The 144,179-nt window shown below is 37.5% G+C and overlaps 1 protein-coding gene and 1 long non-coding RNA gene across 3 annotated transcripts; one reads left to right on the forward strand and one right to left on the reverse strand.

Annotated features, from left to right (window-relative positions):
• Positions 1 to 7,088: 7,088 nt before the first annotated feature.
• Positions 7,089 to 17,950, reverse strand: LOC108706640. The gene is made up of 4 exons (XR_001934117.2): positions 17,749 to 17,950; positions 15,950 to 16,141; positions 14,005 to 14,136; positions 7,089 to 7,963 (listed from the first exon to the last, which is right to left on the reverse strand). It is a non-coding gene; the product is annotated as an uncharacterized LOC108706640 (long non-coding RNA).
• Positions 17,951 to 34,764: 16,814 nt separating this feature from the next.
• Positions 34,765 to 102,277, forward strand: marchf1.S (membrane associated ring-CH-type finger 1 S homeolog). 2 transcript variants are annotated; one of them, XM_041579530.1, is made up of 6 exons: positions 34,765 to 35,114; positions 35,363 to 35,571; positions 51,232 to 51,311; positions 58,693 to 58,873; positions 76,134 to 76,281; positions 101,125 to 102,277. In XM_041579530.1, the coding sequence occupies exons 2-6, from the start codon at positions 35,473 to 35,475 to the stop codon at positions 101,424 to 101,426; spliced, it is 810 nt and encodes a 269-aa protein (XP_041435464.1). In that variant the 5' UTR covers positions 34,765 to 35,114; positions 35,363 to 35,472; the 3' UTR covers positions 101,427 to 102,277. The 2 variants fall into 2 exon arrangements, with proteins under 2 accessions (XP_041435464.1, XP_041435465.1); XM_041579531.1 differs by lacking the exons at positions 34,765 to 35,114; positions 35,363 to 35,571; positions 51,232 to 51,311 and adding an exon at positions 51,772 to 52,196.
• The last annotated feature ends 41,902 nt before the right edge of the window (positions 102,278 to 144,179 follow it).

Genomic DNA, 144,179 nt, shown 5'->3' on the forward strand with positions numbered 1-144,179 from the left:
GAGAGGACCGAAATGTTGGAAATGAACCTGTGAATAAAGACACATTTATTTCACTAAATATGAACGAGTGCGGGTCCATTTACTGGATTGTATTATCAAACTTTGACCAACGCACCACCATCGACTGAATTATATCCGGAAGAAGTGCGTTCACTGTACCGACATAATATATATATATATATATATATGACTCTCACCCTGACGAAGATTCCTGTGCGGAATTGAAACGTTGGTCCACTAATAAACCTTTGAAAGACTTATCTATTTGTCCAGTTTGGCTGATTATGGAGTGCAGTCACCATTGGATATATATATATATATATATATATATATATATATATATACACACAGCTAGTAGCAGCTAGTAAGTTGCAGGTACAACTTAGTCCCTTTGTAAAATGTATAATTAAGCAATTGAATTCTTAATGAATCAGATAAAATTGAGCATAGGACTGGCCAGATATGGGATGACTTTGACGTAGTTGACCGGCTTAAATATATTGCAATATATGGACAAACAATCCCTGTGTTGTTTAAAGGGTAAGGCATTTTTCAGTAGTAGTATGCACAAAATGTCTCAAATATATTGATAATGGGTTGAGTGCAGAGGACCTCTTGTATTTGTCTATATATATATATATATATATATAGAGAGGTGTAACTACAGAGGAAGCAGACCCTGGAGGTATAGGGGGCCCATATATAAGTTCAATATACATTGGTAAAACAGGTCAACCTCTAGACATTTTGGGGGCATGAAAAATAATTTGCTATGGGGCCCATTAATATCTAGTTACGCCACTGTGTATATATATACACCTGATTGATCTGTCTTGGTGGCCGGTGAGGTGAAGGATGGCCGTGAGGTGCTCATATCTGACATTCACACAGGTGGTGTGCATTTAATGAGGACTGGACTGGAAGCAAGCTGTATAAACAACACATATGGGAATTGACTGTAGTGTGGGATGAAATAACTGCAAATCTATTCCAGCACGGGACACTGAACAGACTTTAAACTTTCTTATATTTTATTTTTTATCTTCCATTTTTTATGTTTTAGTGTTTTTTATGTTTTATGTGTTATGATTTGAGAGTGTGGGTACACACATGATTGGGGCACTTAGTTTTGATTATTATCACTGTATAATTTATACTCATCGTTAAAGAGAAGTATTAAGTGTATATTACAGTTACATGAAGCTTGTTTAGGGCACGCAGCCAATGTGGGTTTAGTAGCACACTTTAGGGTACGCATCGAGGTGTATAGTCTTAAGCTGCCCATAGACGCAAAGATCCGATCGTACGAATCAAGGATTCGTACGATTTCCGGACTGTGTGCGGAGAGTCCCGACATTTTTCGTCCGGTGGAGATGTGTATTGGATCCGGAAACCCATTATCCAGAAAGGTTAATGCTAGTAAGGTTTTCCCTAATGTACAATCACAGCTGCTGAACACCAATAAATACTCGCCTCCTTATTCACCGCACAGTTCAATCATTTCACATGCACCTAAATTACTTTATGAGGCAACACTTTCCACTCCCCGTTCCTTAGCTCTGCACAAACATCAACATGAGATATGCTGAGTAAATCTATGTCAGCTGCAGATAACCTGGCCTTTACATGACCCACACAAAATGGCAATAAAAATGAGTGAAAGCAATTTGTTATGGCAGCCTGCTCTGTCTTTCCAAATATTGACTAGTTTAAAGTATAAAATACATAAATGGCTGTGACTTTTACATCCAAATTATGAAAATAGCATTCCAAACAATATGGAGACTGACGACCCAATAACAAATACTTTGCTGTGTTCACAATATAAAACATTGTATGTCTTTTATTATATATGTTTAATTTGTATTAATTGAAATATGTTAAAACCTTAAACACACTGGGAGTCATTTGCCAATGCCACAAATTGGAGCTGCACCTTTGTCTTGGGCATTGCTGTGCTCTGCAGATGAAAAATGTGATGTAAAGTGCAATGTTGGAGAGCGCAAGGAAACTCTGTCTTTTCCGCCTGCCATAACACTTTCTCATTTACCCACCGCACAGCATACAATGCTGTACATAAAACACAAGTCCTCAATGAAAGTAACCCATCCATTTTAAGGCTAATGCCCCATGGGGCTGAAATACAAAGGTCGGGAATCAACCCCTACAATGGCATTAGCCTCCCATCTTGCCTTCACCTGAAACAATTGTGCCGGGTTGGGTGCAGGCATGCATGGTGGATTTTGATGAAGAAACACGAGAGTTTGCAATTCTTCAACCAAATCCATCTCGTCTACCTGCATCTGGGCAGAAGCAATTGTTTCATTTATAGGCAGAACAGACACTGATTCTTGGCCTGCCGGGCAATTTTTAGCCCTGTGTTGTATTAGCCTAAACTGAAAACATCCGAGAGCACCCTTTATTTGTCCTCAAGGGTAAGTTTAATCGGCAATATGTTTTAGACGCAAACTTAACACCAATTCAGTCTCTAATAACAAGGCCAACACTGCAACTACAGTATATAATCTTGTTACATTAGATAAGGTTAGTTTGGTCACCTAGACCTAGTTACAATGTGGCTGCAGCTCTGCAAGGTAGGATAATGCTTGTTTCCATTGTATTTTTTTTGTTGTTGTCATTCTTCACTATTTACAGTATGTCTGTCAATAAGCAAAGATTCAAGGCAAATTAAGGTAATGTGATTTCGAGAACAGAAAGCCTCCTATATAGACATTGTTCTTTAAAGGAGAAGGAAAGTCTTCTTGCACTTGGGGGTGCCAAATGTTAGCAATCATCTTCCAGCTTCTTCTTTCTTCAAATTTCCCGGGGCAGACGCATGCGCAGTAGAACGAAATAGCCGTCTTTTTAGTTACATTTTCGGCTTTTCGTTCCACTGCGTGTGTGCAGTCGCGCAAAGAGAGAGGAAGACGGAATAGTACAATCCATTGGGGGTGCCTAACATTTGGCACCCCCAAGTGCAGGAAGACTTTCCTTCTCCTTTAACTATAAGAAAAGTTATGATGTTTCCAAGGTTATTTATATGACATTGTTTTCAAAATGGATAAAAGTTTTTTTTTTGACTTTGGAGATATTATAGATGTCTTGCAGTTTCTACTGAAAACCTATTTCAAGCAAACCACAGGAACATTTATTTTAAGGAAAATTATAAAAATATAACACATCTTGGCCTTGTACAGCAAAGCATGTTGTCATCATTTCAACTTCTGGAATGTCAACATAGTTCATTAAAGCAGCAGGTATTCATACATCTGAAAATGTTGTGGAAAACAAAAGTGCACTCTCTTTCCATGTCTATTCAAATAAATAAAAAGCAATCTTATCAAAACTTTCCTTTAGACATGCAGCCTTTCAGTGCTTTGGCATTGAATTGGGCAGAATTCTAGAAAGAAATTCAGGTTTTATTTTATGTTAATGGCTCTCTGATTCCTCTGTAGTCATTATGAAGGATTCAGTGACAATTTTGATCATGTCCATGATTGGACTGCCTGTTGTCCATGACTCCATAGGCTGGCAGTTTTACCATGTGCATTTCTTTAGCTTGGTTAAAAAGTACTCCAACTCAGACCTGTTGAGTTCATGTAGAAGTCAATGGCAGATGTCCCATTGATATCCTGATCTGCGCTGGGTTTCGTTCAATAATCCAAAGATTTTGTGGTTTTCGGGCATCAAATCCGAAAAAGATGCTGGTTTCGGATGCTGTTATCAGCGACAAAGCCGATAAATTAGTTCCATTCCGATTTCGTCATGATTTTATTGATTTTTTTCCCGCACAAGAAAGTTTTGGAAACATTTATTGATAAATAGGGGGAAACGGTCAGTGCAGATTTGGTCGGAGTCGTTTTCAGAAAATAGTGAGAAAGTGGAGCATTTTTCTCAGTATGGATTGGGATGCAGATGATTGTTTCAAAAAAGGAATAGAGCAATCTCCTTTAATGTTTCTATTCTATAGTATTTATATTGATTTTATACTCATTATGTATCAAAAGAGCCATTAAAATGCACAAATTACTTGATATATGGCAATGCCCAAACAAACAGTGGTGCCTTTCCCGCCAACATTCTGCCCAATATTCATGAAGTTTGCGAAGTACTGACGTTTATAATATATAAGTTGTATAAGACACGTGAAAAATGCACAAAGTACATTTCAACTCCTAAACTTTTGATGATTAAAATTCCATTCATTTTAGATAGGGATCTATTCTACTGAGCTAGATACAATTATAAAGCACTTAATTCTTTGTACTGTGTCATTGTACCAACAATCTGAGAACATTTAAAGGCATATTTACAGTACAGTAGTGCCCTGCTGCTGACCACACTCTGGCACCTTGGAGACTGCATGCTAATATGTGGTAATTGTATATGATTATTCACTCAAATACAGGGTCTCCACTTGAATAAACAAAGGGTAACTAGTCACATTTAGTGACCTATGTGAGACCTGGTATATTTTCCTGTGAACATATTCTTTAAAGCTTTGTGGTGGAGCATTTAACTAAGATTAATTAGACTTGCAGCAGATATCTCTAGAATTGTTTTGTATTTCTTCATAAAACAAAGGAGATTGCTCTATTCCTTTTTAGATTTAATCATCTGCATCCCAATCCATACTGGGAAAAATGCTCCACTTTAGAGTCCTAGCCTAATACAGAACAGCTCACTTCACAAAGACACTAATGCTCCAGCTTGTTTCATATTTCACTTCTATCTGTCAAAAGGCTTTGGTGCTGTTTCCATGAGTAGAAGGTACTTTAGGACAGATTTACTAAGGTTCGAATGGTAAATTCGAATTTTGAAATTTGTTTTGGTCAAAACTCACAAATTTGAATTTAAAACCACCAAATTGAATTTTAATTTGTAAATGTAAGATTTATCACCCCCTCGACCCTGGAAATAGTTCTAATTCGACTATTCTCCTCCTAAAACCTGCGGAGTTCATGTAGACGTCAACGGCAGAGACGAAGGTATTAATTGTAGTGATGAGCCAATTTTCACTTTGAAAATAACACACATAGAATGGGAGAAAAAAAGAGTCGAAGTTTTTTCGGCGTTCGTCGATTCGAGTTTTCGGGTCGGGACTATTCAGTCGAATTTTAGACATTCGAATTATGAATAAAATTTAATTTATTACAGTTTAAAAATTCGCCTTACTCAAAAATTCGACTTTTGATAAATAACCCCCTTAGAGTATTCATAGATAATTATGTGATTTCCAGGACTCATTTTCATGTCCAATCGCAGCAGGGAACTTGCCCTTTTCACCGCAGTGAGTTTCGCCTAAAACCATTTTTTTAATTAAAAGTACTTGAGGCAAGATGCGCTCCTTGCACTTGTGTATAGTTGCACTCGGCTTTTTGCCTTCTATTCCGAATACAGCATTGTTATGCTTGTTATACTGCAGCTAATGTCACCTCCTGAGCAGGTAGTAGCTCCTGGATTCCCTCAGGGAACTGTGTCAAGTTTTGCAGCACATTTGAGCCTAAAGAATTGGGCACAGATGTCACTTGCCCGCCAAACCCTGGAAATGGCCATACACATATTCAGCTCTAACTTGAAAACCGTGAAGACTGCATTAAAAATCTGGAGAAATTGTATATAAAACTCCCTGAAATCTCCTTTTCTCAAAAATCTATATATATATATACACTTTTTCTTTGTATATTCACTGTTCATCATATTGGTTGTATATTTAGTATTCATGATCAGTGCATTCTCTCTATAATATCGTAGTTTGTTTTCATTATGTCAATTTGTTGTTAGTTTTCTGGCATTTAGGATAATGACATTACTTTCAGATTTCTCAGGCATTGAAATGTTTGATCTATAGGTTGTTTTTTCTTGAACTTTTTTTATGGCAAATATCTTCTGATAAATAGATCTAATTGTCCAAAACTGCAATCTAATGGTTAGAACAATTGACCTGCTGGGCTGTGTCATTATTCCTACCCTGAATTCCCTTTCTCATAGATGTAATCTAATTATCTTGTGTGTAAGATCATTCATCACGTTCATTCATCAATACATTTAAATCTCATAACAAAAACTTGAAAACCATGTTACATTATCTCCATATGAGAGTAGAATATTTCTGTATTCCAGCCCTAATCCACCAATTGTAACACTGACCTACATATGTACATTCTCATATAGGCAGATACATGTGATCCCTTAATGGCTGTAAAACACCAGACTACACAGCGAAAAGATTGCTATTTTAACAATTTGCACAAAAATATTACATTTCAAAGGGCACCATCTAAATAAAACTGTCAAAAATGTTCTCATAATTTTTTCAGTCCCTTTCAAGCTACATGTTACCCTATCACCTCCTTTGGGGAACCTTGAATGAACGAACGAACTGGTTTGTCCCAACTACTCTTCAGTTTAAAAAGTTAAAAGGTTAGGAAGGAACAATGTAAAGACTTGTCTTGGTTCTATAACAGGAGTGGTGAGGCTGGTCTTATAAAAGGGTTTATTTGTCAATAGTTAAATAGACAAAATGGCAGAAGTTATATATTCGTGGAATATATTATAGCTGTTTAACGGAAAAGTATAACATTTTATGTATAAAGTTTCATGTATAAAGTGTTTCCTTAATAGTCAATGTTGCCCCGCAGGAAACAATGAGCTATTAATCTTTGGTGTGCCTTAGGCCAATGGCACACTCTGTTATATCTGATTCACTTCTGTCTGCCTAGTCATGAGTGTGCACTGACAGTAAAAGGACCAGCCTATCAGTGCACTCATGGGCAGATTTTGGCACAGAAACCTGGTTGGACAGAGGTGTGGATGCATTACCTCCTGGCCCAGCTTTGCCAAAGACCAACAAATTGATCACACACCAGGGTCTATAAAGAACTGTCATTTGAGGGTCAAATCAATGAGTCAATATGGTACTCAATTGATGGTATTTCACATGTGTCTAGTAGTCAATTTTGTCTGTATATTTGTCGGGCAGACCAGTAAGCCTCCAAACAAATTTCTGCTTGACATGTAAAGGGTTACATTTATTTTCTATTATTCATGTATTTTGCAATTCTTTTATTTTATTTTCCACAAGGGTGCCAGCATATATAAATTATTATTTACTTACATTTTCTACATAAGTCTACATTCCTGTCTACAATAACCACTGCTTAATTTAGATCTTAAGTAATTATTTTTGCCATCCATACAAAAATATTGGTTGGGGCTAATGGCCTCTTGGCTAACTGGATGAGGATACATGGCCCATTGGATAATGTAATATTCCTGGCTCTATCTGAGGTATACTCTATGTACTGATGCATAAGTACATCTTTTGAGTTGTCACTATTGCTCTATAATTTTACACCTAGCTATCATGTAGAGATGATGTTTCTGTTTTCTGCAGTAGATCTGGTAAGTTCTTTTCAGAGATGATTTCCTTGGAACAACAGTCCTTTGGTGCAATATTCCAATGTTCTGATTGCTTGATATGAAAAAAAATGTTTTCTCAAACATTGTGGATTACACAATTCAGAGCATGTAAAAAATATTGTTGTAAATTCATAAGTAAAATTCCTGTAAATCATGACACGGATTGACCACCGGCTTCCTTTTATTGGTAGAAACCAGGCGGTGCTTCATTAGAAGGTTAAGAGGCCCAGGAATGAAAAGGTGCCAAAGACACTTGTCTGGGATGCAACTGTCTGTCAACCCCTATTATTTTCTTGTCTCCATGAGTTGTTTGCTGATCAAGGGGAAGCATCTACTTCAGCTCATCGTTCATGTGTCTGACTCCAGCTGACCAGTTCTCATATCAGCTCTGAGCAGCAGGCATTGGGGAAACTGATCTCTTTCTGTGATATTTCACAAACCTCAGTGGCTTCAACAATGCCAACACTGGCTGAGCTGTTTCTATGTTTCTTCTTGGATCTGGTCCCACTGATGCTGTCTTTAGGTATACTATGATGGTCTTCTGTCATGGGGAAACAAACAAAATGTAAAATGTATTGCCAAAACATGTATTTACAATGTACAAGTGACTCAATATTCTATGGCTGGCAAAACATGCACCTAATTTGTGAAGTTCAATTTCACCTAATCTCTATCATTACTGACCATCAAAAGGCCCAAGTCACTTCATATGTCAGGATATTGGTCAATCTAAAGTAGCACCGGCCCCCAAATCTATGTTGTAGATCTTGCAGACTGGCCCATGACATTACTGGTTTGGTCTGTTCACTTTGGCTTGCCACATGCCTAATCTAATATACTATCCTCAAAGCGTGAGCATGAATGGCCTGCACTGGATTTCACTTTGTCATCAGGCCCACACCACTGTGAAGTTCTAAAATACTGACAGAGATGTAAAAGTAGTCACATTGGATACTAACAGTCTTAGGCTGGCCATATATGGTACAGTAAAAGCTGCTGACTCAACCCCTCCAGATCATGTCTGTGGTTTATTGGCCCTTGTATTGGGCCTACCCACAGCCTTCCAGACCTTTTTTTGGGTAATAAAACAAATTGGGCACATTTGGAAATTCTACCAGACAAGGAGCGCATCAGTGTGTTGATGAAGTCTTCTTTAGATGGGTCTCCATAGACCCCTCAGTATCAACCTGTAAATAGTCAGCTTTACGCAAGCAGTGACTCAGATCTTAGTTCTGCCAGTCTGCCTGTGGCTTTCAGGAAAACAAAACATTGAATACATGATATCTTATCTTTTATCTTGATACATGAAGCGTGTTTAACATTATTTGTAAAAATATTTTTTCTATAAGGCAGGACTCGTTTATCCCATTCTGTTCTCTCTCTGCTACTTTTGGAACAATCTAACATATATATTAGCTCTCCTCTAGGTCTGTTAAAGTGGTTATTCATCTTTGAATTCATTTTTAGTTTGATGTAGAAGTAGAGAGTGATATTCTGATTAAATTTGCAATTGGTTTTCATTTTTTGTTATTTGTGTTTTTTTGGTTATTTAGCTTTTTACTTAGCAGCTTTCCAGTTTGCTGTCTCTGCAGTCTGGTTGCTAGTGTTCAAATAACCCTAGCGACCATGCAATGATTTCAATAAGAGACTGGAATATGAATAGGAGAGGCCTGAATAGAAAGATGAGAAATAAAAAGTAGCAATAACATTAAAGGGCATGTAAAGGCAAAAAAATAAAATCACATTTTTACTTTCTTTAATGAAAAAGAAACCTATTTCCAATATACTTTGATTAAAAAATGTGTACCGTTTTTATAAGAAACCTGACTTTATGCAGTGAAATTCTCCCTTCATTTACTGCTGTGGATAGGAATTGTCAGATGGTCCCTAACTGCTGAGCAGGGAAACAATCATACTTATAAACAGCAGGGAGAGCCCCTGCATTACTTCCCAGCCATGCAGAACTCAAGCAGCTTTGTTTATGATGATCCCTAAGCAGCCCAGACCACACTGAGCATGTGCACAGTCTTAGTCTTGGAAAGATGTTTAACAAAGTTACAAGATGGTGACCCCCTGTAGCCAACTTTGAAAGCATAAATTATTTGTTTGATTAGGCTTGTGGTGTAGTAAATTCATTTTTATATTTAGTATACAAAATACAGCATTTCTAGCCTTATTCTATTTTAGACTTTACGTGCCCTTTAAATATGTAGCCTTACAGAGCATTTGTTTTTAGATGAGGTCTTTGACCACCATTTGAATGGTAAAAAGAGTCAGAAGAAAAAGGCAAATAATAAATAAACTGTAAAAAATAAACAATGAAGACCAAATTGCTTAGAATTGAGCATTGCATTCTATAACATACTAAAAGTTAACTTAAAGGTGAACCACCACTTTAATCAGCTGGCGTAGGCTATATCATTTCAGGAATCAGAACCAGAAGTACAGAGAATTTAAACAGACTTTGCTTTCAATACCTGCTTTCAAAACCAATTACATTTACAAATATCATTGATAACTTTGGAAATGTTAAATGAATGTCCAGTAAGAACAACATTTTATTTCACTATGCAAAAAGCTTAAACTTCCAGTACATGTTGAGAACAACAATAGCTCCCCATTAAGCTTATTTATGGTGATACATTTCAAAGCACCTACAGAATATCAAGTCACATGACAAGGGGACTCTTCAATTGACCCTTCACCTTCAGCCATCCCATTAAACCCCATTGTTACATACCATAATGAAACACCAGGAGCCAGAAATGTTGAAAATGTCACATTTTATTAAATAAATAGGACCTTGCCAGCCTCACCCCAAGGCAATATTCAAAGCCAGAATTCCATAAGAGATCACTACTATGCTCTGCCGCTCCTCACGTGAGATCAGCACTGTCATTATATCCAGCACTGAGTATTAGGCTGCCTCTACCTACAGAGAGGATGGCCCCAAACTCTGCTACCAACAGGAGCTGCATCTCCCACCATGAGAGACGTTCAGCAGCCCAGCTGTCAGTCTGGAATCTGCAGTGTGTTGATGATAGGAAATCCAAGCAGGCTGTCACTTAGCACAAGCAGTAGTAGCATCTGTATCAATCAACCCACTGTGCAGTCACAGGAGAGAACCTCCTTTCTCCCTCTTATAAATATACCTGTGCAGTTCTCTTACCACTGATGTGACCAATAAAACCTAATATACATTATCATATATCCACTGTTTTGATCCAGAAGAAGGCATAAAACCCAGCCTGAAGCCAGTACCAATTATGCATCAAGAGGGAAAAAATTCCTTCCTGACCCCAATGGCGATCATAAACATGTCAAGCATTTGACATTCATTAATATTGAATAATAACATGCAGAGTCTTTCATGTTTATACTGTATAACTATACCAAAACCACAATAGAACAGTACATGCAGGAATACATCCACATTTGCTTATTAATAGATAATATGACAACATAAAGAGAAACTCCTGACATTTCACAAAATATGCAAAAAAGGAGAAGGTGGATGGGATGTTTATACCTGCTCAGAAGATAAGGAAGTGCTTCTTCCCCTGACATCACATCCCTGTCTTTCTCCACCCCCAGCCTGGCATTTCTCTGCCTTAACTCATTTCTTCTCACCCACTCACAGCTACATCTGATTTTGCCAGTCTTTAAGTATAAACCAGTGTAATCTGGCTGCTGGTCATTCAGATCCCTTGTCATGCAGCCCCTGCGTTTATAGCTCAAGTGCTTTCCTTTCTCATTGCATCCATATTATATTCTTGGATAAAATGTGCCCTCTGCTGTCTGTTATGTATTCTGCATTAAGACAACAGTTTGGACATATTTATGTGTGCATTACATATTTATCCCTTTAGCAGTAACTTCAATTCTTCAGCCTCTAAAATTATTCCTGTCACTTTTTGCACATGTGCGTCTAGCCCCCTTCCCATAGACCCTGCATTGTAAACTAGACAGTTGATAGCACCACAGATTATTGATCATAAAGGCGTTTCTCCAAGAAAACATGATGTTATGGGGTAGATTTAAATATGAAATAAAATGGAAAAAAATCACAGGAAAAACCTTGGAAGTGAAAGCTGCCAAAAGAACTCACAGGTAATTGTCTCAAGCAAAACATTTCATGGGCATTTTCATTTTTGTGAGCCCTCTGTCTGACTGAGGTTGGTGACCCCCCCCACCCCCCAAGCTGCTTCAGAAAGACATAGGCATGTGAAAAATTAAACTTGAAACTTCAATATTAGAAAAATGGTCACAAATTGAAAATCAGTGGAAAAAGTGTTTCTGGTGAACTATCTGAAACCAACTGAACTGAAAAATATGTTGAAAGGTGAATAACCCCTTTAAGGACACGTCCTGCCCCATGACTGGAGGTATTTAGTGCTGCAAATTACATTATTACAAGATATGAGGTCAGTTACTTCCCCCACTGTATGCTATAAAAGTTTCTAGTGTCCTTTAAAACTTATTTTTTTTATAGAAAAATTGTGTCAGTAACTAGGCATCATGCATACTGTGATAAACTATTACTATAGCATTTCAGGTACAATTTCTGACTTTTGTTGTTGCCTGTCCCATAGTTACCATCTTAAATCTTTAATGTGTACACAGCAAAAATAGCATTTTGAGCCAGATAAGAGTCCAGCCAAGTCCACTTAATACCCCCCTGTAAGGAAGAGCCAGTGCTTGACCTTAAGATAACTGTTTATCTATCAATGTCCATCTTCAGTACACCCGCTACTGTATTTAGCCCATAATAATGCTACTCTGAGTCACCAGCCACTTCAAAGCCAAAAACATAGTTAATAGAAAACTCAATCAACACCCGTTAACCCCAAAGAAAATCCAATAAATAATTCTAGTGTAATCAAGAGACTACAGCATGTACATCATTTTCAACATTTTCTGGGAAAAAAGTCTTTTTGCAGTTCGTTCTTTAAAAGAAAATACCACATCACTGACCTGACACTTTAAATTAAAGCCTGAATGGGCAGCTGTCACCTATAAAACACAAAATGTTCTGCCTTTGCTGCATAGTAGGGCTAAGAAACAAGTCCACCCCTGACATTCTGCAGAGTACAGACAAGGCAAACTACTATCAGAAAGATTTGGTTTGGTTTGTTGTATACTACTAACATTGCTGTTAGTTTGTACACTCATCTGCTCAACTGTCATTAGAGAAACAAACCCTTAATAAAAAAACCCTACCCCCCTACCCTACATAGACCCCCTCCCTCCTCCCCCCCACCTTAGCTGCTACCCCAGACAAATTCTGTCCAGCGGAGTTCACAGGCGCTATCTTTAGCTGATACAGTAATATTCGGAATGAGAGAGGCGCTTCAGCAGTTTACATGAGTTTCAGTGCATGCGAAGTTGTCGCGAAACAGAAAATTGCTCAAACTGTGCATGCGCCGTCACGCCGGTCTCATTTCGAAGATTACCGAAGAGAAGAAGATGGCTGCCGTGAACTCCACTGGACAGAATCTGCATGGAGGGGTAAGTAAAGAGTTAGGGGCATTTGTCCGGGGTAGCAGCTAGGGTGGGGCATTTGTCTTTTTTCAACCCAATTTAACTATGTAACTATGCAACTATGTAACTATGTAATATTTACGGGTCTAATCAGTTTTGTTTGTGCTTCATTTAAGTGTCCGGCAGTGGTGTCAATAGAATGGGACAAACAAATGTTGCCTTTAACAGCAATGTTAAATTGTATATTTATGCTAGATTATTATTATCATTGACATGTAATTATATAGCACCAACATATTCTGCAGCGCTGCACAATAGAAGGGGGTATGCATCATAAAAACTACGCACTGGGAATTGGAAAGCGAAATAATTAAAAAAAAAACGCAAATAATAAAAATGAAAAACAATTGCAAATATCACTCTCTATATCATACTGAAAGCTAATTTTAAGGTGAATTACCCCTTTAAAGGTGTCTATATACACTGGCCTACCCTACCAAGGTATCCACCTAATGGGCCAAATGGACAGATTCTGTATGACTTGCCTTACACAGCTATGGTTAAATAATATTGTTTTGTTCATGTGAGATATGAGTCTGAGGCTCTAGTAAAGAAGAGCTGGCACTCCATTTCCTTTCCAGTCCTTATGAAGTCATATATTGTTGGAATAACCAGACACATGCATTGTCAGTCTAACACATTTGCCCCAGTACTAGTGATGGGTGAATTTCTCCAGTTTCTCCGAAAAATTTGCAAATTTCCCGTAAACATAGAAAAATTTGCAAAACTCTAATTTTGATGCCCGCATCAATTTTGATGCTAGTATTAAAGTCAGTGGGTGGAACAGTTTTGACGCAAATTTTCAGGGGAGTTTCGCGAATTTATTCATCCATCACTACCACCATTCGTTGTTGCCTGGGACTCTCACCATGGCTTTGCTGTTAGGCTGACAAAGCACACTAATACAACATTACCGAACACAAAACACATTACACAATTATTTCACAATCAATAAGGTGAAAAATAACACAACCTAAAACAAGGATTTAGGAAACATAGAGTTATTTTATGGTTATTTTATAGAGTGGTTATTATTATTACCTGTTTTGGCTTGCTCAGGTTCACTGTAGATTGAAGCCAGAGAAAATATGGAGAAAACAGTAAACGCTATCAATATGAACGCAACTTCCAGATTACTGAATGGAAACTCCATGTGCAGATATTGTCACTAATCTGCAACAAAAGACAAGTCTTTAAATATATAACACTAGTAATAGACAATGTGTTAACAGTTCCATACTTGCTCAAACAATACAGGGACAAGATAATAGCATGCTGCCTCTGACAGATACAAGTCTGATAGCTTTACTGTGGCTTATTAACTTGTTGCTTATGTATTAATGTCGCCAAACATGCCCAGCCTTAGGGATATCTCTCCGATCAGCCCACAAGCAAAACTGATGAAGATTGTGTGATTTAGCCCTCCACAGCAATGGTCAGACAGAATTGTTCTATTAAATGGCCTAAACGAAGGCATCTGCAGGTAAGTGAGGTACAGCTGTCACTTCTTTTACTTCCACATCTGCTGATGCCCCATTCGCCCACTTAAAATATGACATTTTCAGTCTGGGCAGAACAACTGTGATACAGAAGAATAGCAGGGTTGTCACACAACATGTAAAGTGTTTTATATGCAGCTTTCCCTACTTTTTGCAGTGCAAGGTGTTTTCAGATGCTTTATCACCCACGGGAAAGGCAGTCTCCACCACTATGTCTGTTTTTGCACTAAGACTTAGGTCACAGCATATTTTTGCTAAATGTCAGCTCTGTGCCTCCAGTCATTGGTATGAATAGAATTAGAAAACTGCCTGTTCCAGCTCATGACAAGCACTTTTACATCTAAACATTCACATTTCAACATTTTTTGATCGAAATCCAAAGAACAATCAGTGACAGTTGGCTCCCATTCATACGAATAACAGGAGCAATGGAGGTTTTTAGTCGTTTCTTCTCTGGCTAAAAAAGGCCGGCATACTAATAAAGTGCCTACACGTGGCCTAAAGATAACTGCACTGCTGCCATGTGAGACGGAAACAGAGACAAGGGAGTAACAGGAAGTCAGTGCTTCTATTCAAGCAGAAAATTGACTAGAACATTGTCAGAAAGTATATTTATTAGCATTTTACAACACATCTCCTAGCAAAAACTTTTTGATGAAAGTATTCCTTAAATATTTCAATAAAAATTACAAAGTCGGATATCACCCTCTTATTTATTCACTAAATTTGAGTGAAGGATTCGAAGTAAAAAAACTTCGAATTTCGAAGGTTTTTTTGGGCTACTTCGACCATCGAATGGGCTACTTCGACCTTCGACTACGACTACTACTTCGAATCAAAGGATTCGAACTAAAAATCGTTCGACTATTCGACCATTCGATAGTCGAAGTACTGTCTCTTTAAAAAAAACTTCGACCCCCTAGTTCGGCAGATAAAAGCTACCGAAGTCAATGAATCGCTCGATTCGAAGGATTTTATCTGCGCTAAATCCTTCGACTTCGATATTCGAAGTCGAAGGATTTCAATTCCTAGTCGAATATCGAGGGTTAATTAACCCTCGATATTCGACCCATAGTGAATCAGCCCCTAAGTGAATGAAAAAGTTTTGATTTAAAGAAAAGACAAATTTACATGATGTATTGCCCTTCGCAAAACAGGCAGCCTCCTATTGAATCAGCAACTCACTTTCATTTGAGTGTGCACCTTCTGATCTTCCATTGTCTAAATACTTCAATAACGCTGATTCGTATTAGCAAACAGTTAATGAGTAAATAGTGGGAGTGTCCCCATGCCTTTCAGTGGAATGCAGTAAAACCAGGGAGAGTTTCATTTAAATAAGCCGACCTGCATTTACCTAGTGAAAGCTCCTATATGAAGAAGTAGGTTGTGTGCACAACCACTGCTGGAAGTAATAACCACATCTTAACACATCTAATATACTAGCTGCTGGAAATTTGGAATGTAATGATCTTTGTAAACAAATGTACCTGAAAAGGAAGTCCTCTCGATTTCTTCTTCCGACAGAGAGAGAGAGAGCTCTATCTGGATTAGGATATTCACTGTTTCTGTTTGTTTAAAGATCAAGTACACAATACTTGTCATCTCCTTGCTGAGAATACACTGTGTGAGACTGGAATTCTCGCAATGTATGACTTGCTCACCAGTGCTCTTTGGAGTGCCTAAAGCAAGTGAAGAAAGGTTTTATTTTTTTAAAGAAAGTGGAATTAGGTCACAAGTCATGAATATAAGTATTAGTATCTGTTTAATTATAGATACTGTACATACCTCTATATACAAAAATATAAATAAATAGAAAACGACATTTACATTCAAGAACAAATACTAGACAAAAGGAAGGAGGTCCCTGTCCCATAGAGTTTATGTGAGATGTGATGCGAGTGTTCCATGTGGTAGTCTTTACGTTTATTTCTGCAGAGATCTAAGGAGGGATGGCATTCCATAGGTAGGAAGCAGCAACACTGAAAGGTTTAAAATGGGAAACAGCAGTGAACGTGGGTGCTGCAACAAGTCGGTGGCTGGAGTTGGCTAGGGACATATGGAGTCACAGGGGTAGATGAAGTGTGGTGCAAATCAGTTAAAGGCTTTGAGAGTCATGAGAAAGATTATTCTTTGTGGAAAGCCAAAATAAGGGTCTCAGAAGTAGAGGGGCCTGTTTTCTATGGTCAGGTCTACACCACATGGATTCTCCACCCGCTGAAAATACGCTGCCCCACTGTTCCTCTCGGATGTGGTGGATTTCCTTTTTCTCTATGATAATAAAACAGTACCTTGTATTTGATCCCAACTAAGATATAATTAATCCATACTGGAAGGAAAACAAGTCTATTGGGTTTATTTAATGATTACAGGATTTTCTAGTAGATTTAAAGTATGAAGATCCAAATTACTGAAATATCCGTTATCCAGAAAACCCCAGGTCCCAAGCATTCTGGATAACAGGTCCGATACCTGTATCAAGCTCATAAAAGGGGAATTCAGGATACAGAAACATTCAGATAATCATCATGGATACTGCATGGATTTACAACATTCACCTAATAATTTTGTTCAACTAAAATAATACATATTTTACTGCCTTAATAAGAAAATATTTTGTCAGTTGGAAACAGTGACTGCTGCGAATATTACGTAGACACATATAAATGTGAAACTTTTAATTAAAGGAGAAGGAAAGGCTAAAACTAAGTAAGCTTTATCAGAAAGGTCTATATAAATATACCAGTAAACCCTCAAAGTAATGCTGCTCTGAGTCCTCTGTCAAAAGAAACACAGCATTTCTTTCCTTCTATTGTGTACACATGGGCTTTTGTATCAGACTTCCTGTTTTCATCTTAAATCTCTAGGCCTGGGGCTTGAGCATGCTCAGTTTGCTCCTTCTCCCTTTCCCCCCTCCCTCTTCCCCTCCATGCTGTAATGTGAGCCCAGAGCTATTAGTGAGCAGGGAAAGACTCAGGCAGGAACTGATCTCACACCAAGCTAATATGGCAGCTGCTATCCTAAACAAACAGAGAGAGATTCTAGAGCTGTTTACTCAGGTATGGTAAAGCATTCTGCAAAATAAATATAGTGTTATAGCTTGCACTGTTGTGTCTAGTCTATTGGCAATAAACTGCTTCGGAAGCTTTCCTTCTCCTTTAAAACACACACACAAAACATACACAGCAATAGCGTCACAGTCACAAATATAAGCTGCATGAATTCATCTGAACACAAACCATCAAGAGCCAATGAAAATCATCCTTACGTAGGTTTTTCAAAAACTTACGTTTCCTTTTACAGTAGCCATAAACTGAAGTCATCTGTCAGCTTTCAAGCAAAATAATGTAGAATTATGAGGTTTAAAAAAACGAACTCCGAATGAATCAAAAAGCAAAAGCTTTTCTAAATACAAGCTGCACCCTCTGGAAATGGAGACTCAAGGAAGTGCTGCTTAATGTCTAAAGTAAATAAAGCTCAAGGTTCAGCAGCTGGCTTGGGTGACGTGTCTGAACTTTACTATTGTTCTTAAAAATGAATAATAAACAGACTGATTGCTACAGTATATGAGCAAGAGCACAGTTTTCAATGAGCCTTAATAGATGTGTTTAATATAGATTTTAATAGACTGCATGCACTTATGTAGCATTTTCACAAACTTTCATTTTTTTTAACATATTAAAAAAATACACATTTTTATTATTTGTCAGGGACATTTTTTTTCTTGCTTTTATCAACATCCTACATGTCAGGGGTTATTTGCTAAACTCCGGTTGGGCTTTTTGGGGCAATACTTAAATTTTATATATATTTTTTTAAAACTCCAATAGTTCGAGATTAATTAGAGCCCTATACATCAAAAAGCCTGAATTTTCCTGTGCTGCCCAAATTTTTCATATTTTTTCCAGAAAAAGGTTGGATTTTCGGACTAATTCCAGCGCAAACCACAGAAACATCAAAATAGGATGGGGACCTCTGTGAAATTGAGTGAATCGTGAAAAAACTCTGTCAAAAATAGGTAGGTTTATTGAATTCGACGTTTCAGTTCCTCACAGGAACTTTCATCAGGGGCTCACGAGGATACGTTGTTTAGTTACCTAAAATAACACATTGCCATGAGCACCTTTTTGGTACCTTTGGTTCTACAGAATTGTACTGAGTTTAAAACAGTAACGTCAAAGCAGTTAAGCTGGTGAGATCAAGCCATTTACAAGCTGTGTTCTTTAAAAAGTAAATTACACTTAATGACAAAGGGAAAAAAACAAATATGGGTGTGTATTAGAAAGCAGTCAAGAATATAACCCCTTCACACCCAGGAACTCTGCATTTTATAGAACAAGTGCAGAAATGTACAGCACCAGTCATTACATGGTATTTTATAAAGCCATTATTTCAACATTAGTTTAGGTGCCAGACAAATACATATGTACACATATATATATATATATATATATATATATATATATATATATATATATATAGATAGATATATATATATATATATATATATATATATATATATATATATATATATATATATATAATTTTTTTTTTTTTTTCAGGGCACCTTGAACCTTTTCTCAAGCTTTATAGAACACCAGCACTATTGATGGCGTAAATGAGAGGGAAGGGTAGAAGGTCAGATCAGTGAACGACACTAAATTACAGCTGGAGTGAGATGCAGAGAAAGTTTGGATAGAACAGTTTGGTGGAATTGTAATAAAAATCGCACAGAGAAAAAGAATTTCACAAATAAGAATAAAATTTCACACTTTGCAATGTAAAATCCTTTATTAGACTGTTATTGTATTGGGCATTTTTAAGGAATGCTTGAGGGTGGCATTATCTTTTGGAGCAAACATACAGTAACGGTTTCACTAAGAAGAAGTTCTATAACTTACACTGGTGCAAACTATAAATTCCCCATTCTTTCTTCAATCTGTCTGAAGTGGTCCCTAAACAGTTTGGGGGCTGTTAAATTTGTGTAAAGGAGATTTACTGGCTTTTCTTACATTCCCCCTGTTGGTGCTTCGCTGTGTATTAGGTACTCATATGAACAGAATCACTGCTCAGTGTGGGTGGTTGTGCAGGTGAGCCTCAACATAAAATTCTTCACATTTTATTAAAACAATATTTTTTTGCACAGAAAACCATTCTGGAGCCAAAGAGCCCTTCATAATACAAGTCATGCAATCTAAAGCTGCCTAAAATCCAAAGGTTTTCACATGCCTCATGCTACACACATAGAACTGCCTACATACTGAGCAGCCCACAACATGTGAAGCCAGGGTCACCCCTATAAGTAAAAAAATGGTGGCCAGGGCACCCTCATAAAGGTAAAAACATACCACTAGTGGTCAGGCCCCCCCCCCTACAAGATAAAAAATTGGTGGTCACCTCCGCCCCCCAAGTACAACAAAAAAGAATTCTGGAAGGGTTCCCACATACAAGTAAACTAAAAACATTGCTGGTCAGCCCCCCCCATAAAGAAAAAAATGGTGGCCAGGTCAGTCTTCTTCTTCAGCTCCCTTCAGTGGCTTCTCTTCAGCTCCCTTTCCTGAGCTCTCCACTTAAGATGAAATGGAGCAACCCATTGAGCAGATTGACAGTCCGTGCCTGCATGTGTCCTGCTGTGCATCCAGAACTCCTGGTTTAATAGCACAGATACAGCCTAATTATTCAGACCTTGTTATGTGTCATCAGTGCAAGATATTAGAACATGGCACACCTTTAAATGTATTAATTCCAAGTAATTATGTCATACAAACATGGGAGGTTCTTGATACATTGGCTGTAAAGACATAACACAAAGATAAGCTGAAAAATCCTTTTCTTAAAAAAATATTGTTGCATATTTGAACTTGGAAAGAGCATATCAGGAGAAGTAATTCTGCTTGTGCAAATGAACTCTTGGTCTTCATTCCTGTAAGGAAACCATAATTATTAAGTGTTTTAAAGTAATGAAAATATCATGTATTGTTGCCCTGCATTGGTAAAATTGATGTGTTTGCTTCAGAAACACTACTATAGTTTATATAAACATACAGTATTTCACAGGTTAAATAGTTGATAACAGATAACACCATTATGTTCTACAGAGCTTATCTGCTGTATAACCTGAGCCTTTTCTCCTTTGAATGGCTGCCGCCATTGCTACACAACAGCTTATTTATATAAACAAATGTAGAGTTTCTAAAGCAAACACACCAGTTTTACCAGGGCAGGGCAACACTGCATTATCTTTTTATTACTTTAAAACACTTAAATTTTTTGATGATACTGTTCCTTTAATGTGCTAAGGCAAGCACCCAGTATGGCTCTTTTACCATTTTTTTCAACAGGTGCTGTTTTGGTGGTGCTAAGGATGCCCACTTGTGGTGTGTAATTTAGATGTATCATTGGACAATAGTATTATGTCCAGAACAGTATTTGTATGTAGAATATGATGCACGTAGGGGACCTTTCTATTATATTTCTCATTACATATGCCCCCCTTCAAGGAATGATTAGATCTGGCATTTAATTGCAATTTGTAAGAAAACAAAACTTTATTCCACAGCCTCTCTTTTTCTATATAAATAGAGAATATGCATATCTTTACATATGTTCAGGGCACAGACAGAGGGGGATAAAGAAAGCTGAAGAAATCAGGGAACTGAGAAAGTGTTAAGTTATGCATCTGTAACGCTAACTTAGGCTATACAGACCAAAAGTAGTTAATGTCCAGCTAGTGATAGGAACATGGGTTACATTGCGACTCAACACTTCATGTCAGGGCCTTCCCTAAGTGGAAGATTCCAATAGGGGTGCAGCGCAATTACATCTCTCAGGCTACTGTGCATAAAAATAGAAAATGATTGGATGCCAGGAGGTTGTGGTGAACCAAAAGAGTAACAATTTATTTTTACAAGACAAATGACCTCAGGTTTACTCACAGTTGGTATGAGTGATAGGTAGATGAAACATCACATGCTAGAACAGGTTGGATGACACAGCCGAGGAATGTGACTCCCATAAGGCATTGTAGTCAAGTAGTAATAAGGAATCCCAGGGAGATGTACCTTGAAGTGGTCTGGATCCCACCCAGCGGAGTGACACCCTATACACTGTGGTCCCTTCACTGAAGGCAATCAGGGAGCCTTGGGAAGCTACTCCCTGCTACAGATCCTTGATGGAGCACAAAGCAGCTTTTGATATCTGAGCTCTCTATCTTACTCTCCTAGAGAGTTTATAACAGATATAACCTGATTCTCCCTAACCTATTCACAGGGGTTCCCTGTTACCCGTCTTAATCATTAAAGCCGTTAGGGCAATGGCTTTACTGGGCCTTGGTGTACCCAGGCTCAATGGGAACATCCAGTAGGTAAAGACACCAGCAGCCAAAGAGGAAGATCCACCCCTTTCCAAACACTATATTAAAGTGTGGTAGGAAGTGGTCATTACAGCTCTTGGCCAAAAACACTGGCTATGCAAATATAACTAACTACATGGGCTTTTGCCTAGCAACTAGTGAAAAGGAGGAAAGGTAGGGAATGGGATTTAAAGCTATAGGAGCATTACAAATCCTATAGGTCCCTACACATCTATCCAGGGAGACAATATTCTGTATAATTCATTTAGACAAGCTCTCTATTAGGTTAGTTTAGCGTATAAATGTGTAATTTAGATGAATGCTCTTTCACTTTGAATAGCGCTTGCTCCTTGTCTCGATTCAGGAGAATTTCATGGAGTTCTTATTGAATAGGAGAGTTTTCAGCTCTCCTGAGGAATGGGAGTGTGGCAGTGTGAAAAATGTAGGTGCACCTATCATTGGTAGATGTAGACAGATGGCCAACTACGTCAAAGTCATCTGGCCAGTCCTACACTCAAATTACATCTGATTCATTAAGAATTCTATTGCTTTATTATACATTATACAAAGGAAATACGTTTTACCTGCAAATTTACTTGCTGCTTTCAAAGTAAAACTCCCAAACTTGGTTGCACTTTTTTTAGCCACCAGTGGGATAGCTGACTATAGCTGGGTGGGGTGCCCCCAACATCAGCAGGCCCATCCCTGACATAATCAGACCCACCCCCCATCCAGTCTGCCACTTGGAAGAAGATGACAGCCCTACTAATACTCATCCCTTCCTGACAAACCCATAATTAGGGATGGACGAATTTTTTCGCCGAAAAAATGACGCCCATAGACTTGTATGGCGTTTTGCGTCAAAATAAAAAGACGCACGTGAAAAAAAATTTTTTTGATGCCCGTAGACTTCAATGGGCGTCAGCGTCATTTCGCCGGTGGCGAATTTTTGGTGAAATGAAACGGGTCAAATTCGCCCATCCCTACCCATAATATCAAGCTTCCCATTCATATGGCATATGGTGCAGAAGTCAACCAGCCTGACTGAAAATATAATTAAAAAAAAATTGTGAACTTTAAAGTATTTTCCAATTTCTTCAGTGAAGTTTAACTACCCTTGTCCTAGCTTTCTGCCAAGAACAAAATGTCCTCTAAAAATACCCACTAGAGTGTTCAACCATAGAGTGTTCGAATAAAAGGAAAATCAGAGTCATCTCAGGGAAACAAGAGCTATCCAATGGGGAAAAGAATAACTGCAGACAGAGATAGCTACAATGTTGTAGGTGAAAACACTTTTTTTTTGATTGTTTACTCCTGTGGGTTTTACAGAGAGTTTGTACAGAAACGAGCAAGTGTCTGATTTGATTTTGCTTAATGAAATGCCCGAAGAGCTGTGCAAATACCAGGGCTTTAATTGTTTTACATTAGTTAGGGATCAGGTGGTAAATATTGTTATGACAAAGTGCATTAAGATACATGACATCCCTTAAGTCCTGCTGCTTTTAGTTTCAATGGGAAATCGTGTGCTTTGTCATTATCCCCATGCTGCCGCTAACTGTCTTGATTTACAACACTTTACAGTGTAATTTATTGCTCTTCAGCCTAAGGCATCACCACTTAGGAGACGACTGCACAACCTGCCAACATGGGCAGCAATTGTTCACTGAATTACATGTGATTATGTTGTAACCCTCACAACACCAGCTACTCGGGGAAAGGGAGGCCATCCTGACGCTATGAATCCACATTGTAATGTACAACAGGGAATCATTTCTATTTGGCCCTCCATGATGTCTATACAAGTTAGTATAATTTGCTATAAATCATAAAGTGCTGTTTTATAAGAAAGCAACGCTAATAGTGGGAGAGAAAGTTATCTCACACAAAGATATTACATCATGTCATTATGTGGTTGATTTCTTCATTTGCAAAGTCTGTAAACATATTATTTAATTAACTTGTGCACAAAGACAGAGCTAGTTCACTGACCACTCTAAAAACAAATGCTCTGTTAATCTACAAATGTATTGTCATTGCTATTTTTATTAATCATCTTTCTATTTAGGCCTCTCTTATTCATATGTCAGTGCCTTATGCATGGTTGCTCGGGTAATTTGCATGCATGGTTGCTAGGGTAATCTGGATTCTAGCAATCACATGGCTGAAACTGCAAACTGGAGAGCTGCAGAATAAAAAGCTAAAGAACTCGAAAACCATATAATAATACATTTAAAATGAAAACCAATCGCAAATTGTTTTAGAATATCACTCTCTACATCATACTAAAAATGAACAACCCCTTTGATAACAGTGGACTGTCTGTAGCTAGTGATGGGCGAACATATTCACCTGTCACGAATTTGTGACGATTTTCTACATTTCACCACGGGCGAATAGATTTGCGAATCTCCTGCGAAAATTTTGGACATGTGTCCGATAAGTCGCTTGTGTCAAAATCTACACTGTTTGGACGCCGATTGACTTTAACGCCAGCATCAAATTTGACGCAAACGACTTTTTCGGACGCAAATCCAAAGTTGGATGCGGGCATCAATTTTCGAGTTTCACGGTTTTTTCAATAATTTTTCAGTGAATTCACGAATTGTTCAGCAAAGCAAAATGCGAGACATTCACCCATCACTATCTGTAGCTTGTTTTGTACATGGTGCTAGGAAGTAATTCTTAAGGTATATCATTTAGAATGACAAGTGCAGTTTTGCTTGTGCATATTTCCCCACAGCCAGTAGCGTGTAAAATGAGTGGTGTAACTAGATTGCCCCTGACCCCCCTGGAAAAAAATCTTCAGAGGGGCCAGGCGCACTCCGAATCGGGTGTGCACCTCACTCATGCACCAAACACCAGAAATTGATTTGATCAGATTTGGAAAATTGTCACCATAATCATATCTCAATTACATGGAAGTGCAAGTATAATTACATAAATATCGAGGCATTGGCTGCAATTTGCAGCAGACACAACCCCCTCTTGTGACCACAACACCACTGGAAGTTTTGGAAAAAATCCAATTGTACTTTGCTCACTTGTGGACATTAATGAGCCCTATAATGTCTGCTCTACACTATGCAGACACAGGTACATGCTTCTAAATGATATGGTTAAATGGTAGTGATGGGGGAATAAATTCACCTGGCATGAATTTGCCTTGAATTTCCGCGTTTTACCGCCGGCGAATAAATTTGTGAATCTCCAGTGAAAATTCACCAGTGAAAATTCGCCAGCATCAATTTCCGATTTTTTTGTGAAAACCTTCAAATTTCACGTTTTTTGTGAAAACTTTGAATTTCACGTTTTTTGTGAAAACGTTCGAATTTCATGATTTTTTCGTGAACTTTCCGATTTAACGATGTTTGCGAATTTTCTGCCGAAGCGAAACGGGAGAAATTCGCCCATCATTATAAACTGGCAAATTTTCATTGCTGTGGCGGGTGTATCCCTTATTCAATAATATGCCAATCTCTTTGCACTTTTCACTATGTAAAATGCTTTTCTGCTTCTTTGAAAGCTTTACATAAATGCAATTTCAACCAATTCCGTTTAAGGGGGTTATTTATCAAAGTCCGAATTTATCTCAATATTTTCTGAAAAAACCTCAGACCAAATTTCGCACAGGCTTTTTTGGCTTATTTATTAATACATTTTCCCGAAAAAAAATTTGCGGGAAAAAATTGTGAAAAATCAGATTTTCAAAATTTTTTCGGATCTTTCACCTGAAAATTCAGAATTTTGCCCAAAAACTCTGTAAACTTCGGGGTATTGCCAAAAGCCCAGCACACATCAAAAAATCATTGGGACTTCTCCCATTGACGGTGAAGACCGATTTCACTGCAATGCAACCAATCCATCAAATCATTGTGAGGTTAGTGGGAGTCAAACGATTGTACATCTACCGATCTTTCTCCCGACATCGGTTTGGGGAATTGATGGGCAATTGATGTAAATGATGAAATCTTGTCCATATAAAATTGAAAAAAAGGACAAAAAGTGCATTATTAACATCTTGGAGATAAAATTGAAAAAAGAACAAACTTTCCCATAGGACATAACATCCTTTCCTTAAGGTAAAAAGAAGACATTTTTATGGATAATTACTTTTTTAGAGCTGCAACTTTACTTTGTATGGCCGCCACCATCTCTAAAATGGCACCTAAACCTTGCTTCGAATTAGTAATGGCAGCTTTGCATGTTTCAATTTTGTCAAGGATGTCATGCACATTTTCTTCACCGACTTTGTCTGCGGCATCCAGAGATAGCTGCGCTGTTGCTGGTACTGTCTGCTGCTGGGTGGGGCCATATAGCAGGTCATTGTGCTCCTCTGTGGGTAAAATACCATTTTGAGTGCATACTTGTAAATATGTACAAGGTGAATGTACAAATAAAAGTAAACAGATACATACCTGTACTTGTGACCAGATAAACTGGACAATTTGGAGGCACCGCAAGCATCTGTTCATTTTCAGGACAACACTGAGTTTCCTCTGCATCTAAAGGAACAATAGGAGCAAAACATCCTTAAAGGACAAGGAAAGTCTAAAATAGAATAAGGCTAGAAATGCTGTATTTTGTATATTAAATATAAACATGAACTTACTGCAACACAAAGCCTAATCAAACAAATGATTTACGCTTTCAAAGTTGGCCACAGGGGGCTCTCATCTTGTGACTTTGTTAAACATCTTTCCAAGACTAAGACTGTGCACATGCTCAGTGTGGTGTGGGCTGCTTAGGGATCATCATAAACAAAGCTGCTTGAGTTCTGCATGGCTGGGAAGTAAGGCAGGGGCTCCCCTTGCTGTTCATAAGTATGATTGTTTCCCTGCTCAGCAGTTAGGGACCATCTGACAATTCCTATCCACAGCAGTAAATGAAGGGAGAATTTCACTGCATAAAGTCAGGTTTCTTTTAAAAATGGTACACATTTTTTAATTAAAGTATATTGGAGATAGGTTTCTTTTTCATTAAAGAAAGTAAAAATTGGATTTTATTTTTTTGCCTTTCCTTGTCCTTTAAGCACCCCCATATAAGTAACAGTAGTACAATATACTCAGTTAGGAGTTTAAATAATGAGTGATTCCCAAGCAATATGGTATTCCACATACAATATGTAATATGTGATTGATCCCTTTGTTCTCGGGTTAAATGAGAGGAATACAGTCACCTAACAGTCAGGGAGAGGTGACAGACGCTCCATCCCTTCTATAACTATGCTGCACATTTACTGGATCAAGCTGAATAACTGGCTAAAGAGCAAAGAGGAGCAATACTGTTCCACTGAAACATTAAGTCAGCGCTGTTGTTTCATATGACCTTTCAGATAATGGTTTGGTCAGTAAGGATTATGGCAGGATAGCTTTTAGCAGCCAGCCCAGGAGACTTCTGGAAATGGCCCACTAACTTTCAGACAAAGAAACAGGATAACTATTGTTGACATATTTTCAGATTCTCGGTTAAGTAGAAAGAAACAATTTTGTTACAGGGTGAAAAGAGAATGGCATAAAATATGTAGCTATAAATATTATATTAGCAGATGAGGTTAGAGCAGGACAAGCTGGTCAGAACAGCGTTCTGTTGATATACAACTATTTTTTTAAAATGGAATTGGTTGAAGATGCAATGTTTACAAAAGGTGCACAAGTACAGTAACCCATGCTGTCCCATAGCTTTCAGCTTCATGCAGAAGTTTTATTTTGTTGTCTAACTTGAACTAGGCCAATTACAGATAATCATACAAAAATACAAAATCAATGCACATTCCTCATATGCACTAACATACATCTCAACATTTTAGAAATAAAAAGAGGGACAAATAAGTTGTCGCGCGTGAAACATTTTTTGACCATGCCATTTTTTGTGGCCACACCCCCTAATTACCATGTTCATTTTACAAAATTTGGCAGGTTATGAAAGTTTGAACATATTTCTGTGTTTTTTTCATCAGTTAATACAGTTTTGCTAATGAAGGTGAATTGCCCTTTTAGCTGTGAGTCTAAAAGGGACCTGTTATCTTATATTGTTACAATCACTTATTTGCTTATCTTGAAATTGATACAAAAGTATCTTATCTCCTGCTGTGGCTGTTCAGGGCTCTCTGCCAGAAGCCAATTAAGCTAAAAACTTTGTTTCTTTTTCTGGCTGTTCAGTGCAGAGAAAAACATGCTTTCCAGTACAAATAAGGGACTGTGAGTTGAGCTGTCAAAAGAGGGACTGTCCCTCTAAAAACTTGATTATTGGTTGCTATGGGTTACTGCCCCATGGCAAACTTAATGCCTTTTATTACATAACCCCATTCTCACTTAAAAGCTGCACATGGGGGAGGATTAAGCCTGTAGAACTAATGCTGTGGTCTTGGCAATATCTTTCTTCTAAAAGCTTGGTGGGGGAGGACTAAGCTCTTTGAGTGAAACCAATGCTAAGTCAGGAGAGACTTATAATATATCTAATTAACTTGGATCTATTGCCCAGTAAACTTTATAGTAGCATGCTGGAGTCCTCTAGTGACCAAACAGAGGTACAACCATATAGCTTAAGAATTTATTCCAAAGTATGCTTGTAAGTTAAAAAATATAAGTTTATTACATATTATAAAAGCCAAACAATTCCCTCATGGCGCCTTCGTCATAAGCTAAGTAAGCATGAAACGCGTTATATATATATATGACTTTTATAATATGTAATAAACTTATATTTTGCCTATGACTAAGTGCTAGGTAAGCATGAAATGCATTAGGCGCCATGAGGGGATTGGTTGACTTTTATAATATGTAATAAACTTATATTTTTTAACTTATATGCTTTGGAATAAATTCTTAAGCTATACAGGAGACACTTATTCCAAGAAATGCTACTATGCCAGGTGACACCAGGGATTTATCAATGGTCGAATTTAGAATAGAAAAAAAAATTGAAATTCTAATTAAAAAAGACCAACTGAAATGTATTAAGTTTTTTTGAGTGAATAGGCCATTTTTGTTCAAATTCGAATCGTATGAATCGAAGTAATAGTGCATTCGATTTTTAAAAAACTTTGATTTTTCAAAGTCCACCAATTGACTCCAAATAGGTTCTTGGAGGTCCCCCATAGGCTAAAACAGCAATTCGGCAGGTTTTAGATGGCGAATGGTCAAAGTCTACTTTTTAAGAAGACAGTACACAAAAAATAGCTTGAAATTTGAATTTTTTTTAATTCAAATTTTCACTTCGACCCTTGATAAATCTGCCCACATGTGCCAGCCTTTGAATACTATCATTTGAGCTAAATAGTTAGGGAACACTATATGTGCATCATGCTTTACAATTGAATTGAAACAGCTATTCAGTTTGGAATTTTAGCAGCTGTTTGCTAGGGTCTAGTTTAGCCAAGCATCCAGGTAGTGATTTCAATGACCGACTATATATGTATACAACAGGTCCTGAATAGAAAGATATGTAGCAGTGACATAAGAAATCATTTTTTTGCTCCTGGGTCAGTCTCTCCCATCAAGCAGATCATAATTTCAATTGCAACCTAAAAAGAGGCAGAAGGGAAAGGAAAATAAAGAAGGGGGGGAAATATCCAATAAATAATTTTACTGTTAAAGTTCTAATTATGATGCATGACAAGAGGCTTTTGCATGTACAGCAGGAGTGCCCATACTTTACTAATGTGGGGACTACTTTTAGTGAAGTTGTCCCATTATGATCTAAATCCATAATATCATTGTTAGCATTCTGTTTCATAAAAATATTCCATGGAATATATACTTAAAGGGCATGTAAAGGCAAAAAAATACTCTATCTCCAATATACTTTGATTAAAATATGTGTACCGTTTTTATAAGAAACCTGACTGTATGCAGCGAAATTCTCCCTTCATTTACTGCTGTGGATAGGAATTGTCAGATGGTCCCTAACTGCTCAGCAGGGAAACAATCATACTTATGAACAGCAGGGGGAGCCCCCGCCTTACTTCCCAGCCATGCAGAACTCAAGCAGCTTTGTTTATGATGATCCCTAAGCAGCCCAGACCACACTGAGCATGTGCACAGTCTTAGTCTTGCAAAGATGTTTAACAAAGTTACAAGATGGTGACCCCCTGTAGCCAACTTTGAAAGCATAAATTATTTGTTTGATTAGGCTTGTAGTGCAGTAAATTCATGTTTATATTTAGTATACAAAATACAGCATTTTTAGCCTTATTCTATTTTAGACTTTACATGCCCTTTAAATATTATATTGATTTATAAGAGCATCATAACCTGTGATGCTGTTATCATGGGGAATGCCAAAACTGCTCTCCTGAGGTCCATATTAAATAACATTAGTAGTAGGAATACAGTGTATTTATGACATCTCCATAGGACTGTAAATGATTTAGCAGAGTTAAAGCAGATTGGTGCAGAACCTGCGTAACAGAGAACATTCTATCAAGATAGATTGAAAGATGAAATATATTTTAAAGACAGAAGGCTGAAAAGAACATGAAGACTATAACAAACTGGTTTTGTACCAGTCATGCCAGAAGGGCTGTTTGTTCTACTGAAAGGATAGGGAATGCTTCGAACTCACTTGCAACATATGTCTAACATAGAACTAGAAAATCATTCTAAAAGGAAGTAATAGATGTTCCCATTTATATTTTTGTTGCTATCCATATTTGTAGACATCTGGACTTGTAACAAAGTGCGCATACAAATAGGCTTGAAAGGAAGGCTCACTAGTGCTATAACTTTTGAGTACATCTTCAAGTAAGTGTATTGTTTCTGTCCACAAGTGCAGCTTGGCCCAAGGCATAAATGTGTGGGGATGTAGTATATATTGTATTTAATGATCATAGCAAGAGCTGCAGGAATACCAACCACAGGCTGACTACATAAAAATAATTTGAGTATGGATCAAGCATAATTCAGTAGTGCACCCACCATGTGTGTGTCTTTGTCTAGTCTTTGTCTATATCACTGCTGATCAGCTTAATCAATTAACCCTGTTATTAACATGGAGAATGACAGCACACAAGAATTATACCACTGCTAAACAGTCATTAACTGTAATATATAAAACAATACTAACATGATAATCTACATTTGCCATTTATTTATCGAAATGCCCTTGTGGCCTGTTATACATAGTTGAAACTACTCAGAGATCAAAGATCACATTTCAAAACATAAATCCACCATCCGTACAGATCGGTGGATACAAAACGCGTCAGGAAACTGATGCTTTTAATATGTTGGAAATAAACATTTACTTATTTTAATTCAACGGGTCAATGGAGTGCTCGTCAAATTGTTTCTACTGATTGATACTCACCTACAGCTACGGACTAGGGGTGATGCACCCGGGCCACCCGACTGATCTGGTGAGTTCCTTCATGCAAATTACCCTTGATACTATTTCAGGCATTGGTGAACTCAGGAGAGTGAACCCAGGGTTTATACACCCAGGTCACCACCTTTTTCGGGTGAGCTGTTTTAATGCGAATTCTTGAAATTGCCCACTAGAGATGCAGTAGGCACCATATAGCAAAGGCTTTTATACAAGATAAGATTTTTTGGTGCTTAATTTAGCGGTGATCATTTTTATTAATGTTAATTTAAGGTGAACAGAACCAGATTTGGCACCAAACATTTTTGTACACCATCTGTACGGGACAAACTTCTTTGCCAGTGCCGGCACACTTTCGAGCAGCAGGTCACTCGGTGAGCCAATTGAAATTTCAAATGAATGATTCAGTTCCAGCTCTGAGGAGAGGGGGTAACAAATTACAGGCACTACAAAAGCTAGAAATGTAGTAGATCCACAGACTAGATACAGTGTGGCCGAGAGGTCTGAGCAAGGATTATACCCCAGAAATATTTATTTACTAGTTGGTGTGTAGACTCATTACCAGTATTGATGAATTTGGGATAATATCAATATGCATATATGTTTATTTAATAATTTCTCTTTCCTTTTTTTAAGGCTATTGTACAAGTGTGTGTACCATCATCAAATACTAGAGAGAGAAAATAGGTAACGTATGCAGTAGAAGTACCTTAGTCGCGCTCAGTTCATTCATTCATTATCAAAAATTTAAAAAATCTTTTTAACTTTATAAGAAGCACTTTGGGGGTGATCTGAATGTTTATAATCAAATGATACAAATTCATTATTTTTACACATTTTTCATATATATGTAATTTATGGACTTTTACTTCACTCCGTCTCGATGGAGACACAATAACTTTTAATTAATGAATTTTGTTTACATTCAGTTGTTCTATGTACATATCAGAGGTGTGTTTCAATTTACCCTTAAACCCCTCCTTGTGGTCACCTCCAATTTCCTCCCTTTCTCCACACCCTTTTTAGCTATTTTACACAGTACTCACTGGGGCAAATTTACAAATAATAGGTTTGGTTAGGGTAGCATTGAAGTAGGATAAATACAAAGGGTGGTAGGAGGGAAAATGAAGTGGATGATAAGAGGGAGGGCACACTGCGTTATATAGAAGGTGAAAAGAGGTGACTCAGGGCCAAGCAACATCTTGCCCTCTTGTCCTCTTTGTGTTAAAATCAGTGGGAAGGGGTCCATTTAGGGATATTGTCTATTCTTCACAGCTCTAGAAAAGTGTTTGCCAAGACTGGGGCTGGGGGCAAGTTTGGCGAGGTTGGCCCTGGTCTCCTGATAGATGTAGTCTGGTTTTCTGGTTGCCCTATGTGTAGATACAGTAGATTCCGGTTTAAAAAATGGAAATTCTGCTCTTAAAGGTACAAAGAGCAGCTTTTTTTACATCCCTGGTCTTTCAGCTTGCCTTATTGGCTCAGTGCCACTGGGTGTGAGCTCACTCTAGGGGGGATATTTCCTCACACGCGAAAATTCGCCAGCGACGACTTCGCACCCATCGCTACACTTCACCAGGCGAAAATTCGCTCAGACAACACTAATTTACTAAAATGCGAAGTTGCGTCCAGGGCGCCAAAGGCTGGCGATTTTTCACTAGCGTTACTTCGGCAATCAAAGTGAAGATGTGCAAGCATTCAATTATGCCTAGTGCAACTTCGTTAGAGGTCTTCGCTCAGGCTAATTTGCATACGTCGGGAAATTGTATAATTCAAAGGACGCATATGTTGCAGCAAATACATTACATTACACAAGTCCAGCGAAGTTGCGTCCAGGGCGCCAAAGGCTGGCGAATTTTCACTAGCGTTACTTCGGCAATCAAAGTGAAGATGTGCAAGCGTTCAATTATGCCTAGTGCAACTTCGTTAGAGGTCTTCACTCAGGCTAATTTGCATACGTCGGGAAATTGTATAATTCAAAGGACGCATATGTTGCAGCAAATACATTACATTACACAAGTCCAGGGAACCTTAATAAAAAAAAACAGAGTTGTTATAATGCCCTACACATGAGCCCACTGTATAGTTTGTGTTCCATATGTTAGGAAATGTAGGGGGTAACCCAGTTACCCAAAAAAAAATTTTTTCTGAGGTGGCGAAGGCAAGTCTGGTGAAAGAGGTAATGTTCAGTAAAATCCGCATCTTAGTGAATTTGCGGGGGAAGGTCCATTAGCCAGAGCGAAAATTCGCCTGGTGATAGAGTGTGAATGAGCGCTAGCTCTGTCTCTTTCGCTAGCTTCACTTCACCGATTTACAAACACGCCCCTTTGTAAATCGGTGAAGTGCCTAAAAATGGTAACGCTGACGAATCGTCGACAGCGTTAGTCACTTCGCCCTTTAGTAAATCTGCCCCTAGGAGTGAGAGATAGAGAGGTTAGTTAGCAAAGACAGCCTGTTGTCCTGATAGAAGTATTTCGGATAAAGCCTCTGTGCAACTGTGTGCCAGTTTGAGTGTTAAGGTGTAGTTTATAGGGACCCTATGAGAGCTGTAGTCAGACATCCAGGAGAAGCGTGTGTGCTGTATGTGGACGTGACACATGTAACTTAAGAAGGAGATATCCAGCATGGCGGGTGGTCCATCTAATGGAGTTTTTGGCAAGATTTCTACTTTGGGGGTTTATATTATATTGTTGTTTATACTTCTATTGCTATTTGTTTTAACATCATTTTTCTTAATAAAAATATCTGATAATAAAGTTGTGGCCTGTATCCCAACCTGGCTGCCCTCTTTTTGGCTAAAGGAAGTGAGGCGGATTGAGGAAAGGTTTGGAAGGTAAGCCCGCCAGCTTGACGTTGCACATTAAATTGCCAATTTTAATTGTATTTAATGACATTTTTATTATATAAACTTTGAAAATGCAAAAATGCTGAATGTATTCATTCAGAGGAAACATTGTTTGCATTGTAAGTATTGTATGTTCCCTTTTCCTTACCCCCAGTTTCTTTTCCTTTGTTTGCTAAAACTAGCAACTAGTCCAACATTTTTCCCAGTACCCTGTGTGCCATGATTCAAACTCAGATCAATCAACTAAACAAAGGATTCCCTGTATGTGGCACAACCCATGAGCTAGGCAGGTAGTGCTAAACATCAATATATTTTGCACCTTGTACAATGTTTTGGGCAGAAACAAAGATTACAGGCAGCACAGTAAAGCCTGGAAGCAATTTTTATCTTTTAATAAATAGAAACACATTTGGACCAGTAGGAAAAAACAACATTTTTACTTTAATTTACATGCAAATTTGAAATGGATTATACTTACATTTATTTTTATACAGATGTTGATGACAAGTGGCATCAAAGTTAACATGCCCATACATATTTATTCGTTACCATTTACAGAGTACTGCAAAGAAAGAACAGAAGATGCACCTTTAATTTAAGTGTCAAAATAATTTCATTGTGGCTATAGCAAATGGATAACTGTTTGCACTGTGTCAGCCTTTCCTTTTCCCTTACATTTCACCCTTTTTGTGGCTTGTGCTGGAGTCTAAGCCATGGTGCTTTTCGGTAAAATCGCTGGATGCAGAGAGTGCAAGCAATTGACAGTAGCACAAGCTGGAGTAATACATAGATCTCTAGTTGGAGTGCAATTTCTTTTTATACCTGATACTTTCACTGTGCTTCCCTGCTAGGAGGCAGATCATTTGACTTAAGCTAATTAAACGCATGAACGACACAGCCAGCTATCTGTGTTTAAGGAAGAGATTTGGGTCCGAAATAGGGCACTAAGCTTTTCAGCCTATATACCTAGTCAGCATGCCGCAGTATCTCTGGGTGCTTAGTCGCCTCCTGAGGAATCAACTGTGAAACCGAAGCAGAAGTGGCAGCCCCTGCAAATGTGGAGCTTGTTTCATTAGAGAGAACGCTCGCTAATAATGGCCTGTGAGACCCCGGTTTCCTTGGTTTCCATGACAGCTATTAGGTATCTTAGAAATTGAATTGCTCACTGCTCCTGGGGGAGTGAAAAGGTGTACAAATAACTGAGCATATTACTTAGAATTTACCGTTCTTATCGCTTTGCAAGCCAAACTGGAATACTGCTCTTTTTTTCCTCTTGTAAACTGGGTGGCATTTGATTTTTTTTAAGGAATCACCTGCTTTTCTGAATGCATTTGTTGTTTTCAGTAGTCTATATATACAGTTTTTTTTTTGTTTTCATTTTTCTTTTAGAATTAAGCTTTGGAAATCAAGGCTATGAGCTATTCCACAGATGGACTACAAAGGAGGAGTGAAGAATTAAGGCATCCAATCTGGTGTTGGCCACCTGCAGCATCTACATTATGCCCCTGCAACAAATCTCTGTAGTCCCTGCACAGGAGACCACTGGCAATGGGCGAAGTTCAGTGGGAAGGAATAAAGAAAAGAGAAAGGAAGGAGAGGTGAGTTCCGTATTGTGCATATAACTGTAAATCTGAACTTTCACTGACAAAATAATAATTTTCTTGTTCTACATCCCATTATATAGGCACAATAACATTTTATAGAGATAATTGTATCTCCTTAATTGTCACCAAGGCCTGTATATTGTGTTGCTGGTATAGAACGATGTGTTTGAAATCCAACTTTTATTGCTAATTTGGCAAGTTTAAGATTTTCGATTAATATTCAGAGCAGTGGCCATTTATAAATTATAAGGAAGTAGATCAGCTCTCAGTACATTATTGACTTCAGTATAAGGTAAGATTTCAGTGCATCTGGCATTCGCAGTAAGCAGTCTACTTAGTTAATGGTCATGTGTTCGTGGATCATTAAGTTATGACTTGAGCAATGGATTTTCCTTCCTCGGAATGAGCAGAAGATACATTTGCTTTGTGTTTGTCATGAATTCCTCCCCTCCAACTCTCATCCAGCTCAATATTCTTGAATATATGGCATTATTAAACTCCAACAATGAAAGTAACCTAAATGGTATTTCCTGCCTATAAAATGTTGGTTATTCATTAAATGTATCCATTAATGAAAATAATTAAAATTAATAGGGGTTATTTAGTATGTGCAATGCATTCCTTTGCACCCTACCCTGCAGGTCCCTGTGCTTCGACAATAGGTGCAGTCAGCAACATCAGATTTTTCCCTTGGTGCTTCTGAATTTGCAGCAGGGGCAGATGTAAATTGACCCCAATATTACTTTTTCTCCACTTCATAATAATTCTGTTGATGTAAAAACAAATAGAGGTATTTTAAAATATATTTTCACAGGCCTGAATATTGATGATAATTTCATATGAATGCACCTGGCAGCTGCATAATTGATGGATGTATTAGAACTTCAGTCACTCTGCCTAATACACCCATTTACGTATTACCTATATATAGACACACAAATACTAAGGGGCAAATTTACTTACCTCCAATTTGCGACAGCGTTGCCTTCGCCGCACTTCGCCAGGCATAGATTTGCCAGGGCTACGCAAATGCACAAAGATCCGAAGTTGTGCACAAGTTATCGATCGTTTGCGAAGTCGCTAGTGATGTTATGTCGAAGTTACGCTAGCTATTGGAAATTAGCATACGGCGTGCAGTTAAAGTACAATGGTCGTATATGCAGCAGAAAACACATTACACTACACAAGGCCACGGAACCTTAATAAATGTATTCTAATGCCCTACACATGTGCCCACAGTATAGTTTAGGTGCCATATGTTATCAAATGTAGGGGGAAGGAGGGTACCCTATCTACTCTATTGCACTTCGCCTGGTCTGAGGTGGAGAAGGCAAGTCTGGCGCAAGAGGTAACGTTCAGTAAAATCTGCAATTTAGTGAATTAGCTTAGTTATGTCCCTCCGCCATAGCGCAACTTCGCCTGTCGTAAGGGTGTGAAGTAGCGCTAGAGTAGGTCCACTTCGCTAGCGAATTTACACCAGCACCCGTTAGTAAATCGGCGAAGTAATGAAATGACGTCATGCTGGCGAATTTTCGATAGCGTTAGCCACTTCCCCCTTTAGTAAATTTGCCCATAAGATTGTAAGCTCCTCAGGGGCAGGGACTGATGAACTGACCGATCAACTGATTGATGACTGATAAACAATTTCTGTATTCCGGTGTATGTAGGATTGTTTGGAATTTGGAACAGTAGGAAAACAGTAAGGAAAAATTGTGTCTTTGTGACAGATATAGTTGGCCTGATAAAGTTGTGACTTTCTGAGACTGTACAAAGCTAAGCCATTAAGAATCCCATTATAATTTAAGTTCAATGCCATTATGTCAATAGTCAGTGTTGCATATCATTTTGAATAGAGGTTTTGTGCTGGAATACTTGTCAAGCCAACTAACCAAGTAATATTGTTTATGGTAGTGACATGACACTTGTGTAGAGGGAGGTAAATCACAAACTGAATGTCCATGACAGTTCATCATTAGTTGCCTATTAGACAGTTAAGCACTTGAAGGTCTAGGGTTAAAACGCACTGGAATACAGAGTCATGCTATAAACTACCTAAGGCAGAAGCCATTCTTCTATCAAAAAGAAGGGGGGGGGGGGGTCAACCCACTTAATGAAATACAAATTTAAAATGTATTTTCAACTTCACACAAATATCTTGAGACTTTACTTTAAGGGATTTAAGTTAACTTTTAGGGGCAGATTTATCAAGGGTCGAAGTGAATTCGAAGGAATTTTCGAAGTAATTTTTTGGATACTTCAACCATCGAATAGGATACTACAACTTTGAATTTACTTCGAATTCGATTCGAAGTAAAATAGTTCCAATATTCGAATATTCAATAATCGAAGTACTGTCTCTTTAAAAAAACTTCGACTTCAATACATCGCCAAATTATACCTGCCGAAGTGCTATGTTAGCCTATGGGGACCTTCTACAGCATTTTTCTAAGTCTTCACACATCGAAGTAAAATCATTCGATCATGCTCTAAAATCATTTGAATTGTTTTGACTTCGATCGTTCGATGGCCTAATTCGGTGAAAAATACTTTGACTTCGATATTCGAATTCGAAGTATTTCAATTCGATGGTCAAATATCGTAGTATTTTTTACTTCGAAATTCGACCTATGATAAATCTGCCCCTAAGTATGTTATTGAATAGCCAAATCTAAGCTGACTTTTTCTTCAGATTATTTTGTTTTCAAATGAGCAAAAAGCAATTCCAGTCTCTCATTTAAATTTATCGGACTTGAATCTTTATTTCTCCTATGGATAAATCCTTTCAAATATCAGGAGATATTACATTGGAGGAAATAATGCTTAAATTTTAAAATACCATTACCTAGGATGTTTTTTATTGTCAATAATATGTGCTTTATATGACAGAAAAGCTTAACAGATTTTATTTCCATGACAGACATTGAAACTTATGTCTGATATAAACCTGGGTTTTTCAAAAATTCTTTATCAAAGGGATTGTTCACCTTCAAACACTTTTTTCAGTTCAGTTGGTTTCAGATAGTTCACCATAAATAAACACGTTTTCCTATTATTTTCTATTTATGGCCGTTTTTCTACTATTAAAGTATAAATTTTAGGGGCACATTTACCGTCAAAGTAAAATCCTTCGACTTCGAATATCGAAGTCGAAGGATTTACCGCTATTCCTACGATCGAATGATCGAAGGAATAATTGTTCGAACGATTCGAAGGATTTTAATCCATCGATCGAAGGATAATCCTTCGATCAGAAAATTGTTAGGAAGCCTAGGGGGACCTTCCCCATAGGCTAACATTGGCCTCGGTAAGTTTTAGGTGGCGAACTAGGGGGTCGAAGAATTTTTTAAAGATACAGTACTTCGACTATCGAATGGTCCAATAGTCGAACAATTTTTAGTTCGAATCGTTTGATTCGAAGTCGAAGGTCGTAGTCAAAGGTCGAAGTAGCCCATTTGATGGTCGAAGTAGCCATATTCGACCATTCGAAATTCGAACTATTTTTCCTCTATTCCTTCACTCGAACTAAGTAAATGTGTAATAATTTCAGCTTGGGGGGGGGGGGTCACCAACTCTTTAACTGTTCTAAATGGATACAATTCTTATCTTTGTCCCCGCTGAGCAGAATCCCTGAGTTTCGGTAAAGACAGCTGTTAGAATTGATACAATAGTTACTAATATTTCACAACAACTGCTGAGAAATGTATCAACTAATTGTATCAACTAAATGTAGCAAACGGTAACAGTTCAGATGCTCCTGGATCACTGAGCTGTCAGACTGAAACACTTGAGACAGGAATAGGGATGGGCGAATTTGACCTGTTTCGTTTTGCCAAAAATTCGTGAAATTTTTCTTCATGCGTCTTTTTTTTTTGATGCACAACACCATAGAAGTCTATAGGCGTCATTTCCGCGGCGAAACAAGGCGAAAAAATTCACCCATCCCTAGACAGGAACATTTAACTTTCAACTTACAGTAAAAACAGGGAAAACAGTAAAAAAATAAAAGATGGAAAGCAATTTAAAAAAAGTATTTTTTCATGGTGAACAATCTGAAAATAACTAAACTGAAAAAATGTTTGGAAGGTGAAAACCCCTTTAAGCTGCCAAAGTGATGAGGCAAGACAGTGTATTCTGTGAGTTTATTATTAGAAAAAAGGATCATTTCAGACTCACAATCAGCTCTCCATTGGCATATGGCATGTACAGATGGACTTTTCACTTTTGATATGCTGAAGGCATTTTTATTAAAAAAGGGAAAAATAAGGAAAATTATATATTTACTTAGTAATGAACAATAAACGCTAAGGTTTTCACTAGAGGTGTAACAGGCTATATTGTGCACTGGACATTATAGTGGTATTACCTTTCTGAAAATATAATAAAGTACAAGTGTTGTACTTATAGCCTGTTACACCTCTAGTGAAAACCTTAGCGTTTATTGTTCATTACTAAGTAAATATATAATTTTCCTTATTTTGCCTTTTTTAATAAAAATGCCTTCAGCATATCAAAAGTGAAAAGTCCATCTGTACTTGCCATATGCCAATGGAGAGCTGATTGTGAGTCTGAAATGATCCTTTTATTGGCTGAATGGAGAGGGGTAGTGATGGGTGAATTTGGGGAGTTTCGCTTTGCTGAAAAATATGTGAATTTCCAGCGAAATTAGCAAAACGGTGAAAAATTTACGAAACTGCGCCAGCGTCCGTTTTTGACACAGGCGTACATTTTTTTTTTTGCAGCGGTTTTCGCAAATGTATTCACCGGCGGTGAATCGTGGGAATTCACCCATCACTAGAGAGGGTTTTTTGGCCATAAACTCTACAGAAGGGTATCTTCCTCAGGGAGAAAAACAATTGGCCACATCCCAATACCATATTATTGACACACATAAAATATAAGACACCACAGAGTTATTTTATGGAGGGGAGGAGAACCTTTATATGTGTAATCTACAAAAGAAACTTCAACTTGAAGCCTTAAATGGTGTAATTGCACTTAATAAAAATGTATGATTTAAGTACAGCACATCTAATTATGCAGCTAATAATAAGCAGGATTGTTAAAACAGTCCTTTAATTCTTAACAGTCTTATGGTTCATTAGTACATCAGATCAGATCAGAAGTTCAAGTTATAGCATTAAAAAAATTAATGTACAGGGGGAAAGGTGGACTCTCCTTGATAAGAGTTTTTGTGGTATCACTGAATTGCACTTACTGAACTTTGCCTTTATTTTAAAGTTTATTTCTGGGGATAAAACTGTTAAAGCAGTTGTTCACCATCTAAACAATTTTTTTCAGTTCAGTTCCCCAGAAATAAAGACTTTTTTTTCAATTACTTTATATTATTTGTTTTTTACTGTTTTTCCAAAATCTAAGTTTAAAGTTTAATGTCCCTGTCTCTGGTGTTTGAGTCTAGCAGCTCAGTAATTCAGGCGCAGACTCTAAACTGTTACAATTTTACAACATTTAGTTAATACATTTCTCAGCAGCATCTTTGGAGTATTATTAACTATTGTATCAATTCTAACAGCTGCCTGTAATAAAACACAGGGATTCTGCTCCGCAGGGACAAAGATAAGAAATGTATCAACTAAATGTATCAATTTAGAACAGTTTACAGGGTCGGCCACCAACCCTCCCAGAGCTGCTTTAGAAAGTGAAAAGAATTATACTTTACACTGTGACACATAGAAAATAGAAAGTAATTGCGAAAAGTCATTATTTCTGGTGATCTATCTGAAAACAATTAGTTGTTTGAAGATGAAAAACCCCTTTAATTGGACTGTGTGTCAGACCGTAATTTCTGTTGTCTACTCATTATAGAAAAGCAAGTTGCATTAAATATCTTCTACTGTTTTTTTTTCTATTAAAAGTGTTTATATTTGCATTTTATTAGGTAATTAATAGTTAAAGTTTTTTGTAAGCGGGACCATGGGTTTTTATCATATATAGCCATTAGTTCTGTCCTCCTCATTAGATAGTTTTGTGGACCTTCAGTTGTGAAGGATTATCATTCTAGCTAGGTGAATCATGAACAGGGCCACTGACCCCAGCTCTCAGCCCTCCCACCTCAAACCTTAGCTCCTAAACCAGGCTGATGGCTGAGGAGGGAGGGCTGAGGATGGCGAGTGTTTGTACTGAGGGCTGAGGATGGAGAGCTTTTGTACGGAGGACCGAGGAGGGAGGGCTGACAGCTGATGGCTGAGGAGGAAGAGCTGAAGGTTGAGGTGGGAGGACTGAAGACCCAGGATGGAGGTGCGACTGCAGCCTTTCAGGATGGGTGAGAAAAAGCAGGCAATGCTGCATTCCTCTACCACAGGAGATTGCATGCAGGAGAGCGATTTCCCCTGAGGATGTCCTAAAATGCTTTCCGTGCAATTTGCTCTTTTCTAATTCTGGGAGTCGTCATTTCTCATATGTGGCATGTGTGTGATATGTGCGCAGTTGCAAAAAGGGTAAGCACAGGGCAGGTAAGGGGGAAAGCATCATAAGACCCCGGTTAGTTATACAGTATGTTCATGTAAAGCATGCTGCTACTATATAAATAAATTATAACCCCCCTTAAAATAACCAGTGCAAAAATTACCTCTTTCTTTTGCATATAGTACTCAGGCATGACTGAATTGTATTGCTACGCCACATATTTGTTAATTACAGTTAACTTGGAGACTGCTCATAAGACCTACATATCATACTATACAGAATATGTGTGCATAGGATCAGTCCCACATCTCTTGCTAAACCTAGTGATGAGCGAAAAATCATGAAATTGGAAAGTTCATGAAAAAATCGCGAAATTTGGACGTTTTCACAAGAAAATCGTGTAATTTGGACGTTTTCACAAAAAATCTTGAAATTTGAAAGTTTTCACAAAAAAATCAAGCAATTCGAATGCTTTCACAAAAAAATTGAGCAATTCGAACGTTTTCACGGAAAAATCTAGCAATTCGAAAGTTTTCACTAAAAAACTGAAAAAATTCTAAAGTTTTCACAAAAAATCTAGCAATGCGAAAGTTTTCATGAAAAAATCAAGCAATTCAAAAGTTTTCACGTAAAAATCGTGAAAATCGGAAATTTACGCCGGCGGAGAAATGCGGAAATACACAGCAAATTTGTGCAAGGCGAATTTATTCGCCCATGACTAGCTAAACCTATTATGTTGTAGTTGAACTATAGCTAAGCATATTATTAAGAGACTGCTAAATCTAACTGGTTCAAGATTACAAATAGGAGAAGACATTGGAGCCTAATAATCATATACAAAGCTTATTACTGACTTTGAGAGTTTGTCAGACATTAGTGAAGGGATATTAGGTCTATAATAATGATGGGTTAGGTAGCAAGATAATAAGTGTAAAAAACTGCTTGGCTAGTGGTGGATTAAATGATTCTGCTGTGTTAGTTCAGGTGAAGCAGCCAGACAAGCACAGTAACTTCTGGTACATTTATTACAACATGGCAGGTAAGACTGGCCTGCTTCAAGCTTGCTCTTATCTTAGACAGAAAGATGGAAAACAGGATTAGGAACATGTATCATAAATAGGGTTGCAACCTTTTCTGGGGTCAGAAAACAGGCAGGGGATGAGGCAGATGACGTTAAAGATGGGGGCAGGACCAGTGACGCTGGGTGCAGGGGCGGTGACGTGATGATCTGCGGTTGGATGATAGCCATGTCATTATTTTCAAAAGTCTTGTCCAGATTTTCAAATTAGGAAATCCAAACAGGAGGGTTTCACCTAGACAGCCCTTCTAAGTGTCGGGCTGCCCAGTGAAATCCAGAAAGGTGACAACACTAATCATAAGACAATGGCAAAACAGCAGGAACACCCTTTACTAAAATGCCCACAGAAGAAGATTACTACAATAAGAATAGAAATATCACCTAAAATTATTATATTTATGTTTTTCTTACTTTTCTTTCTCTAGAATCATTATCAAGTTTTGAGCCACAACATCTGTACAGCATTATATTTCTCAGACATTTGAAAGAAGCTTTAGTGTTTAACAGCATCCCTTTTATTTGTTATTTTGTAACTGTTAATTGTTCATATTATTACTATGCAGCACATGGGACATTAGAGGACGCCCTCTATAGCAGGCCACATACTATGCCTTAGGGATGATGCAGCCACGAGGAGCAGAGCTGGCAACTTTTCATCTTGTTTGTTATAGGGCAATAAGCTTTGTTCTTATTGGTTCAGTAGTGCTTCACAGAATGGTTATTTTATCAGAATGGAGTTTGTAATATAATGATATCCTTTTGTGCACCAGATTTTGTTCTCATTCTTTAAAAGAATGTGTATATGGTCACAAGCACTTGTACCCTGAGAGACATTCATTCTACGTACTATGGGTAGTTTTCTATACAGAATGTGTTTGGGACAAACGGCACCCCATATGAGTTTGCCGAAATGTAAAGGTTTATATGACTAGGGACTTGGATTCATTCATGTCTGGGGAAACAATCTAAATTGGACACAAATCGATTCCTAAGAAAGAAATCCTGGCCAAATCAAGTCACAATAATGATAAATATGGTACTTATTGTTTACAAATAGTACTCTATAAATAATGACAAAGCATAAAGTCATGAAATTCAAATCTGAATGGTCTTTTCCCAGAGGCCACAATAGAGAACCTCTACAAGAGCCAAAATGGCCCATTTCCATCAAAGTTTAACACCAGATGAACTCATATTGCAAGATTTAATAGACAGCATAGAGGAGTGGACAACCAGAGATGAACTCTGGATTGTACAAGAACAAAGCCCTGTGTGAGCGTAAATGTACTAATCTTCTTGATGCTAACTGGAACCAAAAAATATACACAGAAGATCCTGTTTCTTTGCATCTCACATTATACTCTTCAGAAGTTTGTGAAAAAACAAGATGCAAGAATAGCTATACTTACAATGAATTACTTACAACTAATTGCAACAAACATGCAACATTTTCATTTCAATTATGTACCTCCTAAAAACTGAGTACCGTATATACTCGAGTATAAGCCGAGTTTTTCGGCACCCAAAATGTGCTGAAAAAGTCTACCTCAGCTTATACTCGATTCAGCTGATCGCTCCTGCGTGCGCTCTGCTAGGGAAGAACTAAAAAGTATACCGGTATTTTAAAGTTGCTGCTTACTCCTGCTTACTTGTCATTTCAGCTTTGAGCATGGAGGGGAAGGCCTGAGGAGGGAGGACTGAAGAAAGAGCCCAGCTAGAAACATGTCGTGACACAATAAAGAACTTGAGTTTTGCAGTAAAGTTCTGAGTATTGGACCTATTATTAACCACCACCTTTATTGTTTGATTATATTGCTTCACTGGACGGAAGCCGTGGTTATAGGTTTACCTACTGAATCTATCGTTACTTGGTGTTGTTTAACATACCGGCATGGGCGTCCGCATAACAGGGCAAGGGAGGGTGCTTGCCCTCCCCCTGGGGGTGCTTGGGCCCCCCCTGAAATTTTATCCCCTTCATTAGCTGCCCTACTGTACAGTTTTCAAGCTATTTTATAAAGCGTCCTGTGCAGAGACTCATAAGTCTGCACAAGAGACAACCCTTACCGGCTTCTTGCTCCCCAAGCGCTGCAAGACAGGCATGTTAACCATTTAGGAAACCAAAATATGGGTACTAATAATTTGAGTGATATGTTGTCTTCCTTGCCCCCCCCCCTGGAAAATTTTCTGTTTATGCCCATGCATACCGGTATACTTTTTAGAAGACTATTAGACTGCTTGCTGATTTGCATTCGCATTGTAAAACGAAATCGTACAATACAGTATGTACAATACAGTGTAAAACATTATGGTATTATTATTATTGTCAACGAAGATGCTGGGCAACACCAAAGACACTCATCTGATCTTCACTAAACTTCTGTTACTTAAGTGCCAGTTCTTCCCTAGCAGAGTGCATGCAGGAGCGGGTGTTCTGCTGAACATGTCCTAAAATGCATTTCTCACCCTAGGCTTATACTCAAGTCAATACATTTTCCCAGTTTTCTTAGGAACCTCGGCTTATACGCGGTTCGGCTTATACTCGAGTATATACGGTACTACCAAAATAAAGTATTAAAGATGTGTTTTCATTTCATCCAAAATCTCAATTCAAATTATTTTAAAATAATTCATATGGGTTTACTGTTATTGTAGTGTTGCTCAAGACATATTATGTATACTTTATATGAAAATGTGACTCTAGGTTTTACCAGTGCATGAGTTTCTTTGGCAAAATAGAGCTTGCCTTTCGTGGAAGAATTGTCATCAGTACTACTTATTTGTCTAAACAAGCAAAATGCAAGGCAGCAATACACTTGAATAACTCAATGTAAGGTTGCCACACAAGCAGAACTTCCCCTGATAGGGCCACATTGTGTGGGAAATATTTTTATCCAAACAATCAGCGATCAGATCCCAACAATGGTAATTGCCGACCATGGGGAGAGAACCACATCAACTAGCTAATGCAGCCCATGCCCTAACAGGAGTTTTAAACCTGTACGATAGAAATCTGTCTGGTGTTCAGCCAGATATCTTTCACCTTCAAGCTTCTGCTTAGATCAATATCATTAAAAGATGTGATTTCCTTGAATTAAATGTTCCCACGTACTTTGGTTTTCTTTAAAATTAGAATGTTATCACATTAGATTATACACAGGGTGATATATTCACTGCAGACCATGTGAAAATCTAGTTCTATTTCAAATAATACCATTGGAAAAGTAAAAAAAACTGTTACAGATACTGTGAAAATGAAGTAGGTGATAATGATATGCTTGGCCTGTAAAAAGACAAAGTCAATTTATCAAATAGTGAAGTTAGAGATCACCACAGTCTACTATAGTGAAATTCCTCCACTCTCTATTAATTTCTAAGGGATTTTTAAAGTCGTGTTTATCAAAGGGTGAATTTCACTTTCACCCTTTGATAAATACGCTGTTAAAAATCCCATAGCAAAGAATGGAGAGAGGCGGTATTTCACTCTAGCAGACTGTGGTTATATCTAACTTCACTCTTTGATAAATATACCCCAAAGAATTGGACAAACATCTTAAAATGAAGACAAGCAGATATGTAAAACAACTAGATCTTTTGACAATTTATAGCTTGTACCAGTGATGTACAGGACCGGCCCGATACCTGCAGGACCCACGGGTCGGGGCGTGTTCGGGCTGACCTCGCACCCCCATTTGTGCTTTTCTTACTGCTCTCCCCACCCACCACCTCACACTGCTGGTTAATGATTTCATGCTTCCACTTTTATATGCTCGTCCCGCCCCTTTTGTGACATCATTGGCAGGGTGGCACAGGTCTATAAAAGGAACCCAGAAGTCAGGCGCAGACGGGCACGGGTGGAGGGAGGGCAGGTTCGGGAGCAGGTTGGGTTTTACCCGACCAGCACATCACAAGCTTGTACTAATTATGGAAAACATATAGGGGCACATTAACTTAGCTCGAGTGAAGGATTAGAATAAAACATTTTTTTTGGCTACATCGACCATCGAATTGGCTACTTCGACCTTCGACTACGACTTTGACTTCGAATCGAATGATTTGAACTAAAAAACGTTTGACGATTCAACCATTCGATAGTCGAAGTACTATCTCTTTAATAAAAACTTCGACCACCAATTTCGCCAACTAAAACCTACTGAGCACCAATGTTAGCCTATGGGGAAGGTCCCCATAGGCTTTCTAACCAATTTCTGATCGAAGGAAAATCGTTTGATCGATGGATTAAAATCCTTCAAAACGTTCGATTATTCCTTTGATCGTTCGATCGAATGAATTTCGCTAAATCCTTTGACTTCGATATTCGAAGACAAAGGATTTAACTTCGAGGGTCGAATATCCAGGGTTAATTAACCCTGGATATTCGACCAATAGTTAATGTGCCCCATAGTGTATATATATCATTGTAATTGTTCAAATGAAAGTTAATACAATGTAATCAAAGGAAAATGAATTGGGTTGCTTTCAGCCTTTGAATATCAAGATTCTCCTAAAACATATACACAACAGAAATGGGACTTCTCCCCCTGCCCATGTGACCCCAAATTGCTCAATTATAAATAAATACTCCTAGATGTGGAATAAAAGGCAATATTTATTCAACACTATGCCAATATCAAATTTAAAACCAATTAAAATAAAACCAAGCAGCGCTGCATGTGCACAAGGGATCCCTTGCTATAGTCTACATGCATACAACAATATAGACGGCAATCATATGCTGCAGTATGAAATAGCGCATCTAGGACTAGACCGGAACGCTCCAACAATAAACGACAGTCTCAATTTTTGAGTAAGTGAGTGGTCTCAGACAATCTAGGGGATGGCCTGCCCGCCTCCTTGGCAAATCCAAACGACCCTGTCCACCCACACACCATTGGGCTCTCCGTGAAGGTTTTGGTTTACACTGAAGGTGTATCCCCCTTAACATTTAATGGTGTAGTACACCTACATCTCGAGGAGACTTGTTCCATAGGGGGTGCCTCATACAAATTGGCGAATTTGGCATGCCTCAGACCTGGGGATGTACTAACATCACGCTTTTGCTATAATTGATTGAATATTAACACCGGATTGTCTGAGACCACTCACTTACTCAAAAATTGAGACTGTCGTTTATTGTTGGAGCGTTCCGGTCTAGTCCTAGATGCGCTATTTCATACTGCAGCATATGATTGCCGTCTATATTGTTGTATGCATGTAGACTATAGCAAGGGATCCCTTGTGCACATGCAGCGCTGCTTAGTTTTATTTTAATTGGTTTTAAATTTGATATTGGCATAGTGTTGAATAAATATTGCCTTTTATTCCACATCTAGGAGTATTTATTTATAATTGAGCAATTTGGGGTCACATGGGCAGGGGGAGAAGTCCCATTTCTGTTGTGTATATATATTACGAATTTGTTGGTGGACACCCCAGCCCATTTGCCCCCATATACATCAGCAACATTGTATATTGGTGCCCACACTGCACTTAAGTTTGTGTGCATGATTCTCCTAAAACGTCAAAGGGATGAAGATGTGTAAGGCTTCTTGTGTTCACATTAGCAATGCAGAAACATAAATCAAAAAATAGAGCAAATAACATTTACTACTTCAATGGTTTCCATCAGGTTTGGAATTGTCTGTTTATAGTTGTAGCTGTAGTTGTTGATGCTTTGATTGAAAATATTACAGACTTACTTATTCAAGCATTTCAAGATCATCATCCTTGCATAGAAAAACTGTATCTAACACATATGAACAGTTAAAAGAACAGTAAAACCAAAAAACAAATGTGTTTTAAAGGAATGGCAATATAATGTACTGTTGCTTTGCACTGGCAAAACTAGTGGGTTTACTTCAGAATCATTCAGAGAACTATAGTTTACTGTTCCTTTAAATAAGGTTCAGTAATATCTACTGTATGTTGTATTTTGGTCAAAGGAATCAATGCTAAGATTTTAAGTATGGCAAAGTTCTGTTTGTACCAAACGTGACAAACGTACAATTGGAATTAAATAAACAGATGAGACTAGATAAATTGCCCATTAATTACCACAGTAAATTATTATGTAAATGCCACCTTTAATATAAGGTAGTGCACTGGCATGCCCTTAAATCATAGAAATTTTATAGCTTGGCCTACTTTGTTATGAAATTCAAAATTCCCTGAATTGCCTTGGAATATCTGCAGAACCCTTTTAGAAGTCTCAATATTAAAGGCATTATAATGTGTAGTTTTAGGCAATTATGTAATTTTGACTAACATCCCTAGCCAGCCTGTAAGGCTTTGAGAAAGTATTTAAGGAGCACTGCTGTAGATGTCTGCAACCACAAGGGCAGTATATATATATATATATATATATATATATATATATATATATATATATATATATATATATACCTTGATAGAAATAAGTAAAATAACTTATGCCACATAATCCTAAATGAAAAATGCGGAGAACCTCAATGTTTTTTTGAACCTTAATGTTTTTGAAGTTATTTTTATGGGCATTTTGCTTTCGTGCAGCTCCAAAACCTGAAATTAAAACAGTGCTAGGATAATTATAGCATTTAAAGGAATCAGCTGAAACAGTCCTTTTGTGGCAGGGAATAACACTCATTTCCACAGCATGACTGAGTGAAAAAGTGTGAAAGGTAAGTCACGTGTACTGCTCCAACCACTTTTGTCATTTAATTTTTTTTTTTAATTTTTTGCAGAATGACAAATCTCCAGGGTACTCAGCAAGTCAGTCAAACAATATATCAAAGCTTTGTGAAAGCTGTATCTTCTACTTGATGAAATGTTTATTAGGAGTCCATATATTACTCTGCTTATTTGCAATATATCCTACATCATATCGGCTGCCAGACTTGGATACAGTCCAATTAGCACATGACAATTATTTTGTGTGACCAGGGGCGTTACTGCCAGGAGGCAAGGTGAGTACCTTGCCTCAGACGGCAGCTCCCCAGAAGTTACCAGGGACGGCAAAAAGCCGCTCCTAGTAAATTTAAAAAATGAATTTCCCGTTATTAAACCGGAAATTCGGCTTTTCTAGTGCAGAGAGAGATATTTCTTAAGGTAAGACTGGGGGCGGCATTGCGAACGCCGCAATACGTGTGACATATTACTGTTAGGCAGTGATCCCCAACCAGTTGCTCGTAAGCAACATGTTGCTCTCCAACCCGTTGGATGTTGCTCCCAGTGGCACCAACGAGTTCAAAAGGATGGGGTTCCCTGCTGTAAGGTATACTAGAATTACACCTATTTATAGAAGAAAATTTTAATTCATCTTTTTTTCAGTTGACTACGAAAGCGAACAAAATTCTATGTATGATTCCCCTGTAGCCCCAATCCCTCGCTTGGATTCATTCAGTTCTCAGGCTAGCCTTGGTCACTAGTACCCTGGCCTTGAGGGCAGAGCCACCTGAGTGGCTGTCAGACATTTATTTATTGTGGGGGAATTGCTCATAGCAGCTGGTATTAGTCAAGCAAAACTGATCCACAGATGAGACAGGAGGCTGAGGTTGACAACAAAATTTGCAGGCTCCTGTGCTTTATTTTCACAGTGGACAAAATAAACAAAGCACAAGTTTAATGCTACTTCAGAAAACAATAAATCAAAGTCTCACCAGAGTTTTCAGAAAATACAAGGTCGCCACAAGGTATTTCTTTGGAGTCCCATTGTCAGAAATAGTTTATTTCAAAATACACAGTTTTCTCCCAGCTTCACCAGAAACACAACTATAGTTTATATAAACAAGCTGCTGTGTAGCCATGGGGGCAGCCATTCAAGCACAGGATACACAGTAAATACACTATGTAGAATACAGTTTAATACTACAGAGCATATCTGTTATCTGCTATGTAATCTGTGCCTTTTCTCTTTTTTCAGTTTAGAATGGCTGCCCCCATGGCTACACAGCAGTTTGTTTATATAAACTATAGTAGTATTTCTGAAGCAAACAAACAGTGCAGAGGAACAATACATTATCATTTCCATTACTTTAAAACACTTTAATTTTTTGGTGTTACTGTTCCCTTAAATAGCCAATACTTCAGCCTGGGTGCCATATATCTGCCATCTTATTCCCATTCCTATAATGTCAAACTAAACTGAAAATAATGTAAACATATATAAATGTGTTTTTCAGGCTAAGAGTCCAACAACAGGTACTACACCAAGAAGCCATTCTCAATCATCAGTATGTCCATCAGCTCAGGATATTTGTAGGTATGTAGGTATCAATTCTTTTTTATATCTTTGTATATTATTTGTGCAATATGTGTATGTGTGTGCTTCTTATTTGGTTAAAGTTCCTTTCTCATTCCAGATTGTCCTTTTTTTCGTGTAAAAGTCTGTTTTCCTCCTCCATCATTTCTTTCATCTCTGTCATCCTTTCTATTTTCTTTTCCCATTGTTTTTTTTTCGTTTAAGCACTTCTGTGACTTTGCATGATGTTACAGAAGATGACGTTACACAAACCACCCCTGTGATGACAATAACATCAGCTGTTAGAGAGCCTGGTTAAAAGCAGGTCAAAAGAAGGCGTAGACGTAAAAAAACAACTTGTGAAACCTGCAAGCATTCTTGATGTAAAAAAGAAACCTAAAACCTGGTAGGGAAGCTCAGAGGACTGGACCAAAAGATACAGATTCCTCATCCGATGACCAACGTTTAGCCACACCTAGAATGAAAAGAAATGAAAAGATGAAAGTATTCAAGAAAAATCACATTGAACTTATGAAGGATCCTCGGACACTGATACCATTGAAATGGCTTCTCTGCCTTGTAAAATCACAAATGAACTAAACCCATATCCCACCAATGTTTACAACTCCTACCACAGAAGAAGGAAAGTGTTAAAAAACAAAGATACCAGCGTATCCTTAACTTCAGGGCTACCTGCTGAAACAACCAGTTTTGTTAACAGAAAAACAAAAAGAAAAAGAAAAAGAGAATTTCTGCACAGATTCCATTAAGTGTCAAGGTTTCTGTCAAGACGATAATAACATCATCAAGAAAAACATAAGAGGAGAAAGTTCAGGGGCAGAAGTTCAGGCACCAGTCACCACAGTGCCCCATGTACAGGATTCTTCACCAGTTTAATCCAATGAGGTGAGGATTTAGATGTATGCAGGTTAGTTACTGTATACTGTATGTTGTGCAGTGTTCTCAGAAAATGGGTTCTCTAGATTGCACAGCCTTCTGTGTTATAAAGAGGCACTATACCCCCTTGTTCAACATGCATTCCAATTGTAGGGCTTGTGCTGAATATACTTTTTGTTTTGGTCATGAAAAAAATAGGGATTTGTGTTCATTCTTGAGCTAAAAGGAAACAGCTTTCACAAAATCGTCGGGAGATTTGCAAAAAAAGTAAGCTAATAGCACATTTTTCTTAGGGGCAGATTTATCAAGGGTCAAAGTGAAAATTCAAATGAAAAAAATCTAATTTTGAGCTATTTTTTTGTGTACGACTAGGGAATAGTCCAAATCCAATTCGAATATGAAAAAAAATCCAACATTTAAATCGAAATTTATCATGTACTGTCTCTTTAAAAATTCGACGTCGACCATTCACCAATTAAAATCTGCCGAATTCCTTTTTTAGCCTATGGAGGATCTCCTAAAACCCATTTCGGTGGACTTTGAAAAATTGAAGGTTTTGTTTTAAAAAAACTTTGTTTCAAATTCGATTGAAAACGGCCTATTCATCTGAAAAAAAAACTTTTTTTAATAAATTTCGGTTGGTCTTTTTTTATTTGAATTTTGAAGTTTTTTTTATTCGAAATTCGACCCTTGATAAATCTGCCCCTTAGTGTTTGGTACAGGTATGGGTTCCGTTATCTGGAAACCCATTATCCAGAAAGCTCCAATGTCTGCCATAGACTCCATTATAAAGTATCAAATAATCCACATTTTTTAAATTATTTCCTTTTTTCCTGTAATAATAAAACAAACCTTGTACTTGATCTAAACTAAGATATAATTAATTCTTATTGGAAGCAAAAACCAGCCTATTGGGTTTATATAATGTTTACATGATTTTCTGGTAGACTTGGGGCAAATTCACTAACCTGCGGAGTTGCGCTAGCGCAGGCTTCGCCACACTTCGCCAGGGCGCCGCTAATTCACTAAAATCCGAAGTTGCGCTCAAGGAGGCGAAAGGTAGCGAAGTTGCACTAGCGTTAATTTGTCAAGGAAAGCGCAGTTACGCTAGCGATGCCTAATTTGCATACAGCACCAAGTTAAAGTACAATGGACGTATATGTAGCAGCAAATACATTACACTACACAAGGCTGGGAAAGCTTCATAAAATAAAATAGAGTTATTATTTTGCCCTATACATGTGCCCACTGTATAGTTTATGTGCCATATGTTAGGAAATGTAGGGGGGAAGGAGGGTACCCCAAAAAAAATGTACGACCTTTTTCAGCCTATCACCCTTAAAAAAGGAAAAGACGCCAGCGTTTTTTGGGACTTAAAAAAAATGTCAACTTTTTTTTGAAGCAATCCCCCACTTCGCCTGGTCTGAGGTGGCGAAGGCAAGTCTGGCGCAAGAGGTAATGTTCAGTAAAATGCGCAAGTTAGTGAATTACCGTAGTTACGTCCCTTCGCCATAGTGCAACTTCGCCTGGCGTAAGGGTGCGAAGTAGCGATAAAGTAGGTACACTTCGCTAGCGAATTTACGCCAGCACCCGTTAGTAAATCGGCGAAGTAAAGAAATGACGTCACGCTGGTGGATTTGCGTTAGCGTTAGGCGCTTCGCACTTTAGTGACTTTGCCCCAAGGTATGAAGATCCAAATTATGGAAACATCTGTTATCTGGAAAACCACAGGTCCCAATCATACTGTACAATAAATATGTTTAAACTTCCTGGTGGAATGATTATTTCTTTCTTTTATTTCAAACCTTAAAGTGGAGTAGTATTTGAAGATTTTAGGAGAGCCATGCTGTGGCATAGAGGCAACTCAAATAAGTTATTGTTATTTTTCAGCTTTATAAGGCTAAACACATTAAAGTGGTAAACACATAATTCCTGTAGTTGCTACGGAGCATTAATAATGGTTTTCCTGTCCCAGATTCCAAGCTTGGTAAAATGCTCCAACTGAATTGGGAAAGGATTATCTGTCCAATCAAATGTGTTTGTACAATCTTAGATCTCAGAACTCATTGTACAGAGCAGTGGAATATGCAGGGGAGCTCCACCAATGAGGCGAGTTGAGGCCCTTTAAGTAAGGGTTGCCAGGGGCAGCAAAAATGCCGCTCCTGGTAACTTTAGGAGCCAAATTTTTAAACCGGAAATTTGACTTTTCTAACGCATAGAGTGAAATTTTCGTTCTCCGATTTCCAGGTAAGCGTGACAGGCTGGGAGGGCGGTATTTCGAACGCTGACTCAGACGGCGTAACAGGCTGGAGCGCACCTGGGAATATGTTGACAAAAAATAAGATAATAACATTACTTAAATGGCACCTGTTGCCAAAATATTTTATCCCCAACCAAAGTTGCGGGCTAAAATAGCTCGCACTCCAGTTGAGGGTAACAATAGTTTCTTTAAAAAAATTCCCGGTGCATGCGCCCGTGCCAGAGTGCATGTGCATAGTGCGCCTTTGACATCTCATGCATGCACATAATTAGCAAATAATTAGCACATAATTAGCATTGCAGCATTCACTCATTATGCACATGCATGTGCCCCAACAAGGCCACTAGAACAGGGAGCTCCCTTCATGGTGGTCCTGGCGGGGGCAAAAACCCAAAAAACTACTGTTACCCCCAACTGGAGTACGGGCTCTATGAGTATTAAAAATGGCTAGAATTATGGGTAGGCAGAAAAGGCATGTGGCTAGGATGCAAAGTTGGAGGAGTGCCAGGCACGTACCTCTTTGGCCACCTTCCCCTAGATTAGGTACTTGTGTCCCCCAACTCCGGCAGCATCCATGATGATGGCAGGAGCATGTATAAGTGCAAGTATGAGCAAAATCTGATTAATATATTTTTAGACACACACACCTTTTCTATTTATTATAGGAATACATGTATAGTTTGTAAGTTATTAATGCCATCTAGTGTCTAAATAGTGATAATGCAAGTCAGTGGAGCAATCACTCTGTATAACTAGCGATCTACCCAGAAATGTCAATGTCGGTAAAAAATGACCTACTATTTTCTTCAAGCTCACTGATTATACCGAAGTTGACAACCATTAGAACAATTTCATCGTTACTGCAAATATGGTGGAGCTTCCCTGTCTTATTTTAATCCTGTTGAGACCTTTGCAGAAAATAAATGGGCAGTTACATGTACAGCAAATAATACACAGTCTAACGCAAGTCCCTGTCATGTTTGGCTGTGAGAAATAATTTGCTTTTCAACATACAGAGAAAAATCCATTTCTCCTATTACTAAAGTGTTTATTTGTGATGCAAACCAAGTACATTTGGAGCTCTTTCCTCTTTATACAATTGCTTATAATAGGGATGCACTGAATTCATCATTTTTGAATTCTGTCCTCCACAGAAAATTCGGCCAAAGCCAGAACCAAATGTGAATCCTAATTGGCATAGAAAAAGTAAAAATTTTTTTTTTTTTAAAAGTTTTTATTTTTGCATTTTCAAAACAAAACAAACATACACAGACATGAAAATAAGAAGAAGACATACATATCGAAAGCAGAACCAGCAGTCAGAACACCATCGCACAATCAATACAATCCTAGTGCGTCCCCTCGTACTCCAACCAAGCTCCCCAAATGCCCTCGAACTTCTTGGGGCAACCCCTTGCAACATAAACCAGTTTCTGGTTAGGGAGGATATTATTAACCTGGCTCCTCCAGAAGGTAACGGTTGGGGGTTCCACCGATTTCCAGTGTAGGAGGATAGATTTTTTTGCATAAAATAAAAGCTGTAGGTAGCACAGTTTGACTACAGATTTCAAACCCAGATCATCCATAACGCCCAGGAGACAGACTAAAGGGGTCCTAAAACTCGGGACAAGAAAAAGTAAAATTTAATTAATTGTAAACAAAAACTTGTCACGTTATTTTTCCAGAACTTTACAGTCACATGACTTTTAAGCTAGTGCCACACAGGGGCCAAAATCAGCCCCCACACATCTGATTTTGGCAGGAAAATGCTAACGCTCATGTTTCTTCATTGAAATTAGCCATGTGCGCTTGTACCCGAGCTGACAGGTAGGACAGAAGGCTAATGTTCATGTAATGGGTTGATTTTTGACCTCCATATTTCAGCAAGGTGATTTAAGCCCCCATGTTGCACTAGCCTAAGGGTTTGGATTTGGTTTAAATTAAAACAGGATCGGACAAATCCAAATTGTGCAAAAGATGCTAGGATCAGGTCCTTAATAGAATCCTAGTTTTAGTGAATTCCTAACGGTAACACAAATAAAGGCTCACTCTGATCCAGCAATAAATTAGTTACAAAGGTTAAAGTGAGAGTATATTTCATTGCTCGCAAGCTGTTTGCTACAGACATGGTGGCAGGGTTGTATTTAGGTCTGGTGCTGCTCTAAGCCTCCTACCCAGGACCCATGATATTCCATTGAAAGTAACACCCCCTCCCCTCAGCTTTGCTGATTTAGGTAAGTAGCTGGGGGCTGGGAAAATATATTTTTATTTTCAGTTTACAGCATTACAGCACTAAAACTGCTGCCCATGGGTACCTGGCACCTTTGTGGTGGAGCATTTGGTCAGGCACCTCTAACCTCAATAAATGGTCATTGATGTAAGAAAATATTCTGATGTTATTTCCAGGATATCCAAGACAGTAAATACATTCAAAGTTCACCTTGGCCTTGCTTAGCCCCCCCCCCCCACTACTTTGTACCAACTATTGAGGGGCAGCTCCACAGCTTGCAAATACACTAGTCCTGCATTTATCAAATAAAGATGAATTCCTTTCTGATTCATATCCCACTTTGAATTACATGATTAAAAAAAGACAATGGATGCCTTAGATACATCTAAACCTTATAAAGCTTCCCAGCACCCAGTGCAAGATAAAATGGAAAAGAACCAGAGAGATAAGAACAGAGCTTTTACAATGGCTGACAATTCCATGGAAAAGTGGCAGTTTCATGTCAACGTGTCAGGAAGAAAAATTCAGCAACAAAACGTTCATGCCAAATATTATGACAAAGATCTCTATAGAGGCACAGGCATTTTCAGATATGGCTTTCTTTTCCTTTTGTATTATACAGCACAGAAAATTATATAACGGTGTCAAACTCTTTCATGAACCAATCCATTTCTTTCTCATTGGGCTGATTTCAAATGTAAAAGTAAGTCCTGCTCTTCTATGTTGAGCTGTGAATTTTCTCTTTACATACTATCAATAAAGCTCTGCTGTGAAAAGACATATAAAGTTCTGTCATCAGCAATGATAAGGAACATCAGCATGGCTTTGATTCACTATGCATCTTGAATCTTTCTAGAACAAAACAGAGTTATTTGGAATTGTAGAGTGACTACATCCATTCTTCCACTACACATTGGATTTGGAGTCCCTCATGTACAGTATCATAACCTTTCATACCTTAATCTAGCAAGTACAATAGTACACTTGTACAGCTGCTCCAGTCTCATGAATTATTTCCATGTCTGCCTGGTGTTTTGCCTTTCTTACTAATGCTTTATTGGTTCAACCTCCTTCTCTATTGTCTGATTCACATCCTTTCTCACTTGCTTTAGCTATTAAAACAGCTTCAGCTCCAGTACTCCTAATCCCCCATCCCCAGGGCAGCCATCAGTAATCATGGGGCCCCATACTACTGAATTAACAGGACCCTTTCCTTCAGGGGGCCCTAATTAGTAGCTCATTGGTTACCTGAGCCTCCTAGTTGGTGAGCTGTGCCAACAAGTAAAATTGTGCCTCAATGAAAAAAATGTCCCTTGTCTGCATGGCCACATTTCTTATCTGTCCATACCACTAACCATTTATGCCAAACTCCTTCATGATCTGCCCCAACTACTGATCAATTATCACAAACTCAAACCATCACCCTCCCACCCTCCACCTACTCACCATAAGCCATACCCCTTACTCATCCTGTGAATCATGCTCTACACCTGACTACAGTCCTCCTTGAACCCCCTTGATGGAGGTCCTGGCCTACCCCCTCCAATGCTTTATTCATCAGCCTGTAGCCTTGTGCCTTTATATGGTCACAGAGCAACCCCTCAGATACAATTTCTGATAATTATGAAATCAATGAATGGATTATTTTTACATTTCTTGTCCCACCAAGACCGCATATACAGATATTCTACTTTTAGAATGACAGTTGAGCTATAATATTTTTTGAATTGCTCCTACATGTGTTGTGGCATCTTTACATGCTTCAAGATAATTTATTACTCCTGTTTTAATTGTGATGATTATTGATCTACTATTTAGATCAATAATTCTTTGAAAGAACCTTCAGAAGAATTCAGTAACATACCTGTAACTCATAGGAAATGAAAATGTCCCCAGGACAGAATCAACTCACTAAAATATTTCTGTGATTTATCTAAAGAACATCTTGGCAATATCATTCTGATTTCTCACTTGCCTGATCAGCATTGTTTCTGCTCTTGCAATACTTTTTTCAGAATCTGTCATTGCGAGGGAGATGAAGAGAATCCTCTCATTACTCCATGTCTATGCACTGGTACTCTGAGATTTATACACCAGGCATGCCTACATCAGTGGATCAAAAGCTCAGACACGCGATGCTGTGAACTTTGCAAGTATGATTTTGTAATGGAAACCAAGCTCAAACCACTAAGAAAGGTAAGGATGTCCACATAGTATAATGTGAGTTTATTAACTTGCATTAAGATGTATTTGTTTCACCAATGGTCAGTATAGTCTGTTTCTGTCTCAATGAAATATAATCTGAACACACATTTCCAGACATTTTACTCAGTATGTATGTTCATTGCCAAAACATAAATGCATGGACCTTAAATAGCGCAACAATTTAAAAATAGGCCTTATCTATGTATGTGAGTGGGAACTGAAGAATGTAAAAAATCAAAAACCAGTGGTCTCATCCTCTGGGATTATTGTCAATTCATTTAGGGGCAGATTAATCAAAAGTCGAATTTCGAAGGTAAAAAACTTTGAAATTCGACCATCGAAATAGGTCAAATTCGATAGTCGAACTTTTCTTTTTGAATTTATTTGGCCGTTTTTGGTCTAATTAAAATCGTTCGACCATACGGTGAAATCTTCGGAAATTGAACGATTCGAATGATTTAGTTGAGCGATCGAGCGATTTTCAAAAAAAATCCTTCGACTTTTAAAACTTAGCCAAATTTTGGCTAGGTTCTAGGAGGTCCCCATAGGCTAACATAGCAATTCGTCAGGTTTAAGGTGGTGAAGTGTCGAAGTAGAAGTTTTTTAAAGAGACAGTACTTTGATTTTCGAATGTTTGAATATTCAAAGTATTTTCTATTCGAATCAAAGTCGAATTTGGCCTATTCGATGGTCGAAGTACCCAAAAAATACTTTGAAATTCGACGTTTTTCAAATTCACTTCGCCCCTTAGAGATTGCCGCTCTCAGCAGTGTTTTCAATACTTTCTGCAGTGTAAGAAGGGGTGGAAGCCAAAATCTAATTAAGCTTAGGTATTGGTACAGATGTTCCCTGGATCGTAAACAGAAGAAAAAGTTTCCGGCAGTCAAGCCACCTTTCATCAGATATCAGGGTGAATTAACTACTTAAAACTTTATATTCTGCTGCAAACATAAAGATGTGACACACCTATTTAACACAAGTTGTGTGTGCAATTCCTAAATTTGCTTTGCAAAGACTAAAACCAAAACAGGAAGCAAAGAGACCCTACATACAAGGAATTCCACTCTAGTCACAAGGGATATATTTGAGACACAAGATACAAAAGAGACAAATACAGAGACATAGTTGAGTGATCACCAGGCCTGGATTTGTGGGTAAGCCACAAAGGCCTGAGCCTAGGGTAGCAAGATTTTAGGGGTGGCATGCCACCCCAATTCTAATTTTTTTACAGAAGCACTGGTGCTCCGATGAGAACCTGCACACTCATGCTTGGGGTATGATCCTCTAAAGTGGAGATATAAACTTATTGGCTGAATTTATTTGGTATCAGTAGGAATGTGAATGATGGCGTACCTTATATGCATCAAGGAAGTTAGAAAGTAGACTTGGTGGGTGAGTTCTGAGGTGTATGGCAATGTGAAATGTTGGTAGTTCCTGCTCTATTAAAGACTTTTAAAGGAGAATTCAACCCTAAAATTAAAAAAACCCTACCCCACATAGACTCCCCTCCCTCCAGCCTAAGTGTTACCCTGGGCAAATGCCCCTAACTTTTTAGTTACCCCTCGGTACAGATTCAGGCATCGGAGTTTACAGGCACCATCTTCTTTTCTTCAGATATCTTCACAATGAGACTGGTTTCAGCGCATGTGCAGTTGTTGCACAACAGAAAATTGCTCCAACTGCGCATGCACCGCCATGCCGGTCTCATTCCGAAGAGAAGATGGCTCCCGTGAACTCTGATGCCTAAATCTGCACCGAGGGGTAAGTAAAGAGTTAGGGGCATTTGCCCGGGGTGACACTTAGGCACTTAGGGGGAGGAATGGGGAGGGTCTATGAAGGGTAGGGGGGTAGGGTTTTTTTAACTTTAAGGTTGAATTCTCATTTAAACCTTCATATATGGAGGATTCACTGGAAGTTAAAGAAGAGAACAAAGAAAAGTCTAAGGCCACTGGAGAGACAAAGCAATAGATATATGAAATGCACATTTGAAGAGGAATATCTAGGCTTTTATTTCTCTTGAGATAGACATGCAAGGATTAATACATTTTACTAATTTCAGTTATTGTCAGCATTATTTAGCAGGGTAGACCAAGTGTACTCTTAAAATTAACCTAAGCATAATACTCAGGAAAGCAAATCATATGCAGCGCTGCCCTTGAGTGAAAACACTAATGAGATTTGCTATCTCGCCTGCATTACATATGCATGAAAACCCTCAACACATTTACATCTGAAATTTCATCTTACATCTATCCTGTAAGTTAAATGTGTGATTTTTCTATAAAGTTGCTCGTAAAATTTAATGAGAAATAAGCATGGGAAATAGAAATGGACGATAAGATTGATTAATATTTATTTATATATGTGCGTGTTTCACTTTCAAGACTTTGTTGTTATATAATTAAATGTATTGACTTTTTAAATATTTAAATTACAAGTAAAACACATTTATGGAGCAACACACTTAAGTGTTGGAATTTTTTTGTGGGTCATATTCAACTGAACCACATTTAAACAAAAAATGATTACATTTTCTGTATGTGGCTGCCAACTTAGGGGTTATTGACAATAGACATAGCCTCTTGACCCATATAGTTCTCTTGATATATTGGAAATCCATTTGGCTTTGCCATATAATTACATTTACATTAGTAATTCTATTCATTTTTTGTTTGTCAAAAAAACAAAACCTTCAGCCTTTGTTTATAAAAATGCTTTACACTATATACTTTATATCAATGTTGGATTTGTTTTCGATGCTTAATAAATTATAGAATAACTGATATAAAAACAAAGTCAAAAGCAATTTCCAAAAAAAAAACCTGAATGTTTTAAAATCAAAAATTGCAAGTGTCAATGAAAAGGGAGCAAATTTCAATGTTTGAACTTTTTGTAAACTTTGGTAAATATAGCCTACAATATTTATAAATACAGTAGTATACTATGTAAATGTAAGTGCATGCCAGACTCCACACCCTGGCAATCACTCCACTTCCAAGATTTGATAAAACCTATACCAACCGCTTTAACAAACCACACAAGACTATGACCCAAAAACAAAGCGGGGAGGCAGTGCTTGAATTGGAGTTAAAAAAGTTGAGGGATACTACTGTATGTACGCCAAGGCTATGTTGAGCTGAAATAAGAGACTTATACAATTATAAGCCACAACCACCAACAGTTTCTGGTTTTACCAACTTTAATACAAAGCTATTTTGCTATTTCCATTTTGGTATTTCCTTCTAGTAAACAGTTTGATGCCCAGCATGTATATATTAAACCTAAAGGGACCCCAAAATTAAAATTGTGCATATAACTTTCTTGGCTGTCAATTCTGCAAACACTGTACCCTGCCTGTATTGCCCGAGCTTATCATATATTACCCCACATTATTTCATATATATATATCATTCTCCCACCATTTTTCAATCTTCTACAGTATTCTACCTTAATTTTCTCTTTTTGCTCCCCTATTTTCATCATCATTTATTCATATTTTCATCCTCTACTCCTGTTCTCGATAACCCTCTCTGATGCTATCACATGGGTATTTCAATTCTCCATCTCATCTCTACTTCTCTCCTAGCAATCTTTTATCTCCTAAATGCTCGTTTAACTTTTGCATTTAACCTCTCCAGTTTATTTGAATGCAGAAGTGGGGATGCGCAACATTATTAATAAATATTATTACAATGAAACTGTTCCAGGATTAAAAACTCTTGCAACCCCCCCCCAAGGGGACACAGAAAGAAGTGGAAGAAGTGAGGACCATCAGCTGAGATACCTTTGAATATTTTCTAGTAATAAATCTTTCACTTACCTAGTCAAAGGCTTCTTTCCTAATAATCAGTACCAGACTCCCCCTTTATGATTAAAAAATATATTTTTATGTCAGGTCAACGGTGCATTCCCTCTGTCTCTTGTCTGTAATTACAAACTAGTGTAACTACTACTGTGATCAATTAATTATGGAATATGTAATTAGCTTTTAAATGACATTGTAAATCAACCAATGAACCATTGGAATAGACGCCTCAGGCATATTTTTGAGTAGTGTGTCATTAATGGTAACAGGGGAATGGCAACTGGTATGCTTGAAGTAATAGTTTGTTTTATAAGACATTATGTTTCATTCAAGCACGGGAAGTATAGCACTGATTCATTCTGACAATCATAAATGTAAAGTGGCTATATCCTACTGTTTCTTTGGGCTGGTCAGTCTGAAAATAAGAATTCATGTTTAAATACCGATTTGTATCCTTCATTTTATATCCAATTAACATGAATCATACTACATAATTTCAGTATATAAATGGAATCTTTGTTGTACAAGCTACAGTATACAACAAGTGACTACTTTTAATAAAGTTTGGATGGATGGTGAATTTTAGATTATTTTTGTTTTTTTTTATTTGCAGGTGAATGTAATAATATTGCATGTAAACCCTCAACAACGCATGTCTTACTGCTCACATCCAGCAACCTGTTAACAAGATCTAGGGGCACATTTACTAAGCTCGAGTGAAGGATAAGAATAAAAAATACTTTGAATTTCGAAGTATTTTTTTGGCTACTTCGACCATCGAATTGGCTACTTCGACCATGACTTCGACTTCGAATCGAACGTTTCGAACTAAAAATCACTCGACTATTCGACCATTCGACCTTTCAATAGTCGAAGTACTGTCTCTTTAAAAAAAAACTTCGACCACCTACTTCGCCACCTAAAACCTACCGAGCACCAATGTTAGCCTATGGGGAAGGTCCTCATAGGCTTTCCTAGCAATTTCTGATCGAAGGAAAATCGTTCAATCGAAGGATTTAATCGTAAGATCGAACGATTTTTCCCTCGATCGTTCGATTGAACGAATTGCGGTAAATCCTTCGACTTCGAATATCGAATATCGAAGTCAAAGGATTTAACTTAGATGGTTGAATATCGAGGGCTAATTAACCCTCGATATTCGACCCATAGTAAATGTGCCCCCTAATGATGGCCATACATTTGGTCAAAAGTCTGGAAGATTACCCAACTATCTGGGCATATAGAGCACATTGGGGACAGGTTTAGAAGCCAACCCAGTCATCTTATTGGATTGCAGTTTGGTGGGTCATAAGAAAACAATTTCTGTCTTCAGTGCCCTGGGGGCTTGAGCCAAAATTAAAGGAACTAGTAGCTATTTGGCCATCTCTGTGGATAGCAATATTATAACAATTCCTACTTTAGGCAACTGACCTACTGGTTGGAGATCCTAATGTCCAGCTCATGTATGACTACTTTCACCCACTGTAGTATGAGAATGCCAATCTCCACACTGGGTAGTTTGAACCTAATGATCTGTCTCCTTGGAACATTTGTCAGTGACATTAAAAAAATGCTCTTGGAATTGCTTGTTGCTTCATTTTGTGGGCTGAAACAGAGCTGACTCCTAACCCAAGGCTGAATTAACTACTTATTAATTTACATTAACTGACAAAACAGTAAGGGACAAATTCATCAAGGGTCGAATATCGAGGGTTAATTAACCCCTAGATATTCGACTGGTAATGAAAATCCTTCGACTTCGAATATCGAAGTTGAAGGATTTTGCGCAAATACTTCGATCGAACGATCGAAGGAATAATCGATCGATCGAACGATTAAATCCTTCGAATCGAATGGATCGATCGAAGGATTATCCTTCCACCAAAAAAACTTAGCCAAGCCTATGGGGACCTTCCCCATATTCTACATTTAGTCCCTGCCCCAGTGGAGATTGCAAAAGTTCCACACAACATACACTAGGGTATTTTTCATAATTGCGGAGTGGGAGGGATCCAGAGTGTCCAGCAGAAACCCAGAAACAGAGTGAAAATACAATCTCTATGTTAATAATTCTCTCTTCAGCACATATGGACACTACGGGGCAGATTTACTAAGCTCAAGTGAAGAATTCGAATGAAAGTAAATTCGAATTTCTAAGTATTTTTTTGGGTACTTCAGCCATAAAATTGGTCAAATTCGACCGATTTCGATCTAATCTAATGATTCGAACAATTCGAAGTAAAAATCGTTCAACATTCGATAGTCGAAGTACTGTCTCTTTAAAAAATACTTCGACTTCATACTTCGCCACCGAGCTACCAACCTACTGAGGTGCAATGTTAGCCTATGGGGACCTTCCCCAGCACTTTTCTAAGCCTTTTTTGATCGAATAAAAATCCTTCGATCGATCGCTTAAAAACTTTCGAATTGTTCGATTTGAAAGATTTTATCGATCAAATGATTTTTATTAGATCAAAAAAGCTTAGAGAAGTGCTGGGGAAGGTCGAAGCATTTGTGCTAAAATCCTTTGAATTCGATATTTGAAGGATTTTACTTTGAGGGTTGAATTCTAGGGTTTATTATTAACCCTCGAAATTCGACCCTTGATAAATCCGCCCCTAACTGTGCAAGGCAGACCTACTGATTATTGTGCTACCATTTTATTAAACACTCTTTATCCCGGTCTACACCACTGTTACTACAGGAAGAATTGGCCATTACTGTATTAAAATGAAAATATGAAAATACAGAATGTTCCTTATTACTGAATATGAATTCTTTTGCGTAGTGGTTAACATGTATGCGAGTGCTGATGCATCAGCGACCTCTGACTTTATGCAGCAGCCTTGAGATTAAATCTTCCACCGCATTTTTTTTACTTTTCATTGCACTAAACATATTTCATGATCCTGGTTTTCATATTCTCAGTAACCTCAATTACCAGTGTGATCAAAGCGTCCATTTAGAGGAACTGGCTGTGACTGAAATATCTGCTCCTTTTCAGAACTATAAAATATTTTGTTTTCATAAAAGGAAAAATTTTAAACTGTAAGCTGTAAATGTTCTACTCAATTTAATGATTTAATTGTCTTGGTAAGGGCTAAAATCCAGCAGTAATGTAAACAGTGGGTTTATAGACCCTTTGACCCCAGCAATTAAATGCTTCAGGACATTGTACCTGCTGTGGTTTAAAGGCTTTGTTAATAGGTAAGTAGAATAGCAGCCATACAATTTAAAAGGCATGTAAAGTCTAAAATAGAATAAGGCTAGAAATGCTGTATTTTGTATACTAAATATAAACATGAACTTACTGCACCACAAGCCTAATCAAACAAATCATTTATGCTTTCAAAGTTGGCTACAGGGGGTCACCATCTTGTAACTTTGTTAAACATCTTTGCAAGACTAAGACTGTGCACATTCTCAGTGTGGTCTGGGCTGCTTAGGGATCATCATAAACAAAGCTGCTTGAGTTCTGCCTGGCTGGGAAGTAAGGCGGGGCTCCCCCTGCTGTTCATAAGTATGATTGTTTCCCTGCTCAGCAGTTAGGGACCGTCTGACAATTCCTATCCATAGCAGTAAATGAATACAGTCAGGTTTCTTATAAAAACGGTACACATTTTTTAATCAAAGTATATTGGAGATAGGTTTCTTTTTCATTATTTTTTTGCCTTTACATGCCCTTTAATAGAACTGCTGCTTTGAAAAAGCCTGACCAAAAAGAAAATAATAGGAATATTTTGGTGTAAGTTCTTCCTTTTTCTCAGCTCTCTGAAAATGGCCAATGCTAAACAGCATCAATATCTAACATAGAAAAAACAATATTGGCTAAAGGTGGAAATGTTCATATCAGAAACAACCTTCTACTCCGTTTGGGTCTAGCAGACAATAAATAACGCAGCAAAACAGGCAAATTTTGTCTAGCACTCCTAAACTGATTGTCACAGTCTGTTTATGAGATAGCGTGTTAGCTTAAAGAAAGCAAAACATCTTTGCAACCATTTTTCATTTCTTATCAGCAAAGTCCAGTATCTATATTTCTCTTAAAACTAGAATTGGGAAGACAAAACAAATAATCTATTGAAGAAAAAGTAGCTTTCGGAAGGGCTAAGTTTTGAGGTTGAGTAAGGATAGTGGAAAAAGGAAAACAGACAGTATATAAAAAGTATTTTTGCTAATATTTTTCATTTCTTATTCTATTGGCTATTTCCTAAAACTAAAATAGGAAGTTAAAACCTATAGGATAAAGCAGGATGAATATGATTTTCAAACCCAAATTAGTAAAAAAAAAAAAGGGGGGCAATATAATTTTATGCCAGGTCATTTTAAATGTCTGTAATTGTTTTTACAAAATATGCTACACTTGAAAGTAATATCGGGTCTCTGCATGTTACCAAGCAATTTTAGCTCTCTTTCTATTGACATTCTGAGAAACACTGAGCTAGGAAATAATTGTAAAAAGATTTCAGGAGGAAGATTATAGACTTGTGATAATAATACGGAAAGGTCTTCTTGAAAGGATCTGAACATAGGGGCACATTTACTATGGGTCGAATTACGAAGTTAAACAACTTCGAAAATTCGACCATCAAATTTGATACTTCAATAGTCGGCCGTTTTTCGATCAAAGTAAAAATCGTTCGATCGATTAAATCGTTCGAATCGAACGATTTTACAAAAAAATACTTTGACTGCTCAAAACTTAGCCAAACACTCAGTTATAGGAGGTCCCCCATAGGCTAAACAGCAATTCGACAGATTTAAGGTGGCGAAGTGTCGAAGTCAAAGTTTTTTAAAGAGACAGTACTTCGTTTTTCGTAATTCTACGTTTTTTTCAATTCAAAATGAATTTTGGCCTATTCTATGGTCGAAGTACCCAAAAATTCACTTCGAAATTTGACGTTTTTGAATTCGAAAATTCACTTCGACCCTTCAATAAATGGGCCCCATAGCATACATTTCAACATATTAACTCTTTGGGGCAAATTCACTAACGGGCGAATTATCATCGACAACTGCTAAGCCACACTCTGCACCACTTCACCAGGCACAAATTTGTTACAACTACGCTAATTCACTAAAATGCGAAGTTGCATCTCAGCAGCCTTACGCTGGTTAATTATTTCGCTAGCCAATTATTTAATTTTTTTTATCACACATAAGTCTTTAAAAGTTGGGACTTTTGAAGGCAATCCTGCTTGCCAGCTTTAAAAAAAAGTCGCCAGCGTGTTTGACAACTTTAATGCATTTCCAGCATACAGGATATGATGTCATAAGATTGAGGAAGATGTTGCTTTGTTTTATCAGTTCGCTTGGTCTGAGGTGGCGAAGTAAACTCTGGCGAAAGCGGTAACGTTCTGTAACATTTGCACTTTGAATTTGCAGAGTAACAATCGTTCACCAGACTGAAAAGTCGGCTGGTGAAAGAGTGTGAACGAATCCTATCGATGGTCTTGTTCGCTAGCGAACACCTGTGAATTGGCGATGTCTCTGTGGATGGAATTTCTGGCAAATTGATGCTAGCGTTGGCCACTTCGCCCTATAGTGAATCTGCCATTTTGTGTTTAATTTCGGAGGTTTAGTTGTTTGAGTAATGAGCAAACATTTGTTTTTTTTAAATTGTGTGTTTATAAGAAGTAGTAGCAATTTTAGGACCAAAAAAGTGGCCAATATTTTGCAGCTTTATCTATATGTGTGTCTCCATTCTGATTCATCTACTAGTGCCACCTAGTTTATAGCATTTAATGCTTCAGTCAGCAAATAAATCTATCTGGGCTTTTACAGTTTTTCAAGCAAGTAAATGTTCTCTAGTTAATAATGTGCAGAAGAACAAAACCAACACAAAAAGTCAACTTGGAATGCACGAATAAAAATTATAAAAAAAAGCAACATAGGAGAATAAAAATAAAATATAAAATTATATATATAATGTATAATATTTATAAATTATTTATCATATATATCAATTTTAAGCTATGTTTATTGTGTAGTGGTCATATTTTGTTTAAACAATGTTGTTGGCATAAGCAAGGCTACGTGAGTATTTTCATCTCTACAGCATCTGAATAAAGATGTTTAATGATTAAAAATCTTTAATGATGATTAAAATCAAATAAAACTGCACAATAATCAGAAGCATTTTGAGACACCATATAAGCTGGGATCACATATAATGTAGATTCAGAATATAGGTTCCTGAACTATGGACTAGCCCCGCTAGGAGTGGCCTAGCCTAAAGGCAAAATAGTGTAGGCGTTCCAGTATATGCTTATTTGCCGTTCCTGAAATTGTCACAAGATAGTACAGCCATTCAGGTATGTGTACTTGTATTATGACACTAACAGGGGCCCCATATAATGACATAAACAGGGGTTTTGACCAAACTTTGAAGCACAAAATACCAAAGTCCATGCCTGTTAAGTGCAGAACTCTTCTTATTGTTATTATTGTTATTATTGTTAACACTTAAGAGGCAATTTATTGTCCATGCCAGTAAACAGTTATGGCAACATGCCCCATGTTCTTGACAATTTAAAGGTTGAATATAAATAGTATATTATTCAAGAGAGAATGAGAACTATCTGTTCTTATATCCAGGTTCCCATGTTCTTTATATTTCATCTCATGATATTATCATAATACACAGGAGCCACATATAACCTACAAAATATATCCTTATAAATTGTACTTTGTAATGTCATGTAATGTCATTACCTATGCTTAGGGATGTCACTTGATTTATTGAAATTTGGTTATTATAAAATATAAGGCATCCACTGTTTATTTTAAGTCACCTGCTAAATGATTACAGTTCTACAGTTTCCTACCTGTATATGTGACTTCTAACATCCTTATATTTTACAATATTAATGATTCATATTCAAGAAACATAAGCATTTATATGAATGAATCATTTCTACTTATGTAGTAAATGTATTATTATTATATCTGAATTTTTCTACACTGCATTTTCGTATTTCTTCATATAGACCATATGACAACAGCATGTTGCATATTAAGATAATATTGCAGCCATTAGACATGTTATTATCATATACCGCCTATCATGTTAATTATCTTCTACAGCTATTAAGAACCCCAAATCCTTTCACAAGCTCATTTGTCCTACTGTTTTAATACATGCCATAATAAATAAATACATGATTGTTAATTGTTTAATGGTGACTTCAGTAATCTCCATTCTATATTCATTTATTTTCTTTCATTCCATAACATTTGTTTTAACATTATCCCTTTGGTGAGGCAGAAACAATGTCATAGCTCCCAGCAAGACAGTCAATAACGAAGAACAAAGTGGATATTCAGAATATTGTGTTAGAAACTCTATTTCTATGATAAACTTGTTTTTGTTATCGCTTAACATCTTTTTATAGACTATGCCTTTGACAAAATGAAGGCTGAACTCTGTAAACCGCCATCACATTTCTCGTTCTTTATTCCCTTCTGTGATTGCCAGTGTGGCTTTTTACTGTTGAAAAAAGATAGATTACTCAAAAAAAGCTGCAAGCTGCTAAAAAAAATGAAAGAGATAGAATCCAACTAAAGTGATTATATCAGATTTCTTTTGCTTCTTTCCACATCGCTGACTCTCTCATCTTCCCTAACGACCGGGATCCTGAACTCATAAACCTCCTGTTTGGAAATATCATCTGGCATTAGAGCCCTGTATCATAAGCAATTCTCTTATTTCACTTGCTTTCCAAATTCACTTTCTTCCACTTTGTTATATATTTTTGGAATTGGGTGTCTACTTTCTCATACAGTGAATGTGAAAAATACTGTATAGACTTTCCTCAGAGGCATTTGAAATGTGCAAGGCTCCAATGTGCTCTGTTATGTTCCAGAAAACATTAGTGTTCTGCCTTTCTAGTATTGCCTTACTGCAGCTTCCCCCACAAATATAACACTGTCTACATTGCATTGGTGAGGGGTGGGAGGAAACCCATGGGCATCCAACCCACCTCCCACTAACTTGCATCTTGTGGAATGTGCTAAGGACAGGGCTGGCCTGCACCCCCTGAGGCATTCCCTGGGGCTTGTTAAGTGAGCACTAAGAGATACACTCTAGCGTTTTGTACCCGGGGGCTAATAAATGACACTTACAGGGGAATGTAATAAAAGTCACAAAGAGCAAAACAATTCGCACCAAAAAGAATAAAAATCCACATCTCGCAATGTAATATTGTTCCTTAAACTGCAAATTTGCACTGCAAATTTTAATTACGCATTGCGAATTGCAATAGTGCACTCTTAAGAAGTGCTTGAAGGTGTCGTAATCTTTTGGAGCAAACATAACAACCTTTTCAGTAAGAAGTTTTATTACATTCACTGCGTACTGGTGCAAAATACAAAATACGCAAACGGTCTCCCACTGTCGGTCTCTAAACAGTTTCCGGGTTCGTAAAAGCTATATCAAATTAAAATTTGTTCGCACAAAACTTTTCGCATTGCAAATAGTTTTTCTATTACCGACTTTTATTACATTCCCCCGTTATTGTTTTCAGTGCACTTATAGCCCTTTAAACATATCCAAAAGGTACATTTGGATTAGACAGGGCCAGATTTTAAGAGGCTGCACCCCTGGGCCCCTCAACACTGAAACCCCCCTCCACTCACAATTCTCGCACAAATCAGCTTCTTCTTGACCATTGTGATCTCTTCTGACTTAATAAACTATTTTACTTATATCTACTGCCTGGAGGAAGATTGCCTTGACTCAAGTGGCTGCTCTACAATTTTTTGGTTTTGAACTGCTGCCTTTGCTGAAGGCTCAGGGTGGTGCACCTGGGCCTCTTCCTTCATTTAGTGAGTTACTTAGATACATAGGACTATCTGCATTTGTATAACATTGTGATCTCTTCCACTGGTGACTGGGTGGACAAGAGATTCAAACCACTGTCAAAATCTCCAGTCCAGTCCCCTGTGGTGATGCAGCCGCCGTGCAGCATGCCTCCCCAACTTTTGTGCCATCCTAGGCCTGGCCTTTTTAGCCTGACCACAGATCTGGGCCTGGGATCAGGGAAGGGTGAAGATGAAGAAAGTGTTGGTTTGTCTCTCTTTTCCATAAATAATGCCATTGTTGGTCACCAGGCTACACCCCTATGACATCAATACCTACCCCTCTGGCTAAAATTGCCACCTGTCTGGTTTTGACCCAGTGATGTTCACTGAGGAAGGGACAGGTGGTCCTGAACATTTGATCATAACTGCAGTGTGATAGCACTATGGAATAAAATTGGGATCAACCCCGTTGCAGCATATCAAGTTATTGCCGTTTCTTTTATATTGGACTAATTGCTGGCGTATGGCTTGGCCAGTGCCATTGCCTTTCACCCCATAAACTGAACTCTTTTTTTACAACCTAGCCCCACCCTCTGATATCATGAACCCGCCCACTAACCAGCACCACTGCACGTCTGACATCACCCACTCTCCTGCCCAGACTTCCCTATTCTGAAATTTGGCTAACCATGCCGATCTACTGTGAGATCATTTTAACAGAGGGCCGGAGCCAAACAATCAAGAAATCCTCCTAAAATATACAGAAGAGCCATTTAAATATAGAGATAACTATATGGAATATTGGACAGCCTAATAGGTACCAATATTAAAATAAAATGCATTATCGTGTTACTGTATGACCAAAGAGGTCATGGAAGCCCTCCTATGTTGTAACTGCAAATGACATATTCATTGATCAAACTTTAACCAATTTACTTACCAAATACAATTTGTTACTATCCATCTGTTCCATCTGTTCCACTATATGATCACACTGTGATTCTTTAATAATACTATGCAGGCATTGCATATTTAGTTATTAGCCTAATATATTATATAGGGATGTCGCGGACTGTTCGCCCGCGAACTAATTTGCGCGAACATCGACTATTCGCGTTCGGCGAATGTTCGCGAACGTCGCGCGACGTTCGCCAATTTGGGTTCGCCTTAGCTGGCGCTTATTTTTGCCCTCTCACCCCAGACCAGCAGATACATGGCAGCCAATCAGGAAGCTCTCCCTCCTGGACCACCCCCACACCCCCTGGATCACTCCCCTTCCATATATAAACTGAGGCCCTGCAGCGTTTTTTCATTCTGCCTGTGTGTGCTTGGAAGAGCTAGTGTAGGGAGAGAGCTGTTAGTGATTTGAGGGACAGTTGATAGTAACTTTGCTGGCTAGTAATCTACTTGATACTGCTCTGTATTGTAGGGACAGAACTCTGCAGGGATTTGAGGGACATTTTAGGTTAGGTAGCTTTGCTGGCTAGTAATCTACCTTCTACTGCAGTGCTCTGTATGTAGCTGCTGTGGGCAGCTGTCCTGCTGCTGATCTCTCATCTGCATCTGTTCTTCAAACAACTGCCACCTAGCTGTGTGATCTTTTTCACATTCTGTCTAAATATCAATAATAATACCGTCTCCAGAAACACCACCTGAGTGACGTTTTCCAAGCAGCAATAATATATTCCGTATCCACTGCTGTAGTGTATACGTTGCCCTTGCAGGCATTGTTTGCCCAGTCTTTAACCAAGTGCCACCTAGCTGTGTGAGCTTTTTCACATTCCGTGTCCAGAAACATCACCTGAGTGACGTAGTGTGATTTCTGCCCTTTACAGCACAAAACGCAGCGCTGTGTCAACAATGGATTTTTCAGATACAGATGCCCTTGATCCCCCTCTGGCATGCCACTGTCCAGGTCGTTGCACCCTTTAAACAACTTTAAAATCATTTTTCTGGCCAGAAATGTCTTTTCTAGCTTTTAAAATTCGCCTTCCCATTGAAGTCTATGGGGTTCGCGACGTTCGCGAACTATTCGCATGTTTTGTCGCAAGTTCGCGAATATGTTCGCGAACATTTTTTCCGCCGTTCGCTACATCCCTAATATTATATTATCATTCTTTTTGTCTTGATTTCCATCTTTGTATCTAAATATTCCTGTTAGTTATTTACCATCTTTTATCGAAATAAGAATTTGTACAAAACATGCTGGTTTCTCTGTTCTGGCCTGCAATAACAGAAATCTGAGTTAGATGGCAGCAATTGCACATGTAAGACGGGGGAATTAAAGAAAGAGCTTTCATTTCTAATGAGAAATCATATTTTGTTCTTCTGTAAGTCTTATCATGTGCTTCTGTATGTCAATAAATTTCCTACAAATCAGCTCTCTATGCAGAACATTCAAAGGGCTCACCATAAAAAGTCAGAGAACTGGCACAATTGCTTGATGGGTGGTTTTACTTAACATTGTAAGATATCCAGTCTATATCCAGCTTCTGCTGAATTATAATGAGATTATTAGAATTACAGAGAGATTATTAGAGAGTTATTATAAAGAGATTATTGAGAGTTCTTGGAAATCTAGTTGAGAAATAAGTAGCAGCCCTTATGAAATATGTGATTTATTTTGCACGTCTTGTTGCTGATGCTATATGTAGAAATTAGCAAGATACTGTACTTACTGGGGAATGTTTATGATTCCACCACTCCTAGTTAGTCAGATCTGCACAGAAATAATGTACCACATACTGAAAAATATAAGAGTTTAATGACCACTATCCCTATCAATCAGTCAATTGAATGTTAATGAGTACAGGCACTCCAATGTATACCCCTTGCTAATGTATACCCCTTGCTAATGATGGAAACCATGATGGAAAACACTAGACCGTGAAAAACACATGAAAAATTGCACCAGTAAAAAGACCCACAATATGTAAATTGCTTTACAGTGCTGATATTAGAGTGAGGCATAGACAGGATTGTCTTAGGCTTCCAACTTCAGAAGGGGCTCTTTGGGGGGAATGATAAAATAAAGGTTCTTCTATTTTTCTTAGTGGAAACTTAGTTGGTATAACTATTTGCACAAAAACTCTGGTACCCTGTTGGCCAGTAGCAAAAATAACAAATAAAATCCAAACAAATACAAAAAGCATTGTAGTATTGTAGTATTTGTTAACTGACAAAGGTGCTCCAAAGCTTGTAATGTATTTTAATTGTTAGCCAACATAGGTATCACTTCAACAATACTTTTTGTATTTGTTTGTTTTTTTATTTGTTATATTTGCACGTAGCATTTCGAATGTCACTTGCATGTCTTCTGACAGGTTTATACTATTATATTTTTCAGATTTGGAAACCTGAAACAAACAAAAAAAAAATTATTATTATTATTATTGTATATGTGTAGGTTTCTTGTGTGTTATGTAATTGTGCATTTTGTTGTATACATTTTATACAAACTAGGACAGGGACTGAATAGTGTACAATCTCTTTGAGAAGCTGTGTAACATGTCGGTCTCGTACAAATAAAGATTAATACTAGGTAGACTCTTGAATAGTGATGGGTGATTCTCTCCCGTTTTGCCGAGAAATTTGCGAATTTCCCACGAAATTCGTGAAACAGCAAAAAATTTGTGAAACTCGAAAATCAACGCGCTTGTCAATTTTTGGATGCGCTCATCACTACTCTTGAAATAGCCTGTTAGATATCAATACCATGCCCGTAAAGTTATATTTCGTTTTTTGCAGTCCAACCCTATCTGTCTCTTGGGAATTTCTTTTCAACCTGGACAGGCTGAAAAGATATTGAGGTAATTTATTGGGGTGTGAAAGGAGCCCGATTAGCCAATATTTTGCACTTTGTTCAGTGCCTTCCCGTGTCCCGAAACAGACCCAACAACATTGCATTGGTTCTCAGGGAAGTTAGGTAAGGAGTTATTATGTCTACACAAAAACAAAATATAATATTGGGTGCAAGTGAAAGTAACAACAAAAAAAAGCAATTCTTGTTCCTTACCCAGTGACATTTCTGTGATAGATGCCATCTTCTCATTTACTCATTTATCATTAGCCTAAGGCATACTGGGAACTGTAGTTTAGCTAAACATCCCATAAAATCATTTGAAAGCAAGGGAGCTATACAAGCAGATGTACTGCATGGCCCATTAGTTCAGATGGATTGCATTAATTTCCCTGTAACCAAATGTCATGCTTATCAGCCACATCGATATCTACTCAGTTGTCAATGGATATTTGGAAAGCCCTGAATGCAGTTAGTTTGGGTTGACCCACAGCTACACTACAAAATGATGGGTGAACAAAAATATATAAAATGCTTTATATAAAATTTAAATATTACTGCAGAATATATTTCCATACTCTCTGTGATTTAACTTACACTGGAAGACAAAACTGACAAAATGCAGCTCTTCAGCTGTTGCTCAACAATAATGTTAGGATTAGTAGCCTGACAACAGCTGGAGACCTATATATCTGTAGATTAATAATAGAATTACTGCCTGCGGTCTGTCTGAATTTATATTGATAAAAAAATGTCACTCAAAGGATATCTTATTGATATGTTCTGCATTAGTAAATGTCACCTTATGCTTTTCAAACAGTTCTTTTTTAACCCTCTCATTTTAGTGGGAAAAACTGCAGTTGACCAAAAGTGAAAGAAGAAAGATTGTGTGCTCGGTAACATTTCACATAATTGCTTTAACGTGTGTAGTGTGGTCACTGTATGTGCTCATAGATCGCACGGCAGAAGAAATCAAGCAAGGCAGTGACAATGGTGAGTGGCTTTATGATTCCCCTCCAGCAATACAAAGTCATTTATTTGTACTCTGTCCTCTAAACTTATCGATTGAATCCTTAATGGAAAAATTTTGAAAATTGCACTTGCTTACCCAGTGAAATAATACTCAGTGTGTCTGTCTGGCTCTTCAAATCATTACCTTTACTTCTGCTGTTTTTCAGAAATTTGTGTCAAAACTAGAAAGTAAATAACAAGATATCTGTGTCCTAACAACAATGAGAAGTGCCACAAAGAAATAATTGAAGCATTATAATAACAGCTTGATCCAGAACTAATAACCATTAGCAACCAGATATTTGCTTCAGTCACTGTGCTATTTTACCCTTAAAGGACCAGCAACACTAACATTTGTTAAAGAAACATTTTAGCCCCCTCTAGTACCTCCTCCTTCCAGCACAATTTAAACTATTTTTAATGCTTTATTAAAAAATACCATAATGAATATCTGTTTCCGGTTGTGCTGTCAGGACGATATGGCGACATGCCCTCAGCTTTATCCTACGTGCGCACTCCACATCTCCTGACCCGACTTCTTCTTAAGGCGAAAGTCAGTTGCTGCACTGCTGTAGAAAATTTTTCAGCCTGCATATTTTAACTTTAAGCCTGATTTATTTCTGTGAGTGCTGCCAGCAGTGAAGGCAGCACCCAGCCATAAATCCTCTGCAGCAGTGCTGTACTAGAGGTCCTAGAGGGGGCTATAATGTTTTTTAACTTAAAAAAATTAGTGTTACGGGTTCTTTAAAGGAGAACTAAAGCTTAACTAAAGAAGTAGGCTACAAATGTTGGGCTTCTTTAAGACGTGCCGGGAGATTTCAACTATCACTTACCTCCCGACAATTAAAATAAATTACAAGCTTTGGAGCACCTTCGTCAGGTAACAAATACTACAGTACCACAATACTGTTTGTATTTGTTTGTTTTTTATTTGTTATTTTTGCTACTGGCTAATACGGTACCACAGTTTTTGTTTTGTGCAAATAGATATACCAATTTGGTTTCCAGAGGGGAGGCGTTCTGATGCACAATGGAAATTATGTGCTATGGTGATGAGTGCAGCATCTATCAGGCATCACGAGGCAGCTTCAGAAAACTAAGCTAGTTGTAGGCAATGAGCTATGTGTCCAGTGCCCCTCCTTTGTTGCCTCTTACGAATTTGTCTCTTCTACTTACCCCTAGTTCCAGTCCTGATGAATGAGATGTCTACATCTCTTTTCTGGCAGTTTGGACTGCTTTTCTTTTGCAAATAGGTCTCCTAGATGGTCTATGCCCTCTCCACAAGGGTTCAATTGGATTTAGAGCTGGGCTCATTGTTGGCTACTTTAGAACATACCATGCCTGGTTTCTTTTGGACATATACTTCCCCTGGAAGACCCATGTAGCTGAGAACATTTTCCCACACTGGGTTCAATATTGTGCTGCAAAATGTCATGGTCATGTTATAATAAAGCCATGCAACTTCAGTTAACCTCCTAAATGTACTGTATGAATGTAGAGTTGGTATTCTTTTCTGTGCAGACTGCATTTTGTTAATGTAAAGAACAACAACATGTTGTGCATTACCAAATACTCTGATCATCTGTCCACAGACTTTTCTCTTAGAAGGATTTTACCTTGTTCAGGTGTATTTTAGCAAGTCAAAGTTTTCTGTTTTTCAGTTGTCAGCTGGGTCCTCCTGAGCTTCCTACCATAAGGCCCCTTTTCATTGGGTTGGTGATGGCTGGTGTGACTTGAAACTGTTTAACCTTTTGTCAAGGTCAGCTGAAGGTCTGCTTAAACCTGTTTGGTGTTTTCATGACAGTTTGAACAGTTTTTGATTACTGCTTACAATGGATATTGGAACAGTAGTGGAAAAGTGCATGTATAATCCAACATACTGTATAAACAATGTAAAGTCTGTTCAAAATAACCAGTTATGTAAAAAAGCATGAAACATTTATCACCATTATCATTAGTGGCAGCTTATTCTTATATTTGTATATAAACTGTTGCTACTTTAAAAGCCATTTTACTCTGTGAGAGTGAAATTTGGATATCGGAGTTTACTTCACTCTACATGTATCAGAGACTCACGTTATTGCCTGGAATTGCATGGTGATTATACATCTCATAAAGTATGCATGGCATTCATTGCACACTCAGATCTTCATCTGTCAAAAGCATCTGGTTCTGCTGCATTTAGATTTGCTTTCATTATCTGTGTTTTGCTAGCATTAATTCGTCAGCGTGAACAGCGCCGATCGGCGCCTTTATGCCGCCTGAGGCGGCCTTCCGTTGCCGCCCCGACCCCTCCTCACGGCGCTCACATTTTCTGCGCAGGAGGGGGTCGGGGCGCTGCACGACGCTAGTGCAGAGAGCACAATTGCGCTCTCTGCACTAGAAGAGCCGAATTTCCGGGTTGAAAACCGGAAATTCGGCTCTTAGTTACCAGGAGCAGCATTTTTGCCGCCCCTGGTAACCAGGGGGGCGCTGCCGCCTGAGGCGAGTGTCTCAACTCGCCTCATTGGTGGAGCGCCCCTGAGCGTGAACAATTCATAGCTAACTTTCGCTAACTTTCATTTCTGCCTAGCGAAACTTCCGTCAGACAAAAAAATATTTTATCACATTAGTCAACAAAATAAACTTTAATTACACAATCTAAATTATTTGAATCGTGATTCCTTCAGTCTGGGAATTCATAATTATAACAAGCAGGCAGGAGCCATTTTGTGAACACTGTTATTAAGGCAAGCCTTGTATCATCTCAGAATCGTGTTTGTGCACCAGAATGGGGGACCTGATGTCCATCCCCATGAGTGAAAATTCGCCTTGCAATAGGGCTCAAAACGGTGCTAGTCTTTTTTGCTAACGAATTGTCCTCTATGCCTGTTAGTAAATTGGTGATGTCCCTACAGATAGTATTTCTGGCAAATTTTCGCTAGCGACGGCCACTTAGCCCTTTAGTAAATCTGCCCCATAGGCCCAAACATGCCCTGGGCTTCGAGGTCATATGTAATACATGAAAGCTAATAATAAGGAGTTATCTATCATGTTAAACCAGGGCTGACATAAATTGGCTCTGGAATCAGATTCAGTTTGGATGATTTTAAGCTCCTAAAGGGGGTCTATCAAATGATTCTGTGTAAATAATTTTATTTAATTCGTATTTATAATGAATGGATTGTATTTTTAATAACAATAAATTATTGGTTTAGTACTCACCTGTATTTGTTTTATGCATACTGGTTACATAAAGAGGCTCCTAGATAATTCCAAGCGAGCAGGGCAGTGAGTCATTTCTAAGGCTAACAACACACGTAGCATTTCTTCACCTGTGTATTTCTGCTTGCTCTTGACAACCTGAAAGTGCAGTGTGCAGCGCTTTCATCCGACAGTCAGATACATGTAGTTTGTACAAGCGATTTCACATTAAGTTCCATTCTCTTCTGCACATCCGACACATCGCATGCATGTCATCGCATGGTGATGAATCGGACAAAATCGTGCTGTGGAGTTCAGCCCTTACATTCCTAGCTAGCTCCTCTCTTAATTATGTGGCTGAGAGAAAATATTAACCCTACCTGAGCTGGGTATCCCTCTGCAAACCATATCATACAGTATAAATACACTCTTTTCAATGCACTTTCCTCCAAGACAGTGGTGTTTTCCAAACACCTTGTCACAACCCATACAAGCTCCAAGATGATCCTTGTATTTCATTATTTCTTCACTAGAAATATAGATGTTGTCTTTAGAGTTTTTCTCCATGTATATTACCGATTCTACTGGTTTAAGCATATTAGGCAGATCTATTTAGAATTTTACAAAGAGAGAAATATGAGAAGAGTTATAATACGTCGCACCATCCATATGCCGTGATAAAGAAATAATTAGAGAAAGTATATTAAGTAAATTGTGCATATACAAAGTTGATTGGTGATTACCACACAATTCATAGTGTTTCAATTGCAATAAATTAGTTGAATTAGCGTCATGCATCAAAAACATGTAACAGGGCATCAAAGTATAGCAACATTCCTGTATGATGAAGTTCAAATCAATCGTGTTACAGATAATTAATCTGTTTAGCTACCAATATATGTATGTGGGGATAGACTCTCATTTAATCCATTAGGTCAGGTGCTTGGATCTGAGGGGGGTCCAATCTTTTTTGCTACTATTAAGCAGGTTCCCCCACAAAATAATACAGATCAACGCACTACTTATTTTAAATTGTTTTTAACCCATGAATTAGGTGCTCTCTTTTTCTTTTTTTAATATGATGAATTAAATGTTATGTTTTAACTGCTCTATCAAACATGACTGCTGCTGCTGAAATATGATTTTTTTGGGGGGAATTACTAAGATGAATTATATAAGGCAACGTATGCACTTTATATTTAAGTAAATTACAATTTTTTTGGGGGGGGGGTATTCACCTTTATTATTAATGAGACACACATGATGAAATTCAACTAATTTATTGCAATTGAAACACTATGAATTGTGTGATAATCACCAACTTTGTATATGCACAATTTACTTCAGTGGCTTAAAGGGGAAGGAAACCTAGTTGGCGCAAAAACCCTCCCCCCCTCCCGTGTGTTGCCCACCCTCCCTCCTCCCCCCTCGCCTACCCATCCCGCTGGGCAAATGCCCCTAACTTGTTATTACCCTTCTGCGCAGGTCCAGTCCAGGGAGTTCACAGACGACATCTTCTTCCACGCGATCTTCTTCCTGCTTTGAACGGCATTTTGGCGCATGCGCAGTTGGAGCATTTCGCCGGTACGGATCTACTGTGCATGCGCCAAAAGTCACGATGTACTTTTGGGGCATGCGCAGTAGATCGTACCGGCGAAATGCTCCTACTGCACATGAGCCAAAACGCCGTTCAAAGCAGGAAGAAGATCGCGATCAGAGAGGTTTGACTGCATTGGCTAGTTGATGTGGTCCTACCCATTCTCTTTGTTGTAATCTGATTGTTCTGCCTTAGGGCCGAACCTGATATCATCCTGCCATTGGTGGGCATATCGGGGAAAGATCGACTTGTTTGGTGAGGTCGCAGATCATGTATGGCCATCTTTACACCTATCCTGTTGCACAAGATGTGAGGTAGTAGCTGGGGATGTAAGTGAAGGGAGGTCCATGCACCCCAGTATCATCTCATATACACCAGAGAGGGTTAATCCTGAAGGAGTGGTACATTTGGTGTAAATAACTGGGAGTGTGTGAACACTGAAAGTTTGGAAGACGCAGTTTGCTGGAAAGCAATTTTGTGAGGCTACATAACTGATTTACTGTAGGTCCATGACAGAGAATTACTCCTTAGTGATTAAGAACCAGAAGGGCATATATTTTATTTTCTATAATTCAGTTTTTTGCAAAACTGTGTTGGCAATAAAACTGTATCTGTTCTCACTTTACAAACAGCCGGTGTGAGCCATTGTTCTGTCAGGCTGCCAACTGTAAAATGGGATTTCTGCCTCATAGTACAATTGTGTGCCAACTGTGTACCCTCCAGAGATGGAGATCCAGTAGGCTAATCCCTCTCAGAGCTCACATATACAGTAGCAGTAAAACAATGCCAAAAACACAAACCAAATGTATGTATAACCCATCTTTTGCATTGTGCGCCATGTAAATGAATAATCCTACCATTTAAAAAGTTATTTTCAAAAAAATTTTTGTAATTTTTTAAAGTTTTTTCAAACTATTTTTATTTATTTATAAGAATGATATGTAGGCATCCATCTCAGTTTATTGTGTATGATCATGTGCATTCAAACATATCCAGTATTGCATCAGGCTGCAACTGTCTATTATTCATTCATTTCTTACAGTATCCCTGTGTCCTATGCACAGCTTTCCTCCTATTTTCCCATGCTATCTCCACATCTGCCTCTAGGTGGTATATTGATGCAGATTAATATTCATAGTCTCCTGTAGGATGCTGAAACCTACTCTAGCCTTCAGGTAACCTGCTTGTTGGACAGGTCTGTGGTGTTCTATCTATTACCTCTTATTATACTGTATATATAATGTATTTGGGGCTAAACCTCCCACTGCTTCTTACTATATTAAATCTATTTGGGATTTTATAATGTATTTAGCATGTGGAGACAATTATACGACAAGTCAAGAAGTCAAAACAGTGGAGGTTTATTTGAGATCCAACGTTTCGGTTCCGTACAGGAACCTTTGTCAGGGAAAATAATACTGTGCACAAGTGAACATTATTGAAATAGAACTAAAAGGCACCAAAAAAACTATTACACGGCGCCTGGAGGCTGTCAATCATCATTGACAATGCAGAATTGAGGACACAGGTAAACACACTGCCTGTAATGATATTAAATACCCTGGCATAAAAAGAGTGTACACATACTGCGGGTGAGTCCTACTTTCCCCTTCATGTGACCGGCTTACCGAATGTTAGCAGATCAACCTGACCGATTTCCTCTATTGGTGGACCAGAAGCACAGTGCCGCCAAGGAGCCTTAGTGAGAGGATGCAGCATTCGTTGCTAGGCAACCCGCGTATCATAAAGAATAACCCAGCACTAAGTGGTTAGCAACCGCAATTCTACACATATAGGGATAGCGCTGAAATGTAGAGCATAGCGGCACTCAGAGGGTTTTTGTATGCCAAATAAAAAATATTTCTTGAACTAGGCATTCTTGAACATAGAGACCTTTCTCAAGGATGACAAAGGTCTCTATGTGAGACCTTCAGACCTTGAGAAAGGTCTCTCTGTGAGACCGAAAAGTCAGATAAAATGCCATTTTGTGTGAAATAAATCACAGTATCACAAATAACAGAGAGTGCTGATCCTGCTTTTCCATAAATATATACTCTTCCCTGACGAAGGCTCCTGTGTGGAGCCGAAACGTTGGACCACAAATAAACTCTCCACTTTATTTGCCATATTGACATGCTGTGAATTATTGCCTAGGAGTGCTGTCAATCCTTGCAGCTTTTCTACATATCTATCGGACTAGCACCCAGGCTATGGATGAACTTTTGGTTGTGCACTCCATCCCGCCAGTTTTCTGATAGATATATATATATATATATATCTATATATATATAGATATATATAGATATATATATATATTTATAGTAACACTATGTTATGTAATTTTTCACTTCCTGATAACGGTTACAATTAGGGCTGAAATGTTGAACGTTGAATCCACTTCTGATTTTTCACAAGACCTGAGAGTGCGGTAAATTACCTATTATTCTGATATAATGAAATTACACACAGTGCTATAAATAAAATTATTTGGACACATAAAGCCCTTGCTTTACCCTCAACTTTACAGTTTTGGTGCCTAAGGGTGCCTTTACAAAGGGGGTATACAAGCCCCTTATGCTCAGCTAAGTACTAAACACTGTATAATATAATCACTGATTCCTAGTGATTTATATGTGATATATAAGTAAATAACACCCTGCATAACAGTAGCAATAATCATGTCTTCTAACATCCGGTCTGGGCGTATTGAATCTTGACTCATTATGAATTTTTAAAGTCCTTGCAAATTATTCAGATTATTTTTCTTTGTGTTTCACTGCCATGATGCAGCTCGATTTGACCCAGTTTAATCCAACTTTAAAGTTTTCAAATCCAGTGGCAGCCCACGGACTCATCTCTAATTAGTGTAAAAGTCAATATTTAAAACTTATATAATAGTATATGTATAATATACCACATTTATAAACATTATATGCATTAAATAATAAGGCATTTTATAAATGAAGCCTCAACATGAATATGAAATCTGTAATTGTAAGATTGACTAGATTTTTTTACTCATAAACTACAGATGGTGCTGCAGCTGCTACTAAAGCCATAACAATCACAAAATGGGAGCACCCTCGGGCACAAAGGCTGCCAAGTGAGCATGAACATAAATGTTCTTTTATCTTCTTGCTTGTGCAGATGTAATGGAATATGCATAAAGACCAAGACAGCAATACGCCCATATTTCCTACAGCCTAATAAAGAGTTAGAAAATGTAAACAATTGTTTGAATTAAAATAAATTGTAGAAAAAGATGTGAATACCCTACAGTTCATCAGAGAACAAAGAGAAGCTGGCAGCTTTTGAAATGAGCAAATTGCTGTTTACGACCAAAACAACATAGTACTGGCAAATAATAATAGTGGGGTTTAGCATCCGGCTAGCATGGGGTTATCTGGCAAAAGAGAAGAAGGAAGCTCTGCTGTGTCAAACAGATGTTTTCCTTCAAGGATCAACAGGATAACATTGGCCATAGATAGAGAGACAATGAAAACATAATTGTTACTGCATTTTAAACAAGTATAGGCAACTTGGTAATTAAGTCCGTAGCTTCAATTATCCTTTTTAAAAGAGTGCTAAAGCTTAACTAAAGAAGTTGGCTAAACATGTTGTATATTATGTTTTGGGCTTCTGTACCAGCCCAATGCAACCATGGCCCTTAAGCAGAAAAGTTCTATGTCTCCAAAGATGCCCCAGTAGCTTCCACTTTTCTTTTCTGCTGATTCATTGCACATGCTCTGTGCTGCTGTCACTTTCTGAGCTTACAGACTAACTCAAAATATACAGTACACATAGAACATAAATGTCTGATTAGTAGTGATGGGCGAATTCGTGGCGAATTTGCGCGATTCACCGCCAGCGAATAATTCGCGGCAAAAAATCAAAAATTTGCCAAAAACGAGACGCCGGTGCTGTTTCGTGAATTTTTCGCCATTTTGTGAATTTCGCGTGAAATTCGCAAATTTTTCGGCGAAGCAAAACGTCGCAAATTCGCCCATCACTACTGATTAGTAATACAGATACTTACTACATGGCAGCACAGAAACCAGTGCAATTAGCATCAGAATTTAATAATCAGTCTTGTAGCATCATCTTATATTACAGACCAACCTCATTTTCTGCTGGATAATTTGCAACAACCCCTAAGCTTAGCTTCTCAACAGCTGTTCAGAGCCCACTGAGCATGTGACACTTTCCAAGATGGTGACCCTCTGTGACAATTTTTAAGTCCTGGATCATTGCTGCTATTGAGATGCTGAAACTTTAGGCTGGTGCAATAGGTTCAGTATATAAAAAAGGCATTTTTAGCTATAATAGTCTAATAGGGTTTAGTTCTCCTTTAAGAAAGTTATTCTTTTGTATAACTTTATATAAGGATCTGGCCTGGCCTTTTCATTAGTAAAGAGCCTCATGTCCCTTTTTCAGGTCCCATAATAATGATGGGGTGATTTTGTTCTGCAAATCATACTTACATTGCAATTAGCAGTCTAATAATGGGGTAGACCATTTCTAGGTTCTTGTGGGACTTAATACCACACTTAATAGCCTTTATAGGATGTGGAAACTTTGTTAAAAAAAATTGTTCCTAGTTTGAACAGGAAACAGAGCAAATTCTTTAACTAGTTTTGATATGAATATGATATGTAGGAATTCATAAACACCTTTAGAAAGCAGACTTCAACTATGGCAAAGGTGCTGAATGGGAGACAAAGGATCAAACAAACTTTTATCTTTTTTTATGAAGACTCAATACAGACAGAGCAGCCCTTGTAAAAGCATCTGACTCACACAACTTTTAATATGAACAATGCTGTGTTTGTGCCAGATGTTTCCATATATGTATTTGCAGCGAGCACTTCCCAAAGTAGTTTTCTTGTTTTTCAAAGTGCATTAAGTGACTCAGAGGGACATACTTACCTACAGATAACATTTCACAGATAAACTCCAACCACCACAAATGACTAAGCAATAAAACTGCCAACAACAATAAAGCAATGATGTATTATACATTCCTCCTATGTATCAGCAGATGAAGAGCTACATGTATCGGTATGTAAAAGCATTGATTATCCCTTGTTGGTTCCAGAAATAAATGTTGTCTGAGATCACCTTTATGTTTTTTATCTGTTGACCAATCTCTGGATTTTGAAAAGTCACTGGACAGATTGGACTGCAAGTATAAGATTATAAGAAGTGGAAGCAAAAGATTATTATAGATTATTCCCCCCATTAATATGATGAATCAAGTTGAGATAAATAATTCAGGTCTCATCAGCCTCAATTTTCATCTGAGCTGCCAACAGAAATTTCCACCGCCTCCTACTCTCTTCCTTAACCCCCTAGCACACAAAATAAGCATGCCTCCAGGTATTAAAATGTCAGAGTTAAAATATGGATATTAGTTGGATAGATATTTAAATCCTGAGCAAATGCCTAATTTTGGCAGTCGATTTCCAGGTCTAAATATATTCAACAGAATGTAGGTGATTTTGCATTTTATGTTATGAATTTAATGAGCAAACTGAAACAGTAGCACATTTTTATATTTTCCACAATGCAGGACCTCATGCAGCTGAAGGTACTATCAGGTATTACCTGGGACCTTGGATTTGGCATGCGATTAAGGGGCAGATTTATCAAGGCTCGAAGAGAATTCTAGGGAATTTTCTAAGTAAAAAAATGCAAAATTTGAAATACATTTTTGGATACTTTGACCATCGAATAGGGTACTAAGGGGCACATTTACTTAGCTTGAGTGAAGGAATAGAAGAAAAACTACTTCGTATTTCTAATGGGTTTTTTGTCTACTTCGACCATCGAATTGGCTACTTCGACCTTCAACTACGACTACAACTTTGAATCGAACGATTCGAACTAAAAATCGTTCGACTATTCGACCATTCGATAGTCGAAGTACTGTCTCTTTAAAAAAAACTTCGACCCCCTACTTCGCCAACTAAAACCTACCGAGGTACAATGTTAGCCTATGGGGAAGGTCCCCATAGGCTTTCTAGCAATTTTCTGATCGAAGGAATTTCGTTCGATCGATGGATTCAAATCTTCGATCGTTTGAAGTATTTGTGGTAAATCTTTCGACTTCGATATTCGAAGTCGAAGGATTTTACTTTGACGGTCGAATATCGAGGGTTAATTAATCCTCGATATTCGACCTTTAGTAAATGTGCCCCTGCGACTTCGAATTTACTTCTAATTTGTTTCGAAGTAAAATAGTTTGAATATTAGAATATTCGATAATCTACTTAACTGTCTCTTTAAAAAAATTTCGACTTCAATAGTTCGCCAAATTAAACCTGCTGAAGTGCTATGTTAGCCTATGGGGACCTTCTAATGCTTTTTTCTAAGTTTTTTGTAGTCAAAGTAAAATCGTTCGATCGCTGAATGATTCGAACGATTTAATCGTTCGAGCGACCGATTTTACTTCGACCGCAGAAGGCCCAAATTTGATGAAAATTTTTTTTAACTTACAAAATTCGACCCTTGATAAATCTGCCCCTTTAAGTGTTTTGTTAATAAATTGTTTTCCTAACTGCAAGAAATGCACAGTGACATTGCACACCATGAATAATAGACTTTTAATTTGTTGCGAGAAAGAATTAGAAAGAATAATGGAGAGAAAGCAAGTGCTTTGGCTGTATGAGTTTAAGAATTGCCATGTTTGTTTTGGCAATTATTCATTTGTTCTCTCTTCAAATGATGTCATTTAAAGCCTAATGAAAGCAATTTCTACAACACATAAATACAAAACATTCATTCATTCAATACTGTAATTTTAACCTATGAAACAAATCCAGGTTACAGTCAAACAAGCGGGAATTAATTTGTTTTCCATTCATTCGTGCTCTGTCACTTGTAATTAGTTTAATGCATTCTACTGACTAGCTTTGCTGAAATGAATGTATGAAAAGAACTACACTTATATACATGCACAAGCACTACTGCTTCCCAGACACCACTATCTTTGTCATAATTGTTTGTTTAAGGATAATTAAACACTAATAGGGGCAGATTTATCAGGGGTCGAATTTTGAAGTAATGGGAGTTTTTTTTGAACTCATAACATTGAAATTCAAATAATAAACACCAACCAAAATTAGGCTGTATTTCTTCGTTCAAATCGAACTCAGATCATATTCGATCGAATTCGATTCGATGTATTAAAAAAAAATTTTGTTTTATCAAAGTCCACCAATTGACTCCAAATGGGTTCTAGGAGGTCCCCCTGGGCTAAAGCAGCAATTCGGCAGGTTTAAGATGGCGAATAGTCTAAGTCAAAGTTTTAAAGAGACAGTACAAGATACATTTCGATATTTGAATTTTCAATTTTTTTTCAAATTCGATTCAAATTTGGACTATTTCCTACTAGTGTAAGTAAACAAAAATAGCTCGTAATTCAAATTTTTTTACTCCGAATTTTCAATTCGACCCTTGATAAATCTGCCCCTAAAAGCAGATATGACTAGAAATGACATTATTCATACAATAAGCTTAATGCATTAGCTTTAGGCTTGGTATCTCTGTAACACATGGGGGCAGATTTATCAAGGGTCGAATTTCGAAGTACAAAAAACTTCGAAATTTGACCTTCGAATTAAAAAACTTCGAATTCGAATATCGAATTCGAAGTTTTTTCAACAAATTTGGCAATCCTGCGGTCGAATAAAAACTGTTGGAATAGAACGATTCGAACAATTTTAGTGATCAATCGAAGGATTTTCCTTCGACCTCTAAAGACTTAAAAAATGCTTGTAGAAGGTGCCCATAGGCTAACATAGCACTTCGACAGGTTTAATTTGGCGAAGTATTGAAGTTGAAGTTTTTTTTAAAGAGAAAGTACTTTGATTATCGAATGATCGAATATTCAAACGATTTTTACTTTGAATCGAAGTCGAAGTAAATTCGAAGTCGTAGTATCCTATTCGATGGTCCAAGTATCCAAAAAATTACTTTGAAAATCAAATTTTTTTACTTCGAAAATTCCCTCGAATTCACTTCAACCCTTAGTAAATCTGTCCCTAATGAATCAGGTCTTCAAATTTGTTACAGGAGCTCACCATCTTGTATTTTATTAGGAGTGTCAGAGACACACATACTCAGTGTGATTTGGGCAGATGTTGAGAAGCTTTGCATAGCCTAGGGGTCATTGCAAATCATCAGAAAATAAAGGTTTGTCTGTTATAGAAGCCGATGCTACAGAGCTGACTATTAAAATCTGATGCTAATTGCACTGGTTTCTGAGCTGTCATATAAAGAGAAATTGAATGAATACATGCTAATTAATTACTAATCAGCCTTGTATTATGCCCTTTATATTCTATATATACAGTCATTCCTTAAAGGAGAAGGAAATTCCCTCGGCGCAAAAACCCTCCCCCCTCCCCTGTGTTGACCCCCCTCCCCCCTGGCCTACCTGTACCGCCGGGCAAATGCCCCTAACTTGGGAAGAAGACCGATTGGGAGAAGATGGCGCCTGTGAACTCCGTGGACTGGACCTGCGCCGAGGGGTGAGTAACAAGTTAGGGGCATTTGGCCGACGGGACAGGTAGGCCAGGGGGGAGGAGGGAGGGGGAGCAACACAGGGGAGGGATTTTTGCACCCAGGGGGTTTCCTTCTCCTTTAAGCTCAGATAAATAGTGATGGGCGAATTTGCGCCATTTCGCTTCGCTCTATAATTTGCAAAACGGGGGGAAATTCGCTAAATGGCGCCGGCGTCGTTTTTTATGCGAGCGTCTGTTTTTTTGACTACTGCGTCGTTTTTTTATGAAAATGTGCCGTTGTCCAAAAAACGGACGCTGGGTCCTTTATCTTTGACGCCGGCGAATTTTTGCCAGCTAATTTTCGCACCCGTTTCAAAATTTATTCACCAGCGGCGAATCACGCAAATTCGCTGCAAATTCACGCCTGGCGAATAAATTCACCCATCACTACAGATAAATGACAGCAGCATGTGCTGTGAATCTTCAGAAAATATGAAGAATCGCTACTGGGGCATAGATATAAAGGGGTGTAGTTGCCTTGGGCTATTAAAAGGCCCTATAGGGGAAATTAATATTATAGGTAATGCTGATGTAAGTTGAAACTGCACAGAGTGAGACTCAACTTGGAGATATTTTTAGTAGACCGCAAACAATGTTAGATCCAGGTGCTCATGCCCCAAACCTTCAGCTAGATGAGAACACCACAGTGTTGGACAATGGTTTTATTTAAGAAATGAATAGCAGCAATCCTTTGACATCATCCAGTTTTGTGCCTGTTCAATTTTGTCCAGTGGTTGACCAATGCCGGTAACGATACTTTAGATACTACAAGCTACAGTGTCATTTTGGTTTGTTATCACTGAGGTTTTGCTTAGGAGTTTTAGAGACTGGCACCAATAATATATATGAGGCCTGTTAAATCTAGTGCTTACTGTACATAGCTATTAACCTTGGTTATCAGGATAACATCTAGCTGTTCGCAGGTAATTTTGTTTTTTTTGCAGGACACAGTTTGTCAATTATACCAGGAACCACTGCCATTACCTGTGTAATCCACAATAATATTATGAACAGTTATCTTAACATGTTTCACACAGTGCTAACCCAGGGAAATGTATAATCTTATCTGAGGATCATCCTTGGAGCGTCAGGCAACTCTTAATCCCTAATAAATACATGTATTTGCTTGCTTCTGTCTCAGCAGTGAAACTGATTTAAGAGTCAGAAATATTCAATTGGTATTGGAAGGACAAAAGATGCAATTAAATGTGTTATATGCCATTTGTGACAGGTTATTCATGAATGGCAAAAAAAAGCAAAGTATCTTAGATAAATGTTTTCAGTTTTTTTTTTACTATATATCAGCATTATAAAGCTCATTGTTTTTTAAAGGACAAGGAAAGGCAAAAAAATAAAATCCAATTTTTACTTTCTATAATGAAAAAGAAACCTATCTCCAATATACTTTGATTAAAAAATGTGTACCGTTTTTATAAGAAACCTGACTGTATGCAGTGAAATTCTCCCTTCATTTACTGCTGTGGATAGGAATTGTCAGACGGTCCCTAACTGCTGAGCAGGGAAACAATCATACTTATGAACAGCAGGGGGAGCCCTCGCCTTACTTCCCAGCCATGCAGAACTCAAGCAGCTTTGTTTATGATGATCCCTAAGCAGCCCAGACCACATTGAGCATGTGCAGGGTCAGGGTCAGGCAAAGATGTTTAACAAAGTTACAAGATGGTGACCCCCTCTTGAGGGGGTAAATCATTTGTTTGATTAGGCTTTGTGGTGCAGCAAGTTCATGCTTATATTTAATATACAAAATACAGCATTTCTAGCCTTATTCTATTTTAATTTTAGACTTTCCTTGTCCTTTAAGAACACTACAGAAAGCTTTGAAACTGACTTATAAACACTGGGCCCCCCAGTCTGACCCTGGTGACCCTAATAAAAGATTTGAGATTGTGTAAGAGAGGGAGAGAGGCCTAAAGCATACATAGGATCCATTATACGGAAACCCATTATCCAGAAGGGTCCAATTTACAGGAAGGCCAGACCCCATTAAAATCAAATATCTTTTTTTTTTTAAAAATTTCTTTTTTATAATAATAAAAAAAAAAACCTGTTCTTGATTCCAACTGAGATATAATTCAGCCTTATTGGAGGTAAAACAATCCTATTGGGTTTAATTTAAATAATTTATTAGTAGACATTTATGGAATTATTTATAGTGATGAGCACATTTTCTAACCAGGCATGGATTCGCAGCAAAATTCCACACTTCACCATCTGCCAATTTTATAGCGAAACTGCAGCAAAAATCCGCCGCAAACATTTTGATGTGACAAAAGAGTCGCCAAGACAAAATTGTTACTGGGACTAAAAAGTCGACATAAGGAAAATCACCCATTGACTTTAATGCATTGAGACCAAAAAGTTACCAAGACAAAAAAATCAACACAAAAAAATGCTCATTGACTTTAATGCATTTGGAGTGAGAAAAAATTGTCTCCCACATAAAAATATTTGGCGCCTATTAACTTTAATGTGCTTTGTGAGTTTTTCGGCGAAGTGAAAGCACAGATTTACTCATCACTAGTTATTTACTAAAACTTTTTTTCTCACTTTATTAATAAAAACTTTGACCAAACTCCTAAACCTTGAATGTCAATTCGAATTGTGCAACTTTTTTTAATTGACACAAAAAACATGAGTTGTCATCCAAAAACCTCAAATAATTTGGATTGTTGAACCAATACAGCGCTAATAGCCCAAAACTTAAAATGTCCTGTAAGCCTGGGAAAAGAAGGCTCAGAACTGTTTTTAACACTAATGTTCCTGAAAGGAGAAGGAAAGGTTAAAACTAAGTAAGCCTTATCAGAAACGTCCATCTAAATATACCAGTAAACCCCCAAAGTAGTGCTGCTCTGAGTCCCCTGTCAAAAGAAACACTGCATTTCTTTCCTTCTATTGTGTACACATAGGCTTCTGTATCAGACTTCCTGCCTTCAGTTTAAACCTCATTGCCCTGGGCAAGAGCATGCTCAGTTTGCTCCTCTCCCCCACCCCCCTCCCTTCTCTACTGTAATCCGAGCCTAGAGCAGGGAGAGACTCAGGCAGGAAGTGATGTCACACCATGTTAATACTGCAGCTCCTATCCTAAACAAACAGAGAGCTTCTAGAGCTTTTTACTCAGGTATGGTAAAACATTCTACAGAATAAATATAGCATTCTAGCTTGCACTATTGCATTTAATCTATTGGCAATAAAATGCCTCTGTAGCTTTCCTTCTCCTTGAAGTGAGGTACTATTGATAGCACACGATAACTGGGCTTGTGGAACTGAGAAATTTAATGCCCCAAAGGAGGGATAGTGGGATAAGTACCCTGGTGAAATCCACTAGCTAAGGAACCTAGCATAGGCATCCATTTAATAAAGTATGACAAAGGGCAATAATAACTAGCACTGGAGAGTCTATTTAGTAAACTGGTTTCCAACAGATTTTTTGGTGTACGTTTATGTTTTTTTGGCATTATCTCACATGCACACTTTTCTATCAGCACCCTGAGAGGGGCATTGTGTGATGCAACACCATACATTTGTACAATGAGCAGCATGTGTAAACATGAGCAGCAAATAGGGGAGGGAGGATAGTTATAAATATATTTTAGTCAATTCATGTGTAATAATTAAAGGTATGGGACCTGTTATTCAGAATGCTCAGAACCTGGGCTTTTCCAGATAAGGGGTCTTTCAGTAATTTGAATCTCCAAACTTTAAAGCTACTAAAAAATCATTTAAGTATTAAAGGAACCCAACCAGATGTTTTACCAGTAAGGATTAATTATATCTTAGTTTGGATCAAGTGCAAGGTACTGTTTTATTATTAAAGAGAAAAAGGAAATCATTTTTAAAAATGTAATTTATTTGATGAAAATACAGTCCATGGGACACAGCCTTCCCCTAATTCAAAGCTTTCTGAATAACGGGTTTCCAACAGTGCTAGTTTGCCTTTTGGGAACAGTTAGGCCAAAGGGATTGTTTATGGGAAGCACAATGGTGCAGTTCTAAAGGGAGGTGTTTGGCAAGTCCAGGGGTCATAGCATAAATACATGGCTTTCATTCCTCATTAGCACTATGGGCCATTGCCCATATCAATGCATTTATTACCTTTCTATTTGTGTCTGTAATTGTGCACCATATAATTTCTACGGGGCAGGGAATTTCCATATGTGTTTCTCTGTATATATTTAATATTTTTGTCATCTTTACTTGCCCATCTGTACTATCACTGCATTGTAAATATGTACAGTGCTGTCTCTAGCACTATATAAAGATATACGTTCATCTGGTAGTCTTTCAGGATAATTGATACCAAACCAAGAGTTTTTTCCTCATGCGATCCAAACCTGCCCCTACTTATTTAAATAATGTCACATCACATTCTCTCCTGATACTTATTTAAGTTGGGGCAATGGAATGTCAAGGCACATGGAAGAGAAATGCAAGAAATACTGAAGACTGCTGACCCATTAAATGTTATCACTCTAAAATATTGAAGCGGATACATACATCATCAAGTGTGCACGCACAAGACCTGTCACTTTCCTTCTGTGTCACTGCATGTACATTCACTGATCACTGCATTTAAACTGTCTATGGGGAATCATGCAGTTAATATCTAAGTGTCAAGTCCCACAGACAAGTTTGCCTTTTTTTTACCTTTGTAGTTAAAATTGTAGCTCTTCAGTTGAACCAATTATGATTTAAAAGCATTTAACATCATTTAATGTATTCATTTACAGGTGAAAAGAGCGTTTGCTTCAGTTATCTTCCAACGCTTAATTTTATAAAGTTATAAAGCTCATTATATTCTCCCCTTTATTTAATTGTTGGGTTTATGAAGCATGAAGTCTTTGGTCCCTCTGATACACTTAACATTTTTATTGCACTTTTTTGTTCTCTTGGTTGTACAGGTTTTGAGTCTGTGCAAAGCAATATTAACATGCAAAGGCAAAATCCAGCACATGTAATATATAAAGCATGCGGGTAGGAAAGGGAGGGAGTTTGACTCCCAGATGCCTGAGAAGAAAATCATTTAATTATATAAAATCTTTTTATTGAAAAGAAGTCATTTGTATGGGCTGCTGAGGTTCCCTGTACAGCTGCACAAGCTTTGTCCTTAACTCCCAATTTAAATAAGCCACTAATCATACACCTTGATATTTCATCTTGCAAATGCAATTGTAGATATTTATCTTTCTACAAAAAAAAGATCCAGCATAAATTAAATACCTTCTATTAATTAGCTAGGGGCCAAGGGGGATTTGCGGCTAAACTGAATAACTGACTGTTCTAGAAAAGGTCATGAATCCCTGCAGAGCATTATGGTCAGCACAGAAATCTGTGACATTTAGAATTTACATCACTTTACTGGTATTAGAAAAAAGAACAGTCACATGAAATGTGCCCTGCCAATGTAAATCAACCAGGCGGAATCACATTTTACTTCATATAACACCTGTACGATTGAGTTGCAAAAGGTGTCATCATGGAATTAGAAAGGGCAGCTCTCATGACCCTGAAGCTAGGAGTGATTTTGGCTCATGTTTTTGTTCTCCAACAATATTCATGGGAAATATATACTGTAAGGCTGTATTTATCAAGCAGTATTCATCTCTGTGATTTTGCCCTTATTGGCCTGATGATAGAGAAAATGTGTCAAAATTTATTCCATTCTACTGAACCGACTTGGCCCAGCTTGGTGTACAGCTAAGATGATTTTTAGTCATTGGCAGCCTTATCATTTTTTCATAAGGTATTGACATTCCCATTCATATTTCACAATATGTAATTTTCCCTTGACTTAGCATAAAATTGTAGAAGATGGGATTTTACTAGTCAATACATAAACTCCTTATTTTAATCTTTCTCTTGTAATTCTATCCATTGTTTAAGATGCAAGAAAATGTGCCTCAAACACAAATGTTGTTTTTTTGCTCCAAATATACATTGCTTTTCCATAAACCCATCACTGTAGAAAAATGTAAAATTGTAGAAGAATAGGAATCAGGGATGACGTGGTGTTGGTATGTTTAGTTAGTGCATAGGTAGTTGGTTCATTGTTTTCTGTCTGGTTTAATATATACCTAAGCAGTGTAAGACTGGGACACCAGGAGCCCACCAAAAAAACCTTATACCAAGTGCCCACACTCAGTTCTATTATTTTTCCTCTCCTTACTCAACCTCTATTCTCCTAGTCTTTTTTCTGTACAAACAACAATCTGTTATTCCATCTATTTAGCTTCTTTGTTCTCATAGAAATAGGAAATGGGCATGAAATAGGCCAAATGTTTTACAGCATGAGGGCCCACTGACACCTGGGCCCACCAGGACTTTTCCTGGTATCCCGGGGGGGGGCGGGGCAGTCCGACACTGTACCTGTGGGGTCATGTTCATCCACATGCGCAGTTGTGGTCCCAGTGGTCAGTTGTGAGTAAAATCACTTTCATGAAAAGGTATTTTTGTCAAGATGAGTTCCTTGCACTTCTGTATAGTTGTGCTTGGTGCCGTTCAGACTTTCCTGCCTTCAGGTCTAAATTGAGCATTGCTTTGCCTACTGACGCAGGGAAACCCTGAAACTATTGGCACAACCTGACCAGACAGTAGCTTCAGGGTTCCTTCACGCCTGCATCAAAAGGTGCAGCACACTTGCTCCTAAAAATTAAGTGCAGCCATTGTTCGGGTGCTGAACACTAGAAATGACACCAGGAAGATGTTCATGCAGTTGTGTCCATTTGCAATGATATGCACATGCAGTTAGATTCATTTTGGCAAATGGGACACAATTGTGCCAGATGCAGCACAAGTGCATCAAGTGCATTGTCCCTTGCGGCACTGAAATTGTGGGTAAACAGCTGCATTGTGGGAAGAAAACATGGCAGTTGTGCTAGAAATTGGACTTTTCTCACTGTACTTGTAAACCAAATTCTGTCTGTTTGGTACCATTCACAGTACATAAATGTTTTCCCCAATTCAATTAAATGTGCTAAAAGAATAAAGTGAATGGTTCACTACTATGGTTCTTAAATGAATACCTTTTCTTAAATATTTTCCAAATAGCCTTTAAAACACAATTAGTTTCCAATTCGTCTTTATTAGTTGCTTCGAATCAATGGGTTTTGCAGCTTTTCTAGTGACCATTGACTTCAGTGAATGGCAAATGAACTGTGTTTCGTTTAACCTGAACTGCCAGGAGAATGAGAAACTGAGCAGATAGCAATCAATAATATTTAAAAAACAATTGTCTAAACTAGGATTCAAATGGGTAAGGAACTATAGATAATGTGGCATTAATGGATTAATGGAGCTTTTGAAGTCCATTTTCGTCCTATTTCTGCAGGATAGCTATGTGGTAAAATTAATAAAATTCGATTTTTCTTTAGACTTACAATATTTCCTACAGATAAGTATGGCTTACACAGGGTGTATTTCTCTCCAAATATTTAGTACAATATATCAACAAAGGGTATTATAAAAATGGTGTGTTTGCTTCAAAAACCCTACTATAGTTTACATACACAAGAAAAAAGGCACAGGATAAACAGCAGGTAACAGATAAGCTCTGTAGTATACAATGGTATTCTTTAGAATGTATCTGTTATCTACTGTGTATCCTGTGCTTGCATGGCTGCCCCATAGCTACACAGCAGCTTGTTTATATAAACTATAGTTGTGTTTGTGATCATTTCATTAAAACACTCCAGGGTATTACAGCCTCACTGTCCTGACTGTGAAGAACCCCCTATGTTGCTTCAAATGAAAGTTCTTTTCTTCTAGTCTAAAGGGGTGGCCTCTGGTACGGTGATCCACTTTATGGGTAAAAAGGTCCCCTGCCATTTGTCTATAATGTCCTCTAATGTACTTGTAAAGTGTAATCATGTCCCCTCGCAAGTGCCTTTTTTCCAGAGAAAACAACCCTAACCTTGACAGTCTACCCTCATAATTTAAGTCTTCCGTCCCTCTAACCAATTTAGTTGCACGTCTCTGCACTCTCTCCAGCTCATTTATATCCCTCTTAAAGACTGGAGTCCAAAACTGCACTGCATACTCCAGGTGAGGCCTTACCAGCGACCTATAAAGAGGCAGAATTATGTTTTTATCCCTTGTGTATTATAAAAGCATTTTGCCAGGTTACAGCATTTTCTGTTATTTCTACTTTTCCGATATTCTACTTCTCTCTGCTTCTATAACTGCTGAAACTTCTTGGTTCTGCTGTGTGACATATATAGGGTACAAAAATAAACAGCTGGATTGAGCTATGTATAGAAAGGCCAGTAAGCAGATTTTAATATCTTATTTCAATTCCAAATTAATAAATTTGACACTGCAGGGGTATATGTTCTAAACCATAAAGTCTGAAAGGCAAGTTTCACATACATTAAAGAGCTTTTTATAACATTCGCGGATTTCTGAGCCATTGTCTTTTTTTGGAATGAGCATTAATTTAACTACTGTTCACCCAGCAACTGATTGGAGCAGACTTCTCATTTGTGCTACAAACCATGAAGTGGTGGAAAATCACATATTGGGTGAAAAAGGATCTAGTCACCACAAAGCTACAAAGCTGAAACTTTACACAAACACGTACAGTTCTAAAGATGATACACACTAGAACATATGAAAGAAAAGGGAAAATAGAGCAATTATGAAACTCCAACCAAGAAGGATTAGGTCAGCATCTTACAATACATCACATGACTAGTGATGGGCGAATAAATTAGTCAGGCGCGAATTTGCATGGAATTTCCGTGTTTTGCCGCAGGTGATTAAATTTGCTAAACTCCAGCAAAATTCAGCGCGATGGAAAAGTAGCTTGCGTCAAAACCATTGTGCGTCAACACTATTCAAACACCCATTAACTTTAATTCCAGAGTCAAAATTGACGGGAATTGACGCGGGTGTCAAAACTTGAGTTTCGCTAATTTTTTGCCGTTTCGCGAATTCCGTGGGAAATTCGCAAATTTTACGGCAAAACGAAACGGAAGAAATTTGCCCATCACTACACATGACTCTAGTTAGGGAGGCCTGGGTTAAATTCCTGGTGACAGTTGCTAAGCAAAATTCTTGTGGCAATGAACATGTGCCTAAGAAACTAGAGTTAGACTAGAACTATAAGTTCTAAGGGCTCGTGGTGGCTAAATAATACCTGAACAGGGTTATATACATTTATAACTCATGGAAAAAATACCCTTTAACAGCCGTATGTTTGATCCGTCATCCGAGACACCTCTAGTGAGAAATACTTTTTGCAAGACTTCATTCAATATTCATTGATAAAATGTCATTTTGCTTGTAATCCCTGTTGTGCAGAGCAGCATAATTTGCTGGTACACAATAGCAAGCATCATTGAAAGAAACATTTTCAATTTTTAATGATTTCTCTCAAGCACAAGATATTTCCTACAACTCTATTATCGTTACTAGTGCATTTCAAATTGTGCTTGACATCTACGCAGTCTTATTGCAGGGACAACATTTCTCCTGAGAAAGTTTGTTTTATATGCTCTGAATATATCAGTTATCCGCTGAGCATTTATGTGTTATTTCAGTTCATTCAGCAGATTAAAATATAAGTGCCACATGGGATTGGGGCTTTTTTCCTGATGTATTACAGAATTACAGAAAGAAAATCCTTTATAACAAAAATAAATAGTTTCTTGTCACCCCCAGCACAATAATATCCACTGTCCAGTGCGACATTTTTAAATCATTTGTAAATCTCAAAAAAACTTTATTGTCAATACAACTATATACTTGTTACACACCTAAGCCTCCCCAAAGGTGCAAAATATAGTTGCAAATAAAAGCAACTCAATTAATAAATAAATAGAGTGCCTACCAATAATATTACAATATTATTGCCAGTTTTAAGGGAACTAAAATCTATTTCTCATAATAAATCAAAATAACGTTTAAATTTGTGCCACTCCCATTTACTTCAACTATAATCTGTAATCAGTGCTGTGATTGTGCATATTGTGCTGATGATAATTTTCCAATCATATCCCTGAACCAACAATTTTAGCTAAAGGAATGTGCATATTCATATCAATAAACATTTTCTTACTATATTTATAACTAGGGATGGGCGAATTTGCGGCGTTTTGCTTTGCCGAAAAATGAAATGGCAAAAAATTCGCAAAACGGCGCCGGTGTCTCGTTTTTGATGCCGGCGTCCGTTTTTGACGCCACTGTCCGTTTTTGACGCCGGCGTCCTTTTTTTTCTGCATCCGTTTTTTTTATTCTTGCCTGTTTTGCAAATTTATTCGCTGGTGGCAAATTGCGCAAATTCGCCGCAAATTCGCGCCTGGCGAATGAATTCGCCCATCACTATTTATAACACCTATAAGACCTGCTTGTTTGGTGAGGTTACCTAACAAGTGGATCTTAACTTGGTTTGGTCATCAACATGCAGGCTGATTTGGCATGATCCAATTGTTCAGCTCGCTAAACCAATGATTGGGTCATAATGGGGCCTATAGGGCAACCCATCAGAAGAGGACCTCATTAACAATGATCCAAGCCTCATGGGACTTTCAGACTTGCTAGAAAGATCTATCAGGTAGGGTGTTGTTATTAATAGACCAATAAGCTTACAATTTGATCTGGAGGGAGTCTACAACTGTTATGGGCAGTTTAAAGCAGGACTGCAGGTCATGGCACCAAATGAAGGCCAATAGCTTTAGATATTCTCATATATAAAGGTTCTCCTTCTGTGCAGTATTGGGGTTACAAAATTCCTTGGAAGAAATCCTAATCATTGGCAGCTTGTATCAGTTCCTTAATTACAGTAAAAATGGCATAGCTGTTTACCCATGTTTGCATTTGTTCCTGTGCTGTTGACATCTATCTTTGGGATTGAAAGCATATTTAAATGACCAAGGCACAGCTAATCCCCCAGTATAATGGACTCCTGCGAACAAAACAGTCACAACAAAGAGAGAAGGGAGGGGGTTTGTATACTAATATTCTAATCATCTACCTCTCAAGGACCAAACATGGAGTAGCTTCAGTCTCCCTGTTTAGTGAAATAAATAACAAACACCATAGATTTGATGTTCTACAATTTGTGTTAGATATTGGGTTATTCTTTTTGCTGTGATAGCTTCCTGTAGGCATTTTTTGCTCTGATGATGATGCAGTTGTCTGTCAGTTTCTTTACATATAACAGCTTGGTGCATTAAGTGCTCATTATTTGTACAATGATCGTATAGAGTAACTTGTGTTTCCAGTATGCTGCTTTTTTAATGAGAAGGTTCATTTGGCAAATGTCAGAGATGCATTCCTATATATTTATAATATAATGTTACACAATAATAATGGGAAGGGATCAAAATTACTTCTTCCCTTTTAATCAAGAGCGACCAGCTGAACAGGCTTTAGGTTCAGATCTTCTATCTATAACCTTATCGACAGTTATTTTGCATCCATTCTTTAGTACTTTATTGTGATTCTGATTTATATTTTCTTTTCTAGGTGTCCTTGAACGGCCTTTTTGGACAAAATTAATGGTTGTGGCTATTGGATTTATGGGAGGCTTGATCTTCATGTATGTTCAGTGCAAAGTCTACATTCAGTTGTGGAGAAGACTTAAAGCTTACAACAGGGTTATTTTTGTCCAGAACTGCCCTAACACATCGAAAAAGTTAGAAGAAAACAACTATACAAGTAACCAGAACACAAACCCCAAGGAGTCTGTAGCTGTTCCTGTTTTACAGACATCAACGTTCGTGCAGTCATGCTCTGCTGCAGGGACAACTGAGAGTATGGCTGTGTGATCAGTAGAGTAACATGGTTCATTTCACTTAAAAATAGGTGCACAAGTGCTGTATATTAAGTTGTTTTGTTTCCCAGCTGACATGCTACACAAACGTGAGCGTTAACACTCCACGTACGAGAGCACTGAAAAGGCTTTAATCTTGTAATTAATGTTATTCAGTGTTCTTAAGCAAGAATAAGAGCTCTTGGTGTGGATATCACAGGTATCAAAATAAACCTTAAAAAGGTCTGTTTTGCAACTGTTGTATTAGTCATCATGTTATTGAACAAAGCAACGATATACAAATGGTAGAAAGCAGATATCATACATGTAATATGCAAAGAAAAAACAAAAACTGAATTGACTGCTTCATATCAAAGGTGAATGACAATTACAAGAGGTGTACAGTGTATATAGCTGATGTGTCCAGCATTAAAAGTAAATGTGCCTCACAACAACATTACTTTATCCCATAGTCTTAACCCTCCCCCACTGCTCTTACCCAGCAGCCAGAACGCCGATGCCCCTTCTGTTGGATGTGACAAAAATGATGATGAAGAACTGAATGTGTTGTTGTAATACAATGCCTTGCTGCAATGAACAAGAATGAGAGGAGAGCATAATTATGGATGACTTCCATTACAGAACTCTTAACAAGAACAATGCTAAAGGAACAGACTGGCACATGATCAGCTTTTCATTGAACCAATGAAATAGCCCTCAAATTAGTACATTTCTTATAAGTCTTTTATAATTAATGATGTAGGAAGAACATTCTAGTGCAATGTAAAGCATGTGGAATTTTTTCTTGAATGAAATATGTTTTGCACAGTCTTTTCACAATTTTGTATAAATAAAAAAGTCTGACCAAGTACCAAATACATCATTTCAACTCCTTGTACTTTTCTCAATTAGAAATGGAAGGTGAAACCTAGCTGACAAGAGAGAGTGGCTTAGTTTGCTAGTCTTCCCTTCCACAGATGCAGCATGCTATGGCAATAGCCTCATACTGAAGTACAGTTATAATAAGTAAATGCTATGTAGGGTGAAGATACTATGGCCATCAGCAGCAATATATATAAACTAGTACATATAAATGTGTTCAAAGTTCTAGCTAAAACCAAAGTGGGTTGGTTGTCTTTATAGTAATGGTGGATTATTTAAGGCCAGTAGGTCAGAGATCAGTGTCCTGATCTATTAATCTCTTTAGGGCAGTGGTGTTTTTTGGACTTTTTCAGTTCAACCAACTTTGGGGCACCACAAGACCCCTTAGCACATAACTCACTTACAGATACTTTATATAGTAGTATTTTTGTATCAGCCTTAGCAGCACAAATATACAGTACTACAACTAAATGTTCATGCTAACTGGTACCTTCAATGACTGAGTTTAGGCTTTCATCCCCAATTGTACCCTAAATGGTCTTTAGGCTAGACTTACCCAGCACCATGTACCCTACAGTATGGGGTATATAATTTATTTTAGTATATATATATATATATATATATATATATATATATATATATATATATATATATATATATATATATATATATATGCATCCCATATAGAACAGCACTTTCAGGATTTAAAATGATCAAAAAGGTTTTTATTCATAAAAGCTTTCGACTAACGTTTCAGCCTAGGCCTTTCTCAAAGTGATATTTATATATAAGATTATTCCTCAGGTTTAGCTAATGAATAACCAAAACAATTAACATTTTAAGGGGCAGATTTATTAAAGGGCGAATTGTCGCCAGCAATTGCACCACTTTGCCAGGTGCAAATTTGCTACCACTATGCTAATTCACTAACATGCAAAGTTGCGCCCCTGGGTGCCGAACGCTGGCAACTTTCCACTAGCGTTACTTCGGCAGTGTGAGCATTTCATAGCAAAGGTGCGCTAATGTTTGTGCCTAGCGAAAATTCGCTAGCAGTGCCGTAACTAGAGGGGACGGGCCCTGGTGCGTGACGCGCAGCCGGGCCCCGCCCCCCCTCCGCACACGCCAGATTTCAGTGGTGAGCGGGCTGCCGGGGGGCCCTGAAGGGGTGCTGGCCCTGGTCCGCTCGCATCCCCTGCTAGTTCCGCCACTGTTCGCTAGTGATCTTGCGCTTAGGTCAATTTGCATACTGTGGGTAATTTAAAGTTGTATGGAGGTCTTTATTATAAATGTTGAAGTTACCACTTTTTATTATACATGTCCAGGGAACCTTAATAAAGACACGAGAGTTAATATAATGTCCTACACATGAGCCCACTGTAAAATTAATGTTCCATATGTTATAAAATGTGTGGAAAAAAACGGTTACCCAAAAAAGTCTAAATTAGGACTTTTTCAGCCAATCCCGCTTAAAAAAAGGAAAAGTCGCCAGCGTTTTTTTGAACTTTAATGCATTTTTGGCACGCAGGATATGATGTAAGTGACAGAAAATTGAGAAAGATCTAGCTGCTTTTTAGCACTTTGCCTGGTCTGAGGTGGCGAAGTCAACTCTGGCGAAAGACGTAACATTCAGTAACATCTGCACTTGTGGAGTAATGATCGTTCAAGATTGCAAATGAAAGCTATCGACGCTCCTGTTAGTAAGATAGCTGTGCAGGTTGGTAAATTGTTAATGTCCCTATGGGTGGCAACACTGGCGAAAAGTTGCTATTGTTAGCCACTTTGCCCTTTAGTAAATCTGCCCCTAAGCATTCGTAGAAAGGTACCAGAGGGCAGGCTAAGAAAAAATAAATATATAAATCTTAAAAGGCTTATGTAATATAAGTATCGGTTTTACTACAGTTTTAGCCACTGGTGCTTTAGCAACCAATTAGCAGGTAGCATTTACTTGTCACCTGTTAAAAAGCAAACGTCTTATTGGTTGCTATGGTTTTCTGCACATTGGCAAACTTTTATTGCATATAGGAGTAGAGGGGTCTCTGTTGCATATCTGTACATATAGAGAAAGCAATCCAATGATTGCACATCATAGCTACCTTAGGCACAAATGAGGGACATATTAAAGATATATAAGAGAATACACAAGTGAAATGTTGTTTACGTCGGATTCTCTAAATAGGGACGCACATAACGCAGGGTTCAATTCGGTATTCAAAGGAATCTTAGCACCAAATCTGAACCGCAAAAAAAAAAAATCTAAAATTTTTTTTTTTTGTAACTTAAATTTTTATTAAGCATAAAGAAAAAAAATATGGTTGTACAGACAAAAGTTATAACCAAGCAAAAATTCTTACAAATGGTTTGCATTAAGAACGGCTGCCAAAAAAAAAATTATAAGGTTATTCTAGACATCAAGCGTGTTTTTTTGTATATATGGTATAGAGAATCCAAAGAGACAGATCCGAACCACGAAATACGAGTTATGTGGGTAAGAGAGACCAAATTCAGTTTTCCGAGTCTAATAATTCCCAAGGTGTCCATATCTCTAAATGGTGGGGGAGTTTGTTACGTATTTTAGCAATACCATACTCAAACCTCTTATTGATATCTATCCGGTGTCAAAATCTAAAATTTTAAGCCAGTTTTTTTATTCAATTAATGTAAAAGACTTCATTATACACAAGCAAGCACAACCACACTGGGAGCTATGCCCCAGTGATGGCAGAATAATGCTCGTGGGGGGGGGGGGTTCTTCATAAAACACCATTGTTTCCCTCATACCAAAGTGTGGGCTGTATTAGCCTGCACCTAAGTTGGGTAAAACTTTTTGGCCATGATAGGTGTCCATGACTAAAGACAAAACTCGAAAATATGTGACGTCTTAAGGTGGGCATAGACGTAGAGATCCACTCATTTGGCGATGTCGGCAAACGAGTGGATCTCCTCCGATATGCCCACATTGAAGTGGGCGATATCGGGCTGATTCAATCGTGGGCCCTAGGGCCCAACGATTGGATCATAATGGATCCGATATGGTCGGTTGGATCGCCGGACAGCATAGATGCCTGACTTTCGGCCAGATATCGATCTTACTAAAGATTAACTCAAAGGTGAACAACCCCTTTAATGTAATACCATCTATATCAACAAAATACAACCAAATGCTTCTCTAAAATATGTTAGTGGGTAGGTTTATGAAATTATAATTGTCAGTACTTAAATTGAAATCATATGTCTTGGTTAGGTATAATCATTTAAGAGGTAAAACATGCATTAAAAGTTTTAAAGCCTGGCTGCAGGATACATTATAACTATCTTGGTAGACAGTGGCTGTACTGCTATGCCGGGCTAATCACTGCGGCATCGTAAGAAGTAAATCATGCATTAAGATTGATTTGTAGTAGTAGACATGACTGGAGTATGTATTTTAATAATATAATGCCATGGAAGACAATTATTCCAGGCTAAGCAAAGCATCATGCCATCATAAGAAGTAGAGCATACATTAGGGAGGTTATCAGAATCCGATATTTTCTCAGTATTTTCTGAAAACCATTCCGACCAAATCCGCATGGACTTTTCCCCCTATTTATCAATACATTTTCACAAAACTTTCTTGTGCGGGAAAAGACTCTATAAAATCAAGAAAAAATCCAACTCGAACTGCAACTTTTTCGGATTTGACGGCTGAAACCTGCAGCTTTTCAGATTTGACTCCCGAAACTACAAAATCTTCAGATTATTGAACGAAACCCAGGGCAGATCAGGATATCTTCAAAATATCTGCCATTGACTTCTATATCAACTGGGCAGGTTTGAGATGGAGTACTTTTTTATTCGGACATCAGGATTTAATAAATCTCGGGGGGAAAAATTACTACAAAAACCTGTGTTTTTTTCCCTTTAAAAGTCTGATCAGAACCAGTCGAATTTTGATAAATAACCCCCTCGGCATTCTAGTGCAGGGCAATGGCTAGTGGATATATTATAGGCAGTACTTCAGAGCAATTTCTTGATATAATAAAATGCCTTCATTTATTTTAATTGGCACATCAAGGTTTCAGGTCCACACTGACCCTCAGTATCAGCATCATAAAAAGTCAAAGTGGAAATGTTGCTGTAATGACATGCTGTGATGGACATGACTTGCTGGATGACTGCAAACATTATCAGCAACTTCAGCATGATCAGCACTAATGGGATTTGCACATTATTTCTTGTTGTTTGCCTGGCTGCTACAATCACTGCTATGTGTTTCTTACCTCAAAAGAGAAGGGTGAGTTATTCTCAAGGCTGCTGTCTTCTTCATTAAATCCTGTTTAAACAGATGCATTTACAACTTCCTCTGGGAGGCAATCAGTACAAACGATATTCTTCTTTGAATATTTCTGATTTTGTAATGAGGACTCTAGAGCCATGGAAATCATCAGCTGATTACACTCAGGCAGCAGAATTAGCCACAAAAGCAGAATTCTCCCTTAAATGACTGTTTCTCATTTCACAGCAAGAGGATTCACACTCCCCAAATGGTTGCAACACATATAAACACAAATAGCCTCAATTATTTCTACTTCAAACATGATAAGAGTTACAGTTTGTTTTTAGGTTAAAGCTTTGATTTTATTATATTTTGCATTGTAAATTTGTGTTTTAGCAGATTATCTCTGCTGGAAGGAAGGGCAAACTCTCATGTGGTTTTAACACCCCCAAACCTGTCCCATTTTCGATCTGAGGCAATAATGTAAAGGTCTGGTTCATCTTTAAAGTGGACCTGTCACCCAGACACAAAAATCTGTATAATAAAAGTCCTTTTCAAATTAAACATGAAATCCAATTTCTATTTTTTATTAAAGAATTCATAGCTGTTGTAAACTCATTTAAAAATCTCAGCTGTCAATAAAATATTGTCTGCCCCTCCTCTATGCCACGGGCATAGAGGCGGGGCAGACAATTACTTTCACTTTCCATTCAGCACTTCCTAGATGTCACTGCTCTCCACACATTCCCCCGTTCTCTTTACCATTTAATTGTGTAGCCAGTGCATGGGAATGGACATCTGGTCCCTCTTTCTGGTGCACAAACAAGATTCTGAGATGATGCAAGGCTTGTCTTAATAACAGTGTGCACAAAATGGCTGCTGCCTGTTTGCTATCATTTTGAATTCCCAGACTGAAGGAAACAAGATTCAGATAATTTATACAGTGTAATTTAAGTTCATTTTGCTTGACTAATGTGATAAAATAGGATTTTTAATAATTTTTTTGGGTGACGGGTCCCCTTTAAGTTTATTTTTTTAGCATTCTATAGAATGGTATTATTAACCATTATTATCAATTGGCCTTAATTCTTTCTCTTTTTTTTTAAAATTTATGAATTATTTACCTGCTTCTTCTGACTCTTTTCCAACTTTCAAATGGGGGTCACTGACCCTATATAAAAAAAACAAATGCTCTGTAAGTCTACAAATGTATTGTTATTGCTACTTTTTATTGCTCATCTTTCTATTCAGTCATTTCATTTTTATTTTCCAGTCTCTTATTGAAATCAATGCATGGTTGCTAGGGGAATTTGGACCCTAGAAACTAGATTGCTGAAATTGTAAACTGGAGAGCTGATGAATAAAAGCTAAATAACTAAAAAACCACAAATAATAAAAAAGGAAAACCAGTTGCAAAATGTCTCAGAATATCTCTAGTATAGGTAAATCTAAAATTAACTAGACTTGTGATCAAAGACCCTATGATAACAAGGATGTGAAAGAAGATCTCTGTATTATTGTTCTTCGGTAAACAATAAAAAACAAGTGATTAAATGGAGCAATAAAACACCGGGCAGTTGGAATTGAGACTATAATAGGCATTTTATTGACTTTATGCCAATCTTATTTATCGTTACTGTCCTGTTGTCCATGTGCAAAGCTTTCATGTGAATTTAGTTCACATTTAACTATTCATGATTTATGATTCAGTATGATTCAGTCAGTGCATGCCCCATAGGGTTGCCACCTTTCCGGTGCCCAAAATCTGGGCAGGAGCCGTGACATCATAGGAGCGGGCCAGTGATGTTGCAGGTGGAGTGAGAGCCTCCACAGGGATGGGGCTATGGCATGGCAATCAGAGCCTCCACACAGACGGGGTTATGGCATGACGGTCAACGATTGGCTGATCTCCATGTCAATTAAGGGAGATCCTGCCAAGTTTTCCTTATTTGAAAACCGGGCAGACTGTATTGACCCGGGGAAGTCCTTCAGAAAAGTATGGGTCAAATTCCGGACAGGTGGCAACCCTAGTACCCCAGCAGAGCTTCCTTATCAGAGATATGGAAATGAACACACAAACTAGGGTTAGTTTCATAAGCCAAATAACCTATTAATATGGAAGAATCCAATGAAATCAGCTGCTCTGGCATGTAACTCAGCACGGATTGCATAGAAGTCTCTTGAATGCTAATTCTGAGAGCGGAGTTAGCTTGGGGTCTGCAGGTGTGAGTCATAATGGTGACACAACTTCAGTGGGAGTCGTAAATGTAATGCCACCACGCTCACCTTTAAGTGGCCCTAATTTTATTTCCTTTATCATGGTGGGTGAGATTAGGTAGCTATGCTATTAAATGTCACCTGGGGTGTGCATTTCATTTACAAGTCAGTTCATTTTCCATGTGCAAAGCATAGAACACAGTTGGCTGCAATGGGCAAAAAAAATCACTATATATTATTCATTATTGCCAACAAGTTTAGGAGTTTTTCAAGTTTCCAATGTGCCTTATTTGAGAACAAAGTCAGTGAACCCCCCACTTTTATGTCTTTAGAAAAAAAGGTGTAGTTTGCCTTTAACATAACTTTTAGTATGTTACAGAATAACAGATATCCAATTCCTATGTCCTATTCATTTTCTAGTCTTTTTTAAACCACTGCCTGGTTGCTAATGGACAAGAAGAGGTGCTGAACAGAAAGCTAAATACTGTAATTCAAAATCCACAAAAAATAAAACATGAATACCATTTGCATAGTCTCAGAATATCACTCACTACATCACACAAATAAGTTAATTTAAAGGTAAAGTACTCCTTAAAATAGACTCTTGTTAAATCCTTGCCATTGTGTGAAAACACTTTGGGCATTTTTGTCATCACTATGAAAATTTTCAGCACAAATTAACTTTCATTTTTTGATACCGACAGTTATTTCATTTGTAGCATTATGCAACACAACACACGAATTTATTTTGGCTGTTATAATTCATTTATGCATAGCGAGTATTAACGAATTAAACCATTTTGCTTTAAAATCTTCACTGTTAAATAACAGCGACAATAAGTTAATTCAAGTGTTTAAAAAAAAGTCAAGAAATCTAGGCCAGTAGTCTGCACTGCTGTTTCTTCTTTATTTCCACAGGGCTGCTTGTTCCCATGGAAATGTGGGAAGAGAAGAAACACTGTAAAAAAAAAAACTCAACAGGCATCATGTACTTTTGTGTTATAACAAATATAATAATAAGGATTAATTTTATTCAGTATACGATTACACACGTAAAAAATAAAATATATTAAACATGCCTAATTGATGTAATTAAATAAATAGCTAGCAAAATAAATGCATTGACAACAAACAAATTACAAGTATAGGATCTGATTATTTTTTTTTAGTTTTTTTTTTTTTGATTTGGAAAACCCCAGATCCAGAGCGTTCTGGATAACAGGTTCCATACCTATATTAATATATACAAGGCATCTCTTGTTCCAAAGCTATTAAACTATTTATTAGCTGCTAATATAATGAATTTTGTAACAACACCACCACCTGCTGGTCAGTTCCTCTGGCTGTATGGTTGGAAGGTACAAATTCATAAGGACAACAGAGGCCTCTTCTGCTGTTGCTCTGCTCAGGAAAGACATTAAATGGGGTTTCTGAACGTATCCAGAAAATTCTAGGTCCCAAGTATAACAGATATTATACCTGTAATGGATATTTCAGTAGAAATGATAAGCAGTTATGCGTGCATACTAATATTTTAAATTTGACTTATTGCGCTATAATGGAATGATATTAGACTGTATCTAATTGTGTTATTAATATCTATATATACTTTCTGAACCAAGTCAGATTAAAACATTTCAAATAATAAAATATCTCCCATCTTATTTTCCTTGTCCTTTTTCTTACGGTATCTAGGTATCTACCTGGTTCACGCTTGCCAAAAGAATGTTATGTCTCACGATACAAACCAAGGAAGAAGTGACAGTACGCCTACAGTATGTATGTATGATCTTTGCAGCAGTTCTTAAATGCACCAGAATTATACATCTCCTATGGGGCAGGCAATGCCAAAGGTTAATAGATGAGAACAGAAACATGAATTGGCACAGTTATGGCAAAAAATAGACTTAGTCAATTCCAATTACACAAGCACGTAGAACAGAGTTGCTAAATGGGTAAAGAATTGGCAACAAAGAAAACTGCCATGAAATGCCTATGAAATGCTATCTCCATGTTATACAAAAGCTTTAATTTTTATGAAATACTTGCAATATTTTTTGAGTTTCTGAAAACAATAGGCAATTTTTAAAAGTATGTTTTATGATTATATTTCGATGTATAGCAGGTCTTTTTGAAAACTGCAGCCATGCATTGCTTTCTTGCACAGTTTCATTTTAAACATTCAAAGTTGTGTACCCCTCATTCGAAAAATGGACAGCGACTGTAGCAAATCTAGAGGGAGCTCCAGTAAATTGGCCATTTTTGAAGATAATATTACTTTTTATCCCAAAGTAAAGCTGGCACCATATATTATTCATTAATGCCTACAAAATTAGAGTTTTCTTTACTTATCCTATATGTCTCATTAAGGATGACATGGGTTGTGTTGAAAGGGATTTCTGGTGATATATATATTTATATATATATATATATATATATATATATATATATATATATATATATATATATATATATATATATATATATATATATATATATATATATATATATATACACACACACCGTATATATACTATTACATTATTTATTTCATATATATTATTATATTTTGTATACTGGTGGAAATAGTTTAGCACCTTATTCTCCACAGACTATAATGAAATATGGTGTTAAATTGATTTCATTGGTGTGAAGCTAACCAATGCTTCCAATGGTTTTTAATCTAAAAACCTGCCTTCAAAGAAAGGTTTAGGACATCATACAAGGACATTTTAAAATATATACATATTTAAAATGAATCTACTCATATACAATCACAATATATACAAGTATGTGTTGTACATGCCCTAAGCAGAGAAAAAAAGTTAAGGCTGTAGGTTAATCATCGCAAATTGATTCCTAATGCGATGAGAATAATCACTGTTGAAGTAACAATAAAAAAAATACTCGGTGAAGATATTTTAATTTCTCATATTGTTCCCTAAAGCATTATGATAGATGAAGTCTTTCTTCATAAGAATTCAAAATTCATTATTCATAATGTGTTCTGCCTTGATTTTCACAGACTTTAATTTCAATCAGAAGTAAATATTCAGTAATTGTGCGATAATTTAAGTGATGAAAGGAACACTCTGAAGAAAACAAGTTATTTATAAAAAATTTAATTTGGGAATCTAATGACTAGTGACACACACAGCAAAAAATGTAGCTCTTATTTCCTCCTATAAAGTACAAGTATATACTGTACTATAAAGTATATCCATTTTACATATAGTATTGTTCTGAATATGTTTTTTCATAACAATTACTTATTACTTCAGAGAAGTGTTGTTAAGATATGTATTGAGGTGTGTGCTCTCATACAGATCTTATAGTAATCTGATCTTTGTCTGCTAATGCAGAAGTGTTAATAAAGTTATGTCTTCTTGAAGCAAGAGAAGCATGGTGTCTGTGTGCAGTTTCTCCTCTGTCTAAAAGAAAGCTGCAGGCTCACGTGAGATTGAGCTACAGGTTATCCCATCTCCAGAGATCTGATCTGAACTGCATGTGCAGCTTCTCTGTAAGTGAGGACAGACACACCAACTTCTGTATGAACAGTAACTTGTTTGCTTTATAGAACTCAGCATAAACACGTCAGCATAACATGTCTGCAACAGGAACTTTTCATAGAGAGCATACATAGGAAACGGAAGAAGAAAATCACACAGGGTTAAAGGTCAAATATGACATCACATTGCTAAGCAACAATAGACCCTCCCTGCATTACGTAACATGCACTGGAACCATCTCTGTCTGTTGTTTTCCAACACTCTTAAGCAGAATGGCAACAAAGTTTCAAATAGACAACATTTCTAGGCAACATGCTCCTGATGAATCTTAAAGAAACCATTCTGCATGAACAGAGGACACCGACTTGGATGAGGACAGAAGTATACCTCCAAACTGTCCCATTTTGAGCAGGACAGTCCCGGTTTTGAAACCTCAACCCGCAGTCCCAGCTTGTTACTGAAATGTCCAGATTTTCTCCTTCATCTCCTGCACTGAGCAGTCAGAAAAAGATACAAAGTTTCTAACTTAATTGGCTTTTGGCAGAGAGCCCAGAACAGTTTCAAAAATGGACAGCACCGTTTTTATAAGTAAAAAAGCCTTTATTGTAACTTGGCTACGACCAAAAGATAACGTTACTTTTCAAGCCACATCCTGGCTCTTTATCAAACTGAGAGCCCAGAACAGCCACCCGGTACAATAAGATACTTTTGTAACAATTTTGAGATGAGCAAATAAGTAATTGTAACAATTTAGATAAAAATGTTTCTTTGGAGACTCACAGCTTAAAGGGCAATTGACCTTCATTAGCAAAACTGTAATAACTGAAAAAAATACAGAAATGCGTTCACTTTCATTACTTGACAAATTTTGTAAAATGAACATGGTAATTAGGGGGTCCTTTTTATCCCTCTTTCTATTTCCCAAATGTTGGGAGGTATGCAGAAGTAAGAAAGAGGAGGCTTATGCTGTGTTAATTAAATTTTTGGATGATAAAAGTCTGTCTCTGCTTATGAGAGAAGCAGCTGATGATGGAAGGAAATCTTGAGAAACCACTATGCTGGCAAAAGTAAGCCATGGATTATTATCTTATATACAGAGTTAACATCTCTTCAGAATGCTGCAAATGAAAGTGTCGCAGACTATGTAATACATACAGAAACAGCCATTTCAGCAATCAGAAATGCTGGAAAGACACTGAGTGATGGACTGTTGATTGCAACGATTCTTAAGGGACTACCTGAATCATTTATACCCTTTGCTATCCATATCAAACACGGTGATGGAAAAGTGACTTTTACTGAGTTTAAAATGCAGTTTTGAGAACACTGAGAAATACCATGTCAGCCCAAACACTGATAATGTGATGCAGGTCAGCACCCCTGTTGCAACAGTAAGGGAGAGCGGCAACATTAACCATGTCTGTATAACTGCAACCAAAAGGGCCACAAAGCTAATGAATGCCCAAGTAAACTAAATAAAAGAAAGTCACAGTGGTGTAACTATTGCAAGTGCCTGGCACATTAAGAGGCATTTTGCAGACGCAAGGGGCGGGACAATGTAAAGGAAGCAGCTGATGACACAGAGCAAAATTTGCCTTCGAAAGAAGTGAGAGGCAGTCAAGCAGTTTAACACCAAATGGACTAATGTTGGATACAGGAGCAACATCACATATAATTATAAACATTAAATAGTTTAAAAGATTTGATGAGACATTCATGCCGGAGAACCATTGCATGGAGTTGGCAGACAATAAAAAGACTTCTGGTGTAGCGCTGAGGAGAGGTGACGCAGAAATGTGCCTGACTGACAGCAAGGGGAATAGAGTAAAGACAACATTACTAAATGCACTGTATATCCCCACAGGACATTTTTTTCTGTTGAAGCAGCAACAAGCAACGGTGCATCTGTTAAATTTCAGCAAGATGGGAGTGAACTGATCCATAGGAATGTTACCAAATTCAACATCAAGAAATATAATCGACTTTATTATCTGAACACTTTTGATAAGACTGGTGACAGTTGTTATGATATTCAAAGCTGGCATGAAATCCTTTGTCACTGTAATTATGATCATATTTAAGTGTAGTTGATGGAATGAAGATTAAGGGTAAGGTTGATAAGTCCAATCTAAATTGTGAAATTTGTACTCAGGGAAATTTTTTCAGAAACAGAGAGTCTGACACCAGTGCCAAACAATCACTTGAATTAGTACACACTGATACTGCCCCCTATGGGACTATCAAATGTATATGGTCTGATAATGGAACATAATTTGTGGCAATAAACTTACTCCACCCATCAAAATGGGACTGCTGAGAGAAATTGAAGAACACTATATGAGATTGCAAGGTGTATGTTACTTGAGAGTAAATTGCCAAAAGAGTTATGGACATATGCAGTATGTCCCTAAAAGGGACAGAAAACCCCCTCAGTACTTAGATGACTAAAGATGTATAAAAGTCAGATTGTAACGATCAGATACTGACAAACATTGACTACTGTTATAGAGCAGCACATGACTTACCACAAACTTTTAAAGAAGCCATAGGGTGGGCGGGATCTGGGGTGGGGCTGGGGGGGCCCATGGGTCCCAGAAAAATTTGTTGTACGGGGCCCTGGTCACGTAATTAAGGTTATGGCAACTGTGCCCATTTAGGTCAAGTTTATTGGATAAGTCTGAGCAATTATATACTGTACTTGAATGCATAATACTGTATCTAAATTCCAGTGTGACTTTAGACCAGAGGTTACTTAAGGTAAAGTTGTTGCCAGTAGCATACTATGGTAAATAATATTTACTTGAAGGTAAAGTGGTTGTACCATGTTAGCCAGTAGAAATGTGAAGGGGCAACCCTTTTGTTCCATTTTAGTTCCTTTTTTCAAGCTGAAAAAGGAATTAAAATGTTCTGGAAGCTTGCTATGATTATCTTAGTTAGCCATTAAAGGTATCACCTTTATACCACTTTGTTATTTTTTATTTCAAAAGGTCTTTGGTACAGTACACCGTGGTTTTAGATTCTTACAATAAATTATCTTTTGATTTTTTATTTCTGATTCAGTGGCAGTATCTCTACAGAGATTGACAAAGATTGTCATTTATTTCCTAAGAAATTACCTGCAGTGTAAATGTGATTGGGGGCACTTGTTCACAAAGCGAAGCACTTACAGTATATTGGGTTTCTTCTAGATGGTTGCCTCAAACCAATATATAGAATCTTTTTGTGTCATGGGAGGCTCAAAAATCATCAGATAAGATTGTACTTCTTCTACGATCTAGAGTGTAGTTGCCTAAAGCATACAAGTTTTCTAAATAGCAGCACAAAACATTGCGTACAACTAGAGGAAAGAAAAAGAATATAATGTTGATTATAGTGTATATTAAACCACTAATAGAAGAACTTGCTAAAATAAAAGCACAGTAAAGGTATGGGATCGATAATCCTGAAACCCATTATTCAGACAGCTCAGAATTACGGACCATCTCCCATAGACTCCATTTTATCCAAATAATCAGGATTTTTAAAAATATTTCCTTTTTCTCTGTAATAATAAAACAGTACCTTGTACTTGATCCCAACTAAGATATAATTAATCCTTATTGGAAGCAAAAGAGACCTATTGGGTTTATTTAATGTTTACATGGTTTTCTAGTAGACTTAAGGTATGAAGATCTTACAGATAGATCCATTATCCAGAAAACCCCAGGTCCCAAGCATTCAGGATAACAGGTTCCATTCCCAGTCCAGATCCTTTAATAAAATTACCCAAAAGTGCTGTTATTAAAAACGTAATTTACTGTTATCACACGTCTAGAAACAGCCTTAAATGAAATAAGCTGTTCTACAGGTTAATAAACTGATGTTTTTATTCGATTCAAAGGTGTGGTGTGCGCAGTTACGTTTTAAAACCTCAATTTCAGTGCATTTTAGTCTGGACTTTGCTATCACATTGGAAAAATGGCTTACATTTATAGAAATTAGAAACAGACCAGGAACAGGCAGTACTTTAGTCTGCAAACACACTTTATTGGTGTATTCTCACTCACAACATGTTTCGGGAGCTAGTCCCTTTTTCAAGTGAAGAAAAAATCCAATTAACACACATTAAGTAACAGTTGTAACCCCTCCCCTTTAGTGTTCCAGGTGATCCCTATAGTAACATGGATTAGTCCATCCCCTTGTTGCATACTGCATGTGATAATATATACCATCGACAGGAGTACCATCGTAAAAATGTGAAAAAAGTCCCATAAAAATAGTCCATAAATACAGTCCAACCTGTTGGAATAAATACAATTAAATACTTTAAATACTTTAGAAACTGCACAAGGCCTATCAAAAGTAAAAACATATGAGCACTGCAAATGAATGCCTGCCCATTGGCAGGGATCACCCTCGCATGTCACACACTGCTATTTTATATAGACTCACTGTCTCAATGAATAATTTCTCTACACTTACTTTTGCAGTGTTCTCTTTTTATTTCTGTGACCTGCATAAAACAAAGATACATTAATAATTTGTTACAGAAAACATTTGTAACTAAGTTTGTCATTAAACCCTTTTGGTTTCATTGTATCTAGCTGCCTAATCCATTTATTTTCTTTTTGAAGTAACAACTTTACTCTATCCCCCCCTCTGGGAGGTAATTCTACCTTATCAAGGACTCTCCATCTTAATTGTGAAATATGGTGCTTAGCTTCAAAGAAATGTTTAGCTAGTAACGACAAGTCAAAATGTCTTATATATCCTTTATGTTCTCTTCCCGAAACATGTTGTGAGTGAGAATACACCAATAAAGGGTGTTTGCAGACTAAAGTACTGCCTGTTCCTGGTCTGTTTCTAATTTCTATAAATCAAATGCTTATCACATGATGGATGGTGTGTGTTGAAACAGCAGGTGTACACGTATCTGATTTTTTTCACTCATCCTTCTCTGAAAAATGCCTTACATCAGTAGTGGGAATATTGTAGTAGTAGAAGTGTATTTTTATTTTAGGATGTATTACAGGCAATATATCAGCTTGGTCGTATAAAGAATCACTTATGCCAAATTTAATTTGATTAGCTTTTACGAGGAAGCAAAACAAAAAATAAACTGGAATGGTGTTTTTGCTTTTCATACACAGTAAGATGAAGCAAAATTGGTTAGAACTGACAATGGCCCATTACAGAGAGAAGGCACCTACATCTCTTATAATGCATTTGAAAAACGACAAAAGAAATGAAGCGCATAATTATAGCAGATGAGCTTAGCTGTAATACTTGCTCCCAATAGCAAGGTTAACACAAAACTGGAATGTTTATACACCCTCCCCCCACCAAAAAAGAGACAGGCTTGAAAAACCAAGTTTTGGGTTAAAAGGAATTTATTTTTTCCATTGGGCAGGCTGATGGGCAGCTCTCCTACTTGGGTGATTGCTTCTCTTCCTCTGAATACAATTACACAATTTCATTTCATTACTTGCATTTCAGTGCTACATATGGGTTCAGATTGAAAATACATCATAAAACACAGAGTGAGGTAATCTCAGTCATGGTACTGTAACCCTAATTTGGTTACTGTCTCTTTAAATAGCAATTAACCCATGGCAATCCAGGGCGCTAAATCCCTTTTGTGTATGAAAAGTACTGGGAACTGGGATTTATAGCGCAGTGCCTCCACCTATGGAACACTGAGGAGCACAACTCAGGGGGGTTCCACTAGGAAAAATAAAACACACAGTTTGCAAATGAAACAAATATAAACTTTATATGACATAGTAGTGAAAGAACTTGGGCAATATAATACATAATGCACTTCTGCACTGGGGACATGTGGGACCTACCTATCTCACTATTAGTACACAGTCCTTTTTATTATCAAAGTTCCAATTCTCTGGAAGGGGTTAATAAGCACACAGTTCAGTTGAAATAGACTGTCCCTTCCCCAGAGCTCTTATACCCCAGGTAGCACTACCTTTCCCAAAAGTACCTCTCCCTTTGGAACTTAGCAGCCGCTCCCATGTAGCAGGTAAGACCTGTCCTCAAATTGGGGCCCCACATCTGTATCCTTGCCAGTATCCTCCCTCACTGACAGGGGTGCTTCCAGAGGCATTCACACTGGAGATTACAGGCAGCTCTGCAACAGGATCAATTACACCAGTGGCACTTTTCACCTCTGGAGTCTCTAGCAGCTTGGCAGGGGCCAGAATGGGCTCTCTCTATACTTATATACAGATGCAACAGCTTGGACAGTCTCACAAGAACTGGTTCTGGCTGGTTGTTGCAGCATACAACCCCTGTTAAGCTCTGTTGGAGACCCCTGTACAAAGTCAGGCACTCCCTCTCTCCCAAGGATGCACTGGGGTGCCCAGCCAAGTTAATTGGTGATGACATTGACCTTTGCGTGTGTAAATGTAATAGGGACCTTATATTGTACGTTTCACTGGGACCGTGAATGATGTTGGTTCTAGCAATACAATCTTGGAAATATACATTTCTTTTAAAACTTTTAGTTCTGTATGCTACAGCAGAGCAGGCAACTCTTTAAAATGCTCTCATTAGAAAACAATATGAACTCTCAAGCATGACTTACTTTTACAATTAGCTACCTCTGCTTCACTTGGACAGCACCGTCTAGTCACAAATTTAACAAATTCTGATTCTGTGGGCAGGCTTAAAACAACCAATGTGTTCATAGCTTCATATTAAAAGAACCTTCACAAAAGAACTACCCTAATATAACCAGGAAAAAATAAACATGTGTATGTCACTGTTGAGTCACCAGCCCTGGATTAATTGGCTTACTAGGTTATTTCACCTAGGGAAAATCACTAGATCAAAAATACAGTAATATACCGATTTAAGTATACATTATGGCACTGGTAAAAGAAAATACTAACATAAAGTAATTGAATTCTGCTCAATAAGGAGTTTTCAGCTGAAACAAAATTGTTATTCAGTCCAGTTTAGTCCGGGAGTTTCTATAAAAGGAAAGATTTCTCAGGATCCACAGGGGTACCCACCATAAGACCCTTTGTCTGCTATATTATATATATTTACGTAAAGCCTCCCCAGAAATGGTAGACCCCTCAACCACATTAATAATACTTATTTTTTTCTCTCAGTGTTGGGTTGTGAGGTTTTGGCTGTTTGTTTTTCAGCTAGTAGCACAAAATAAGGCGATCTCTGGTTTGTTATTTATTATTATTATCTGGTTTGTATTGCCTGCCTTAATATATGCTTGATTGTAGTACATAGCAATACCATACATTTCTTTGGCCAGCTGCTTGGGCTCACCACTACGATCCTTGCTCTGGATCCACTGGTACCTTAATGTAGCTTGCATTAAATTCTCTGTCTGAACAAATACCACTACAAAATGAGGCAAATAAAAAATAATAGAAAAAAAGATATTAGTGACATTAATGATATTAGATGGAATATTCTCAACCAAGAAGTCTGTTTGAGGATATTATTGTTTGTTTGCTACATGCCTTTTGCAGCTGGTTTGATATGGTGCAAAGTTTCCTGTTTACCTTTCCTTAGTGGAATTTATTGGTATTTTTAGGTTCATTCTGCAAGGTCTACTTTCAGTTAAGCTTCAGTGTTCTGACAGACACTCTCATATTATGATCAAACACCCTCTGGTAGAATTAAAAATTCTGCTCAGGTCCTGATGAAGTAAAGCAGCCACAAACCATAACATTTCCACTGCCGTGCTTTTACAGTTGGTATCTGCTTCTTTAGCCAACCATGGCTTCTGGTACTTTGGCCAAATAACTATATTTGACTTCTCTGTCCAGACAGGACACACTGTTCCAGAAGTCCTGCTCTTTGCTTTGGTGTATGAACTAATTTCAATCTTGCCCTGGTGTTCTTTTTGTAAATGTTTCATCCTAAAACACCACACAAGTAGCTCTACAGTAATTTGTTGCTTTCTAATGCTAGACTGCACTTTGATATCAATAATGGTAAGAGTTGGGCTGGGCTTGTTTGCGTTTGTCTGAAATCTTCTTCTTTTCAAATACCTTCCTAGAATCATAGACATCTGCAACTTTCCTTTTTAAGGCCCAAGAACACTCTTTCAATTTAGGTATGGCAATACCATACCCACACTTTAACAACAAACAGAAAAACCTGACCTGCACCAAATTCTAATTTTAGCTATTTATACTAGAGATAAATGTACATGTGTACTTCTTTCATGTGCTTAATTTGCATCTATATTTATGTTTAAATTACACAATTGACTACAAAATTAAATAGTGCATGATATTTGTTATTTTATTTCACATCTATCAATAATCAAAATTATTCTGAAAGTACCCGCACTCTTACTCCAACAGTCAATGGTGGGTGCTCTGGTCAAAAGTAATATACAGCCTTCAAAGTGGACCAGCACTCCAAATGTTTTTATAATCAAACGATTTTATTGAAGTAATGAGATTTCAATAAAATAGCTTGATTAAGAAAATGTTTGGAGTGCTGGTCCACTTTGAAGACTATATATATATATATATATATATATATCTATATATATATATATATATATATATATATATATATATATATATATATATATATATATCTATATATATATATATATATATATATATATATATATATATATATATATATATATATATATATATAGATAGATAGATATATATATATATATATATATATATATATAAGTCCACAGTGGTGCACTCTTGATCCTCATGGATAATTGCCTGGGTGCTGGTTATAGCATAGCATAACAATCAAGAAGAAAAAAACGCACTCACAGGTCTTGTCAATGGTGCAAAAGAAAAAAAACTTTTATTTCAACGTTTTGGCGCAATGACTTGGGCCGTCTTCAGGAAGTAAAACAGTACAACACAAGTGCTGGGTTTTTAAGTGAGAAAATGGCGCCAAAATTATGCGTGACCTCATCATTCAGTGCCCAAAATTGATAATCAATGTAAACAATGCTTAGTACCTGATTAATAAGTGATCATTCAGTGATCCGTGAAAGGTATACATTGTGTATTATCAGGCTCAACTTTAGTAGTGAAACAAGTGTCTGCATATCAACTTATAGTGTCCATACAACGTGCCAGTGAGTGAGCATTAAAAACAAACACACATCACTGTCTAACTTCTTTTTTTTTTTTTTGTAACTTAAATTTTATTTGGTTTAGCATTTAAGTTTCCAAGCATAATAAAAGCACAAGGTACAGACATAACAGGAAAAAAAGTCATGTATATCGTTTTCACAAAGTTCTCAGTTGGTAAAAAAGAAGGAGTGTGGGAGTTAACATGGATGTCAGAGTAAACGTACAGAGTTACAGAGATGGTTGGAAAACATTGAACGACCAGAGGGCTTGAAGTATAGGTCAATGAAGCAATAGAGATGCAAGAGGCCTGCAATAGACAATCATCAGCAATACAATTATCAACATCCTTATTCTCATTCCCCCCCTTCCACCATACGCGTTTGAGATACATAATAGACCCATTTCGACCAAACAGCATCATGCTTAGGTAAGGATCCGCGATGTTTGGCCGTCATTTCTGCCATTAATTTCATATCCCTGATACGGGAAATTGTCTCGCCTATGGATGGGGCACGAGAAGACTTCCAATTGGAAGTAATAGACAATCTGGCCGCAGTGTAAATGAAATTCAGAAGCTTCTGTTCTGGGGGGGAGATGCCTACATGTGGTAGGCCTAGTATTGCATTAGAGGCCTGAATTGGGATCTCATAGAAAAAGAGTTTCGTCACCAGATCCCTAACCGCTTTCCAAAATGCAGATAGTCTCGGACAGGACCACAATATATGGGAGAGAGAGCCCTCCTGTCCACAAGCCCTCCAGCACAGCGCTGAGGTAGTTGGATACATTTTGCTTAATTTCACCGGGGTATAGTACCAATGGAAGATAGCCTTGTAAACGCTCTCTTCACTGTCTAACTTCTCACATAAGCCCATATAATCAAATCGCTTACCCCAGTCAGAAGCAGAGGTGCCAGTTCCATGCCCTCCTATCGCCCTGTTTCTGCCGCCAGCATGTCAGGTATTATTACCGTTCCGTGTCCTCATGCGTTCCAAGCCTCAGTCTCGGTGCGCACTGTCCTTGCGCTCCAACTGCCGTGTTCCATCATTACCATGGTAACCATGAGCATTTCTTCGCGAAAGCTCCTTTCACTTCATAAGTGTAGACGCCCAGGGTTTCTGTACTGCCGCCAAGTTTAGGGTTCTAGTAGTTATTTCTCCCAGTGCGTGTAACTATACCGGTAGGCATCCCCCCGGGGTAGGACACGCCCTTTTGGAGTACTCACCCTGTATCATTGGATGTCAATCATCATGCAGACACACCCCCTCTGTGCGTCATTGGTTACCTTGGGACTTGTAAAAGCCTCTAGAGGAATCCTCCTTCTCTGCCAAATAAAGACTGGTGGTCACAGGATCGGAGTCCTGACATGCCAGGCAGCCTAGGGACCAATACCAACTTGCTGGGCACCCCCACTTCTTCCTGAGGCCCGCATTAATCCTAGAGGCGAGAAAATAGTGCATTAGAAATTAAAACTAGGAAATGGGCTATGTAGAAATCGAACATGTACTGACTTCTGCAGCAAATGGTGTAAAATCCTAAACAAATGTTCCTCAGATTTATTGCTACTGGTTGTGGAGTTCGTGGGAAAAGATCTGAAACAAACGCAAGGGGAAATTGAAGAATTCGAGGCTCAGAATTTAACAAACCTTAAACAAGACAAGACGCTTGACTGGATAAAAAATTTGGAGACTAATGTATTGAAGTACAAGCAAGAACTGGTGGCGTTCAAGGAGAATAAGTTACAGATAGTAAAGGAAGACTACAGACACAAGAGAGTCTATAGATGGTTGTTGGGTTTACCAGAAAGAAGGGAGAGGAGGACATTCCGTAAATACAAGCCATCCTCCTTAGCGACAGTGGATAGCTCGGGCGATTCGACCGATTCAGACCAAGGCAACAGAACTGGCACAATACAACCTTTTTTAGGGAATACCCCCCTCACCCAAACAGGTCCACGGGAGGAGGGGGTAGAGCCATCAGGAGGGGAGGAAAGAAGAACCGCAGACAAACCTCCACGGAGAGGGAGGAGGAGAATGTAGTCGTAAATTTATCGAGACATACACTTACAATGGGAGAGACAAGACTGCTTAACCGAGGACTGAAATTTGTTCCATCACACGACTCAGAACCATTCGAGGTGTATGAGGATATACATAGGTTCAAGAGACATTTAAAGTTGCGTGATTTCTATAAGGACAAACCCCCAATGGAACAGGGAAGATTCAGAAGTAAAAGCACGTTTGATCCTCAAAATACTCCACCTTCTATTGCCACCTTCACCCAGTTGTTGATTAAAGACTCTATTAATATACATCAGAGAAACAAACAAGAGAGGTACTTCAGTAACCTGACCAAGGAAGAGAGAGAGGCCATCAAAACGTTGAAAACCGATAATGATCTAATCATTCGACAAGCTGACAAAGGAGGGGCGATAGTATTATTGGACAAATCATATTACGTGGATGAGGTACTTAAACAACTGGCGGATCACTGTACTTATCTGAAGTTGAAGAAAGATCCAACGGCAGAGTATAAAAACCAACTTGATTCCTTAATTCAAACTGCAATAACGGCAGGATGGATTGATGAAGCCATCGGTCAATTCCTTACTACGAAGTTTCCAAAAACATCATTCCTATACACACTACCAAAAATACACAAATCGGTGATTTTTCCCACAGGACGCCCTATCATTTCGGCCATAGGGTCCATTTTTCAACCAGCAGCGAAATTTATTTATTATTTCCTCCAACCTCTGGTACAGCAGATGACATCATAAGAGATACTACACATCTCTTAACAATATTGAAAGACCTGACCATTTCTACTGACAGCATACTGGTTACAATGGACGTATCAAGTCTCTATACAGTAATCCCACATATGAGTGGAGTGGACATCTGTAGGGAGGCTTTAATTAAGAAACATAGAGGACGTCCCCCAATAGAATTTCTGGTGACATTACTAGATTGGATATTGTCACATAACTACTTCATATTTAAGGATGCATACTATTTACAAATAGCGGGCACTGCAATGGGGTCAAATGTGGCCCCGTCGTTTGCAAACTTATATATGGAAGATTACGAGACCAGATGGCTACTACCAATGGGAGCGGACAAGATTGGGCTGTACAAACGATACATCGATGACCTGCTGATAGTATGGAATGGAACCGATAAAGAACTATTGGAGTTCCACAAAAACTTGAATGCGTTGGACTCCCCCATTCGACTAACCTTATCCTCTGATGTACAGAAAATTCACTTTTTGGATGTCACAATCTATAAGAATGGAGACAAACTTGGGACTACGCTGTACAAAAAACCTACGGATAAAAATAGCTTATTGCATGCACATTCTCACCACCCATCCCATATGGCTAAAGGGGTTTTGTACTCACAATTCCTAAGGACCATTAGGAACAATTCAGATCGACAGAGGGCAGAAGCACAACTATCAACATTGGCAGAACAATTTGCAGCAAGGGGGTATTCGAAAGAACTGATTGGTCGACAGCTGACGAGGGCAAAAGCACTTGATCAGGAAACATTATTGAAAGAAAAAGACCCCACACAGAAAGAAACATCAAAACTACACTTCATCTCAACTTGGTCAAATAGAAGCAAGGAGATGAAAAATGCTCTGAATAACAGATGGGAAATCCTCAATGAGGATAGCAGTCTACCGTTCGCTGATATAAAAAAAACCCTAATGGTATTCAGGAGGGGGAAGAACTTAAGTGACATTCTAAGTAGAAAAGACATATCTGAACCTTTAACACAGAAAAAAACTTGGCTGGATAGACCATTAAAGAATGGATGCTTCAGATGCTCAGGATGTCTATCATGTGGTGGAATGCAGCAAGGCTCGTATTTTTCACATCCAAGGACTGGACAGAAATTTTGTATAAATCATAGAGTGACCTGCACATCAGACCACGTTGTGTACATGGCATAGTGCCCGTGCGGACTGGCGTATGTGGGCAAAGCAACAACCCCCTATAGAGAACGGATGAACAACCACCGGAGCTCCATCAGGACGGCCCTAGCCACTGGAAAAGCAGATCAACCAGTAGCCCGTCATTGGCTGAACCAAAAACACACTCTCCCTCAATTTCGTCATATGATCATTGACCAGATACCAATACCTCGCAGAGGGGGCAACAGGGGCTTATGGCTAATACAGAGGGAATCTCGCTGGATCCACAAACTTGACACTCTAACACCCAGAGGTTTGAACGAAACCCTTCCGATGTCCTCTTTTTATTAAGAGTTGAAGACTTCACTACACACTCTGATCCAGTCTGTCCTAATAGTTATTTACTTATTATGACTCTATGGTGTATATTGTTTTCCTTACCCGTTTGTATATTATGCTGAAATGTGTGGCCCTTTAGTACATGTTCGATTTCTACATAGCCCATTTCCTAGTTTTAATTTCTAATGCACTATTTTCTCGCCTCTAGGATTAATGCGGGCCTCAGGAAGAAGTGGGGGTGCCCAGCAAGTTGGTATTGGTCCCTAGGCTGCCTTGCATGTCAGGACTCCGATCCTGTGACCACCAGTCTTTATTTGGCAGAGAAGGAGGATTCCTCTAGAGGCTTTTACAAGTCCCAAGGTAACCAATGACGCACAGAGGGGGTGTGTCTGCATGATGATTGACATCCAATGATACAGGGTGAGTACTCCAAAAGGGCGTGTCCTACCCCGGGGGGATGCCTACCGGTATAGTTACACGCACTGGGAGAAATAACTACTAGAACCCTAAACTTGGCGGCAGTACAGAAACCCTGGGCGTCTACACTTACGAAGTGAAAGGAGCTTTCGCGAAGAAATGCTCATGGTTACCATGGTAATGACGGAACACGGCAGTTGGAGCGCAAGGACAGTGCGCACCGAGACTGAGGCTTGGAACGCATGAGGACACGGAACGGTAATAATACCTGACATGCTGGCGGCAGAAACAGGGCGATAGGAGGGCATGGAACTGGCACCTCTGCTTCTGACTGGGGTAAGCGATTTGATTATATGGGCTTATGTGAGAAGTTAGACAGTGATGTGTGTTTGTTTTTAATGCTCACTCACTGGCACGTTGTATGGACACTATAAGTTGATATGCAGACACTTGTTTCACTACTAAAGTTGAGCCTGATAATACACAATGTATACCTTTCACGGATCACTGAATGATCACTTATTAATCAGGTACTAAGCATTGTTTACATTGATTATCAATTTTGGGCACTGAATGATGAGGTCATGCATAATTTTGGCGCCATTTTCTCACTTAAAAACCCAGCACTTGTGTTGTACTGTTTCACTTCCTGAAGACGGCCCAAGTCATTGCGCCGAAACGTTGAAATAAAAGTTTTTTTTCTTTTGCACCATTGACAAGACCTGTGAGTGCATTTTTTTCTTCTTGATTATATATATATATATATATATATATATATATATATACATAGTATATAATATAGTATAGTATATATATTATATATATAATTTCAGCAATCTGTAAGTGACATGCATATAAATCAATTTATAATTGGTAGAATTTATATTCCTACATGGCAAATAATTTACTAGTAGGCATAGTAGAGTAATAGAAAAGCAGGTGACCCAACAGTTACACATGCATGCTGCTGACTCTGTGTAATGGAATCATTTATTAAAACTTGTTCAAAATAATAGCAGTGTTCAAAATAATAATAGCAGTGTGGAGTTCTATTAGTCAGCTCATTCATTCTTTGCTGGAACCTGTGTCAATTACGGCTCTTATTTAAGGAAGAAAAGCAGCAAATTTTGTGTATGCTGGTTATAGGGCATTTCTCTCTGAAAAACTGACTAAAATGGATTGTTCCAGACATTGTTCAGAAGAACAGCGTACTTTGATTAAACAGTTGATCGGAGAGGGGAAAACATATAAATAAGCTCAGAAAATGATTGGCTGCTCAGATAAAATGATTTCAAATGCTTTAAAATGGCAACCAAAACCTGAAAGACGTGGAAGAAAATGGAAAATGACAACTCAAATGGATAGAAGAATAGCGAAAATGACAAAGACTCATCCAATGATCAGCTCCAGGAAGATCAAAGAAGGTCTAAAGAATTACAGAATTGTGGAATGTAACAGGTGCCAGAAGTTGGTGGACTCCATGCAACACAGATGTGCAGCAGTTCTCAAAAACACTGGTTCTACAACTAAATATTAGTTCAGTGATTCAAAGGAAAGCAAAATCTTGAAACATTTTTCAATTTATACAGTGATTATACAGTGAATGTTTGTAAAGAAGAATGCATTTTGGAACAGCCTAATATTCATTTTTCTTTACTTTCTGTAAAGGAAAAACATAAATTTGATGAATTTTTCGTCATATTTTGATTTGGAGTAGAACGTGCAGTGTTCCCAATGCATGTTTGGAAATAAAAGCTATTATAAGGATCTTGAGCTTTTTTCACTTTTTTACAATGTTATTATTTTAACACAACTGTGTCTGCTAAAAATAAAAGTTTCCCATGATGATGCATTCATTTCTAACTAACAAGCTAGAACGTATGGGAGAGTTTTTTTCTCAGGCTTAGAAAGGGACAGAAAACATTAAAAAAGGTTTAAATAACCTGAAATTCATACGAAATATGGTTATAGGACATACAGAGAGTGATACAAGGGCCGTTAGAAAATAAAGCAAAGGTTATATTTGATTATTAGCAACTGAACTTGTGCAGTTAAGAACCTAGTGTATGTTCATAAATGACCTCACCGCCTTTTTTAAGATGATACTGTATGTGTAAACAAAGTAAAGGATACAAGTCCTTTATAAATAAATGAGGTGATACATATGTTGAAATGGGATCAACTGTGTAAATAAATGTGTATTTTATCTTTTTTTCATTGAACATTTTAGGCTTTTCAACATGGAGGATTTAGGCTTTCACTTTGACTCCCTAATACAAAGTGAAGGTTAAGTGTAATAGGTAAGGGCACTTGCCACCAGCATGTGCTGTCCTTTCCAAGAGCTATGGTTATTATACAGTTTTAATACCTGTATTGCATTGGGAATAAAGGTTGCTAGACTCCTGGACAGTAATGCCTTACTTAGAAATTCTTACTGAAAAGGAATTTAATTGGCTGGCTTTAGAAAATGTCCTTGATAAAGGGAGATAATTTGCAGTTACCAATTCTGTATTTAATGTAATTGTTATGACATGATAAAGGACCAGGACAAATTTAGATACACTTTGTATATACTATACATGTGTCTGAAACTCTACAAGAGCAATGTAACACTATTCTACCACCTTAGCACTGCAATTTTTATATTCTAACATGTGTTGTTGGTGCTCACATACTTTACTGTACAGGCCTGCAGTCACTCTAGGGACATCAAGTCTGCTATTACTAGAAATACAAGATAATGAAGATGATTTTAAGTGGTCAGGGCCTGCAAAGACTGCTTTATTCTCATGCATTAGAAAAAGTGCTTTGCCCAATTACAGTTCCGACAGTTTGCTGGAAGAACAGAAATACTGTAACTACTGGAAACAGATCATTCATATTAGTCCTTTTTAGAGATTCCTTAATTCCAAAACATTACAAGCTACAAAAGAAATAAAATTTCCTTAAAAAATTCGTTTTAAAGCTGAAAAATGTAATACTTTACCCGAACTATAGTATAGCATATAGTATGCATAATAGAAAAAGCTGAATATTTATAACAAACATGGTTGAAAAAAAGACAACAGTCTACCGCAATCAACCCCCTGAAAAAAATAAATAAATACAAAATATATCTATATCTATATATCTATATCTATATATATCTATCTATATCTATATCTATATCTATATCTATATCTATATCTATATATATATATATATATATATATATATATATATATATATATATATATATATATATATATATCAGTCCATGAAAGCACTCACAGCAATCGCCATCAAGCATGTATCAAAAACTCGTTTATTGGTGCATGGTGTATCAACGCGTTTCGGCTCTCCTGGAGCCGTTGTCGTCGTCCAGGTGAGCCGAAACGCGTTGATACACCATGCACCAATAAACAAGTTTTTGATACATGCTTGATGGCGATTGCTGTGAGTGCTTTCATGGACTGCTACATTTAATTTTGGTAAGCACCCGGCATAAGACTCTACAAGTGGTGAGTGACAATAATCTGTGTGTGTGTGTGTGTGTGTATATATATATATATATATATATATATATATATATATATATATATATATATACATACATAGTCCATGAGCGTTCAGCACACCATTAAGTAGAGAATGACGCAGGTGCTATTCTCAATAGCAGTATGCAAAAAAACAAAAAAATGAGGTGCACACCAGAAGCGTTTTTCAAATACTTAAAAAAGTTCAATTTTATTTAATGAATTTTAAATAAACAGGTCAACATTTCAGTCTGTGCCTAAGACCTTTCTCAAGACCATACATGTATATATATATATAGCAATAAGGAAGATAAGCACTCCAATATTACTGGTCAATAATCATTTATTCCACTGTGCATACCAGTGGTATGCACAGTGGAATAAATGATTATTGACCAGTAATATTGGAGTGCTTATCTTCCTTATTGCTATTTATCACATTTTGATATAGCACCCATTTGGACAAGTCAGAGTGCGGATACACACCTGGACTATATATATATATATATATATATATATATATATATATATATATATATATATATATATATATATATATATATATATATAATCCAAGCGAATTAGAAACGCACAACCAAAAGTATACTCCAAGTGCTGGGTGCCAGTCTGCTAAGGTCTATAAATATCCCCATCGGTCCCAAAAGCTGGTGCACAACGATTTTTAACATACATGCCTGGGTGCTGCTTTAAAAAATATACATGTTTGGTTGCCAAATAACCACACTCACAAGGATTTCACATAGTACAAAAAAAAATTGTATTCGACTTTCGGGCCCCTACTTGCGAGTATATTCTTGAAGAAGAGATCTTGGAATGCTGGGCTCACATACCTTGAGGCAGTAATACCCACATGTGAATTTGCTGTGAATATAAAATGCAGTATCAAATTATTTAAAAAAAATATGTGCCATTTATATATTGTGAAGCAAGTACCAATTTTGACTTTATTTTATGGAATCTTTGTAATAATCACTAATTTCAGCAGATAGTTTTGGTTTTGTATCTTGTGCATGTGTTCCTTTCTGTGGTTAAATTACTATTCAGGGGCTTGTACAAAACAAAATCATCCAATGTTTTGTGTTTTCAAGGACTATAGCATCAACAACTAATTATTGAGTTTTGGTGTTTCTAAGAGCAACACGAGGAAGAGAACCTGCAATTCTGTTTACTAGCTAATTCTCTAGCTAAGTCTATGATGCATTCTTTAGACTATGTATGTTACAAAATGTAAACTTATTGCTAGAAATAAAAAGGGGCATTTATGAGGCCAAAGTGTGAGATAGGAAAATGTGTATGCACTATTTGAATTTTGAAGGTTTCTAGAAATCACATTTAAGTAACCTAATATGTGGCACAGATTTAGTCACTTAGCTTTCATATACCGGGATTTTTTATACACAACATATATAGTACATATAACATATAAAGCTTATACAAAAAAATAAAAGCGTTTGACAATAAGGAGGTAAAATAATTATTTTTAATCAGTTATGTTGCAATGTTTTGCAATTAGTGGCGTACAGTATGTACTTTAAAGTAAGTTATTTATCATAATCCGAAGTTTTCTTAATATTTTCTAAAAGTTATTTATCAATACATTTTCACAAAATTTTCTTGTGCATGAAAATTCACAATAAAATTGTAAGAAAATCTAAATGGTATGATTTTCTCGCATTAGACGAAAACACCGAAAACATCCGAAACCTGCGGCTTTTTTCGGATTTGACGTCTGAAACCACAAGATGATTGAATGAAACCCAGCTCAGATCATGATATCTTCAAATCTCAACAGAACATCTGCCATGACTTCTACATGAACTAAGCAGGTTTGAGATGGAGTACTTTTTTATTCTGCCTTTTAACACCATCTGGGTTTACTAAATCACAAAAAATCAAGCTTTTTTTCTACGAAAAAAACTGTTTAAATAAATGTAAATAATTAACCCCCTAAATGTAGACCCCTGCTGTGCAGTACTCACCTCCACTCCTATTAAAAGAGCTGTCAACTCTCGACCTGTTCAGCTGACAAAACCTACACAAGCCACATCTCATACCAATAGTTATAGCATCCCTTATCCAGAAACCCATTATTACAAAAGCTCCAAACTACCGGAAGGACATCTCCACATCTAGTGAAAGTAAATAATTCTAGTTTTTCCTCTCCTTTTTCTCTGGAATAATAAATTATTAGCTTGTTATTGATGGTAACTATCCTTTGATGAATAGCTTAATACTAAATTCTAGAGACAAAAATAGCAGGACTTTAGTAGATATAGGGGCAAATTCACTAACCTCTGAAAATTCATCAGCGACAGCTTCGCTCAAAGCACAACACTTCGCCAGGTGTAGATTCGCCAGGACAACGCTAATTCACTAAAATCCGAAGTTGCATTCAGGGCGCCGAACACTGGCGAAGTTGTGCTATAGTTACTGCGCCAAGCAAATCGAAGTTGCACTAGCGTTGCCTAATTTCCATACCGCGGGAAGTTAAAGTTGAATGGACGTATATGTTGCAGCAAATACATTACACTACACAAGCCCGGGGGAACCTTAATAAAAGAAAATAAAGTTGTTATATTGCCCTACACATGAGCCCAGTGTATAGTTTATGTCCCATATGTTTGGAAATGTAGGGGGGAAGCCGGTTACCCCAAAAAATGTTACATTATTTTTCAGCTTACCACCCTGAAAAAGGAAAAGACGCTAGCGTTTTTTGGGACTTGGAAAAATTTTCAACTATTTTTTGAGGAACTCCTATCTACTCTATTGCACTTTGCCTGGTCTGAGGTGGTGAAGGCAAGTTTGGCGCAAGAGGTAACATTCAGTAAAATCTGCATCTTAGTGAATTTGTGTGGTTACGTCCATTCGCTATATCGCAAATTCGCCAGGCGTTAGGGAGCGAAGTACCGCTAGAGTCTATCTCCTATCTTATTTTTGTTTTTTTAAATAAACCCAGGTTTGCAATAATGTCTTAATAGCACAAGCCTGTCCTTGAGACATTTGTTTCAGTGTTGCAAGTATAAAGAACTAAGGACAAGTATCCCTAAAGGACAACACAAAAATATCACTGAGGAGCTTATTAATAGAAGAATGAGGTGAGAAATTATTAAAGTCACAGAATATGTAGGTGCTGCTGCTTTCTAGGTCACATGTACATAATTCTGAGGGTATGATTAGGGATGGGCGAATTTGAGCCATTTCGTTTAACCAAAAATTTGCCGCCGGCGAATTGTCATTGACGCCCATACAAGTCTATGGGCATCATTTCAACAGAGAAACAAGCGAAAAAATTTGCCCATCCCTAGGTATGATGTGCATTTTGATGTGTGTGCACGTAAGTGAGATAACTGCCTGCTAAAATGGCATTATATTTTTAAAAATGAATGAATTTTTACACATTTTTAAGCCTTTTTTCTCCCATGTATCCTGTCTATTATAGGCTCCAACAAAAGAATAATTACCCATCAGAGACCTTTCTTTATCTGTCAAAATGGGTGACCTCCTGCATCCTTCTAAAGGCTGAAAAAAACATTTATATTAACCTTGTATTTGGGAAAGATGTTTGAAAGCCAAGGCCATCCCCTTTAATGACTTGGTTGACATTCATTCAACCGTATTTGGATTCTCACTTTTTTAATACACAGGTGTGCAAAACCGGGGTCAAACTGGATTATACTAGTTACTGCATAGTTATTGTAAATGGGGAATGCTTTAGATATGATTTGCTACAGTCTTATGTAACAGACAATGATGGTAACGAAACACGTCCATCAAGTTCAACCTTTTTGATAAAGTATCCGACCACCAATACATCAGCCTCTTGGAGCATATAGACTGCATATAGTACAAAATTCAACTGTTTAAACCTGATTTGTCTACAACTGTAGACAAAGTATTAACAAAATGGGATGAAGTGTATAAAGAATCAAATAATTGAATCTTCTTTTTTTTTTGTGAAAGTACTTTTTCGTGCCAATTTGCCATTTCAAGCAAATAATTTCAGCTCAACTGGAGCAATAATATTGTCATAATAATAATAATTGTAATAATAGTCATTTTCATACAAGGCAAAAGATAAAACAGGTTTATGTTTTCACTTGCAAGTATACAGAGCTCCCACAGCTTGTATTATTACGATTTGCAATGCATTTGAATTTCACACAGCTAGGAAGTCCATTTTAGGAAACAGCAGAAAATTCAACACAAGCTTCATGTAAAATATAATTAAAAAAAACAATAATTTCCACTTTGAAGTTATTCATTAAAAAGTTCTGAATGACTCTTCGTTAATTTCAACTTTCTTAAAAATCAGGCAAGGATTCATCGTTAGTTTTCTTTTAAAAATACAAATCAAATCAAATTTGAACGAATCCAATCTTACTTCGATTTGATCGATCAAATACAGCCTATTCACCTGCAAAAAAACCTTTCGATTTTTTCTTAATGCATTTCAGTCGGTCTTTTTTTATTCGAATTTCAAAGCTATGGAAGTTCAAAAAAACTCCCATTACTTTGAAATTCAACCCTTAATAAATCTGCCCCCAAGTAAAGTAAACACATGCTCTAAATAATCTTGCTTACCATCAAACCTCAAAAAAAATCTTAAAATGATCATAAATTATGTACAAGGACTGACTCATATGGGGTCCATAAAAGGGATCGTGTTTGTTGCAAAAGCCTTATATGCCAGAAAGGAACAACAATTACGTATACTTTCATTATGGTTTTTCATTTTATGATTTTTGGTATAACCGCCACTACTGGTATAATTCTATAATACTGTACTCATAACTGTTTTTACAGATGTACCTTAAAAGATATTTGGACATCCAGCTCAAGTACTTTCCCAACATTATTACATCTATGGCAGAAATAACATCTCCAAAAAGTGCCAAGTGGCATTTTTCATGAGCCACATGAGAAAACACATTACTGGTTTACCCCAAATGCTCACTTACTTATATTTATTGCATTTATTATGCAGTATAATGTCCTTGAGTCCATAAAAAATATAACCTAATTACAAAGCCTTCAGCATTTCACTCTGATGTAGCAATTAGCAGAATGCAAATAAAATACATATAAAATGATGTGCTCATTGCATTACAGAACAATTTATTAGCACCTCACTAAAATATGCAAAGAACCATCAGAATGAAGAAAAAAATCACTTTCATATAAATAAACTTAATATGGCATTTCTAGTCAATATACTGCAAAGAGCGATATAATGCAATAGAAACACACAGTTCAAGGATTTCAAAGAAGACATAGATAATGCTGCTGAGGGAAAATATTACCGTCCCTTTTTACAGTTATTTTAAGGTCTCTAAATGCCAATGTAAAATGCTTTAGAATTTTCTAAGAAAATAAGCACCTTTCTTTCACCATGAACAAAATCTTGTTTGAAAGACTTTTTTGACCCTCCAAGCACTTTAATGTACCTTAGAATGGATCTTTAAAACATGGCAGAAGGATATAATATCAGTACTATTAGCAGTACTGAAACTGCTAAATGACACAAACAGGAAAAGAAAGGCAAAGAGATTCTGTATATGATATATAAATTTGCAGGTAGAGTCTTCACCTTTACAGTTCATCATTAATCATTTATACAGCACCAGCTATGTAATGCACGGCTTATTAAATTATAACAAAAACATTATAATAATTATTAATTTAATTTTAACAATGGGGTCAGAGGGCCCTGTTGACTAAAACTTACAGTCTAAAGCATTAGGAAACACTTGAAACATGAAGATGATTAACTGGTGATTCTTAATAATAAAAGTTGATCAATCAAGATACACTAAATATGCTTCTCTGAATAGGTGATTATTTAGGTTTTGATTGATGGGGAGAATTCAATAGCTCATGGAAGGAAGTTCCAGAGACAAGCATAAGAGAAGACTTGCAGTTGGGAAAGGGATGACGTGATGAGAAGAGAAGGTTAGAATCAGAGCTAAGGTAGTTTGAAGGAGTGTTATTTGACAAGATATGGGAAGGTAAGTGCCAATAATTTGAATTTGATTTGAGAAAATTGGGAGCCAGTGAATGGATTTGCATATGGGAGCAGCAGAGTCATAAGAGTGAGAATAAAGGTGGCCATACACAGGCAGATTTAGGATGCTGATTTGGGCCCTTCATAATAATTTGGCAGTTTATCTGCCCTTGTATAGGGACCTCCGGCAGGCCTACCTTAATATTTGGCAAAAATCAAGCAGGTTTGATTTTCCTGAAGGAATGAAGACAGCATTGGTTCACTGTTATCAGCCGTTACTGATAATATAACTCCAGACATTTAACAATTTAAAAATAGTGAAGTGTCTGCTCCCAGATATCGGATTTGCACTATAATATACCTATACAATATCTGTCAGGCTTACCGGTGTGATCCAGGCGGAGAAGGAGCTGGAGCTGAAGATTTCGAACTCACAAGCGCCTCACACAACCACTACCCACCTGGGATGGAACAGGGAGCAGGGTTGTGGAGAGTAGCCAATGAGACTATCAAACGCGGTACAGAGGATAAGGCAAGGTCGTAGTCAGGAAGTCCGAGGTCAAGGCAGGCAGCGAGGTTCGTAATGATAAGACAGGCAGAAGAGTCGAGGCAGGCAGCAGAAATCGTAGTCCAGGTTCAGGCAGGGTCACAACAGGAAATTCAAGTAGTAGAAGATGCTAGGGTTTCAGTAATTAACCTAATAACTAGGCAATGCATGTAAGTCTGGATCTGGTTTAAATGCATATCCTTTGGCGCCAAACTAGCGTCCTTACGCTGACGTCGCTGAACTGACGCCAGCACGTCCGTCACAGGCGTTTCCGCCTACGTCCCTGCGCCCGCGACCGTCGCCGTCGCCACCGCGTCAGCGACCGTCACCGGCGTCACGCGCCGGCGCGCATTAACGCGCCCGCGTCGAACAGGACGCATGCGTACGTTCTTACAATATCTCTGAATCAAGGGTATTAATATGCTGTTGGACTTTTCTTTCTGCTGCTGTCACAAACTCTGCTCTGGAAAAAAAAACTGTCCACTAGATTTTGGAACACTGTTTGCGTGATTTGATTCAGTTCAGATACAAAGCCTTGGTGTTTTCCAGATGCCATGGGCAGGCCAGTCAAGTTCTTCCACTACCATATCACCAAACCTATTCTTTACGGAACCTGTTTTGTGAAAAGTGGGCAAAATGATGCTAAAACACAAAAGGACCTTCTTTGTACAGCAAAAAATAAAATATGGAATTGCTAAGAATTTCACTGTAAACTCTATCACTAAGCTTTGCATTCTCTTGAACCAGGGGCTATAGTTTCAAATATGAAATAGCAAAGACCATTATTCCTTGTCCACCATAAATTAGAGACAGCAGTATTATTATTATTAATAATAAGGTAGAGCACGTTTAGTATCCATCAAATCCAAATGGTGAAGAGCAAATTGTCACTCAAGAGAACACATTCTCTAAACTACTCTAGTCAATGTTTTCCAATGCTCATTTTGATATTAGCTTGTGTACAACTCCTTTAACATTAAATAGCTCTTGTTACCCAATGAGCAAGTCATTGTGTTGCTACAAACAGGGCACATCTGAATCATTGTAGCAATTAGATGTGTTGCTGGAAAAGGAGGTTTTTTTTTCTTCATATGTATTGTAATGTGAATGTTGCCACACACAAAAGGTTTCACATGTCACTGGGAACTTTGCATGTTTAGCACATTGACACTGCGTCCCCAAGGTGTTAGGGTCTTGGGTTCAAATACATTCCAGGCACTATCAGAGTGAAGCCTGGTAGCATTTGCATGGGGTTTCTTATGGTTGCCATGGTTGCCACTTACAGTCAAAAATACATAATGGTAGGTAAGAGCAATTTTTCACATGCAGGAACTTTTCATCTATCCTCTGCACAAAGTTGCTGCTGAACCACTGGTTACACAATGAAGTTCCTGTAACAAACTTTTTTTCACTGTTTGCCTTTAAGTCATCTTTTGCAAACCCATGAATTATGTTCGCATAATGGATGGGCAGAATAACAACATAATTAAGGAGCAAATCAAAGCTTTACGCTTACCGGAACACTTTCAGATTTCTGGAATTCACAATATCTGTGATTTCGGGCAAGCAAAACAAAGTGTTTTCAATATTAGAGAAGGAAAGGTTAAAACAAAATAAGCCTTATCAGAAAGGTCCACCTAAATATACCAGTAAACCCTCAAAGTAATGCTGCTCTGAGTTCTCTTTCAAAAGATATACTGCATTTATTTCCTTCTGGTGTGTACACATGGGCTTCTGTATCAGACTTACTGCCTTCAGTTTAAACCTCATTGCCCAGGGCAAGAGCATGCTCAGTTTGCTCCTCTCCCCCCTCCCCCCTTCTCTGTTGTAATTTGAGCCCAGAACTATGAGTGAGCAGGGAGAGACTCAGGCAGGAAGTGATGTCACACCAAGCTAATACTGCAGCTGCTATCCTAAACAAACAGAGAGCTTCTAGAGTGTTTTACTCAGGTATGGTAAAACATTTTACAGAATAAATATAGCATTCTAGCTTGCACTATTGCAGCTAATCTATTGGCAATAAAATGCCTCTGTAGCTTTCTTTCTCCTTTAAGATGTACATTCACTACATTGTTTTAAAATGAATGATACACGATTATTTTGATGACATAATGTAAAGGAAAACATTATAAAGGATTGCAAAGTAATGATTTGCATCAATTATCCTGCATATTGCTGTAGTAAGCAACAATACTTGACTAGACACGGCTTACAGAAAAAACAGCGGTTTATGGTTTGCGGATGGAATTGACTGGAAAATGAACTTGACAGCAGTATCTAAAATACAGCATTTGATTTAAATTCCATTTGTCATAGCAATGATTTTGATCATGGTGATTTTCAGGCACTTGCTATCAATTATAAATGAGTGGTATTAGGCAATTCAATATCAAAGTGATGAGCACTATTTTCTGAGAGCATTTAACCCTAGGGATCTGTGTTTTAATATGCCCCTGATTTTGAGCCTACTTTCTTCTGTTTCAAACATTTCTATTTTTGTTTTTTAACAGTAAGCAGAACAAAGTATTGCTACTTATAATCACTTTTACAGCATACTTAATACATTTGTAAGTATTAAAACACCCTTTTTAAATCAATGGAAAATATAATCCCATAATACTTTAGCTTTGTATACATATTCAGTAAAATAGACTAGCATGGTACTGAGGCAGAGTGAGTTTTATTTACCTGCATCTTTAAATCCTTAAGAAAGTGACCGCATTTCATATGCCAAATCCAGTATTTAAACAGAGTTCACTGGTGACAAAGCCACAGTGATTGAGGTGGCTCCCTGAAGTGGGGCACTCTCTGTTAAAATTTGTACACTCTATATAAATCCTAGATATGTCATATGATATGCATGAGCAACCAAGTAGTCACATTATGGGCAAAATTCGCGAAATGGGCAAAAAACTTGTGAAACGCGAATTTTGACACCAGCGTCAATTCACGGGCGTCAAAATCAAATTGTTGCTGGCATCGGAATTGGTGCCGCCGTCAAAAAAACTTTGACGCAGACGGATTCCGAAGCGAATTCGTGCCTGGCGAATAAATTCACCCATCACTAGTCACTCGCAAAGATGACTGTTTACCAGGCAACGACCCTACATCACAGCAAGAGAATCAATGTTTACAGCTAATATTTACCTATAGTTGTGTGCTTCATTCCTATAGTCAATTGATCTAGGTTATTGACTTCCTGGATACCAGTTTTCAATGGGTTTGAAAAAGTTTTTAATAATATAGACTATCCATGATGTTATTCATATATAACATATGTCTATGAAGACTCTCATTTATCCAGGTCATGATATACAGTATCTAGTAGAATTAACTCAAAGACAACTGTGGCTTCACAACAATTCACACTTCCAAGACATGTCCATTGAAAGATTAACAACTGCCTCAATAAAAATCATGGTACCATTGTGATTGGATCAAACTTTCAAACGTCTGTGAGTTTCAGCCAACACCTTACTGAAGTTCAATGAAACCATTGTGATTGGATGTCCGTGACTTTACTACCAACAAGGGTTCAAATTCTGGGGCATTCCCTACCACTTCAGTTGAACTGAAGAAGTCACACGGATGAGTGGTGAAATGTTTTCAAGAAAAACATTAGGGATGTTATTTACTAAACTCTGAGATTTTTTTTATAAAATCGAACTTTTAAAAAATCACAAATTTTTTGGAATTTATTAAACCCCGAGGATAGAAATGTTTGAATCTGAAAATCTGGCATCTCAGACCTGTCGAAGTTGCACATGATTTATTGATGTGCGCTGGGTTTTGTGTAATTTCTCGAAGTTTTCTGAGTTTTTGGGCAAAAAGCATAAGAAATCTGAGTTTTTGGGTGAAAAATCAAAAAAAAAAAAAAAACGTGAAATATTTTTCACGCAAAGCAAATTTTTGGGAAAATGTAATAATAAATAAGTGTAATAACCGAGCGGATTTGATCTGAGCTTGTAACAGAAAATATTGATATAAATTCGGACTTTAATAGATAACCCCCTATATGTCCAGCTGGCTTTGACTTAATTCTAGTAGATACTGTCATATATAACTTTGCTATAGGGAAGTTTCTGAAACTTCAGAAATATAATTTAGGTTGGTAGATAACACATACACATAGGGGCATATTTATCAAGGGTCGAATTTCGAATTGAAAAAAATTTGAAATTCCAATTCAAAAAGACCAACTGAAATTAAGTCAAAGTTTTTTTTTGGTCGAATAGGTCAGTTTTTGATCGAATAGGTCCATATTCAGCCGAATTCGAATCGTACAAATCGAAGGAATAGCGCATTCGATCGAATTTGATTCAACGGTTTTCCCCAAAAAAACTTAGATTTTTCAAAGTCCACCAATTGACTCCAAGTAGGTTGTAGGAGGTCCCCCAAAGGCTAAAACAGCAATTAGGCAGGTTTTAGATGGTGAATGGTCGAAGTCGAATTTTTAAAGAGACAGTACATAATACATTTCAATATTCAAATTTTTTAATTTTTTTCAAATTCAAATCAAATTTGGTCTATTCCCTACTCGAAGTACACAAAAATAGCTCAAAACTCGAAAATTCACCTCGATCTTTGATAAATCTGCCTCATGCAGTATCTAGGACCAATGTTCATTAATAAAATAACCTATTAGGTTCTAATGTTATTCAGAAGAAAGGAAAATCACATAGTTGTACTTAATCTACTCAAAAAGTTACTCAAAATATATTTTCATACTACATCTGCTGTTTTGAGACTTCTATAGATGATAGGGTAGAAAAATTCCTATCAACTTAACCAAGCAAGCTTGGTAAGTTTTAGGGAAAATATTTTGAGAACCATTTCTTCTATGATATGCCCTAGAATGAACTATGTATCCAACATATATCTGTATATTACTAACTTGGTCCTAATGGGTAGAAACTTGCTTAAAGGAGAACTAAAGCTTAACCAAAGAAGTAGCAATAAATATTGTACATTATGTTCTGTGCTTCTGTACCAGCCAAAGGCAACCACAGACCTTTAGCAGTAAAGATCTGTGTCTCTAAAGATGTCCCAGTAGCTCCCCATCTTCTTCACTGCTCATGCTCTGTACTGCTGTCACTTACTGAGCTTAGGGACCCACTCACAATATACAGCACACAGAATATAAATGTCAGAATATAATGAATTAGTAATTAATACAGATAATTACTACATGACAGCACAGAAACCAGTGCAACTAGCATCAGAATTCAATAATCAGCCTTGTAGCATCAGCTTATATTACAGACCAACCTCTGCTTGATAATTTGCAACAACCCCTAAGCTTAGCTTCTCAACAGCTGCTCAGAGCCCACTGATCATGTGAGTGTCACAGACTTTTTCCAATGTGGTGACCCTCTTTACTTTAGGCTGGTGCAATAAGTTCAATATATAAAATATGATATTTTAGCCATATTCATTTTTAAGGTTTAGTTCTAACAGAAGTTAAAATCAGACATTTTTGGCATTTATCTCAAAAGGCTGAGGTTCAATTCCAGGAAGATATACCAAGATATACCAAACAGCATTCTTTATATTCCACTATACTACACCAGTCCAGATATATATATATATATATATATATATATATATATATATATATATACACATAAAAATAGATTGTCTATGTTCTGAAAGGCATTCTGAATCTATTCTCCAGGCTTTTAATTGATTTGCTATTTTAACATCACTATTCAAAACGTTCTTGTTTTTGTGAAATAATATAATTAAACCATTGAACAAGATTTGGGTGTGCCAACTAAGTGCTCGAGTGTATGGTAATAACTGATACTGAAAGAAAGAAAAGAATATTAAAAAAATGTTGCAGTGCATGCATTCCTGTACCTACCATAAGGCAAATCCTATTTGTTTGTTAATAGAATTTTACACTGTCAAGTAATAAAACTGCTGATGCTCTATTTACTACACCTTTTTCATATCAGCTCTGTGTATAAAGGTAACAGTGCCGATCCCAGCAATTGTAAAAACAAACAAGCCAATAATTTGCTTTTGTCCCAAAGGAGAACGTTATGTAACCCAAAACTACTTGTGCAATAAATATACATTATTTGCTTTGAGGGTATTAAAGTTGTTCCAGATCGCATTCTCTACTTCAATACTATAACCTTTCAACAGTGCAATTAGATTTAAATAGGTCACAGTCAGTATGTGATCTTTGTCTGCACTAGCAGATTGCCTCTTATTTTCCTCTTTAATAAATTCAGCCAATGTGCTACAGTAGATTCCTGGAAATTGGGCAGAATGGAAAAGAAATATAAATTCCAAGACTTAGGGGCACATTTACAAAGCTCGAGTGAAGGATTCGAATTAAAAAAACTTCGAATTTCGAAGTGTTTTTTGGGCTACTTCGACCATCGAATGGGCTAGTTCGACCTTCGACTACGACTTCGACTACGAATCGAACGATTCGAACTAAAAATCGCTCGACTATTCGACCATTCGATAATCGAAGTACTGTCTCTTTAAGAAAAACTTCGACCCCCTAGTTCGGCAGCTAAAAGCTACCGAACTCAATGTTAGCCTATGGGGAAGATCCCCATAGGCTTGCCTGTGCTTTTTTGATCGAAGGATATTCCTTCGATCGTTGTATTAAAATCCTTCGAATCGTTCGATTCGAAGGATTTAATCGTTCGATCGAACGAATAATCCTTCGATCGTAGGATTAGCGCTAAATCGTTCGACTTCGATATTCGAAGTTGAACGATTTTAGTTCCTAGTCGAATATCGAGGGTTAATTAACCCTCGATATTCGACCCTTAGTAAATCTGCCCCTTAGTCTTAGATATGTCAAAGGAAGCAAGGTTTATCCATTTAGATATTTAGGGGCACATTTACTAAGGGTCGAATTTTGAAGTGGTAAAAATTCGATAGTCAAAGTTTTTTTTTGATTACATTTAGCAGTTTTCAATCGAATTCAATACGTTCGATCGAACATAGAAAACGATCGAAAGATTTTCAAAGATTTTCAAAGAAAAACCTTCGACTTCTGAAAACTTGGTTTAAGGTGGTGAAGTGTCGAAGTAAAGAAACAGTACTTCGATTTTCGAATGGTCGAATATTCAATTCGAATCAAAATTTTGCCTATTCGATGGTCGAAATACCCAAAAATTACTTCGAAATTGGAAGTTTTTGAATTCGAAAATTCACTTCGAATTCACTTCAACCCTTAGTAAATGGGCCCCTTAATGTTTACAACATAAACCAAATAAATGCAAACGGGTGGGCTTACAGCAAATTGTGAAATTATGTCCTACAGGTATCTACTTCAACTTAAAAAAAAAAAAAATCTGCAGTAAAAGTGGAGTAATGAGATGGGGGGTCCTTCACATCATCAGAACTTCATGGTGCTTTTTTTAATAATTATATACTGTATTTACAAGTACATTTTAGTACTGTACGAAACGCATAAAGCATGTGATGCTCTTTTAAAAAAATTCATGATCTAGATTCTAGAGATTTGGGTGACTTCCTGTCTGTTCTTCTAGTGTCTATATTGCTATACAGGTGAATATCTACTATACATTGGCCATATTTAGACTTTATAATATTATATCCCTGGTGTATCTCTTGCAGTAACATAGTAATGCATGCATGTGGTATTTACAATTTAATTATTCTTCCTTTCTAAAGGCTGGTCAGGCTGATCGTTCCAACAGTTATTTAAGTATCAAAATTAATGGTAGCTAGTTTATTAGAACCTCGTTTATAGAAAGAAGTGTTCTTAATACAGATTTTGTTGAAAGTCTTCTTGTTGACCTACTTCTCCAGCAATGAGCAGACAGAAAAAAATTCTGTTGAGGTGAGAAGTGAATGGTGAAGCAAATTAGATGATATTTACACATATACAGAGAGGTGATAGAAGATATTTATGTATGTATGCAGTTTCATCCTAAAACCGTTTTAATTTTTTAGGTTATTTCTATTTGCTGTATCTTCTGTCTTTCTGTGCCGTGCTTTCCATAACAGCTACTAGGCTACAACTCCCAGCCTCTTACAACATCATTATATGCTGATGTTTAGATAAGGCAGA

This window comes from Xenopus laevis, chromosome 1S (assembly GCF_017654675.1).
Source record: "Xenopus laevis strain J_2021 chromosome 1S, Xenopus_laevis_v10.1, whole genome shotgun sequence".
Classification (NCBI taxonomy): domain Eukaryota; kingdom Metazoa; phylum Chordata; class Amphibia; order Anura; family Pipidae; genus Xenopus; species Xenopus laevis.

Bases quoted from the DNA above. Each gene is read 5' to 3' on its own strand.
- marchf1.S (XM_041579530.1), top strand. From the start codon at position 35,473: ATGCCCCTGCAACAAATCTCTGTAGTCCCTGCACAGGAGACCACTGGC. The intron at 51,312-58,692 runs GTATGTAGGTAT...TACTTTTTTCAG, and splicing joins TCAGCTCAGGATATTTGTAG to AATCTGTCATTGCGAGGGAG. The intron at 58,874-76,133 runs GTAAGGATGTCC...CTCTCATTTTAG, and splicing joins AGCTCAAACCACTAAGAAAG to TGGGAAAAACTGCAGTTGAC.